General features: G+C 40.6%; 1 protein-coding gene and 1 pseudogene across 4 annotated transcripts; one reads left to right on the top strand and one right to left on the bottom strand.

Moving 5' to 3' along the window:
• The first annotated feature begins 9,466 nt into the window (after positions 1 to 9,466).
• Positions 9,467 to 106,023, top strand: Jph1 (junctophilin 1). Of its 4 annotated transcripts, none has more exons than XM_032906990.1 (6): positions 9,467 to 10,071; positions 15,561 to 16,320; positions 76,373 to 76,491; positions 93,954 to 94,597; positions 100,970 to 101,065; positions 105,573 to 106,023. In XM_032906990.1, exons 1-5 carry the CDS (start codon positions 9,693 to 9,695, stop codon positions 101,048 to 101,050), a joined length of 1,983 nt encoding a protein of 660 aa, XP_032762881.1. In that variant the 5' UTR covers positions 9,467 to 9,692; the 3' UTR covers positions 101,051 to 101,065; positions 105,573 to 106,023. The 4 variants fall into 4 exon arrangements, with proteins under 4 accessions (XP_032762881.1, XP_032762872.1, XP_032762889.1 ...); XM_032906981.1 differs by lacking the exon at positions 105,573 to 106,023 and adding an exon at positions 101,498 to 103,505; XM_032906998.1 differs by lacking the exon at positions 105,573 to 106,023 and adding an exon at positions 101,495 to 103,505.
• On the bottom strand, positions 31,428 to 32,786 carry LOC116885528 (annotated as a pseudogene).
• Positions 106,024 to 128,905: the final 22,882 nt, after the last annotated feature.

The raw sequence follows: 128,905 nt of genomic DNA, 5'->3' as shown, positions 1-128,905 counted from the left end.
TCTGGTGCTTTCCTCTGGAATCAGCAATGTGCAGAGAGCAGCAGTCTCTTCTGGTTTTGCAGGCGTGTCTGCCCTCTGAAGGTTTAGCCTCCTCCCACGGGATTTGGGGTGCAGAGAACTGTTTATCCGGTCTGTTTCCTTCAGGTTCCGGCGGTGTCTCAGGCAGGGCTCCTGCTGCTCCTGGGCCCTCCCCCACAGAAACCCAGAGGCCTTGTACAGTTTCCTCTTGGGTCAGGGATGTGGGCAGGGGTGGGCAGTGTTGGTGGTCTCTTCCACTCTGCAGCCTCAGGAGTGCCCACCTGACCAGGCGGTAAGGTATCTCTCCCACGGGTTCTGGGAGCAGAGAGCTGCTGCGGGCCGGGATCCGCGGGTGTGTCTATTTTTGACTATTTTGAAAGGTGTCATTTCCCTAATTTCTTTCTCAACCTGTTTATCCTTTGAGTAGAGGAAGGCTACTGAATTGAGTTAATTTTATATTCAGCCACTTTGCTGAAGTTGTTTATGAGCTATAGGAGTTCTCTCGTGGATTTTTTTTTGGGAGGTGGTCACTTATGTATAATATCATGTCATCCACAAATAGTGATATTGCTTCCTCCTTTCCAATTTGTATCCCTTTGATTTCCGTTTGTTGCCTAATGCTCTCAAGTTTTATATTGAGTAGATATGGGGAGAGTGGGCAGCCTTGTCTTATTCCTGCTTTTAGTGGGATTGCTTCAAGTTTCTCTCCATTTAGTTTGATGTTTATTGGTTTCCTGTGTATTGCCTTTATTATGTTTAGGTATGGACCTTAAATTCCTGATCTCTCCAAAACTTATAACATGAAGGGGTGTTATGTTTTCTCAAAAGCTTTTATAGCATCTAGTGAGTGATCATGTGAGTTTTTTTTTACTTTGAGTTTGTTTATATATTGGATAGCACCGATGGATTTCTGTATATTGCAACATCCCTGCATCCCTGAGACAAAGCCTACGTGATGATGGTGAATGATTATTTTGATGTGGTCTTGGATTCAATTTGCAAGAATTTTATTGAGTATTTTTGCATCAATATTCATGAAGGAAACTGATTGGAACTTCTGTTTCTTTGTTGGGTCTTTGTGTGGTTAAGGTATCAAAATGTAACAGTGGCTTCATAGAATGAATTAGGTAGTGTTCCTTCTGTTTCTATTTTATGGAATAGTTCAAAGAGTATTGGTATTACATCTTCTTTTAACATCTGATAGAATTCTGCACTAAAACCATCTAGTCTTGAGCTTTTGATACTGGTTTTACTATTTGAAACTTAGATTTCTTTGAGTCTGTACAATTTTTTTTGGCAGGTTCAACAAGACCCCAGTCATGGTGGGAATTTCTGGAAGAGTAGCCCTAGGTCCTATAGTTAAATGTCCATTCTCTGTTAAGATGAAATATTGACCAAGAGCTGTTTTTCCAAAGGTATATATTTTTTCATTGCAGATGATCTGGCCTTGCTTTAGATTCCTACCTATCTACACTGTGATGGACTGGGACTTGCCACCATATCTGTGTATGTTTTAACACCACCAATATAACCAACATTTTCAAATTTGAGTGAGCAATTGACCTAAGAGGCAGAGCAGCTTAAATCAGAGACTGAGCCACATGCAAGATCTTGTACTTCTTGAGTCCTCTCAAAGTTATCTAATTCTTACCATGTCCCTTTCCACTAAAGCCCAAAGTCGAAGAGGCTTCCCTATGTATTAAGGGACACAAAATGCACCAAGTTCCTTTCTTTGTTGGAGGGATATTGTGGGCAGAGCATGGCCTTGATCTGCAGCAGATCAAGGGTCATGGCAGTTCGAGGTTGTCTGCTAGTGTGCTCCTTACTGTAGATTCTCTTGAAGGGACATCTGAGAAATGAGACACCAAGGCTATGATGTAGACAGTTCTGAAGTCTGCCTGAGCTTTAAAAAGTAATCTAAAACAAAAGGAAGCAAAAAGAAGCAATTTAAAGCAAAAATAAGAATTTGTCAGAGATAAAAATTGCTGGAGCCTGATGAAGATAGGGAGGAGAAATGTAGGCTTTCTAGCTGCCTGAAGAGCCTTATGTGGGCCTTGTGGTATATATACTAAGAAGACAGATAGGGCTACAACACTTGATGAAGGTAAAACAGCCTTGTCATTCGACTGGAGGTAGGCTTTCTCTATGCTTGCCCATTGTTCAGATCTCATCACAATGCTCCTAGAGCTATTTATTCTTTGTTTATAATTTATATTTCTTTTAATGCCCAATAATTGATTCTTTTCTTTCCTTCAGCCCTGACTCATATAGCTTACTCCTGAGTTGTACTTTCCATAATACCATATGCTTCCATTCTTTAGCCAGCTACTTTATGAAAAGGTTATCACATCAATTCTCACTAATTTTAGTCTTAATGACAACACTCCAAATATACTTCTCTAGTCCCTTACCATCCCTAGTTTTTGATATTTCAAATTGGGAGCTGCCTTTTATGGGAACCAGCTCCATGAATCCACATGCTATGTGTAAAAGACAAAGGCAAGGTGGGTCTTGCCCTCTCAGAGGTCAGGCAACCCCTTTCCCAGCAGGTCTCTTTCCTTACCATCTCAGACATGGATTCTTCTCATTCCTTACTTGGTAGTGTGTCTGAGTTTCAGGAGTTTATTCCACTGCAATGTCTGGAAGGATGAACTTTGTATATGACGCCCCAAGACAAGTTCAACCACAACAGTCTATAAGATCACTCAGTTCTCTGAAATCTTAGAATATGTGGCTATTGGTGGCTACTTGCAGCTCTTCTCTGCATGTCCTTATATTACTTTTCTTTGTACCTCCGGTGTCTTTAGAGATATTTGCCAAAGACCTTACAATACAAGTCTGAGTCATACATATGTCACCAAATCTAAGGCAGATAGCACAGATGCTCATACACATGCATAAATTTTTATGCTCTGATTCAGGTCTTCTAATTATTTCTTATTTGCTTTTGTTGGAGGCAGGGTAGCCCTCTACTGTTCTGGCTAGTTTACAACTTATCATGTAAATTTCTGCCCTTGCCATTTCCATAAGACTCAACTGTTGATTTTATGCAACAGTCAGACTGCTTCTAAATTATACTTAGCCTCTCCTGCAGGGCAGCCTGGTTGTCCCAGCCAACAAGTATCCAGGATGCCCTGGAGCTTACATGAATCCTCTAGTCTCTCTACCAGGAGTGTCTTTGTTACAGGTGTGCATCACCATAACCAGCTGCTCCTGGTCTTCAGAATAGACCTGAAATTTACTCTGCCTCTTCTAGCTTTAGTAAAACTGTTGCTTATCACCTTTTCTATCATTACCTTTTTCATTCCTAGAGCACTCCTGAAAGCCAATGTGAGCTTTGCTGTTGGACATAGATGCTATTAAGTAGGTCTCCAAGTAGTTTACTCCATTAGCAAGAACAGGAAGAGGGCCCCAAGGGCGAGTCCTGGGAAGAAACCAAAGCACTGCCCTTGAGATTTACACATGGCTCAGCTGGTGTTTTTACATAGGAACTAAGACTGTTTCTAAATTAGACTTAGCCTTCGGGGTAGGACTGTTAGATACTAGCCAATAAGGATCCAACAACTACACTAAAATTCTGGTACCATGACATTATAGGTTGGAACACAGCAACCAGTCTAAAACTAATGAGAACAGAAGTTAACTGGGGAATGGCCTAGCTAAAGAGGTGGGGGAGGAAAAGGGAGAGACACAAAAGGGAGAGACTCGAGAAAGACCCGTTCCACAAGAGGCAAGGAAATGAGCTCTTAAAACTACCAAGTTTGTAGCTGTCACTAGCAGAATAAGAGCAAGGCCATTTCATCTATGAAGCAAAAGGTTCCCAGACACTTCAATAAACTAGTGGGATCATATCATAGAAATCAAGGGTTATGAGATTCAGAGATGGGCAGGCAAAGATTGAACTATGATGCACCCCAAGAAAGTCTGAAGTTTTGAGAATAGGCACAGAGGACTTGAAGAGGGGAAAAAAGATACAGAGGATACCAGAGAATTTATTCTGGCTAGGAGGAAGAAAACTAAGAAACTAAGAAACTAAGAAACCTAAGGGTGAAAATGAATGACTGATGCCCTAAAAGGGAAAAGAATCTCATTTCTCTGTGTCTGAGGGATGGGGTTTGAGGAGTAAGTTAAGCCCCCAAAGGGGATATAATGAGACTCTGGCCCTTTCTTTCCCAGATACCGTGAAGTGACAGGTTTCCTCCATCACATTTCTCCCTTCTATCATTTAGTACTTCAGTACAGGCACAAAGGCAAAAGGGACAAGCAATTAACAGAAAGCTAATAGATACTAACTTTTAAAGACACATAACCAACCTTTAAAGATTCTTTGTTCAACTGGAGAATGTTATAGCTGAGAGGGGCTGGAGGACAGTGACATACATGTGAAGCTGGCCAGGAACAGATCTATCACCAGGCATAAGATCTCTGCATAAGGCTCACAACCACAATCTGTGGTAGCAATAATTAAATGATATGATAGTGTCCACGAGAGGCTTCCAAGAACAAGAGATGGAAAATGGTGGCTCAGGATTGAGGATGCACAGACAGATGTATCAGAGGTTGAAGTGGGAATTTCTGGTTTCTCTAACAATTCAATTTTGTCATGTGATATTTTTCTGGAAACTGTCTTATGAGATGATGTTTTGTGGAAGCAGACACGGGAGAAGATGTTTTGCTGAGAACAGACATGTGGTGTTTTTTTGTTTGTTTGTTTTTGTTTTTTTGGAACATGTCTTGTTGAGAAGGCATATGATGTTTTACTGAAACAGACACTTTAGAGTACACATGATGTTTTAGAAAGACTATAAATATAATCCCACAGACAATGAGGCAACACTCTTGCATTGGTTTACCTTTCAACGCTTCGCTTGTTGTGACGTTGTAGAAACATGCCACAGAACTTCCTGGTGGTATTCCAGCTGCTTCTTGTCACTTCCACCGACTCTTGATGATTAGGCAGAGCCTCCAGGTTTCTGCTGGATTTTACTGATTCATGCTTGTTGTTTGCCAATGCGACTGGTCTACTGCTACTGATTCAAGTTTGATGTTTTGGACTAGACTGCTGATATCCTGATAACACATGGTAACGCACCAAAGAACTGCTACTACACAGGCCCACAATCCACTTTTCCTATAAACCTTCTTGTTCCCTCTCTCGTGGGCTAGAAGGGAGGTAGAAATATTTAAGAACTCTTATTAAAGTAGGTTTTAAAAAAATCAAAGCCTACAAGAAGCTACCATGAAAAGGCAACTGAATGCTAGTAGTAGTGAGGCAGAAATGACTACAAAGGCTACAATGCAGACAGGAATCAAGGAGTGGGGACTTTGATTTCTTCTGGGACAGTGGGAAATATGAAGTAATGCTGTCACTGAGTAAAACTGTAAAGTTCCAGTTATCAGAACTGGACCATATCTAGGTCAGTGTTGTGTCTGAGGACATGAACTCTAAGATGGAAGCCATGACACTGCCAAATGAAAAAGAAACTTGGATGCTAGGATAATTCTGCATAAATGATGGCAGGGTCAGGGGATGGAATAGCTACCATTCCTTCTAGACCACAGGGCAGTGACCTAAAGATGCTGACAAGAGTAGGCCTCTGAAGGCAGGAGCAAAGAATTTGAAACTCAAAACGAAGTACTACTGAAAAGGAGGAAAAAATTTACTTACTGTCTTTCAGGATTTTTTACCCTTATTATTTACTGAACTGCATACTGTGTTCTGCTGTGTATTTCTGGGGTTTGTTTCCAGAGCCTTGTGTACCTTAGGCAAACACACTGTCCCTGTGCTACCTCAGCTTTGGGGTATTTGCCTGAATTGGGCTCTTCTACTCCAACATTACAACCATAACCAACTCCTCTAATTAACTCTAATTTGTTCTTCAATTTCTAGACAGTGGCACAATAAATCATTTAGCCAAACAAGAAATAAAACTCATCTCTATCACCCCTTCTTACTTCACATCCAGGCTGTTTCCTTCTCCCAATAAAAACAATATTAAAAGACTGCAGACATGCCATTGGCCCACCCTGTAATCCACACACTTGTGGGGTGGAGGGTGGGGTGGATGAATTTAATGATCCAGGCCAAGGCACTCAACTCACCAATACCCTCTTTCAAAGGAAAGATAAAGAAGGGCTGGGGATATATTCAGAGGCAGAGTGCTTGCCTGGCATACACTAAGCCCTGGGTTCAATCAAAAGTATAGAAAAACTAGATTCAAAAAGCTTAGCACAAGTTCTTGTGTGCAGTGATTGCCCTAAAAAAATGTGACGAGCACTGACTTTGGAATTCTGATTTCATGTTGTCTGAAAAGGTTTAAAAAATGTATTAAGCACAACTTAAATTTTATGAACACTTATTACAAATGAATCATTTGGATTTCTTGATTTTATAAAACAAGCTAATAATGTTCAATTTGGATCATGTGACTCACTTTAATTTTATATACTTCTTTATGAGCTTTAATTCATGTTCCTGAAACAAAAAACACTCATACTTCAGCCCTTTTGTCATCTATAAATTTTTTATTAAAACTCTCAGTAATTTTGATGAAATCAAATCACTAAATAAAAAATAATCACATCACTCAATTGTAAGCAAAACATCCTTACCAACATATGAACTGGACATACACCACAGCAGCTTACTGTTTTAGAAGAGAAACTTGTAAGGGCCAGGCTTTGTACACAGAGGAAAAGAGGCTGCTAAGAGTGGTAATTGTTGGCCCCTGGGCTTCACTGACCTCCCACCTGTCACACCAACGTTCACATTCTCTTCTTACTAATCCAGTCTTAAAGCTAAATTCAACTCCCCCTTATCCAGGGCAAAGGTTCAGAGAGAGAGGGAACATAAGGACATTACTAACCCTGACTCTGAAACTGCAACAGGATTCCACCGCTAGGATCTGCTGGCTCTGCACCTCTTCCTCTGACCTCTGTTTTCCTACCATGGTCACCAAACCCTGATCTTTACACATGTACACATGTCCGGGATGTGGAGGCATTTCTTTCTGGTGGCATGAGGTAAATGGAAACATGGCTCAGGCCCTTAATTGGTTGAAAAATTGTTCAGGAGACAGTAAAAGTTCAATACTAACTTTCTTCCATGCGAGTAGGTGGCAGTAAGTTTGGGAGTAAGTTTTGTTGAAATTAAACAGCTCATATCTACCACAAGGTTCTCAATTTTACTTAAGATTCTTCCCAAGGAAGACTGGGCAGAAGAGCAGATTAAGTAAACAGCTGCATCTGTTACCCTACTCAAACCATACCCTGCCCAAATGGGTGCAGATTTACCATTATTTTCCCTGTACCATGAATAACTATGTAGCTATTGAAGAAGCCAGAAAATTGTGATGTTTAGTGTACTCCATGAAAAGTCCTCATTTTTGGAGAATTAGGGAAGAAAATGAATACTTCAAGAAAAAACAAAAAAGCTCTTAAAGACCACTGGGATCCTACACTAGAAGTAGGTGACAAATTAAAACGCAACAGAAACCAAAGCATAAATGTTTATTCTGGGAAGGAAGCCAGTTAAAAGGAAAAGAAAAGAAGTATCAGTTTGAGCAACTCTACTTCTTTTCCTATCAGACCGAACCCTCAGCGCAGGTGGGACTTAATGATCTGTGTGAGCCCCCAACGCTGCTGTTTCCTGTGACTGAGAAAAGGAGTTGCAGCTCAGCTGCAAAACCCTGGATCCTCATTTTCCCAGTGGCCTAAATCAATCCCCAGTCCAGGACTGGATGCTGAGCAAGATGCCTAATTATTTCAGGCCACTAGGGTAAAGCACTATTCCTGGCACTCCACAGCACTACCATGGATGAGGGTTTCTAATTCTCTTTGGTGATTTGGCTCAGTATAAACAGAGATTTTTTTTTTTCCCCTTCAGTCTTTCTTTTAGACAGATAAGCTGGAAAGGACAGCTCTGGTTCTGAGAGAGACAATTCTACGAAGGAAAGACTCCCTTTCCCTCACTCTCCTTTAGGTTTTAATCTGATTATCAACTACCTAGTGAGAGGTCTAAGTACTCACCTGTGCGCAGAAGGCTCTCAGCCTAGGAAATAGCAGGAACGCACTCTCTGAGACGCCTTCTGAGACCCTGGCTTGTGACCTGAAGAGAAAACTTACTCCACTGGCATTGTGAAGTAGAGGAGAGAGTGTAGTATGTGACCCAACTATCCTGTTACTAATTCTTGAACTCTTCACAGGTACTACCATCGAAATACCCCAAGTCATTCCCTAACACAGAGAGGGAAAGGCAAATTCTCATATTTTCATTGAGAAAATGGTGAGAAGGTTTAGAGGAAGTGTCTGAAATGAGTTCAACAAAGCAGGGCTGTTGCAGGAGAGGGGATCAGCTGATACTTGTCCTAGGTTCAGTAGGTCACAACTTCTTTGTTCCTTTAGAGGAGTGCTTTACTTACCGTGTTCCTCCTTGACAACTTCTGTTTACTTTCTTAAACAGTGGGCACCAGTTGAGAGGTCCCAGGTGTGCATTCCAGGCACTCAAACAATAATATACAGACTGAGCTTGTTATGGTACACAGCTCCAGGCTGAAGAATTTCTCAAGTTGAGAACAGGCTGGAATAGAAAAGACAATGTACTGTGCTCCTGCAAAGCCAGCTACAAAGCCCATCATTATTACAAATAAAACCCAAACAACTCCTGGTGTGCTCTTTCAAACTGCATCCTCCCCTCTCTCTGGCCCTCTCCCTTCTCCCCACTCCCTCTCTCTCTGGGAATCTTCCTGAAAAGAAATGCAAACACATGTGCCCTGAAATGGGTAGGTGTAAAAGAACATTCTGCACAATTATATCTAGGCTGCCACAGATTTATCACATGCAGACATATATTTGGAGCATATTAATTCATGATGACAGCTGCGCATGGCAAATCCACCAGAGCACAAGTTGGAATGCTGGAAAAAATGCAATTACAAGCCCCATGTAGACAACACACCACCACCACCACCACCACCACCACCACCACCACCACCACCACCACCACCACCACCACCACCACCACCACCACCACCCTCCCATCACCACACACACGTGAGTTTTTACCCCATCACACTCGTGACCTCACTTGTAGAAGATCAAACACAATTGAAAAGCCTAAACGCTGGAGGTTCCCGCAGCGGGGAGCCTGACCTCAACACTGGCAGCTGCAGCTTCATCCGCAGCCTTGACGGTCGCACGTCTCAGAGTACACTGGCCCTCCCGGACACAGCGCACTGCGCGGACACACGTGCGTCCAGAGCTCCCGCGCCAAGCAGCAAGAGGGAAGCCCGGCTCCCGGGCAGGGCCCGGTGGGCAGGCGCGTCGCGGGGCTGGGCCTCGGCGCCCAGGGAGGGGACTAGGGGCGGGCGCGGGGCGGCGCCCGGCTCACGTGGGTGGGTGGGAGCAGCTGAAGGTCTGCTCCGGAGACTGGGCTGTCCTCTCGCGCGGCGCTGGCCCGGGCGGCGGCGGAGGAGGGAGAGAGGAGGTGGTGGCGACGGCGAGAGAGGAGGGGAGGACGGGGGCAGCGTCGGACTGGAGCCGATCGGCGGTGCGAGCTGCCCGGGGCGCAGTCGTGAGCTCGCCCGCTGGGTCCCCACCCACGAGCTACACCCTGCAGTGCCCAGCTCTGCCCGCGTACGTGCCCCCGCGGGGAGCGCGCCGGGGCTGTCCCCCGAATGACGGGCGGAAGGTTCGACTTCGACGATGGCGGCACCTACTGCGGCGGCTGGGAGGAGGGCAAGGCGCACGGGCATGGCATCTGCACGGGGCCCAAGGGCCAGGGCGAGTACTCTGGCTCCTGGTCGCACGGCTTCGAGGTGGTTGGAGGCTACACCTGGCCCAGCGGCAACACCTACCAGGGCTATTGGGCGCAGGGCAAGCGGCATGGGCTGGGGGTGGAGACGAAGGGCAAGTGGATGTACCGGGGGGAGTGGTCACATGGTTTCAAGGGGCGCTACGGGGTCCGACAGAGCCTGTGCACCCCCGCCCGCTACGAGGGGACCTGGAGTAACGGGCTGCAGGACGGGTACGGCGTGGAGACCTACGGGGATGGAGGTGAGCGGCGTCGCGGGCGTCTCCGCGGGCTGGCACGGTGGGCTCTTCCCGGGCTGCGGGGACTTGGGGAAGGACGCGAGGCGCACGTGTCCGGAAACCCGCCAAAACACCTGGGGAGTCTACCCTCCCTCTAGCCCTCCTCCCCATCCCCGGGAAGACAGCTTGGGTTCGCGACTGGGTCGCAAGAGTCAGCGGTTCCCGGAGCGGGCGGGTGGGTTGGCCATACCCGGGGAGTTAGGCGAGCAGGTACGGGGCGGGGGTCAGAGCCGTGCTGCCCCAGGGAGGGCTGGGCAGGGGAGAGGCGGCTGTCACTTGATCCCTTCACATTACGTTCCTGATCCCTCCCTCTCCGGGCCGAGTTTGAAATCGCCACCCCCGTGGAGTTAGAGGGACGCCTTGGGCTGGGTGGCTGCCGGTCGGTGCTGACTGCCTCGCGGTTTGGTTTCACGTAGGGTCTCGTATTTCGCTTCTGGTCCTCCAGTTAGCCTAAAGATAGAAGCCAGAACCCCATAAGTAGGATGTTGGGGAATTGGACCCTATTGAGGGTATATTTTCTAGAGTCCTAGTTACAGGCAGCTGAGTGATGGCCCAAAGCAAGTGACATTCCTAATTTTCTCCCTAACTTTCACTTGACTCCTTAAAGTACTTTTAAATCAGCAGAACTGTAATCTTTGCTGACCTGGAGATCTTAGAAAAATGCTTTAGGAAAAATCGACTGAGTTTCCATTAAAAATTTTTAAAAAGTTAAAGAGTATGCTATATCCTTGATATACATTAAGGCGTGTGGCCTAAACAGTAAGCCTGTGTGCGATTTAACTATGCTTGCCTTGTAATTTCTGTATATTATAGGAGTGGGTTCATTTTTTTTTTCACTAGGAAAGCATACATTAGTGAAACAGGTGTCAAAGCTTGATTGAGACAAGTAGGGCTTATGTTTAGGCAAAGTCTATTTTCTAATAATAAACATAGTCATATTTAATTGAAAAGGTTTGTAGGAGGCGATGTCACCTTTTGGAATTAAGCTGCTTCAGAGGTGGAGGATATGAAAGGGATCCAATTAAAAGTTTCTCCAGCCCACTGAAATTCCGTTATGCTATTGCTTATATAAAAGCTTATACAATTTGTACACTTCACTTGCTCAGAACACTTGGGCTGTGTTTCAAATGCAAAACAGCAGAATGGTAGGATTTGCTTTTTTTTTTTTTTTTTTTAAACATCATTTCGCCCTACAGTATAAATAAGGATATGGTTCTCATGGATTAAGAGGGGAGGGGTGACTTAGTTGGGCTGAGCCCTGAGTACCTTGGTAGTTTCACAGGGGCCCTTTACTGTTCAGAACCAGAATAAAATGCCGTGGTTGACAGCCTTATAAATATTGTTTTTTGAAAGCTCTAGCTCTGGTATAACAAAAAACAAAACAAAACAAAACAAAAAAAAAATGCTGAGGGACTGGCAAGATGGCTCAGTGGTTAAGAGCACTGACTGCTCTTCCAGAGGTCCTGAGTTCAATTCCCAGCAACCACATGGTGGCTCACAACCATCTGTAATGAGATCTGATGCCCTCTTCTGATGTGTCTGAAGAGAACAACAGTGTATTCATATACATTAAGTGGATAAATAAAATCTTAAAAACAAAAACAAAATATTGAGTTCAGTAGAAATTTTGTTTTCTTTTAATGTTATCATTTTATAGCCCTTATTTTAAAGATTATAAAATAGGCTTATTTTATTATAATTTAATTTCAAATAGTCTTTTAAAAGTTAAAACTCATTAAATGAAACCTGGCGATTTGGGGTATTTGTTATGCTTAGTAATCAAAACATAACACAGTAAAACTGATGTGTCTCTGTTTGTACAAGGCCAAATACATCTGCAAATAACTGTGAATAATCTGCCTTCTGTTTTCAACCAACTTTGAAAATTTAAAAAGACAAAATTTTACATCATCACAGCTCATGGTTTTCTTTTTCTACCAAACAAACAAACAAAACCTCATGTGCTATAATCAGAAAAAAAATGTTAAACATGTAAGTCACTTTTGAATGCCTACGCTGTGCTGGTTAGTTTCCTGGTTTTTCTCATGTTAACACATTTTATCAGAAATTCCACAATTAAAAAAAAAAAAAAAGGCCTAAACAGATCTATACTGATACAAGTTAATTCATTCAGAGGTTTTAGTCCAACTAGGAACACCAGCTTCTCTATTCCTGAGTTAGCTTAATTCTGCCTCGATCCCCATGTATTTCTAGTGACAGTAGAGAAGGAAGACATAATTCCATGTGAGAACTCTCACTTTATCTCACTAGAGGTTTCTTTGTAAAGTGTCACTGAAATAGAAACTCCCTAAATATTAAGAGCTAACTGCATCATATTCAGGAAATCCAAGTCCGTATGCTCAGATTCTTTTGTGCAAATTCTGATCTGTTATACTTTTTTATAAACCTACTATAAAGCTATGGAAGATATCTAGGAAGACCCACTGTGCTATATATGTATTTGAAACAGGGTCGCTGTAGCCCATGCTAGCTTTAAGCTGAGTGTGACTTTGAACTATAAGCATTCTGCCTCTGCCTTTCCAGGACCAGATTTATGGACCAGGACCAGGTAGAGATGGATTCCAAGGCTTTACTAATGCCAGGAAAGCACTCTACCAAGAGAGCTACATCTTCAGTCCCAGCCATTGTTTTTCAAACTAGATTTATAGTTGCATATAACCATTTGAAACATATGCTTAGGTTTGGCACACAGTAGTTGAAATTTGACTAAAATTCATTCTGATCCGGAAGCTGTTCTCGACAATATTGTGCAGTTAAGATGGGCAGATCTAAAAAACAAAAAGAAAGAAAGAAAGAAAAAACAACAACAAAACGCAGTTGTTTGTGTGTTAAACATGCCCTGTGTGAATTAGGAACAGAGAATAGTAAGTCACAACTCCCTTTGGACAAAAGAACTTGGACACCACTTGCTTTATAGAGAAGTAGGTCTTGTTTTCTAGGTTCCTTGACTAAACCAAGCCTCTAAAATATCAGACCAACTGCTTAGATTTTGAACAAACTAGTTTCTAGTGGTGCTATGCATGTTCTGGAGAGATTCTCTCCAATACTGTGATATTATAACCACCCAAAAGGGAAGGTCACGGATACCTTTGTTCCCTGCCTCTGTTCTACTTGATAGTTCCAAGGATATTTAAACTTTCTAATGCTTGCTGTACTTTAATTGGCCTGAGTGTTCAAGCAATTTTTGGGGAAGTAAATCCAGGCTTGACTTTGGAGATGTCCTTTGGAGGAAAGTGGCCATTAATTTTCCATCACTGTTGCTAAGATGTTATGGTAGTGTTTTAAAAGCATAACTATTTTTGCCACGTAGCATCTCTTACAAATTATTTTTGCAAAATCATTCTGTAGAAAAGTTAGGATGATAGGAATATGACATTTGAACAAAATGAAATATTAAATACAGTGGTTTTAGTGTGTGTATAAGGTTATATAACTTTTATCCTACTATTTACAGTTCACCTAGGAAAAGTCAAAGTTGAAAGTTTGTACAAATTCATTGTTTTTTCCTATTGAGGCAGCCATGTTTGGAGATACCTGTTATTCAGTAGGAAGCTTATTATCTTGGGGGAAAAATCCTACTAACATTTTTTTTTCTAAAACAGGGTCCATCCGAGTAGCCCAGACTGACCTAAACACAGGAGCCTGGTGCCTTAGCCTTCCAAGTGCTGGGATTGCAGGCATATACTCCTACACTCTTACCCTGTTTTGAGAATTGTGCCTACCCTTTTTGGAAATTTATAGGCATGAAGTTAAGACTCCAGGTCTACTCAGGCAGGCTGTGTCAGTCATGGTGCCAGATCTCTTAGTACTTAACTGTTGCTCTGTTATTGGCACTTTATATAATGTAGATATGTCAGCATAAGAAGAAAGAAAGGGGGTCTTGAAATTGACTTAGGAACAGTTCCTATTTATACAGTGACATAAAACCTCGGCATGGTGATGGGTGCTTCTCATCTCTGCCTTCCGGAGGCTAAGGCAGGAAGCCTGAGAGTTCCAGGCCAGCCTGCACTACATGTTAAGATCCATCTTCAGAAGTAACAGAACCCGACAGCATTGTCTCTCGTCATATTAAGAATACATGTATCCCAGTCACTAGAATCTGCAAGTAAAGTACAACGTATAACCAAAGAACAAGGTCAGCGCAGACTTTAATCATGATTTCTTTCCTTTGACATTGGAATTGTTAGGAATAACACCAAAGTAATTACATTTAAACTTTTTTTTTCCAGATAGCTCTTCCAAGAGCATACTAGGATGCAAAACGTACCTTTAATTGGAGGAAATGGCCTTTACTTTGAAAATTCTAAGCTCCTTAGTTTAGCCTTCGTTGCTTCCAAAGGGAATTTCAAAACCTCTACCAGGTTGTTTTCCTTTTTTTAAACTTATCTTTGGTTATTTAGTAGAAGAACTCACTGAAACCATTTATAGAGTTCATCTTATTCCTAAAAAGTATAATATTCATAGAAAAAGTGATCTGGGTCAACAGAATTTTAATGGACACTGCTGAGTATTCCTCTGAGATTTGAAAGTGCTTCTTCCATCCTGTCAGTTCTTTAAAGCTCTTTAAACATCATCTTCAGACAGCCAGAGACCACAGAACACATAAGCCCTGAGTCTGAGACATTATCCTCTTTTGAGAGTAAGTTCCTGCCCTCAGATACTTCTAGTATGGTGAACTCAAAGCTTTGGCAGAGACAAGGGAGACCCATAAAAACAATGTCTGGGAGAAACCAGATGTAGCAAGCAATATGGTACTGTGCGTGCTCCATCTCTAGCCCAACCCCACCCATCCTCAGCATATTCAGCAGCTTGTTGCCTGAGTGTAGGAAAAGCCAGGACAGCTTGTTGGAGAACCACGCCCCAAATATTCCGATCACTGTCACTAAGGTTAAACCTGTGTGCTTTTTAGAATGTTGTACCTGGGCATAGACCTAAAAGCCATGTTTTTCAGCTAAATATTTGAAACCATGACTAGAATTGAATTTTTTTTCCTGCCGTGGCACTGCTTTACTTTGATGCCTTCAGGCAGGAAAAGATTATTTCTAATGATCACTCCCTTTGTATTAGAAAAACAAATGGTTCACAGTTCTGAGGGCGTAGCTCGCTGATGGAACATTAGTCTAGTGTGTATCAGGTCCTAGGTTTAATCCCCAGAGAAACACACACCAAACAGGGGTTCCTATACATGCCTATCATTCATAAAACATTTAAATATAAAGCAGAAGTCTGACTATCAGGAAAATTTATGCATTAAAGCCATGAAAGTCAAAGTCAACAGGTAGCCACTCCGAAGTGGATGAAAAAGCATTACCACAGTTGTCCAATGAAGTGTGTTAAATTTGACCCTGGCCCTTCCTGCCCAGGGTACTATACTCTCAGTATGCAAATGTGGTCCCTGAAGACTCACACTATGCTGATCTGCTTTCTCGAAGGTACCTACCAGGGCCAGTGGGCTGGAGGCATGCGGCATGGCTACGGTGTACGCCAGAGTGTGCCCTATGGCATGGCCACGGTGATCCGCTCCCCGCTGCGCACCTCCCTGGCCTCACTGCGCAGTGAGCAGAGCAATGGCAGCGTGCTGCATGAAGCTGCAGCCACAGCTGCAGATAACCCGGCCGGCACAAGAGGTGGCTTCGTGCTCAACTTCCATGCGGACACAGAGCTGGGCAAGAAGAAGGGTGGCCTCTTCCGTCGGGGCTCTCTTCTCGGCAGCATGAAACTCCGCAAGTCCGAATCCAAGTCTTCCATCTCCAGCAAGCGCAGCTCGGTCCGCAGTGATGCAGCCATGAGCAGAATCAGTTCTAGCGATGCCAACTCCACCATCAGCTTCGGTGACGTGGACTGTGACTTTTGCCCTGTGGAAGATCATGTGGATGCCACCACCACGGAAACCTACATGGGCGAGTGGAAGAACGATAAGCGCAATGGCTTCGGCATCAGCGAACGCTCCAACGGCATGAAGTACGAAGGCGAGTGGGCCAATAACAAGAGGCATGGGTACGGCTGCACTGTGTTTCCCGACGGCTCTAAGGAAGAGGGGAAATACAAAAATAATATCCTGGTCCGTGGAATAAGGAAGCAGCTTATACCAATAAGAAATACAAAAACTAGGGAGAAGGTGGATAGAGCCATTGAAGGTGCACAAAGGGCAGCGGCCATGGCCAGAACCAAAGTGGAAATAGCAAACTCAAGGTATGTAAATACAGAGTGTGTAGTTTGTCATAAGATAGGGATGGAGGGTTTTCAAAACACTGCACTTTCTGTCTGTCTGCTGATGACCTCACCAAATAGGTTCCTAGTACACTTGGGGGATGGGGGGAGGTGCGGGGGGGGGTGTGACTCGGAGAAAAAACATTTTCAAAAACTGTTGAAGGCACGTGGGACACCTTTCCTCTTCTAAATTATGTCCCTAACATTTAGCAATCTGATGGAATTCATCCACACATCCTTTTAAGTCTAGAAAGTTAATATATTTAAAGGGACCTCTGAAATACTCACTGCTTTGTGTGTATTAAAAGAAAATATCTGTTTATGTACAAATATACCTGCAATATAGATTATATATCTTTATAATGATATTAAGTTGAACATATTTACAACTCTCCAATAAAATTATTCTAATTTATGAAATAAGAATTCTGTTCACTGAGGCTTTCTAGGTGAAATCAGCTCTGAGGAAGCTACTAGGGGGTCTAGGTGAGGCAAACACAGATCGTGACAATTCGCGTGTCGAAAGCCAGAGTTTCTTCTCCAGAACAGACCAGGAGACCAAGACTATGAAGGCTTGTCCCAGTCAGTGCAAGAAAGATTAGATCACTGGCGTATTAAAAGGAAAAGGCTGGAGAGAACTTGACATGGACAGATGGACTTCTTACCGTGCCAAGGTTGGAAGAAAGTAGAGCAGGTGAGAGGAGGACTGGCATAAGCAGGAGAAAACGGGTCGGGAGGAGATTGACAAAGAGGTGCATATGGGCACGGGTGAGTTCCACTCTAGAAACCAGGCTTGGCAGCTTGGCACAGGGGACCGAGCACCTGGTAGGGTAGAGGTTTATTAAGGATAGCTACTCTCAGTTAGACAGGGAAAAAAAGGGATGGTTTTGCTTGGAGTTTTTAGTTTCATGGGTTAAAACTGGTCACTGTTGTGTGTCGCTTTGGTTGTAAAATTGGCATAGAATATTTTAAGTCCTGTTTCTGCCTCAGTAATACTCATCTGTCTTAAAGCTTCCTCCGAAAGCACCCAATGTCAGCACATCTTCAGGGTCTTTACTGAATCACTACTATGTGCTGAGATGCACTGAGTAATCCTACCCTTTCCGATTCGACCTTAGGAAACTTAGAGTACTTGAACTTTCTTCAAAGCTTTATTTATGCATATGTGCCTGCATGGGGGTATGTGTACCATTATTGAGTCCCCTTAAGGTCAGAAGAGGTGTGGAGCCCTGAAACTGGAGCAATAAGCAAGTGTGAGCTGCTGTGTGGGTGCTGGAAACCAAACTCTGGTCCTCTATAAGAGTAGCACATGCTCTAACCACTAAACCACCTCTCCAACCCCAGTATTTGAACTTTTTATGCTAAAAAAAAAATATGTTAGCTTCATGACAGTTCAATGTAATACTTTCAGAACTCTCCATTTGTTTTGTTTTGTTTTGAATACTCCTGATATAGGAGTACTGTTGTTTCTGAAACACTAATCAGAAAGTGAAAGGGAGACTTTTAGCCCTCATGGTTTTCCTCAACTGAAACTTCCATACAGGATTTCTGCTGCCCTCTTTCCTGAGCAGCCTCTGGTATAACAGTTTTCTTTGCTAAGCACTAGATCTGTGTGCAGTTCAGGGTGCTTGGCTCATGTAGTCTTGCTGGCCCTCAGCTCCCTTTTGGAGCTGACACTGCACCCTTTGCTCAGTAGGCCCTATCTCTAACTGGCCCCATGCACTCCTACAGTCTTGCATGTCATGCTACCCTTACAAGTTAGTGACATTGCAGGCAAGTTCAGGCTTAGTGGATGGGGAGTAAACTTATGGGGGACACTCTTGCAAATGATGTATTCTAAGTGTTGGTTTTATGATTTGTTTGTATTAGAGGAGACCACCTAACTGAAGTGAGCATGCTTGAACACTGAGACTATCTGTGCTTTTCTTGACATCATAAAATATTTTCCCAAGTCAGAGCCACATTCTCTCCTGAAAGACTGAGAGAGAGTAGCATACACTTTGGGGACGTTGTATCACATAGTTAGTAGTCCAGGCATCATACTTTCAGCAGCTGAGATTTCACTGAGTATTTTAAAAATGCTCAATTCATTATGCTAAGTGAAATAACCTAGTGGCAGAAGGACAAATCCTACTTAGATAGACCATCAAAGAGGTCAAAATGAGAGCTGTCAGGAGCTAGGTGAGCCGAGGAGTTACTGCCTATGGATCTGCAGTTGAGGAAGTATGAAACGTGTCAGTTCATGATGTGCCTGTAACTCACAGTATTGGACGGTACACTAAAAAAAATTTAAGAGGACAGGAGCTCTGTGAGTTATTTTTGTTTTGCCACAACATAAAGATGGCATTTATATGTCAAATCAGACAAAAAATTAAAAGTAAAAACACTCAACTAAATTTTTACATCTTCTTTCATTTTTCAATGCCCTGCCTTGATGCGTAATATAGACTTTGGGCATGATTTTTGGAGAAAGTAGCTAGCAGCTTGACACTTCCCATGAAATATTTAAGTTTGAACTGACATTTCCCATGCAACAGTTGTGTTTAAGGTTCATGACATAGGTAGATAATAAAGAGAGTAGATAGACAATATATAGATAGTTGGCTTACTAACACATTCGTCTTTTCAAAAGTCAAAAGTAGAGCCTGAGAGATAGCCCAGTGGGTAAAGGTACTAACCACTAAGCCTGATAACCTGAGTGTCTGGATCTCCAGCCCCACAGAACTGACTCCTGCAAGCTGTCCTCTGACTTTCACACACATGCCCACATAAACACAGAAGCAAATGCTTATTTTATTTTTTCATTTAAAGTCAAAACTATAAAGGATGTTGATAATTTGTTGACCTATAGAACAGTTCCTCAGGTTTCTGCTCTGATTGAAAAGTATTTAAAAAGTGACATTTTTTTCCTTCTTGTCTTGATTGGGGTAAAATTCGTCATCAGTAAGAAACACAGTCTAAGCTTGGCTGCTTACGAAATGTTAAATAGAGAGCAGCTGTGATTATTTCAAGACACAAGCATGCCTATCCATCCCTAAGCTTTCGTGCCAACCACTGACCTCAGACTCCCTGCTCTGTAGATGGGCATACAGAGACTTTCAAATCATCGAGAACCATGTCAGCGCCCAAACCTAGGCCCCATGTCTTTCCTTCACCCATGTTTACCCTTTGATGGGACCTGACCTGCCCGGCATGCTTTTGACTCTCCGAAATAGTTAGAGCATTATACCTGAGATTGGATCCTGTGTAACACTGGGCCTGTATTACAGAAATCAGTCTGTATAGAGAAGAGTAAAGGTAGCAGCCTCAGAGCTTGAAGGGTTGTGATGTCTTATACAGTGCACTCCCCTCTTTCAGAGATAGTGATAAGGCTTTATCCACGACCCCTACTGTCCCTCTGACTGACCTGCTACCAACACCCAGTGACCATTCTCTTAGCACTTCCTGCCGCAGTTCCTTCTGGTATCCTCCTTTTGTCCCGTTTCTTACTCAGTCACTATTTACTCTGTTACGGCAGTTCAAGGAGGCTTCTGCTGCTAGAGAAAGATATTGTAAGGAAAAGAAAGCATTTGGTTGAAAGAACAAGTAAGAAGTGACATTTACAGATTCATACTTCTTTAGAAATGATTGATATTTAGGAGGAATGCAGTCAGAAGCAGAGTTTTGTGATTTGGAAAGCAGTCCTCATAAAAGAGGGATGATACACTGGGAGAGTGTGAGAGGGACAGGAGAGCACGCCATGGTTTTAAAACCACTGAGAAAATGTGAGCTTATCATATCCTCAAGAGGAGGCAGGAGTGTGGTGGATTAGAGAGTTCCCACAATTCCTCATTCTGTATACCTATCTTGGCCCTAGCATGTTTCACTGAAGCTAATGAGGCTCACTGATGTGTGGCTAGCCAGGTTTTAGTCTTGAGATGTCGGTGACTATGGGACTGTTGGTAATTATGAGCAGCAAGAATGATAACTGCCACCATCAACCACATCCTGACCATGAGCACCACCAGGTCCAGTGACTGTCAGAGCAGTGTCTGAACACAGAAAGTCAGGGGGACCACTCTGTTCTGCTGTGTTGTCACAGGGATAGCTATGGAAAGTGTGGAAGCAGAGCATGTGTGGAGGCCCTCGGTTTCAGGTGACATCATGCACAGGTCACCTTGCTGTGTTTGTCTCCAAAACTCTAGAGCAGATTTCACACTCACCAGTTGTAGGATTTTTCTGTAGGATTTTTAAAGCCTGCTTCCCATACTTTTACAGTTCTACCCTTCCTCCTAAGAGTGAGTCAGCTATGTATGTTTCAGTGAGAAAGCCCCTCTACTTGGGCCTTGCCCCGCCTCCCCCAGTCAGTGTTGCTGTCCTCACTCAGATGTCAATATAAATCTTCAAGGAAATTACCCAAGACCCCACTTCCATCTCCCTCAGTATGGATTAAGTTCTCATGCTAGTCTTGGCTGTCATTGCATGACAGGCATGTGCTGACTCTCTCTCTCTCCTCAAGTGAATTGGGAGGAGCTGACTTCACTAGTAGCTCTGGTCCCTTTTGTTTCCCCAACATGAGATTTGATCAGGGAATAACGGATAGTTAATTAAATTCTCACCACTCAGGTCTTATAGCACATTTAGAACTATAGTTTGAAGCAAGAAAATGCAGAGCTAATAATTTGCTGTGCCATAATCTGATGGACAAAGAAGATTAGAAAACATAGAACTGAGTGTCACAGGTACTCGTTTCCAACTGAAACCATCAGGGTCATAGAGTATGGCTAGGGGCCAGAGCTGTAAGTTGACCAGATGTCTTCATTCTCAATGGGGTTGAACTGGTCCAATAATAAACTAATTTCTCTGCAGATTAGCAGTCCTCAGCAATTCAATGCAGAGTGATCATTACAGAATGAACACTGGTTCATTCTGTGTTATTGGCAACACCAAAGATATAGCGAATCAGTAAAAGAGCGTTTTGTCTCCTGAGTCAAAGCTTCCTGAGTATTCAACTGCCTTTTTTTTTTAAAGTTTTAAAGTTTCTGCCTCTTTCTCTGAGCCATTTTCTTAAACTGAGTCATATCTGAGCATAATTCATGAAGTTGACTAGATTAATCAACCCTTTATAAATAAAAATGCTTCATTTATTTCACACTTCACTTGTGGGTAATTAAAATCCAAAGATGAATAAAAGAATTTAAAAATAAGGGGGGCTGGAGAGATAGCTCAGGCGTAAGAGCCCTGACTGCTATTCCGGAAGTCCTGAGTTCAATTCCCAGCAACCACATGGTGACTCACAATCATCTGTAATGAGATCCGATGCCCTCTTCTGGTGTGTCTTAATGACAATGACAGTCTACTAACATACATTAAAAAAAAAAAAGTTAAAATCCAAAGGTGCTGTGTGTCAGTCAGTGTATGCTGTGAGTCTAAAACTGATTACTACTGGTTTTTTTTGGGAGGGATGGGGGGTTGAGTTGTCTTGTTTGTATTTTGATGCTAATCCTGCTTCCCCAAGAGGGACTGTGTAGGATGTACTCAGGTGACTTCATCAGAACCTTCTTCTCATTTTAACTTGTAAAATAAAGGCTAGAGCAGGTGATTGGGCTGGGGAAGGGAAGGTGGAGCTGAAAAGTTTTAGGTAGAAGAAGGGAGAAGAGAGAAGGGGACGATGGAGGAAAAGGAGGCAGAAGGGAAATGAAGCTGAAGCACATGGCCTGGAGAAACCACAACTCATAAGGGATCTTGTAACTGGGGAATAGAGTAGTGCAGTGGTAGATCTGACCAATCTAGGTGCACACGCAGCTTGTATTCATACTAATCAGGTTGTGTTTTCTTTGCACGGGCTTATTTGGGTTAGAGAGGTTACTGCAAGAGGGGAATTAGGTAGGAGTGGGTGGGTGAGTGGGGTCCTTGTTCTATGCCAAGTTGTTGTGGAGTGTCAAGACACTGAAATTGTCAAATTCTATTAGAAGAAGAATATTCTTTCTCTTTTGAGAGTCAAAATGAAAATTTTGCATTCCCCTTGTGGATTTTTTTTGGGGGGGGACAGGGGAGGGGTTATTATTGGTTTTTTTCTGGTTGGTTGTTTTATGGGATTTTGGTTGTTTGCTTTGTTGTTTTGCTATCTTAGTGGGCTTTCCATTTCTTAGTGTTTTGAGATAGCCCTGCCGCTGTCTTGCTCACCTAGTAACCCTCCTGTTTCAGTCTGCAGAATCTTGGCCTGACAGGCTACTACACGCTGTCTTGTCTTATTTTTAAGATCAATTTCCTGCTACTTTTTGTAGGATTTTTGTTGTTGTTGATGATGATGATGATGATTTTTCCACTGGGGGTCTAGTTCATTCTTAGGTGTGAACACTGCAGTTTTTGCATGAAGAGGAATTCTAGTGACTTCAAAACTAACTTAATGAGGAGGCTATTCAATAGATTACACACAGGCTTTTTCTGCTCAACAGAGCATGGGCTATTATTCTGCCAGTGTTCTTGACACCAGTATAGCTATGCATTCTCTGCCAAGCTGGACCCTGTGTGCACAGTGATGAATGCCATCCTGCTCCACGAGGCTGAGGAACTGGCTCAATATATAGAGCTTGCCTAATAGGCATGAGGCCATGGATTTGATTCTCAGCATCACACACACAAGAAGACCTCACTTCCAGCCTTTTTTTCTTTATGGGGTCAACATATCGTCCACAGACAATTATCTTTTTCACAGGCAAGGAAGATAAGCAAGTTTAAAAGTTTAAAAGATATAGTTCTCTTTACCAAAGAATGCTCATTCCTGTGGGAAGAAAAAAGGAGCTGACCCTAACTTCTTCCCATTTACTTGTCTATGGAGTGTTTAATGACAGACATGGCCTTCTCTGTATCGGGGACCTGAAGCTATCACCAGAATCCTAGGACTGTGGAAAGAAAGCAAAGAGAACAGCTGGACCCAGAAAGATGACCTCTCAGGGACAGTTCTGTTCTGCCCCAAGCCAGGAGTGAGACGTGGCTGCTAGAAGGCTGGGAGGCATAACTCAGGGACACAGAGAAACTACTGTGGCAATTCTGTCCCTTAGCCCTGATATTATACCACTCAACAACTATTTAACCAGCCATTGCACATAACTCAAGATCACACTGTTAGGAGGGCTTTCTCAGAAATACCTGTCTTGATTCTGGAGATCCTTCTTTCAAAGCCTGTGTCTTGGCTTATTAGGAAACTCTGAGCCAGTAAGGTAGACATGTATTTCAATACAGAAATAGAAGTAACCAAATAAAAATTTAGTGAAAATTAACATTGGGCTGCAGTCAATGCCACACTGCTAACCAGACTGTTGCAGTCATTCTTTCTAAAACCCAAGTCATGAACATGGCTCTCAGTTTGACTAAACAAAAAAGGCAAAGGGAAGATATTTTATGTGGTGTGAATGCATTTGAGGCAATATTTAATCCCACAGAGATGTGTGTGGTGAGAAACAGCTTTGAGAACAGGAAAAGACAGCTGAAAGACTGCAGTCATTAGCTAAGTTTGAGGTCATATGTTGACTTTCGACTGTAGCAGTTGGAGTCTACATTGTATAAATATCAGCAAATTCTATCTCATTTAGTATGAACTAGACCATGTTCCTGATATCTAAATATGAAGAATTAAAGCAGCAATGTCATTTAAGTATAGCCTCATTTATAATGAAAAGCATAAACTATCATGGCCTCTGGGAAGCCCCTCAGAATTGTGATAGCCTTCAAAACTCTGTCCTGTATATACTGTGACCTCAGCTCTGAGGCAGAGCTGTTTGCCTTGTGGGCAAGTGTCAAAGTCACATGTGCAAGTGAGTACAGCTGTGGACTCCTCCCAGCAGCAGCTGCCAGTAGCCCAAGCTCCCCACTCACAACTTTCCATTATGGATTAAGCTGACTCTGCCAATCTCCCTTTACTCAAGACACCAAACTGGACACTCGCAAGACTAGTGCCTTGCAAATCTTTGAGATGCTTTTCTTATTATAGATGAAATATGAACATTGTGTTTAGGAACAGGATCCAGCAAATGCCAAAGGTATTTATGTAAGTCATTCAGCTTTAGTACAACAGCCTCCTAAGAATAAAATCAGCTTTTCAGAATTTTGACCTTCTGTTTTAGTTGGTGTTTCACATTTGTTCTTTAATATGCTAAATTCAGACTAATCTGCTTTCTGAGAAATTTAATTAATCTGTAAGGAGTAAAGATTGGCTTCAAAGTGCTGTACTCTTTTGAAGGCAATCTCCTTACGAGTTCTGTGTGGGCCAGAAGAAACGTATTAAAGCCAACTGAAGTGTGTGTGTGTGTGTGTGTGTGTGTGTGTGTGTGTGTGTGTGTGTGTGTGTGTTCGTGTATTCACTCACTTTCTATCACTTTAAACAATTACAAAGACTAACAAATTATTTTCATTTGATTTCTGCTAATTTTAGTTCACCTTGAGTTAAGGTTAAAAGTTTTACAAATTTAATGGTGTCAAACTAATCAAATTTTGGTTTTAGTTGCTACAATTCTTCTTTATTGTTTTACTGCTGCACTGGTATGAAATATTAATTTGTTTCTTTTATTTCAAGATTTCATACTTTTGTTTTTATATATTAAGTATTTGAGATATATTTGAGGCACTGTTTAGTCAAAATACATGGAAGAATACACCACTGAGGCCAGCAATTTAGGGCTCGGATGAGAATGAAGCCACATCAAGCAGTGGGCATTAGTCATCTTCATATCAACCCAGCTGATCTTCCCCATCTCGTTCCTGCTCAGCACAGTAACTTGAAAATTGATAGATCCATTATGTGTCTGAAAAAGACAGAAACTACTGAAGAGTGGTGTTTATTCCTTCCTTACCTATCGCATCTTACTATGTTCAGTAACACTTTCATGTAGAATCTCAGAAAATAGACATCCTAGTTTGTTTTCTGTTGTTGTGACACAATACTGACCAAAACCAACTTGGAAAGAAAAGGGTTTATTTCATTTTATAACTCCCAAATCTGAGGAAGTTAGGACAGGAACCTAGAGGCAAGTGACCAAGGAGAAGTGCTACTTACTGTTTTAATTCCATAGCTTGCTCAGCCTGTTTTTTTATACAATTCAGGACTAACTGCCCAGTGGACTAGGCTTCCCTATGTCAATCATTAATCAAGAAAGTGCATCCATAAACATATACGCAGGCCAGTTTGAAGGAGGCAGTTCTTCAGGTGAGGGTACCATTCCTTAGGTGACCCTAGTTTTGGTGGAACAAAAACTAACCAGCACAAGACACACGTTAGCCAGTCCATTTCCTAAGACTTGATTCTTAGTGAAATATGAAAATTTTTTCATCTTTATTAACTTGGGTATTTGTTATTTACATTTCTTTTTTTTTTTTCATCTTTATTAACTTGGGTATTTCTTATTTACATTTCGATTGTTATTCCCTTTTCCGGTTTCCTGGCCAACCTTCCCCCTCCCCTTCTCTATAGTTGTTCCCCTCCCCATCCTACCCCAATTACCGCCCTCCCTGCAACAATCACCTTCACTGGGAGTTGAGTCTTGGCAGGACCAAGGGCTTCTCCTTCCACTGGTGCTCTAACTAGGCTATTCATTGCTACCTATGAGGTTGGAGCCCAGGGTCAGTCCATGTATAGTCTTTGGGTAGTGGCTTAGTCCCTGGAAGCTCTGGTTGTTTGGCATTGTTATTCATATGGGGTCTCAAGCCCCTTTAAGCTCTTTCAGTCCTTTCTCTGATTCCTTCAATGGGGGTTCAGTGGTTTAATGATGGCATTCGACTATGTATTTGCTGTATTCTGGCTGTGTCTCTCAGGAGAGATCTACATCCGGTTCCTGTCAGCCTGCACTTCTTTGCTTCATCCATCTTATCTAGTTTGGTGGCTGTATAGTATGGACCACATGTGGGGCAGGCTCTGAGTGGGTGTTCCTTCTGCCTCTGTTCTAAACTTTGCCTCCCTATTCCCTCCCAAGGGTATTCTTGTTCCCCTTTTAAAGAAGGAATGAAGCATTCGCATTTTGGTCATCCTTCTTGAGTTTCATGTGTTCTGTGCATCTAGGGTAATTCAAGCATTTGGGCTAATAGCCACTTATCAATGAGTGCATACCATGTGTGTTTTTCTGTGATTGGGTTACCTCACTCAGGATGATATTTTCCAGTTCCACCCATTTGCCTATGAATTTCATAAAGTCATTGTTTTTGATAGCTGAGTAATATTCCGTTGTGTAGATGTACCACATTTCTGTACCCATTCCTCTGTTAAAGGGCATCTGAGTTCTTTCCAGCTTCTGGCTATTATAAATAAGGCTGCTATGAACATAGTGGAGCATGTGTCTTTGTTATATGTTGGGGCATCTTTTGGGTATATGTCCAAGAGAGGTATAGCTGGTTCCTCAGGTTGTTCAATGTCCAATTTTCTGAGGAAACTCCAGACTGATTTCCAGAATGGTTGTACCAGTCTGCAATCCCACCAACAATGGAGGAGTGATCCTCTTTCTCCACATCCTCGCCAGCATCTGCTGTCACCTGAGTTTTTGATCTTAGCCATTCTCACTGGTGTGAGGTGAAATCTCAGGGTTGTTTTGATTTGCATTTCCCTTATGACTAAAGATGTTGAACATTTCTTTAGGTGTTTCTCAGCCATTTGGCATTCCTCAGCTGTGAATTCTTTGTTTAGCTCTGAACCCCATTTTTTAATAGGGTTACTTGTCTCCCTGCAGTCTAACTTCTTGAGTTCTTTGTATATTTTGAATATAAGTCCTCTGTCAGTTGTAGGATTGGTAAAGATCTTTTCCCAATCTGTTGGTTGCTGTTTTGTCCTAAGAACAGTGTCCTTTGCCTTACAGAAGCTTTGCAGTTTTATGAGATCCCATTTGCCGATTCTTGATCTTAGAGCATAAGCCATTGGTGTTTTGTTCAGGAAATTTTCTCCAGTGCCCATGTGTTCCAGATGCTTCCACACTTTTTCTTCTATTAGTTTGAGTGTATCTGGTTTGATGTGGAGGTCCTTGATCCACTTGGACTTAAGCTTTGTACAGGGTGATAAGCATGGATCGATCTGCATTCTTCTACATGTTGACCTCCAGTTGAACCAGCACCACTTGCTGAAAATCCTATCTTTTTTCCATTGGATGGTTTTGGCTATGTCAAAAATCAAGTGCCCATAGGTGTGCGGGTTCATTTCTGGGTCTTCAATTCTATTCTACTGGTCTATCTGTCTGTCTCTGTACCAATACCATGCAGTTTTTATCACAATTGCTCTGTAATACTGCTTGAGTTCCGGGATAGTGATTCCCCCAGAAGTCCTTTTTTGTTGAGGATAGTTTTAGGTATCCTGGGTTTTTTGTTATTCCAGATGAATTTGCAAATTGTTCTGTCTAACTCTTTGAAGACTTGGATTGGTATTTTGATGGGGATTGCATTAATTTTTAATCATTCTTTGAACCTATCAATTTTCAAGTAAATGTACAATTAATACTGAGTCTTATGGACTCTAGTTGGGACAAATTTAAAATATATTAACTATCGAATAATTTATGTATTGCTATGAATTTAGGTACCATGTGGGAAGAGCTTTATTGTGGTATAAAACTGTAGGCATGCTTCCATAGCTGGCATATAGCCTGAAACTCACAGTATGAGTGGATATCTCCTGGAAGGTGGTATGACACAGAAGAGTACACAAAACAATAATCCACTAATTAGGTGTATGGTAAAATATTTAATATTATTGGAGCCATGTAGAGAGTAAGCTGAGGTGTTATAGTACACATAGGGAGTACCATTAATATATGTTCAGCAGAAGAATTACATGATCATATTTAGAAAGCATTCTCTTGAGTGCTGGTAGTATAGATTAAGCAAGAGGCAGTAGAACCAGGAATTCATGACACAGTCACCTGCTAACTGCTGCCCAAGACAAGAGCCCACAGTTGAGCTATGCAGGACAGTAAGGGGTGGTGAGAAAAGCCCATGCCCAGATGTACCAGGATCACCTTAAGTGGCTGAGTAGGTATGAGTTTCTGATTGGATACCTAGATAGATGAGAGCAGTACTTACTCAGAATATTGGGTTTCTTTTTCTTTTTCATTCATTCTTAAGAGAAATAAAAGGCAAGGTCATTCCATCTGTGTCTGCACAGGTGTTGGCTAGAATTACAGACATTCACCACAAGGCCTAGCCCAACTTTGTTACTAGACTTCTCAGATTTCTAAGTGCTAATGGGGAAGAACTTGGGGAAATTTACACACTACTTCCACAGCTCAGATCCCAACTTTAAGGAACCAAGATTTTTATAGGTCATGCAGGAAAAGGAATTTTGTGCATATGTTACCAGCTATACCTTTCTAGAAGGGACGAGTGGAACAATTCTTACATCAAATGACTAGGATTCTGTTTCTTCAAGACAATGTAATTTAGGTGTGTGAAGTTGTGGAATTATGCTTTCTGAGATTTGTGCTCAGGAGACGTACTCAGTGAGCAAGATCTGTGCCATTGGACTTTTTTTCTTGACTACATCCTAAAACAAAATATCACCCTTGAAAAGTATTATGCTACAGAAATACCATGAACAAACATTTAAGTAATGTAAGCTCTGCCCAACAAAACACTGAGGGTACAGAGATGAGTAAGAAATAAAACATATCCTTAAAAGCAAACACGCAGTCCAGTGCACAGAACTATTGTGTATCTGGCAGGGGCCATGGAGGATCATCCAAGGAGACAACTGACACAGCCTTAGCAAGTTTGTCACATATACTTGACTGTGGACTCTTCAGCTTTCTCTGGCCATGATATCTCTACTTCAGGACCATCTTTCTTTGCCTATCCTCTCTTAGAAGTTTGTAGTTATGCTCTGTATGAAGTATAGCTAAGTACAGAAACTGAATAACTGCCCCTCCCCCATTCACTTTTGTTTTTTGAGACAGGTTCTACCATGTATCCCTGGCTGTCCTGGAACTCACTCTGTAGACCAGGCTGGCCGTGATCTCACAGAGATTATGTGCTTCTGCCTCCCAAGTTCTGGATTAAGAATATGTGCCACTATGCCTGTCACTAAAAATGTCTCTGAAGATAAATGAGCTTGATCATTGTAATCTTAATAGCAGGATTTCATGTGATACTTGGAAGCAAATGCCTTGGTTGCCACTGTGGTTCTCTGGTGTTCAAACACCCCCATTCCTATATTTCCCCTGTGCCTTACAAAATTATCAATAGTCTAGTTTAGGGAGTTAAATTGTATTTGAAATCTGTTAGAGTTTTGAGGGGTAGTGGGGTTCTCTTTGGATTCAGTGATTTCAAAGTCAGCTGTTTGATTTGTAAGTTAATTTTGGTACTGTTTCCGGTTGAGGCAGTACAGACAACACTGAATGTGTCCTCTATGCTCATGAAGTGCTAACTCATGATCTTTGTTCTGCAGATAGTATCCTGGCTGATACCATTTGGCCATATGAAGACCCAATAGGTCTTGATCAATTACCTGGTCCTGGGACTGTGTCATAACCTTGACATTTATCATCTCGTCTAACCATGCCCCACGCACCCCCCCCAATAACTGCATCTTTAGGAAATGGAGAATTAGAAGATCACAAAATAAGTGTGTAATAGATGTAGACTGAGGCCCAAGAAATATAACATCAGACCTAGGTGTTTCACATCTATGAAATTTTGAAAATTGGGCTGGTGATTTTTCTTGAAGTTGTATCCCTCTTTAGGTTCATAAAGGCTGGCCTGTCCAGGAGCAATAGTATTGCAGTGCAAAACAGATCTCACCTCAGATCATTCTGAGCCAAATGTGAGTGACTAAAGCCCAACAATATGTGTTCAGATTGCCTCACATGGCGTGTTCTGTTATGATGGAAGCAGTTACCTGAACTAATAATTATAAGGGCATTAGTCACACAGCATTTACCAGATACACCAGTGGGAAGTACAGGTAAGACGGAGGCAGCCGAGCTGCTCGAGGCCTCAGATGCTGTCTGATGGCATTCTTCTCAGATGCTGTCTGATGGCATTCTTCTCAGATGCTGTCTGATGGCATTCTTCTCAGATGCTGTCTGATGGCATTCTTCTCAGATGCTGTCTGATGGCATTCTTGGCTTTTGGTCGAAGCTAATGGCCTGCTTAGAGTGCTTGTCAAACTACTTAACAGTTATAAAGATGTTATGTCAGACACAGAAGTGAGCAGGGAATGACTAATAAAGAGACTAATGATACCTGAGATGATTTGATACTGGATCTACAGTTTTCCTAGAGTCTACAATCATGAAGTTCTAATTATCACCCACTCAGCCTGGTGGAATCTTCAGCATGGATATGGCTTCATTTTCTTGGTCCTAGGAACTTAGCTTTTGTTATTTACTCATAGATTACATCTTGTAACTATTTTTTAAACAGATAATATTCTTTGGTTAGCCACAAATCTTGCAAGCCAATGTAATCAGATGTAGACTGTAAGTTGTGAGCTAGAAGCAGAAGCAACTCTAAGATGTGTGTCTGATGATCTAATGCCCTTGTGAGGGTAGCAAAAGGCTTCCCAGGCTTCTTTCAAATATACCAAACAAGTCATCTTTCTGATTCTTTTTATTAGTAATATGAACCAGATTGCTAAAAATATCCAAGTCTAACTCTCTCCTGAAATGTAAACTCCTTTCCTTTGGTTTTGAACCAAACTTAACATTTTGTAGAGAAATTGCTCAGGAAATAGAGTAAAACAGCTTGACATTCCACTTTTCTAATTTCAGATTTATGCTCAGTCAAAAGTTGGTGGGATAAAAGGGAACAGGCCATATTATGTTACTTATTTTTAGAGATTACTGTGATTTTTATTCAGTTTGAAATCTTGATAAAAATAAAAACAGTGAGAATGAAGCTTTACAAATACTGCAAACTTATTACATCATTGATATGGCTTGTACACTGGTTGGATATAGAAAGAAAGCATTAGATAAGGCAGTAATAGCACATGCAGACCAAGCACACTACTCTGGCATAGTCTTTAGTAAAAACCTACCCTGGTTAGCTGGTTTTGTTGACATGCCTACATGCAGATCTCATTGCTTAGAAGGATACCCTCTAAACAACTTCATTCATTTAAAAATAAAATTCCTCTCACCTCACTGGCCAACAATACCCAGAAACCCCCTCATGTCACTTGCACCCATTGTGCTTAGAGTCTTCCCATACATCTGGGTGAACATCTGTTTTATCTGAACAAGGTCAATCTTGATTTGAGTGACAACAGTAGTGACCAGGGAGGAGCCAGTCCCTTTCAGAGAATAATAGAGGTCTGCAGAGAAGGTAGGGTGGTTGAGGATATACTATAAGATGGCCCTCAAACCACTTTGAACATATCCAGAAAACTCTGCTCACACTGCTTAACAACCTTGATAGCTATCCTGGCATAAGCCTCCCTGGTGGCTTTCAGTTGAGGGAAGCTTCTTGTGTGAGAACCATGTTAAAGTGGGATTCAGCCATTCCTAATCTCTCTTCACAAGCCTGATAGATACGCTGTTTTCCTGAACTGTCTGGCAGTTTGTACTCTGTTTCTTAATAGGACCAAGGAGACATCCAACATGTTCTGAGGTTTCTGACCTAACGTCCTTCTCAAAGTCCAAACTCTAAGTGATCATTTCTAATGATGTCTCAAATGTCTCGATTTCTTGAGCATAAAATCTTTGAGTACATGTTCCTGAGTCTCTGCTCCCTGTAAACTCCAGTCAGCATAGTATGTAAAAGGCATAAACAAGACAAGAGTTGATTCTTCCTTATTTTCGCTCAACTCTGACTTGAGATCTTTAAATCCTACTGTATATGGTCTCAGCAGCTGCCTTCATTTGTTGCCTGTAGTCATTGGAATGGCTAGACCATCCACAATTTCTCATCTGTTCTAATCTCCTTCATTGCTTCTCAGAGAGTTTCTACAGCTCTCATTACATCAAAGTTGGAAATTGGTTGGAGTGTCCCTTGAGTACAAGCTGACTAGAGTAGAGAGTTTGTCCTCCAAGGTACTGAGAAGGCATCTGTCCTCCATGAAAGCCACCTGGTACTGGGCCCTAGGCTGATTCCTGACCATAAAACTGTGCAAGCGGCTATAGATGGCTAGAAAAGCCTGCTTCACCAAGTGGGGCCTCAAAGCTTTGGCCTTCAGGATATGGTAGTATGTCCCCTGACTATGGGGCTCCAGGATAGCCCCCAGGGTCTGGGTAACCTCTATGTGTACAGTGGCCTCCAACTCCTTGGTAGCTACCACATCCTGCTGATAGGTAAGCACCTCCTTCCATGGGTATAAAGCCACTGGATGTAGATACTGAGGGAAACATGATTCCTGACCTCCAAGAATATATACAGAGAAAGAGGGGTAACCATACCAGGATCCTGGTGAACATGGATGGACAGACACTGACCCCAAAGAAATGGCCAGTAAAGTGGTGTGAATCCTGGGGATTCTGACATAGTAAACATACCTTGGACATGGTAGAACTGGTTGGACATGATGTCATAAAGAATTTGATCAAGACAGAGCCTTATACAAGCCTTGTAATCTCAGCACTCAGGAGGCAGAAGGAGGACCATGGAGTTCAAGGACAGCCTGCACTCTGTTGTTGAGAGCCAATCTCAGAAGAAAAAAAAGAAGTTGATCAGGGAGCAACATTTTCAGGGAAGCAGTAATGTACTTGATGGTTCCTAACCTAAGGAGAAGGGACACACTCAAAAGCAGTGAGCTTACCAGTGTAGCTGTGAAACAGCTCTGGGTTTTAGATTCACAGGGCTGTTGGCGCTCTGTTAATGCTTCAGAGTGGCTCTCACTGCCAATAGCAACTGGAAACAAGGGTTTCCCCTAAACACACCTTCCTCCTGCTCTCATCCTACCACCAGGAAGTGTACCATAGAAAGTTCCCAAGTGTTTGGCAAATAGTGGTACTACTTCCAAAGCTTCTGCGAATCAATGTTGTTGTTGGTATACAGAAAAGAATGTTTTGATTTGAAATAAAAAAATAGACTAGAAAGACTGGATACAGACTTACTGTAATATTCAGGCTTGAGCTTCATTCTCACTTGCAAAGTGAATAGTTACAGTGTACATACAAGAATGCACTTCCAGGGAGCTGGCAAGATGGCTTTTCAGTTCAAGGTGCTTGCTACCAAAACCTGATGGTCTGAGTTCAGTTCCCAGAGCCCACATGGTAGAAGGAGAGAACCAATTCTCACAGTTGTTCTCTGACCACCACATATGTGCCCACATGCAAAAAAAAATGTTTAAAAAATAAAAAGAGCATAATAAACCCTTCTTGATTCTGTGTCCTCTTCAGCGTATGTAATCCAATACTATGTTTTGCTCTGCCACAGTGTTAAGCACAGCTTAGTGATGATGAGAGGGGCTTAGTTGCATATAGTGGCACCATGCAGTACACAGACAGAAACCATCTCCGAGCTCTGAAGAAGCTAGTAACATGAGCAAAGCAGTGTCTTGGGAGACTGAGTACAGTTGGTTACACACTGGACAGAAGGTAGCAGAAGGTGTTGTGGGACAGGGGAGATGACATTCAGACATGAATCGGTCTAGGCAAAAAGAACTAAGCCCTGAAATTCCAAAGGGGAAAAGTCAGCACCAGTTGTAATAATTTAAAGTATTAAGGGTGTAAGTTGAGAAATCAGGATCATGTGGCACTCTAGGTGGTGGCAGAACGGTAGGACACAAACTAATACGTCTTATGATGCATAGACATTCATAGTGGAACATGACTGGGGGACCAGGAGACTCCTATAACAATGGAACTATGAGGCCTGAGCATTGGAGAGATCCCTAAAGAAATGAAACATCAAAATCAAGAATTCAGGTTGACATAATAAACATGTTTGAAAAGTATGTGGAGGTGTCTGCAGAAGCATGTGAGGCATAATGAAACAGGAAACTGTGTACTGAGGCAAGATCGGACATACTTTGTGCTTGTGAATGTCACTTATTAACGTAATCCCACCTAAAAATTAATCCAATTAGCATTTCCTTTCTCTGTAAGGCATAATCAGTATAGTGACCCTCTAAGTTTAAACCTTTCCTCTGCCTGGTCTTTTGACTGAAAGAATAAAATTAACACTGACTTCGTGCAAAAGGCCTATCTTCAGAGAGTAAGGACATGCTTAACTGTGAGTAATTGTCTTATAGTTAAATGCAGAAGAAAATGTTGACTAGATAATGCAGACCCCCTAAGCCTACAGCCCAGTGTTGAACTTCTGAAGAACATCCTGACTGACATGTGGTAACTGTGTAGTTAGGGGTATGAACAATGAGGTCAGAGTTCTGCACTTGGGTTCAGCTTGCAAACCCAGGAAAGCCAAGCATCTATCTGGGTTCCATATCACCATCTCTTCTCTTACCCATGAGGGCTTGCTTTCTTTGGCCTTCCTCACTGGCTGAAGACAGAGAACCATATAGGCTTTGAGAGCCACCCTAACAGATATTTTCTCACAGCTCCCTGATACTAGCAGGTCCCAGCTCGAACAGCCTCACCTCTTCAAGGAAACAGACAAGTTCTAGGAGAGGTCAGAGGTCTTCAGGCATCCTAATTGTTTCTGTCAGGAATATATTAATTGTTAAGATATTCTCTAGTCCAACAATAGTCTTTTAGAAAGTTCACAAAACATAAACAAGTAAATCCAAATATTACTATTTTTATCAGACTGCCCAGATATTAGTTATCCTGCAAGTCATGTCTTATATATTTAGTCTATATGAGAATTTTGAATTAGCCAAAGATACAGAAGTTTATTTCTAATCCACTGAGTTTAAAAGGGGCTTCTTAAATATATTAATTTGGCTTAACCATCCCACAATGTGGATGGGTAAGAAAACACTTTACCTGTAAAGTATACTCTGTTTTCACTTGGAAATTACAGTTGAATAAAGTTCTGGGTGGGGGCATATTTCTTGTGAAGACTAAGTGAAACTTTGTGCTGAGAACTGCTATACCTGCAAGCCATATTCTGAAGCATTATAAAGACCTGTTGAAATTTTAAATAAGCTGTACAGAACAGGATTTTCTCTGGACATTTTTCAGTATTTCTTTTTCTCCCATCCATTGTTTTTATATAAAATTCTGTTTATGTAAATTCTGGGTAGCTTTTAGAAGTCTGAGTTAAGAAATATTGTGATAATCTACCATCAAACCAGATAGAGATTCTGAAAGGTTCCTCCTAGTAAGTCACTAAAGTGAACCTGGATTCTTCTCAATATGGACTGACTCTGGGCTGCCAACAGAACAACATACTTACGTCTATAGTAAGTAGGAAAGAAAGTAATCATCATGCTTCTTCAGGGGCCTACTTCATGTTTATTAACATAATATATACTATAGGGTTTTGGAGGGTGGGATCTTACATGAATTCTAACACAAATGGCAGGACATTTGGGGCCCTTCAAATACTTGGTTGTGGTTGATTTATATTCTTTGAGTGACTGTTCTTTAGACATTTAGAATATTCAGCATGAGGCTAAGACTTAATGAGGTTCTGACAATTCATAGATCATCAGTTCAGCATTACAGATTTTAGCGATATCTTTTAAGCTCCTTGTTGAGGTTGCTACATAAAAGGTGATCAGCTTAGTGGTAGAGTTTCCTCATCCCTGGGTCCTTTAATGGTCAATGACACTGATTTCCTTGGGTATTCAGTACATGTGACTCTTGAGGGACATGAAATGAGCAGATTAGGGAGCTATTCTGACCTCAGACCCCGGAACTGTACCACTCACTGCATTCACAGGCCTCAGGAACGAGTTCTAAGGTTCACCTGCAGGCAAATTGTATGAGAGTGTCTGAATCTCCCTGAAGTACTAGCCTCGTCCGGAGTCTGGGGACAAGAATGCCAGAGTGACTCCACCTTACTGCATAGTTTGTGGCCATGTAAGAATAGCTTGGGGAAGTTGACAGAATTCAATGATATTAAGTATATGTGACTGTCCTTACAGTGAACAGCAGTCACCAGTACTTACTGAAGTATTAAGCAGTTACTGAGTGTGTGCATGCCATAAGAAGGTCTCTCTTCCAGAGACTTGCATTCTAAGTCAAGAGATTGAGAAGAAAAGCTAACAGATTGTCTGTGAGGGTGAGGGCTGAGCTGGAACAAAAGGCAGTCTATCTAAGAGCCCCGCACATGATCCCTGGCCATCAAGAGGAACTTGAAGGACTTCCAGAGACATTCTTGAGTAGGAACTTGAGGAAACAAGCTCTTCCAGACGTGGAGAGGGGCAGATGAGTTTGCCAAGCAAAGAGCCTATATTTGGCAGACTCTGGAAGATAGAGAGATTATTTTTCCTGAAAAATAAAAATGCTATTTGTTGTTATTCACCTCTGTGTGGGGTTCCTGATTAGGAATACACACTCCACAGGCTGCAGTCTGGTGGTTGGCTCAAATTCTGGGCTGGAAGTAATGTGAAGCTAAGCCTGGTGCACAGATTACCCTTTGCAGACTTCACCGTGCTTTGTCTGCAGATTGAGAGAAGAGTCATAGCTATGCATTGGGGTATTGCAAAGGTTAGAAGAGTTAATAAACTTAAGCAGAAAGTAAGCACTAAATGTTTGCACTGTGTTAAACTTTGTAATAATTGCAGCCAACATTTCCCAAATGCCTCTTTGTGTAAAGAAAGAACAGAATATGTGCCTTGGTAGGACCCCCCAGAAGAAAAAGACACAGTATCTGGTCTCTGGAAAATGTGCAGTCGGGTGAGAGATGGGCATGTAAACAATGACAGTGTAGCATTAAACAGAGTGATGTGAATGTCCAACATGTGTAGGAGCATCGCCAAAGAGATCCCTTCTGTGGAGAGAGGACATTCTTGGGAGAAAGGAAGTTAAGGCAGATTTTTTTTCTTGGTATTCATTTTTGTTTCTTCTTGTGGGAATCAGGGAAGGTCCATACAGACCTGCTTTTGGCCATCTTTCAATTCCTGTGGCCAACTTGATCTTGGCTCCTCTCCATCCACCTGGATATGTTCACATGGCTCCTTTGGCAATGAGACTGCAACGAGAACAGAGAAAGTGTGCTCTCCATTTGCCTGCTAGCCAGAGACAGGAGTAATGCATGCAGGAGCCAATGGCAAAAGCTGGGGAACTTGATCCTCAGAGTGGTCCCGAGGCCTTGGGCTTAGGGACTCATTCTTGGTATCCCCTGCTAGCTTAATCACGCTGTTTCTGCTAATTTGTTGTGGGCTTCAGTGGCTCCCTCACCCTCTTATCCAAGCTGAGGATCAGAATCTCCCAGTTTCTAGTCCCTATGTTGCAAGGAGTACTAGTCTTTCCCTTGAGCTTCAGTGAAAGTCCCCAAGATATCCAGCTGTGGGGTCCCAACTATCTTGGCCTTTTCTGAAATGCCTCACGTTCTGGCACTGTTCCACAGTCTCATCTCTAATAAAGTCCCTGCCCCTTCTTATCACTCTGATCCTGGAGAATGGATAGTCAACTCTAGGTTATTTATGGATGCTGAAATTAGGGAAGATGTTAACTTGTGCTTTGTCACCAAGAGATTGAGAAAGGTAAAAGGGTGATTTATCTTCAGCGTGACAACCTCCAGAAAGATTTAGGGGATTTTTTAAATTCTTTCTGTAATATGTAGAAGTGAGGAAGGGAAGACCCGGGTGCTAGAACAACTTCAGATGCTTGCACTGTGACCTTTGAGCAGAAGTTGACATGTGTGAGCTACTGGGAGTGTGCTTTCTCTGTGGGAGCTCTTATGCCAGACCTGGACACAGCAAGATATTTTGTGTTAGGTTTGCTCCAATGATGGCCATGTCTTGGAATATGGTGATGCCTCCAAGACTTTATACAAGGCTTCTATGGTGTTTTGGGTAAGATGTATATTCAGTTATGAGGCTAATGGAATTTTATGAGCACTCATGGGCCTCTCAAAATGAAAACTGATGATATTCTCACCCCAATCCTGTTTGGGGTAAATTATTTTCTCCTAGTCCACTGCATGCAAGTATGAACTAAAGCCCCAGCCTGCTGTCTAACGTGGCCACACTTCTGTTTGGAAGTCACTGAAGGCTGCTCCAGGGTGTGTAAAAATTGTGGAGACAGATTTTTTTTTGTGATTCAGGTTTCTTTTTTAAAACTTGAGCCAGCCTGATTTACCATTGCTAGCCATCTGCTATGGGTGTTTAAACAGCTTTGAATGAAACACACCCGTGTCTTTGTCACAGCTCTTGCCTGGCTCAGCAGGACTCAATTGGGCTTCGCCTACTTACACATCTGCATGCCTGTATTCCTCCTCATTATTATTAGTCAACCTGCTCAGAAGAAATAAGTAAACTTTAAATTGTGAAGAAATTCTCTTTATACTATTTAAAAAAAACACAAAGTATCCATCTTAACATTATTAAAATAGCTTTTTTCCAAATTGGGCTTTGTAACCAATAACCAAAATTAGTTCATTAGAATTGGAGAAGTTTGCAATTCACAAAATGACAGTGGAAATATTCACTCAATAATCAGGAGGTACAGGTCAGTGGTGCGTGAGCCCTTTATTGTTGTGCTACACCAGTTCATAGAAGTCCAAGAAGACCCCATCCTGTTTCCATGAGTAAACACTGCTGAGTTTTCATGGGCTTCATATGAGCACTAATCATGCCAAACTAAAATGGTATACATTTCTGTGTTACAAGTGGGAGAAGTATTGGGCAGGGTAGAATTCTGTGGCTTTCAGAATGCTTTAAGTGCCAAAGTTTAAGTGAGCAATGTGTCCTTGGAGTTCAGGGTGGGGGAAGAAAATGGAGAAGATCTCCTGGGAAAAAAAGGTAAAAGTCAGATTTTGAGCCCGAGGAATATTTGGGGGCACACATGGAGGAGACCTTACTCTGAATAGAAAAGACACACAGCAGGTGTTTGGTATAAGACAGTCCAGAGGGGTTCCAGGAAGCTACCTTGACACATTCCCACTTCTGAGGTACCACAGGAAGCTGTGAGGACCATACTTTCAGGGAGACACCTTAGTTGCTGCTAGAACTCGATTAAACCACCAAAGTATTTTTTTAATCTTGCAAAAGTGAATAAATAAAATCAGACCAATGGTTTATTCCATTTTCTCGGACATGAATGTTCAGCAGAAAGAAATTCTTCTTTTCTTTTAGGGCAAGTCTGTTATTAAGGGGTCCGAACCATGACATGTTACTGGAACCTGTCAGTTTCCACTCTACATATGGTATGGATGAATCAATGTTTGCTCAGAGCCCATGTAAACTCTTACATGAAGCTTTTTGTTCCATCCACAAAAGTTTGTCACTTTTAAACATTCTATCTCTATACAATTAAAACATTAATTTACATTTTCCCCCTGAAATATTCGAACAGAACATCCTTCCCATCACCTAAGACTGGTCTTCAGATTATTTAAGTTGAGCTGGGGCAATGTCTCAGTAGATAAATAGACTTAACATGCAGTCCTGGAGGATCTGAATTCAGATCCCCAGCACCTACCTGTGACCCCCACCTGTAACCACAGTGTTTCTAGGGAGAGACTGAGGCCTGAGACAGACAGATGTCTGGGGCTTGCTAACTGGCCAATGTAGATGAAACAGTAAACAGCAAGTTCAGTAAGATACTCTGTCTTTTGAAGTGATGTAGAGAGGGAGAGTAATGAAGTAGAGACCTGACCTCTGGTCTCCATGTACCTGCACATGCACACACACATACTTGGACATACAGCACATCCAAGAGCACACAAATAATAAAAGCTCCAATTTCCTACCCCTTACTTACTTGGTGGTCTCCAATGATGGTCCCCAGGTTCACCTACCCTGAGACATTATCCAAATGAGGAGCCTCCTTTTGGCTTCACCTTATACGAAGTGTCTTGGCTGTTCATGTGCTCCTCTTACTTTTCCTCAGCTCCTCCCAATCTGCCTCTCCTGCCCACATTTATAGCCTGCTTTCCGTCCACTTTTCTCTAGATGGCCAGTTCTACTGTGACTTTATCCCAAAGTCATGGACTGACTGGGCTTATACAATAGGGATATGGAGTGCTGGCTTACACGTGTTCTGTTGTTCAAGAGATGGGCATGAATGCTGGTGCACATGAAATTCTGCAGGAGGCAGCAGGAGGCTCAGAGACCCAAGGAGGTAGAGTATGATTGGTCTCACAGGGAGCCCATGAAAACTCAGCAGTGTTGACTCGTGGAAACATTAGAGTAACAGGATGGGGTCTTGGGCTTTTATGAACTGGTGTAACACACAATAGTATTTGGACTGGACTTTCGATTCATGAATTCAGCATTGTTCTCTAGGTAAGTCCTACCAACTCTTTTAATACTTAGACATCCCCCAACAGCTCGGCCAGTGGGAGAAATTCTCTAGGTGTTGTTTTCATACATGTAGAATAAAAACAATGATTTTTAGTTGTTTCTAAAAATTTCCTGGCTTAAAAAAATCCTATCAGCTAAACTAACTACATACTTGTATTGCAAGCTATATTGAAGTGTTGTATTTCTTTTGTTTTTACAAAGTTGGGGTTTAATGTGCAACTCTTAGGTGGGATTAATTTCTAGGATAAAATCTACCTTGTTTCTGACTTGTGAGTGATTGTTTAAATTCAAGGATTTTTTTGTTGTTGTTGTTGTGGTGGTGGTGGTGGTGGTTGTTTGGTCTTTTAGTTTGTTTATATATATATATATATATATATATATATATATATATATATATATATATATATATATAAAACCAAAACAGTAGACTAGAAGTAACTTAATAGTCAGAGGGAAATTTCACCACACCATGTGGAATTTCATCCTGCTTCAAAAGTCTCTACTTTTTGCCTTAAACAAACGTACTTGCTTAGAGATTCGTTAATTGTCACTATTTGAGAAGACTTATGACAGAAGACCATATACACACACAGCATATAATAAACTGTCAGTGTAAGAAAAACTGTAACAAAAACAAATTTGTTAACTGAAGCAAAAATTGCGTAATTGCATATGCATGACGTTATAATTAAATTATTAACTAATTGTTAAATTGCATGTGCATACTGATGCAAGGAGGTGACCTCTTCAAAAATCATTTTGGTTATTTCCAAAAGGAATAGCCCAAGACTTCTGAAAGATTTTATCTCTTAGTTTAGGTTCATTAGACTCTTGATAATAGTTAGATGGCTATTTTCTTTAATATTCCAGGGAACAAATGCAATGTCTAACTCATAGTAACTTAACTAGGCCCGTTCACATGGTCATATGTTCCCAAATATAACTGGATTTCCTCCACTGAAAGCACATGTGTGAGCACATAGTACTGTGGGCTCAGAGCATCTCCCTGCCTACCTGGCCCTATCTTTTGCATGTACATTTGTAATAACAGCTGGCATTTGAGTCTTCAAAAGCCCATAGTGATTATTTTTCCATTTTATTCTATTTTGAAGCTTCTGTGGGAAGTGGTAATATTTTATGTTTGATTCAGTGTAGAAACTGTCAATATTTGGGAAGGCTTATTACAGAAGGCCATATATATACACACAGCATATAATAAACTGTCAGTGTAAGAAAAACTATAACAAGTGAAATCTTAAAGTCAGGCTACTTATCCCTACTTCAAAAATGATGGAACAAACCAAGGAACATGTATCTGATGGATGGGCCACGGTGAAGTTACAGCCAGAGCTGAAGTGGCCCCAGAGAGGTTAGGGACAGGAGAGTGTCACTGAAGAAATTAAACTGTGCTGTAAAGGGGGAGAGAGGGGCTCTGGAAACACACAGGCTTAAAGGAAACAGAAACTGGAGTTTGGTTCATCTGCAGCTGTGAAAATGCAGTGTTCCCTATAAATGCCTGCTGGCATGGTACACTATAAGTAGGTTGGGCGCTTGCCGTATGAGTGGAAGGGGTGGGACTTTTAAATGTCCTTTATTTTCTGAAGATGAGTAATATTCGTGTCCTCCCTGTTCCTGACTCTGGCTGACCGTGTGCTCTTCCCAAAGGCAGCAAATGTTGGTAATCTTATACGTTTTTCTTGGTATTTGTACCTACATACAGATTTATCCCCTTTTATACAAATACCAGCATACTGCACTTCCACAGTTACTTCCTAGAGCTTTCTTGGGAGAGTGTTATCTTAAGCTAGGACAGAAGTATGGAAATCCCTCGGCCCATCTGGACTCCATAGGGAGTCTGTGTAAAAAAACAGGTAACCAGTACACTGTATACTTGTGTGAACATTTTAAATAAATTCAAAAGGAAAAGGATCAGTTTAAAAAAAAAAAAAAGAGCTGGAAGATAGCTCAGTGGTACTGTGCTTGCCCACCTAGCAGTTGAAAGATCCTAGATCAAATTCTCACTACTGGGACATAAAGAAACAAATAGATCTTTAGCTTAAAGAAAAAAAAAAAACCTGCTGAGTAACGGCATGTTTTACATTCCACACTAACTGGCCCTTTGAAAAGCAATGTGGAAAATATAGCATGGATTTGTGCTGTTCCCTGATGATTCGGGGCTAAGTCCTGCCAAGAAATCAAACACATTGACTAATTCTCTATGGAAATTTACAAGCTTACTAAGTAGATTAGAAAGAAACCATGAACACTTTCACATCAGTTGCAGTCAGGTGTTCCTGTGAAATTTTGGTATGAAATGTATGTGGCTCTTTGGGGTTTTTTAAAAGCTTTTTATATTTCAAAACTACTGATAAAGAATGGTAGCCCAGGGTAAACAAACACTGCCTGTACTCTTCCTTTGTTGCCGTTTAACGGTATCTATTGCAATTCATCTAACATTAATAGATAAATGACTTCACAAGTCTATAAACAATTAAAACTGACTCACCGGGGTCTGGGAGTATAGTTTGGTTGTACACTCCATGGCCATCCCCAGAACTAGAACCGAAAGGAAAGCATTCAGCATGCTAATTTGTTCAGCGATGGGAGTGGGGAGAGCCTTACAAACTAGCCTATTACTGGTATTACTGCTCATCATGGGGATCCCACTGCCAAGCAGCCTATCCAGGTTGCTGTGTCCTCTCAGTATCGTTACTTGTGGGAAAGTTGCAGTCAGAGAGCCAGCACACTGCTTGGACCGTGAAGAAGCTTTTTCTAACTGGTGTGTCAGCAGATGGCTGAAAGGAGGGGAACTTGTAATAGCATGCGCAGTTGTCACTGTGCTTCGGTATCGGGTACAGAAGTCTGACTAAATAAGGCAATGCCCCAGCAAGCCTTATCAGCATTTGACGGGAATCTGGGCGAGCAGCTGATACACTGGGCCTGTCCACTGTCTTCGCTCTCTATTCATATCTTAACAGATGTGTGTTTGTCACATCAAAACTTAATGGCCCCAGCACTGAGAGTTGTTGCATCTGTATTTTATATAAAGTTGAATAAGAACGACATCTAAGTCTTGGGAAAAGAGTTCAGTTTAGTGTTTCAAAAATGGGTTATACGTGTAAGCACGCTTATTTTTAGTGCTGGCTCAGGTTTATTTAGGAGTTCATTCACCAGCCTTGGTTCCTGAAGTCCTCCCTAACGCCACCTTTCCCTACTGCCGACTGTGCTCCCCTTTTGACTTGAGGTTAAGAGATGGGACAGCTCTAAAAGTAGAGGTTCAAGGGAAGAAAATTTACAATCACTACCACCCATTGGAGTCACTGGAGGCCAGGGACAAAGAGGACAAAAACACAAATGGTAAATCCCAGCCAGTCCTTAGCTTACTGTTCTTCATTTTCTCCATCTCTCTGCTGCCCATCTGTGTTTATAAAAAGGAAGTAGAGCAGTTTGTGTAAGATAAAATCTAAGGTCTCAGTTCTGTTGCCATTTTCATGGCAACATCATTGGAGCTACAACCTGAGCTTCCAGCTAGGGCTTGGGAGGATAAAACTGACAGTAAAAATGGATTTGTGGGCCAAAGCTCTGAGGCACCCTTGGAACTTATGTCCATCTTCCGTTATCTGCACACATATGTTTTTGCCCTCTCAGGCTTTCTCTCTCTGTTTCTCTTCTTTCTGTTTCTTTTTTCTCTTTCTTTCTTTTTTTTTTTTTTTTGAGACATGTTTCTCTGGGCAGCCTTGGCTGTCAAGGACCTCACTCTGTAGACCAGGCTTGTCTCAAACTCATAGAGAACCACCTGCCCCTGCCTCCTGAGTGCTGGAATTAAAGGTATGTGCCACCACTTTTGTTTTTCTTAACCTTCCCTATGGAAGGGTAAAGTTTCACAGTCCTTGGCTTCTGACCTCTAAATGCGGCCATTAGTTTAGAGCTGTCCTTTCCACTCTGTAAGCCCTCCATGAAGAAAAGTATGTCTGTTATTCTTCCTTGATATGTGTATGCTGAAGACAATAGTGGTATTCTCTGCATCGTTTAATTTGTAAAAATATTTAGCGCCATGCTATCCAGCCCATTTTGATTGTAATATTAAAAAATATATTGGTAACTTTTTCTATGTTCATGCATATATACATACATACTGGTATATTCTCTATAATGTTTTCAGATTTATCCATCTTACTATATGTACTCGAGGCCCATCGATCTTGACTGTCAAATACTAAAAACCAACACAAACCATGTTCACTGAAGTTTTCTGTCAATGACCCATAAGTTCCCTAATATTTCTCTAGCCCAAACAGCACTGTAGTGAGCATTGCATCTATTGTCTAAAGATGAAGGTACTGTTCACTAAAACGTCTTCTCTAAAATGTTTATATCAAATATATACATTTCAAATTTCTTAATTGAAAATGTTTTCCCACAGTGAACTCCCAGCAGTCACAATATTCTTACAATTTCTGTCCCCAGGATACAAAGAAATATTTAAACATTCTGAGAGTATAAAAGATATTCTGAGGTTAAGAGATGGTGCCTGGGTGTTCTGGTTTAAATAAAATATTCACACATCTTCCCTAATCATATTTTGGGAAAACTTGGTGGAAGATTCTAGGCTGGTAGATAGACAAGTAAGGAGAACCAATCTGATTCATACTCTGTGATTTAATGTAGTGGGACTTGGAGTAATGTATGCTTCGAAATATAAATCTTGACCCCACCTTGGGCAAGTTAGTTAAACCTCTCTTGGCCTCGATGTCTTAGTCAATAACATTAATGTATTTATAAAAGCCCTCATTATAGAAGTGTAAGGATTGGGTGGTTTTATGAGATGGATCTAGAGTGGCATCTGTCATGCCATGAGCCTTCAAAGGTGGCAACTGTGGAGTACTGGGTGAGTCCCCTAACCTCAGTGATTGGTTGCTCACAAGCCTCAGTCTGAAGTCTTGTGCTGTTTTGGTGTTGTGTCTCTATATTCCTGACTGACTGGTCCAGTGTTAGCAGAGGCTGAAAGGAGGAGACTAGCAGTGGGTGGTGGGGCGTGGGAGGGGGAAATCCAAGATTATCCGATGACCTAAGAGCTCAGAGTATGGACATGAGGAGATAAATGTGGAATGAGCTGGGACAGAGACTGGGTAGTTCCCACCACTACACAGGCAGATGTGAACACTCTGAACATGATGCTTTGATTCCGCAGTGACAAAACAGAACATTCTTAGCAAGCTTCAGTTAGAAAGTTCTTGGTGGACACTTCTAGAGAAGTAAGCTTAACTTCAGTATGTTGGATGCTGAAAAAAAGTCTGGTAAACATATCGGCCAACTTAGTATTTTTGGCTATCTTAACCAAATTGCCTGACTGGGGGATCAGTAGGCTTTTTCTCTTACTATATTAAAGCAAGCCTTACATGCCAACGTAGCCACTGGAGACATTCTCATCTAGGAAGGGTTTGGCAAACAGAATTTTAAAATGCTAGTGAATTTCCATACATGACTCTTAGAATTGATAGAAATCCTTTTTGAGTTATAAGCATGATGAAAGCTCATTCCATTGGAATTGTAAGACCTAAATTAAAAAAGTTTAAAATGTTTAAGACTTAAATACTAAAGCTGCTATAAGCAGGTGGGATTTTCCCCCATAGCATTCTGATTCTCTCTAGCTGAGAGGATAATGCAGTGAGAAAACGGTGGGCTTTGTGTTAAGCCTGTGAATTCAGTCCTGATTCTTTTGTACGCCACCACTTACTAGAGCATGTCCCCACGCACAGGAAATGGGGTAATGGCTAAACTGTGTCATTGTGAATGCTCACCATAATAATTTTGTTTCTAAAGTTTTTAGCAGAGATTTTGCAGTATTTATGTATAGAATTCTTATGTCCCTATACTGTTAGAGTATGTGTGGCTTCATGCATGGCATATTATTATATAAATATTAAATTTATAATCTTCATGTTTTGTGGTCCTCAGATATGGTTTCATTGTTAAGTTGAACTCTAAATTTTTCTCCTAGTTTGGTGCCCCTCTCCTTCTTGGACACACGTAGACCATGTGGAGCTCTCCCCCTTGGTTTCTCAGCATCCATTTTTTTTTTCTAGACTGAGCCTTCCCTTCCTCCCAACTGTATTTGTTCTCTCACTGACAAGAAAGGTGAATACATTATTAATAAAATTGAAATATAAAAACAAACAAAAATAATAAAAAATGTAAAAGCCTTTGTCTACTGAAGAGTGGCCTAGTTCTTGGTAGTCAGATAATCAGCTGTCCTCCGTATATAAGCTGGCAGTACCAATTACCCCCTATACACACACACTACAAGTTTTCATATCTGTGCCTGAGGAAGTAATCCCTTTTGCCCAGCCTATTGCATCTTCATATTTTGTTTTCCATATGACTCTGTTGTAACGTTCCTACCATGCTCTCTATGGATGCTAAAACTGAGTAGAATGGAGCCGTACTGCCTGTACATCTGTAGAAACCATCTATATGTCATGTAGACACTAGTGATCTATGCAAGGGAGATGAAAACCATAACTGTGCTAGGTCTCAGCTCCCTGGACTATGGACAGTCCCATAACAAAGTTGAACTAGATTGTCTCTGAACTCTTTCTTGATCTCCAGAATTTCTAGACTATGTTCATTAATAAATACTGGTTTAATCAGAAGGTTATGAGATAAAGACTTCAGCTACTATCAAAGATGCAGGTATCCAAATGCAAGAAGTGAATTTTCTAACAATGTTCACACTCATAAACCTCTGTTCATACTCATAACCTCTGTTCATACTCATAATCTCTGTTCATACTCATAACCTCTGTTCATACTCATAACCTCTGTTCATACTCATAATCTCTGTTCATACTCATAACCTCTGTTCATACTCATAACCTCTGTTCATACTCATAAAGCTCTGTTACACTTTTGCTCTGTAGTTATAGAATATATATAACTTCATTTTTATTTAGCATGTTATTTGGTTGTTTGTATGGAGGGGTATTGGTGGCTTTTTATTCAGATAATAGGGAAGTTTCAATTAGAATGTATATCTGCCTTTCTCTACCTAAAATGGCTCTTACATCATTTACCAAAGTAAAACAGCTCATTTCATAGCAAAGTAAAAGTAGGAATAAAGGGGAGGTGCCTAGCTTTTATTTATATAAGTTATTTACCCTAAAATGAGGAGATTTTCTGTACTTCTATAATGTTCTCTGTGTAGGTGCGTGTGTGCGTGTGTGCTTGTGTGTGTGTGTGCCTGTGTATATGCATGTGTGTCTGTTCGTGTGTGCACGTGTGTGCGTGTATATACTTGGAAATAGGGTCTGGAGTAGTGAAGGCTGGGTTTTAACCCCTTGGACAACCAGAGACCGCCTTGAGCTTCCTGCTTCCTTCCTAGTGCTGTGGCATGGTTTTCAAAGGGCCTTCCTTGAGCTTCCAGGTGTATCTGCAGTTGCCAGGAGGAAGCAGGAGAAAGTAGACAAGGGACACAGGTATTTGTGAGCCAGAATGGTGTCTGCTATTTTACTGAGTGCAGCTAACATGTTAAGTTCACAAAAAATTAGAATTGTTCTAATTTTAGACACTTCATTCTTTAATTGCAAAATAACACAGCACGGGTTGGAGAAAGGTCTTCCATCATAAAGAGAAGGTGTGAATGGTGGAAAGAACCCTAATCTAACCCTCTCACACCTCCTGATCAGAAAGGAGTCTTTGGTGAACTCTGCTCTTACCATCTATTCTTTCCCTTTGGTTTATTCTCATACCTTAAGCCTAAAGTCAGATAAAACTTAACAAATTTCCAAAGAAACTGAATGTACATTGACCTGAACATGGTGAATATAGGCACAGAGAGAACAATAAACAGGTCTTTGTTGCTCAAGGAAAAGTATACCCTGTGACTATAGGTAAGGGATATCTTCTAGGTACCCAGCTACTGAGTCACAAATAGAATGGGGTTCTTCTCGAACAGTGATGTGTCCTGAAGAGAAGGATGGTCTTGTAGGTTATGTAACTTGTAACTGGTAATCTTGTGTGTATGCACTGTATGTACAGTCACAGGCACATGCATTTCTGCTTCTTGTACTCACTTAATTATATTCCCACTGACAATACCAATCCCACACCTCTAAACTGTAAGTAAGCTACCCAGCATTGTACAACTTGCAAAGGGCAGGGCAGGACCCACATCCAGATGTTCCCCAACTTTACCTTTCTCCCTAGATTCGCTATTATCCTTCATAAAGGTAAAAAGGTGGTGTTTGTCATGATATCTTACCTTACCTTTGCTTGCTCACCATTTTCTGGTTCCAACATCGATTAGCTGTAGCTAGGTTAATATTAGTGACTCAAAGATGCAACTGTTATTTTTCTTAAGTACATTCTTGAACTATGCAATCAGCAACTTGTTACTTACCTAGAAACTTCCTTTAAGGTTGTTTGATCAAGGGGTGTATCCTCCATATGTGATATGTGATATAGGGCTTATTCTCTGTCCAGCTTTTTCTATGAGGTCGGCCTCAGCTTTACCCACCACATCTGTGATCCTTGTAAAAGTCTAAAGTCAGAATCTACTGCTGTTTGCTTTGCCAGATGAAGAATATGAAACTCAGGCAAGCTGAGTATTCATGCTGGCTACATGCTTATAAATGGTGAGAACTGAGACTCACATCAGACAGAAATATAGGCATGGATTAGCCAAACCACAAGAAGCTCAGCTCTGAATGTAAAAAATAAGAGGTATTTTTAGTTTGACCTGTTTTTGAAGCACAGACAAGCTGTGGAATTTCCACCGTGCTAATCTAGCCCAAAGATTACCTTTACACTGTGATTGTAATAATATGCTGTGGCTTAAAGTAGCTAGGTCTTCAGTGCCAGGTTTAACAAGTGCAGAGACACCTGAGGCTGTACCCAGGGCAATAGGTGGAGATGGTAACAGTCAGAGCTTCCAGATGGTCTGAGCACTGCAGGGACCAGGATGGGTTGCAAGTGTGGTCTCTGGGTGGCCTGGCAGGTACACGGCTTCATATGCCATCCCAAGAACCTGGAGCAAGAGCTACAGACAGTTTAACAAGCATTACCTGCTGAATCTCAGAGGGAAAAAAACACATCAGGCTGGCAGCACCTTGCAAGAGTAAAAGAGAAATACTGTAGATATGTAGATACCGGAGTTCCATACCTGGACATGAAACCCTTTGAAGAGTTGAGTATAGCCAGTAGTCACTCGTTTCTTGAGGCTAGAGCTATCTCTTGGACTTTTTGTTTAAACTAAAAATTGCTTGTTCCTGAAAGGTTATTATATGAAAGAATCAATTCACACAATAATAATACTGGCTATCCCAGTGTAAGGAAAGAACATACCAATGCACAGCCTGACCAACACAGGGGTGTGGGTATTCAGATGAAAATGGCTTCTTCAAACCCATTCCTAACCTCGCACCAACTGATAGAACAGGCAGATTACAAAAGATACTACATGTAAAATACAAGTCAAAATGTTAACCAGCATCATCACTAATGTATATGTGCATCGGTTGATGCAAGACTGAGCATATGGCTGTTAAACCAATAGAATTTAGTGAATCTGCACTGGCTATGCACATGCACATAACTATGTTCTAATGATGATCGGTCCCGGATTTGTTTTTCTTTTTCTCTTTTTTTCCAGACTAGCATTGGTCTCCATCCGTTTTATGGTTAATTGTGTCATTTTTTTTTAAGTCGCTGAGACCTTTTTCTTAGAGAAGAATGAGGGGTTCTCTTGCCTCTTGCTTTTTGAAGAAAACCTGATGCCTGTTGAAGCCATTGCTTTGAAACATCTAGTGTCCCTGTGTGGATGATGTACTCTCCTCACCTGCTGAACTGGCCTTGGTCACGTCCCCTTAGCAGCATTGCCATGACAGGTTCTAGGTGCAGACTTTAGGTACAAGGCTCGATCTAGACAACAAATGCTACTCAGAGGTCCATAGAAGAGTCCCACATATCTTTCTTTTTTTAATAATGGGGCTGGGACTGGTTATGTGAGTCTGTGGGTATGTGGCTCAGAAGAAAGCACTTGGCTGGCAAGCAGTGTGAAGCTGGCTTTTATCCTAGCATAAGGGATTGGGGCAAAAACCTACCTTGTACCTTAGGGAAAGAACAGACCGAACTAAAACTGGTTGTTTTCTTACTAGAAATGCATTCAGGAGTAAGATGGCTTCACATTGTATCTATTAAAATTTAGGAATAACAGATAAAAGCCCAGAGCACTGAAGACTATATGAGATTTATTTTGAGATGTGTTTTGCTTATATTCAAATCATAATTATAGTTGGTGCCACTTATGTGCCCTCCAGTAAAAACAAACACATCTGTTTTGATCAGTTTTTTTTTTCATCCCTGTTTTCTCCCTCTAGAAATAAGTTTGAAAAATCTGTGTCCCTGACTACAAGTGATCAAGTAGTCTGCTAAGGGATCTTCCTTTGTTAAGGACAGTTAAAAGTGGTTTCAAGTTAATTGATGAGTCTATGTGAGTAAATACTATTTTAACATTTAACTTTACTAAAGTAGTTTTCTTCCTTGTTTTCAGAAGACAAAGCACAGGCTGTTGTTCACTACCTGTGTGGGCAGTAAAGTGGTTAGTTTTGATTTTGATATAATTCTTTTTTTCTTTTTGGTGGAAGACAATGCACCCAGGTATTGATTATTCCAGACAAAAACTCTGCCACTGAGCTGGATCTTGGCTTGTTTGTAAAGTTATTCAGCAAAACCAACCAGGTAGAAACTTGGCTTACAGAAGAAAGCATCTCCTAATCCAAGCAGTCAAAGTAAATAGTGCCAAAGTAAATAAGCAAAAACCCTGGTCTCGCCTTATGTGCTCCCTGGCCTCTCAGAGGAGCACGATGGTGAGCCTTCCCTGGATTTCCACCTGAGCAAATGGGTGTCTCAGTATCGGCACCACATGGTTCAGGTCTGATCAAAGTCCTAGGTCTGTGAAATACTTCTGCAAAGCTACCTTGTTTTCCAATTCCTCGGGATGGAGTCTTAAGTCTGAATTTTAGGCAAACATGAACCGTGAACCCAAAGACCTGTGCTCCACAAAGGTGTTTTATTTTGCATTTTCTTTAACTTTAATGTTAACTAAATGTTATTTGAGGATATTTCAAAGTGTTCTTCCTCTACAAAGCAAGGGTGTAACTCCAGGTAAGAATTCCCCCTCCTGCCTAGCACAGAAGTCTATATGAAGGGACAGAGACAGAGGACCATGATGGACACCATGCCCCTCCTTAAGTCCCCCTTTTCAAGACTCAGACACATGAGAAAGCTGGCTTTGCATATGCGTGCTGTGTCCTTGGTGGTGCTCACAGTGGATATATTACATTTCATGAAATCCATATCTGGAACTGGGTCCCTGGAAAATTATTTTGCTAACATTCCAGCCCCTCAGCATAGAGCCAGTGGGTCTCTGCTTTCCCGTTCATTATTGCCTATGTGTCTCTATTTACTCCTGGAAGTAGTGTGGGTCCCTGTCATGGCTCATAGGTCCAGAAGACCCCCCATGGCCCCCATTTGAGGGGCAAATGCCTGAGGAGCCAGGAGTGGGAGTGGAGATGGTTTGTGTGATAAAAGGTATAAGATACAGAATCTCACAATTCAATTTGCAGCCAAAGCACAATTGGATTATGTCAAAAAAGGAAAAGGTGCCACGTGCATTAGCTGTTTCTTCACAGTACTGGCCAATTTAAATATAGCCTACTACCACAACTTGTCCAGAGTTAAAATAGCTCAGAACAAGTGGCAAGTGGCAGGGAATGAGGCCCTTTGCCAAGAGATGGCAAAGAGATGGGAAAACAGGCTTTTGAGCTAGATAGTAGGGCTCCAACACAGCAGGACGGGACACCTTGTGATCCTACTGTGACTTTCCATAGCTTCCGTTTCCCACCATGATTGCTAGAGAACTTTGGTAACACTCTCAAAAACCCAGAAGACTGTTTCCAAAGCTAAGCAGAAACTGTCTATATTATTTTAAAAATAAGATCTCATGACTAAATTCCAGTTTAATGATTTCACATCAGAAGTTGGGCAGTATCATTGCAATTAGGTTTTCAGTCAAAGGAAACATGGATTGAATTACATGGTAGCCCTGTAATAAAAACTTATTTGATAAAAGAATCTGCTGTTTTAACTAATAAAATCATAATTTAAGTGTTTGAGCAACCATGACTTAACTAGTTGCCAAAACAGTGAATAGTCATCGCAGAATCTAAATGTTGGTTAAACACTTCACCCCTAAAATGTTTGTCTTGGTAGATTTTTAGTTATTCTTAATTCCAATTCTGTGCTATTCTATTGGCTCCCAACAAAAACAGAAGACATGTATTAGAGAAAGAATGCATGCAGTTAAGTATTAGCCCAAATAGAGACAAAACACCTTTAAATATCCATTGCAGTAGCTTACAGTTGTTGGTGTCTAATAATACAAAAAATGTATCATCCTACATAATTGGTAGGTATAATTAATATGCTTAAACTGACAGTTATGACTGCAAAGCAGGTTTATAAATAATTCCTCCTGTCTTGAAATTACAATTAAGACATTTACCCCTCCCTTTTTTTTCCTACAAGCTCATTTATCCCTGCTTGCTCTGTTTTCAAGTTATGACATTTTTCATTAATTAGCATTACATATGTATGTATGCACATATATTCCTGAATACATAAATATAACCTGCTCATGGTGTATAATGTTGCTTGTAGATGTGCTTTCCGGGTCACGGTATGCGCCCCACTACTGTAGCTTTAGGGTCATCATGGTGTACTGGTTATTTTGTAGTTCATAGGTATTCTAGCTGAGTAGAGCTCTTGGTTTCTTCCCTCATTTGGAAGTTTGCATGATACTTTCTGGTACCCTGAAGAGTAATTCTTAGGGCGTAGGCTTTCAGGTCAGTCATAACTTAGGGGCCATGTGCATGATGTCTTCAGCAATAGGCACTCATGTTCCACCTGGACAGGGTTGGGGGTAGGGGGACACAAGTACAATAGCAATAACCTGTAATGTTGGGAACTCTCCTGAATAGTCCTTATTAACAACTCAAAAGACAGCCTGATACTGGGATTTTGTTAGGTGGTTTTTAGCTCTTAAAGGAAGCATTATCAGTCCAGATCAGAACATCTCGTTTTAACTATATGTGTATATTTATACAGAGACTTCTTACATTGTAGTTTTTATGTAAATAGTTAATAGTGTGATTCCTTATGACTTTTCCCAGGCATCCTTACTCTTATTTTACCCTCCTTTTTCTGTATTTATCTCCTTCCTCCTCCATAATTAGTACACTCACTTTTTTTCCCCTTTCTTTGAGATCATTTGTTCCCTGCTATTCCTTTATCTCTTCCTCCCCTACCCGCCACCCTGGCAATGCTCCCTTTTGACTTCCTGGTTTCTGCAGCTGCTCTAGGACATGTATTCACATCAGCCTCAGAGGTAGGAGCTCCTGGTGGGGGAAAACATGTAATGTTGCACTTTCTGGGTCTGTATTACCTCATTCAATACAGTCTTTCCTAGTTTCATCCATGTACTTTTGGGGGTTCATTATCTGTGTGTTGTTTGAAGGACATTTAGCTTGTTTCCGTTCCCTAGCTCTATTCCCAAGAATAGAGACAGTGAACATGGCAGAGCAGGTATCTGTGGAACAGGTGGAGCAGGCGGTTTCGCTGGCTCACATGGGAGATTGATTTTTAGCTTTTTGGTTCTCACAGTAGCTAGAACTCTCGAACGATCTCATTGTGCTTTAGCATTTGCTGTCAGTAGATTTGTTGATCTTTGCTGTTGACTAGGATAAGATGAAATCTCCTAGTTGTTTTAATTTTCCTTCCCTAATTGCTAGGAAAATGAACATTTTCTCTTTTTTAAGACATTTCCCAGCCATCCTTTTTCTTTCAAGAACTCTGTTCAGGACCCAGACTCATGTTTTGAATGTCATATTTAGTCTCTAGGCCAGTGTGTGCAGTGCAGGAAACTTTTCTCATCCATTGATTCACCTCAGTCACCTACAGGCAATCTCATTTCTAAAGGACTACATGGAAAACGCCAGAAACCAAATTCAACTCTTGGAATTCTAGCTCTTTTTTCACTAACAAATTTTATGTTGATGCTTTCTCATGAGTGTTCATTATATTATTAAAGTATTAGTCTGTTACTGTGCCTTACTTGTAGGTGAAACTTTACCATAATTAGTACATCAGAAAAACACCACACATAGGATTGGGTCCTGCTCTGGATCTAGACATACACTGAAATCTGGGCAGAGTGGAAAGGAAAATGAGTGTGATTTGAAATTAGGCTAAATTATCCTTTTAGGTATACCCCTTAGGTATTTGCAGATTACTCGTTGTGTCAAGATTTTGTTTGAGGCTGAAAATGATTGTGAACATGTGAAGGGCATGAGGTTGGCCAGAGCAATTATTTTAGGAAACACAGATTCAAAACCACCCATGTTCCAGAGACATGTCAGAAGAAACGGGAACAGCAGCCGCTCCTGATGGCAGCAAGAGCTTCCAAGAGTGTAGGTTGTATGTAGTGGGCAGCTCACAGCCTCTTGTTTCTAGCCACTGTCTCCTGCCCCTTGTTTCACACAAAGCCACTTCACTCTCCTTATTATGTGGAATACCTGCTATTCCCAAAGTTCCTGCTCCTCCTTGGGAAAAGCACTATCTTTCTGGAGGGATTCATACCTCTCTCTCCAAGCATGGAATCTGAATCTTCTCCAGTCAGGCCCCTTCCAGACCTCACTGGCATGTGACTATTGCTCCCCATTACTTAATATCCCATTTCTTTGCAGAAATCTTCTGATCAACCCCAGAGGATTTCACACAAAATTTGTTCATACTAGAATAAAACATGTATAATGTCAATGTTTCCTTCATAAACATCGCAGTGTTTTCGGTCCAAAATTATAAATTGCTTTTACAGGTTTTTACCAGAGTCTTTAAAAAGCTGTCATGCGTGCAGAGTTCCTCGCTTTTTAAGTTCAAGGATATTTTGGTCTTTATGCTTCAGATAGGACCAAATCGCTAGGGTACGCCTTTTTGTTACCAAGTCTGCTATTATTTCAGAAGCATAGACTATTACCAAAAGCTCTCAGAAACCACATGAAGCAACAGGACTTTGATAGTAGGTGACTCTCCCTGCCTCTCCAGGGTCCAGTCTGACTTATAATCATTGTAAGACAACAAACATCACGTTCTGAATCCTTACCTCAGTGGCACTGGCTGTTCCCCTTAGTTCTGGAGGATAACATCTTTCTGTGCCTTGAATTCTTGAACATTATGGAGGATGCTAGTTTATGTCCGTCCGCCTCTCACTATGGCGTAGAGTCCCCTCAGTGGCTGTACTAAGGGGGTCCACCTGTCCCAACTGACAGGCCACAGCACACATCAGTCCCCATGAAGACACAAAAAGGTGAAATCTTGCCTTTATTTTCATCACCATCATTAAGAGGTAGCATGCATTTTTCTTTTGATGTCCATGTATTCATCTTCAAAATCACCTTTGCCCCACATTATAACCAAATGCTATTTTTATTTAAAAGATTGAAGAATAAACCAGTTGCCTTTGTTCACAGATTCATTTCTATCTTTCTTCTCTCATTATCTTGGGACAAACTTTTAGTATCACCTATTGACACTTCAGGAGAAAGATTGGCCTCAGGATAAAAGCATCGCCGATGCTGAAAGCAAGTAGAGACAACAGAAAATTGTTGATTCCCAAGAAAGAAAATTTAAGATTCCAGGAGAAACTCAATGATCTACCAATATGTCCTTTAAAAGTGGAAGACATAGCTGGAGAGATGGCTCAGCCGTTAAAGGCTAGGCTCACAACCAAAAAGTGGAAGACATTAATTATTACTTTGGTAATTTGGGAATGGTAACTGTAGCTTGGCTGAATTTGTAGCATTTTTAACACCACCTAAAAACGTTCCTGTTAAAGTGTAACCTTGCTGAAAACCAGACCCATCCTGCCATCTTCAGGAAGGTGTTTCAAAGCTGTTTGGTTTCACTTATAAGTTAGCCAAAATTGTTCTAAACATATGTGTAGGGGAAGAAAACTTACAATTTGCCATAAATCTATTCAAGATTGATAAAGGACAAAGGTAGTAAAAGATTGTAAGATAAAGCATGACTATAAGGTTAAAATCCTTAAAGCAGAGAGAAAACTAAGTAACGGGAGGATAGAGTAAGTATGAACTTTGTTGAGCTAATATAGAAACCAGTTTCATGAGCTGTTTACTAGTCTTCCTCCTAAGGGTAAGAGACCTGGGTTTACCCATCCCTTTGACTGGGGAGCTGTGTGAATTTCTCATTACATTTATTTTGGAGGAAGGTTGTATCTCTCCTTCTATCATGTGGGTCTCAGGGACTGGACTCATTAGTGGTCCTGGGGGCAACTCATTGGGCAATGCCACTGGCCTTAACTGGGTGAACAAATACATGTTTTAGCCCCTCTATGTCTTAGATCCCAACAGAAGGAAAAGTAATTCTCTGGTGGCTGTGGCAGGGCTACAGAATTCTCAGATGCCGTTCTAAGTTCTAAGTGTGTTTCTAAGTATGTCTAGTAAGACAAGTTTGGAGTTATTGTTTTAAAAACCAAAGTCGCTATATCTGAATAATACATCTATGCCATTTTATTGTTTTCCAAATGTCTGTTGCATCAGAAGACTGGCATTTTGAAGGGAATATTGTCAAGGACATCTTGGTTAAACTGCTGCATGATGCCTTTTCACAGGCCAGGTATGAAACAGAGGTAACAAAACTGCAGTGTCTACCAGGAAATGAAAAGTGAAAAAAAAAAAATCCTGTTGGAGAGAACAGCCATACCCTGATGTTTAGTAATTTCTCACAAAGCAACCCTTCCATGAGTTCTGCAACTGCAAAATGCATTTCTTGAAAACACTGAGAGCTTAAAATGCAAAATAAAGGTCTTGTTTTGTTTTGTTTTTGGAGCTGAGGACCAAACCCAGGACCTTGCACTTGCTAGGCAAGCACTCAACCACTGAGGTAAATCCCCAACCCCCAAATAAAGGTTTTATGTTACTAATTCCTATAGCTTACATTCATCTTTGGAGCACTTGATGCTCAGGAAAACAAGTCCCTTTACTGTCTTATCTCAATGGAACCAACTAAACTGGAAACCAGACCCTCGGAATCTTTAGAGAGCCATTTCAGATAGAAAATAAAGAAATAGGACATGGGTGTTTTATTAGCTAAGAGAATGTCTGAACTATGAGTTCAAGGAGATGTTCTCAATCATTTGTGTGTTTTTAAAGAGTAAAGGGGTGTTGCTTACCCTACTTTACATGTGTGTGTTCATATGGATGTCATAGGTAGATGTTGGATGTCTTTCATATTAAAAGGTTTGTTTACACTGTTATATTGTTGTTGTTGTTGTTGTTGTTGTTAATATTATTATTAATATTATTGGTGTGGTGGTAAGACACAGTCTTGCAATGTAGCTGGCTGGCCTGGAACTCACTGTGTAGACTGGTCTGCCTCAAATTCAGAGAGATCTGTCTGTCTTTACCTCCCCAGTGATTTATTTTTTCAGGAGTTGGGGGCAGTGTGTGAGAGAGAATGTAAGATTGTGCTGAGGCAAGTGCGTACTTAGGTCCTCAGACACCAGAAGCCTTAGTTCCTAGAGCTGGAGCTACAGGCAACTGTGCTCTGCCTAATCCATGTGGATTCTGTGAATTAAACTCAAGACATCGGAAAGAGAACCAAGTGCTCTTAACAGCTGAGTCATCTCTGTAGACACCTGATATATTCTTGGTCAATCCCCATCTTGTCAATTAAGGAAGTCTTTTCACTCAAACTCAGGGCTCCCCAATTTGACCAATATGACTACCTACTCATGCCCCCTCCAGCAGCCAAACCCACTTTTGAAGCTAGAGTTCCAGGTGGGCCACCACCATTCCCAGCATTTACACAGCACTGGGAGTACCGACTCTGGTCCTCATGCTTCCACTTTACCTGTCAAGTCATTTCCCAACCCAGGGATGTTTTAATGTATGAATATTTCTAAAATGGCCTCATTTGAGCCCTGCAGCATATGCATGCAGAAGTATTAATGGGAATATGTGGGCAATAGGTCAATTGTAAACTGATCACTTGGTTGGTTTGTCAATGACTGAATATCTCGGCTACCTGCCTGTATTCCTGACCTATGTCATCTTAAATTGCTCTCAATCTTAGCCATACTTTTAAGTTGTACTATCAGTGGAAAGAGATCACTGGCACAAAAATACAAATGGTGTTGACACTTTCAATTCTCAATAGTTACCTGTGGTCTGAAGGTTGCCAGGCGCTTTACCAAGACTATCCTCTTGTTTCTGTAAAACGCCAAAGTGAAATTGTTTTAATGATTCTGTGTAGTTCGATTTTATGGAATATGTACTCATTTTTAAAAATGATGGGGGTTGGGGATTTAGCTCAGTGGTAGAGCACTCGCCTAGCAAGCGCAAGGCCCTGGGTTCGGTCCCCAGCTCCAAAAAATAGAAAAGGAAAAAAAATAAATAAATAAAAATAATGTAGTTCACCTGTTTCTAAAGGCCTAATAGCTGACAATTTGAACTTCAACTTAAAAATAAAGCCTTCACAAGAAAGCCACATTCAGAATAATACAAATGTACCACAAGAAAGGACGGGAGCTAAATTGTAATCAACTGGGAAAACACCCCAAACTGTCTGCATTTATATTACTTTGGCATTCATCAAGTTATTTCCCATAACCCTGTTGTCTCTGGCAGAGCAGCAACTGTTCTCAAGCCCAGGACTCTAGGGTGAGTTTCATCCTATTCCATACTCTCTTTGTCACAAGTCTCTGACAAAAACCAAGACCATTTTGCCTTCTCTGCTTCTCCCAGAGAAGTCTTGCTTGAGATGAAAAATTCCATTTGCCTGAGGTTTTTTTCTCCGGGCTTGCTCAGCAATGCTGATATTTTATAAAGTGCTGATTCCAAATCTTCAGCTTTTTAACTACCCTGATTCTCCCCACTGATTCTTCCTTTCTGCACAATGGACTAATGGACACTTACATTCTAAGTATACTGGATTAATTTTGAGAGTCCAAATAGGTCAACCCTGATTCCACAGAAATTCTGAGATGATATTGCCTACCTGTCAGAACAAGTAAGGAAAGGGAGACAAAAATAACACGAGATAAACTGGAGTGAGAGATTAAGTCTAGTTCCAAAGCCCATGGCACAAACTCTCTTTAAACCTTAGAGCCATTAAAAAAAACCTTATAGTGTTGGATCAATATATCACCAAATTTTTTTCTGCATCTTCCTACCTCTCCTATGACTTGCCATGTCATCTTAGAGTGTCTTCATTTTCTCCTGTTCATTAAACATCTCTCTACCTACCTCTCAATAGCTCTTATTTTATAAACTGTGAGCAAATCATCTTCCGACTTGACCCAGCTAATTCCTTTGGTTATTGTCCAAATTTCTTCCTTCCTTTCTGGGTCAGAAGTCTCCAGTATGTGGCCTACATCTGCTTCCTCTGCTTCCTCTGCTTCCTCCGACCAGTTCCCCGGCAGTTTGTTTCCATCTGTCCTCATCAGTGGCCTCCTAATTCAGACTGCCCTCTCAGAAGGGTCTTATCAAACCAAGCTGCCTATGCTCAGCGTTCCCTCTTTCCAGCACATGCCAGGGTTGACAGACCATTTTGTCCTATGAGTCTATCCACACTTGTTCCAGAGTGTGCCCTTAATCAGTCACTCAGGCTAAGGAAACTAAAGCTACCCAGAGAAAAGATAAATTTACCTCTGATCTAGTTAATTCCTGAAAGATATGCAGGGTTTACCAAGAGTCTTAAAGGGCTCCTTCAGAAATTCACCATCTAACTCTATGCATCCACCTGCCCGTTAACACTGTTCTTTACTCCATGAGTCCCTAGGTCACTTTGGGCTCAGTCCTCAGCTTTTTGATTCACTTTCTGTTGGGTTTAGTCACATGTCTTTGAACCCCTCGTAGTTTTCATGCTACTGTTAGACCTTGAGTTTGGGTCATAGCGCTGTGTTTGTAACTATAAATGCCTATGTCATATAAATATCTGCTTATCTAAAGCATAACTTGTCACCACCTTCCACCAATAGTAGGCCTTGCATAGTGCCTCTCAGTAGTGAAGTCAATGCATCTGGATACCCAATTGTAAATCTCAAGATTATCCAGGATGTCACCCTCCTCACCCATTTGTCTATCAGGTAATATTTTTGAAAGCAGACTCCGTGCTAGGATTTCTGTTAAAAGATAGCCTAATGGGTATGTTTCAAAGCTCTGTTGTACCTTCTATGAGCTGTCTACTAAAGAAGTTTTCCCATCAGAGGTGTTTTCTTCTTTAGAATTTTAGATGTGGCTGGGATTAGCACAGTGACTTCTCAACTAAGAGCAAACCCTCCTTGGACTTTCCTTTTGCCTTTTCTGGACATACTGGATTCTCTGTATCTTTTCTGGACATACTGAATTCTCTGTATCTTTTCTGGACATACTGGATTCTCTGTATCTTTTCTGGACATACTGAATTCTCTGTATCTTTTCTGGACATACTGGATTCTCTGTATCTTTTCTGGACATACTGGATTCTCTGTATCTTTTCTGGACATACTGGATTTTCTGTATCTTTTCTGGACATACTGGATTCTCTGTATCTTTTCTGGACATACTGGATTGTCTGTATCTTTTCTGGACATACTGGATTCTCTGTATCTCTGTAGATACTACCCAATCCCTGGTTTTCTTCTAATTATGAAGTGTTTATAATGCAAACCTTATTGAGTAGAGCATTCAGTCATACTGTCATAATACCAGTCCCCACAAGTCTTTCGTGTTGAAAAATTAAACCACTACCCTCATATACCCTTCCCTATTGTCTCTCCCTCCCTCTAGCCCCCAAGGACCATCTTTATTTTCTTTCTACACATTTGTATACTGTATGCACTGCATATAAAACTGGTTTTGTGACATATTTCACTTAATTTAAGATACTCAGTGTTGGACTGGAGAGAGGGCTTAGTGGTTAAGAGCACTGAATGCTCTTCCAGTGGTTCTGAGTTCAATTCCCAGCAGCCACATGGTGGCTCACAACCCTCTGTAATGGGATCTGATGCCCTTTTCTGGTGTATCTGAAGAGTGTACTCATATAAAAAAAATACTTAAAAAAAAAGATACTCAGAGTTTACCCATACAGTAACACATATACATATTTTTTCTTAAAAGTCGAACAATGTGTTTGTATTTTTTACTACTTTTTTATTTTTCCCTTGATACATGGGTGACTTTCTATTAAAAGGATGTGCTGATCATGAATCCAACAACAACAAAAAATTATTGAGACCCTCATTGTAGAACTGGTATATCATAAACACACACTGAATGAGTTTGAGATGGGGTATTTGCTTTTGATTGTCATTTCCCCATATTTCATAATTTTAATAATTTTAAGCATCTTTACATGTGATCACTGTCAATTTGTACTTTTCTTTGGTTCAGTTGCAGGAATGCCTACATAGCCTGTATACCAGCATCAGTTTTTGATTTGTTAGAGTTTCCTTCATGCAATTGATTTTAGGTAGCTACAGTTTAAAGGTTTATTTAATCTTACTTAACAATTCTGTTTTTTAACTTGAGCAGCCCTCATTAATTAAAAGGACTTTTCTCCGCAAACAATTTTAAGAATAAAACATCCTAATTTTTGTATTGGATTTCTAGAGCTAAATCTTAAGGTAAGCATCACAAAACAAATTTTAAGCAAACCAAGCATGGCAAAATATGGCTATAACCCAGCACTTGATTGTGAATTGAAGGCCAGCTTAGGCTATATAAGCAAGACACTGTATAAAAAGATAAATAGCTTAATGCCTGGCATATGTAAGGCCCTGGGTTTAGTCACTAGCAACAAAAACAAAGTAAAAGATATAACATAGTCCAGAGAAGAATTAGAGAGGTTCTAACACATTGTGCTTTAGAAAACAGAGTCTCATGGTGCTGCCGAGATGGCTCAGTAGGTAAAGATGCCTGCGGTGGAGCCCTACAGCCTGAGTTTCATCCCTGATACAAATACGACAAAAGAGAAACAACTCCACAGGGCTCTCTGCCTCCACAAGGATAGCATGACATGTACACGCACATGTTCACAGAAGCAAACAAAACAAATCCGTATAGCCTTTCAACTCACTAAGTCTTTAAGCAAATGTTCAGGTATAAGTTTATATATAACACAGGACAAGGAGGACTTATTTTTCTAAGGTTTAAAGTGTTCTAGATAGAGAAAAAGGAATCTGATAAATGAAGATAGAACAATAGTCTCTAAGGTCCCCCCCAAATCATTACATCTGTCCCCAGGACATTAGCACACTGTGGGGCCAAATTTGAGAAACTTTGGTAAGACACAAGTTTATTAATTGAGGAATTGGCTGTTTTGCTTAAACATCCTGCCAGCTTCCAGAAAGCGTCTGGGACATGGTGACTAGTCGTGTACATACCAGAATTCCTGGCATGGGGAGTACAGTTAGAGCTCTGCAACTATACAACTATAAAGGGTGCCTGTGTGTGTGGCCTGAGGATCACCTTACTCCGAGTTCCCTGGTGCCTTTAACAAAAGAGAAACAACAGATGGTGTTTGGGTTGCGTGATGCTACGAAGCAAACCGGTTTATCATCAGACACCAAATTGTTCCTGCCACTGAACAGTGAGATTATTGTGTCTCCTGCTCATTATAAAATTGGCAATGGAAACGGAGTAGAAAACATTTTGTCAAAGGTTTGTAAACAGTTTTCAGATGGACCTTCATTCCCCCACCATTCCCCCAACCCCCTGTTAGCAGAAACCAGGGATATAATACTAACTACTGCAGTGTGTAGACGCTTCTCAGATACAAAACATGTTCTCACTTGTAAGCTCATTGGCAAGGATCACTTGAGGCTATGAAAGGATTTGGCCTAAATGTTAACTCTAAATGCTTTCAATGGCTCATTTCTTCTAACACATTGTGCAAAGGTTTAAGTCCCGGAAGTATCAGCAACCTTCACTAACAGCACTATGCCCCTTCATGTCCGCGTTATAGCTAAATAGCTCAATATTATGCCCTTTCATGTCCTGTGTTATATATAAATAACTTGCTATTACTTTCAGGTAAGAGGAAGTTGTTAAATTAATAATTCACTGTTAAATTATTTGTTTAAAGTAAGAGCCTAAGAACTCAGTCCTGAAGTTACCACTGTGGGTCTTGTTCTGTTTTCTTTGTTGGTTTTTAAGACCTTTTAAGGGGGAGAACATTAACACTCAAGAACTCATAGGTGGAAGACAACTCAGACATGGTCTTCTGAAGCAGGGTGGGACAGCAGCAGGATCTTGTGCATTCTAGATTGACATTCTCATTGTCTGTGACAGTTGGCAAGTATATAAGAGATGAGTCTTGCTGGGCCAGTCTAATTGGAGGACCAAATTCAGACTTGATTTGCTTACTCCATGCTAGTGCCTCAGAATGAAGCCCCCAATTTTACCTAAGTCTGCAGAGCCAGTTGCTTTCTGTCCCTACCCAGAGTAGTTCTTGCTCCACAGACTAATTTCTTCTTTGCAAGTCCTGCAACTCTCTACATGAGATAATTAGTTTTCTCAAATCTAGGTCTTACATAAATGAATAATGTCACCATCCAAAAGAAAGGCCAATAGGTCATTTTTCTTCTTCATTTTATCACCCATAATGTCATAGCCCAAGAAGTAATTTCTTGTTATTGCCAGCCATTTCCAAGAGAGTCAGAGGAAATGAGAATTGGCTGGGGTGTTAGTGGGAGAGAACTGGAGGGCCTAGCTCTGCCACAGCAGAACCCAAGGAAGGCAAGCACTTGTGAGTCTGGCTTCTGGCAGAGCAGTGTGGTTCTGAACCAAGACTTGGTTTCCACTGGCAAGTTCCTCCTGTTTTTAAAGTACCTGAATAATAATATTCTTTAGACATTTGGACATAGAAAATCTCAAGGACAGACCCTGAACCTATCAGATGGTGGCCTTTGCCATCAAGTTTTAAGAGTTCCATGGCTTACTATATAAGACATTTTTAAAAAGCAGTGATTTTCAAAGCACTTTATTGCTGGGAAGAAAATGGGTAAAATATAGAAGTAGCAACTTGGTAAACACCAAAGATAGTTTCACCTTTAGCAAAATCATGTTTCCTTCTGGATTCAAATTTTCCTTAGTTCTATCTATAAAAGCCTGCTGTAGGGTAGGCATTTAAGGGCCATGCGTGTTCCTTAGAAGAGTGAATACTGAGTCTTTCTAAGGGGACAACAGTAGAATGTACTTTTTGTAAAAGCACTGTTATATTTAAGGAACATCCCATAATTAAATTTCTTTAAAATTTTAAATTGAGGAAATGATTATTTTCTTCAGAATAGAGTAACTTTAGAATTCAAGTTGCTGATTAGAAAACTACTTTATAATTACTCTTATGGCGAGTAATATGTAGCATCTGGAAGTTCTGGCTATTCGTGCAGCTGTGTCCAAGAGAGAAGACAAGCCAGCCACCAGGTCTCTGCATCAAGAAATTGCTCTTGTTCTTAGCCAATTCATCCTATAATTAAAGCATTGTAGACTTACAAAAGGGAATCACTCTTGTTCTTAATGGTTCATCCTAAAGTTAAAATATGGTAGACTTGCAAAAGTGACATCCTAAGAGTGGCTCCTGCCTTAGTCATAGGTGTGACTTCCTAGTTACTTCATAACTACATCATTGGGGAAAATGTGTGATAATAGTATGTGTAGATTGAAACTGTAAAGAGCCAAAGACTTGTATATATCAAGAGTCTTAAGAAATGAAAAGGGCCATGTGTGTGTGTGTGTGTGTGTCTGTCTATCTATCTGTCTGTCTGTCTCTGTAAATGTCTGTGTGTTTCCATACAACCAGCTCCAGTAGCTGTGAAAAAGTTAAGTTAGGATACAAAAGTAGTGAATGCAGCAGTGCTAAGTGCCTTCAGGTGATTTCCTCAGACTGCATGTTCTGACCCTTACCCCAGGAACAGCAGTAAGTCTGATCAGCCATTTGTAGGTTTGAGACTAGCCTTGGGACTTAAATAAATGAGTTCACACAAGAGCCAAGGCTACCTCCAAAATCTAACCATGCCAGTGACCTTGACCCCAGGAAGCTGGAATGTTCTCCATTTCTCATGGTTGGAACCTTCAGAAGTTCTTATGCAGTGTCTCTGGGTATAGGAGTGGATGTGGTCTTCCTTATCTGGCCAGATGTAAGTAGTCCTGACTGACACCATAGCTAGGTTAGACAAAGAGGGTCATTCCGACTGGATCTTTAGGGAAGAGCAAGTGAAAAAGTAAGTTAGGTACAAGAGTAGTGAATGAAGCTTCATTAACTCTGTGCTTCCAAGAGGTGTTGACAGGAAGGGTAAGCTGTAGTCTACTCTGGAGTTTGACAAATTATAAGACATTATAGAGATACTATTTCTATTGTATTTGGCTTGACAGAAGTGTGTTGCAATTGTATCAAAATACATTGTTTAGTTTTATAGATTTATTGAAGTGCTAAGAAATCACATTATAAGGGATCATGGCTGTACTCTTACAGCTTCATTAATTATGGTGCCTAGACATAATTAGGCTGTAGTTGAGAATAGCAGATAAAGTGGAAAATCACTCTGGGAAGGAAAAAAAAGAATTGAGAAGCTGAAAGAATGTGAACAAGGGATATAGACTGGTTCTCAAGCCTAGAATTAGACTCAATCCCCCCTTTCTCAAATCAACAAGGATAGTAGTGTCTTACAAGGTCACTGCAACCAAGCATAAAAACTCTTGCTTTTATTTTCACCTCAAATTAATAATTCCCAATAGACAGAAACAATCAGAAATACCCCACATGATATAAAAATAACTATCTAGATAAATGAATGACACATTCATTTTAATACTTTTTGCTTTTGAAGTTATAATTATGTAACTTCCCTGCCTCCCTTTTCTCCTTCTAGTCCGTACCATATATCTACTTTGTTCTCAAGTACATGGTTCTTTTTCTTTGTTGTATGTATGTATGTATGTATGTATATATGTATGTATGTGTGCATGCATGTATAGATGTAGATAAACATATGCAACCATACATTCAGTGTTCCTAAATATACAAATACACAACCTGCTCAGTTTTGTAATTGCTTTGCTTGTAATTGATTCCTTTTAAAGCAGTTTTTATTTGACCAGAGACTGGAGTGTTCTTATACACATTTTCTCCCCACCTTGAGCCCACATGAAGCTTCCTTGTCTGACATCTTGGGTAAATTTGATGTAAGTGATGAAGTAATATTGATGCATCTACAGTAACATCCTTTGTTCACATAAATGCCTGTACTTCATCGAGTAAAGCTCATTGCTCAGATTAGCACCCATCCCTGATTATGTATCTCCTACAAGCTTTGGCACATGTATAACATCCACTACAGTATCACATGGAGTTGTTTCTCCCCTAGATACACCCCCTCTGCTCTACCTTTCCCACTCCCTACTGAACCCTGACAGCCATGCTCTCTTTAACATTCTTACAGTTTTCTGGTGTACTAGTTTTTCAATTGAAAATAGATTTTTTTCATACAATATATTCTTCAGTTCACTTATTTTTTTAACTGTCCATCTATTCCTAAGGAATCATCATTCATTTATGTGTAAGTTAGGCTCTCAGTAAGTACTGTGTTCATGCCTTGGGTTTGCAACAAAGAATAGTCTCTCTCTCTCTCTCTCTCTCTCTCTCTCTCTCTCTCTCTCTCTCTCTCTCTCTCTCTCGCACAAGAAAAATGCCCCCATCTTTTTTGAGACAGGGTCTCTCACAAGACTGTAACTTGGTGAGCCCTGAGGACCTGCTTGTTACCACCTCCCCAGCACTAGGATTATAAGTGTATGTGTCCCATAATACCTGGCTTTTCTTTCCTTTTTATTGTGCACTTTGGGGGAGTAAACTCAGGTCTTCATGCTTGCAGGACAAGTATATTACTAACTGGGCTATCATCGCAGCCCAAGAAACCCCTTCTTCTCCCCTCTAACAGGTGAGATTTTTAATGTATGAGGCTGGACCATGGAGGGGAGAAAAACCAAAAGATTCATTCCATCCTTACCAGCTCTGCTTCATTGGCTCCTTTCTACTTCATTCAAGATCCATTTTTAAAGGGAAAAAAATAGGCAAAGACGAGGCCAGGAAGATGGCTCAGCATAGAAAAGCAATTCCAAGGTCTGAGTTCAGTAGCCACATTGTAGAATGAGAACTAGTTCCCACAAGTTGTTCTCTGATCTATTCACAATCCTATAAGCACCCACACATACACACACAAATAACTTCTAATTTAAATCAAATAAGTAGATAGCCTTCCACAGCAAACTGGTGAGAACCAGTGGTAGGTTAGGCCTCATCCCAGCAACATGTCCAGTGGCTTTATGCTGAAGGCCTAAAATAACCACAGCAGGGGAATTCATATATGAGAATCAGCCAGCACTAATGGTATCAGTTTTGTTCATTTTTTGCCACTAGGCAGCCTTTCCTCAGTCAATTTTTTTATTGGATATTTTATATATTTATATTTAAAATGCTATACCATTTCCTGGTCCATCCCCTTTCCAACACCCCCTCTCCCTACTTCTATGAGGATGCTCCCCTTCTGCCCACCCACTGCCAACTAAAAACGCTGGCATTACCCTACCCTGGGGAAACGAGTCTTTACAGGACCAAAGGCTTCTCCTCCTATTGATGCCAGACAATGCCACCTTCTGCTACATATGTGGCTAGAGCCATGTGTACTCTTTAGTTGGTGGTTTAGACTCTGGGAGCTCGGGGTGGCGGGGAGACGCGTCTGGTTGGTTGATATTGTTGTTCTTCCTATGGGGTTGCAAACCCCTTCAACTCCTTCAGTCCTTTCTCTAACTCTGTTGGGGTCCCCATGCTCAGTCTGATGGTTAGCCGCAAGCATCTTCATCTGTATCAGTAGGGCTCAGGCAGAGCCTCTCAGGAGACATCCATATCAGGCTCCTGTCAGCAAGCACTTCTTGGCATCAGCAATGGTTACTAGGTTTGGTGGCTGAGTATGAAATGGATTCCCAGGTAGGACCATCTCTGGATGGCCATTCCTTCAGTCTCTATTCCAGTCTTTCTCCCTGTATTTCATCCCCTGAATATTTTGTTCCCCCTTCTAAGAAGGGCTGAAGCATCCACATTTTGGTCTTCCTTCTTTTTGAGCTTCATATGGCCTGTGAATTGTATCTTAGGTTATCAGTGGATGCATACCATGTGTGTTCTTTTGTGACAGGGTTACCTCACTCAGGATGATATTTTCTAGTTCCATACAATTTCCTAAGAATTTCATGAAATTGTTTTTAATAGCTTGTTTTTAATAGCTGAATAGTACTCCATTTTGTAAATGTACCACATTTTCTGTATCCATTTCTCTATTGAAGGATATCTGGGTCCTTTCCAGTTTCTGACTATTATAAATAAGGCTGCTATGAAGATAGTGGAACATGTGTCCTTGCTATATATTGGAATGTCTTTTGGGTATATGCCCAGGAGTGATAGAGCTGGGTCCTCAGGTAGTACTATGTCAAATTTTCTGAGGAACCATCAGACTGATTTCCAGAGTGGTTGTACCAGATTGCAATCCTACCAGAATATTGCTTTTCTGGTGTGTTGGGGTATCCAGGACTTGCTATGGTGGAAGAACTGGATTCTGACGATGCTAAGTGGCCTTGGTTTCTTTTGCTTAGGTTCTTGTACTTGCCTCTCGCCATCTTGTTATCTCTGTTGTTAGCTAGTCTTGCTGTCTCTAACAGTGGCTTGACCCTCCTGTAAGCCTGTTTGTCAGCTCTCTCCCAGTGGGACTTGGGTACCAAGAGCTGTGGCACCGGGTCAGATCCAGGTGCAGATGGAAACTGGAAGGACTGTCCCAGACTTCCTGTGTCCTGAGGCCTCCAGGTGGGTCCCTCTGAGCGGAAGTAGTGGTCTCACCTGTGCTTTCAGGTATGTCAGCACTCCTGGGAGATCATTTCCCTCCCAGTGGGATCCAGGCACAGAGAGGTATGGTAAAGGGTCAGTTCTAGCCACAGACAGAAACCTGAAGGATCATGCTCCAGACTACGCCTCAATTCCTATGTCCTGAAGGCTCTGGGAGAGGCCCTCTGAGCAGAAGTGGTGATCTCACCTGAGCTATTATGTGTGTCAGCACTGCTGAGAGTCCAGCTCTCTCCCAGCAGGATCTGGGCACTGAGAGCCGTGACACGGAGTCAGCTGTGGGCAGAGGTGGAACTGGAAGGCAAAAGTCCTTTTATTGTTGAGAATAGTTTTCGCTATCCTAGAGTTTTGATATTCCAAATGAATTTGAAAATTGTTCTTTCTAATTCTATGAAGGATTGAGTTGGAATTTTGATGGGGATTGCATTGAATCTATAGATTGCTTTTGGCAAGATGGCCATTTTTACAATATTAATCCTGCCAATCCATGAGCATGGGAGGTCTTTCCATCTTCTGAGGTCTTCTTCAATTTCTTTCTTCAGAGATGTGAAGTTCTTGTCATATAAATATTTCACTTGCTTCATTAGAATCACAGCAAAGTATTTTATATTATTTGATGTGAAGAGTATCATTAACCTATTTTCTTCTCAGTCTGTTTATCCTTTGAGTAGAGGAAGGCTACTTATTTATTTGAGTTTATATCCAACCACTTTGCTGAAGTTTTTATCAGCTGTAGGAGTTCTCTGGTGGAGCTTGTGGGGGTCACTTAAGTATACTATCATATCATCTGCAAATAGTGATATTTTGACTTCTTCCTTTCCAATTTGTATTTCTTTGACCTCCTTTTGTTGTTTAATTGCTTGAGCCAGGGCTTTGCGTACTATATTGAGTAAGTAGAGAGAGTAGGCAGCCTTGTCTAGTCCCTGATTTTAATGAGATTGCTTCAAGTTTCTCTCCATTTAGATTGATATTGGCAACTGGTTTGCTGTATATTGTTTTACTATGTTTAGGTATAGGCCTTGAATTCCTGATCTTTCCAAGACTTTTAACATAAATGGGTGTTGAATTTTGTCAAATGCTTCCTCAGCATCTAATGAGATGATCATGTGCCCTCCCCCTTTGAGTGTGTTTATATAGTGGACTATGTTGATAGATTTCCTTTTATTGAACCAATCCTGCATCCTTGGAATGAAGCCTACTTGATCATGATGAATGATTATTTTGACATGTTCTTAGATTTAGTTTGTAAGAATTTTATTCAGTATTTTTACATTGATATCCATGAGGGAAATTGGTCTGAAGTTCTCTTTCTTTGTTGGGTCTTTGTTTGGTTTAGGTAAAAGCATATTTGTGGCTTCAAAGAACGTATTGGGTAGTGTTCCTTCTGTTTCTACTTTGTGGAATAGTTTGAACAGTATTGGTATTAGGTGTTCTTTGAAGGTCTAATAGAATTCTGTACTAAACCCATCTGGTTCTGGGTTGTTTTTTGTTAGGAGGCTTTTAATGACTGCTTCAATTTCTTTAGGGGTTATGGGATTGTTTAGATGGCTTATCAGATCCTGATTTAACTTTGGTACCTGATATCTATTTAGAAAATTGTTCATTTAATATAGATTTTCCAGTTGTGTTAAGTATAGGATTTTGGAGTAGGATCTAATAATTTTTTGAAATTCCTCATTTTCTGTTATGTCTCCATTTTCATTTCGTTTTTTAGATTTTATTTTTTATTGGATATTTTATTATTTGTATTTCAAATTCCCTTTCCGGCTTCCCGTCCATAAATTCCCTATTCCATTTTCCCTCTCCTATGTGGGTGATTCCCCCACTGACCCACCCTTTCCTGCCTCCCCACCCTGATAGTCCCCTACACTGGGGCATCAAGCCTTTGCAGGTCCAAGGGCTTCTCCTCCCATTGGTATCCAACGAGTCCATCATCTGCTACATATGCAGCTGGAACCATGGCTCTGTCCATGTGTACTCTTTGCTGGTGGTTTAGTTCCAGGGAGCTCTGGTTGGTTGGTATTATTGTTCTTATGTGGTTGCAAATCCCTTCAGCTCCTTCAATCATTTCTCTACCTGCTCCCCTGTTCTCAGCTCAATGGTTTGCTGCTAGCATTCGCCTCTATATTTGACTTGTTCTGGCTGTGTCTCTCAGGAGACATTTATATCTGGTTACTGTCAGCATGCCCTTCTTAACTTCATCAATCTTATCTAGTCTTGGTGGCTGTATGTATGTATGTATGTACATGGTGGGACAGTCTCTGGATGGCCATTCCTTCAGTCTCTGCTCCAAACTTTGTCTCCGTATTTTCTCCAATGAATATTTTTGTTCCCCTTTCTAAGAAGGACTGAAGCAGCCACACTTTTGTGGTCTATGGATTGTATCTTAGGTAATCCAAGATTTTAGGCTAATGTCCACTAATGCATACCATATGTGGGGTGTGTGTGTGTGTGTGTGTGTGTGTGTGTGTGTGTGAGAGAGAGAGAGAGAGAGAGAGAGAGAGAGAGAGAGAGAGAAATATTAGGTTACCTCACTCAAGATGATATTTTCTAGTTCCATCCATTTGCCTATGAATTTCATGAAGTCATTGTTTTTAATAGCTAAGTAGTACTCCATTATATAAAAGTACCAAATTTTCTGTATCCATTTCTCTGTTGAGGCACATCTAGGTTCTTTCTAGCTTTTTGGCTATTATGAATAAGGCTCTGAACATAATAGAGTATGTGTCCTTGTTATATGTTGAAGCATCTTTTGGGTATATGCTCAGGAGTGATATAGCTGGGGTCCTCAGGCAGTATTATGTCCAATTTTCTGATTTCCAGAGTGGTTGTACCAGCTGCAATGCCAGGAGGAGTCGTAAACAATGGAGGAGTGTTCCTCTTTCTCCATATCCTCACTAGTATCTGTTGTCACCTGAGTTTTTGATCTTACCCATTCTGACTGGTGTGAGGTGGAATCTCAGGGTTGTGTTGATTTGCATTTCTCTGATGACTAAGGATGTTGAACATTTTTTTTAGGTGTTTCTCAGCCATTCGATATTCTTCAGCTGAGAATTCTTTGTTTAGCTCTATACCCCATTTTTGATGGGGTTATTTGATTCTCTGATTCAAGGAGTCTAACTTCTTGAATTCTTCGTATAGATTGGATATTAGCCCTCTGTCACATGTAGGGTAAGTAAAGATCTTTTCCCAATCTGTTGGTGGCCATTTTGTCCTAATGGTAGTGTCCTTTGCCTTACTTTACTTACTTACTTACTTGCTTTGCAATTTTATGAGGTCCCATTTGTTGATTCTTGATCTTAAAGCATAAGCCATTGGTGCTCTGTTCAGGAAATTTTCCCCAGTGCCCATGTGTTCAAGGCTCTTCCCCCACTTTTTTTTTATTACTTTGAGTGTATCTGGTTTTATGTGGAGGACCTTCAACCACTTAGACTTGAGCTTTGTATAGGGTGATAAAAATGGATCAATTTGCAGTCTTCTCCATGCTGACCATGAGTTGAACCAGCACCATTTGTTGAAAAATATGGTCTTTTTCCACTGAATGGTTTCAGCTCCTTTGTCAAAGATCAAGTAACGATAGGTGTGTGGGTTCATTTCTGGGTCTTCAATTCTATTCCATTGATCTAAGTCCCTGTCTCTGTACCAATACTATACACTTTCATCACTATTGCTCTGTAATCCAAGTTGAGGTCCAGGATGGCGATTCCCCCAGAAGTTCTTTTATTGTTGTGGGATAGTTTTCACTATCTTGGGTTTTTTGTTATTTCAAATGAATTGCAGCTTGTTTTTTCTAACTCTGTGAAGAATTGAGCTGGGATTTTGATGGGGATTGCATTGAATCCATAGATTGCTTTTGGCAAGATGGCCTTTTTTACAATATTAATCCTGCCAATCCATGAGCATGGGAGATCTTTCCATCTTCTGAGATTGTTTTCAATCTCTTTCTCAAGAGACTTGAAGTTCTTGTCATACAGAGCTTTCACTTGCTTGGTTAGAATTGCAATGTGGTATTTTATATTATTTGTGACTATTGTGAAGGATATCATTCCATTTTCATTTCTGATTTTGTTAATTTGGATACTATCTATATATCCTCTGGTTAATCTAGCTAAGGGTTTATCTATTTTGTTTATTTTCTCAAAGAACCTGCTCCTGGTTTGGTTGATTCTTTGTATAGTTCTCTTTGTTTCTACTTGGTTGATTTTAGTTCTGAATTTAATTATTTCCTGCCTCTTGGGTGTATTTGCTTCTTTTTGTTCTAGATCATTCAGGTGTGCTGTCAAGATGCTAGTGTATGCTCTCTCCAGTTTCTTTTTGGAGGCTCTCAGAACTCTTGAGTTTTCCTCTTAGCACTGCTTTCAAAGTATCCTATTAGTTTGGGTATGTTGTGCCTTCATTTTAATTGAATTCTAAAAAGTCTTTAGTTTCTTTTTTATTTCTTCTTTGATCGAGTTATAGAATAAAGCATTGTTCAACTTCCATGTGTATGTGGGCTTTCTGTTGATTTTGTTATTAAAGATGCATGGGATTATTTCAATCTTCTTGTATCTGTTGAATCCTGTTTTATGACCAATTATATGGTCAGTTTTCCAGAAGGTATCAGGAGGTGCTGAGAAGATGGTATATTCTTTTGTTTTAGGATGAAATGCTTTATATACACAAGCACACACACACATATTATTTATATATATTTAACATACATATATATGTTAACATACATATGTTAAATCCATTTGGTTCATAACTTCTGTTAGTTTCACTGTGTCTGTTCAGTTTATGTTTCCATGATCTGTCCTTTGCTTAGAGTGGGGTGTTGAAGTCTTCCACTCTTATTGTGTGTGGTACAGTGTATCCTTAAACCTTCAGTAGTTTCTTTTACTAATGTGGTTGCCCTTGCATTTGGAGCATAGATGTTCAGAATTGAAAATTCATCTTGTAGTATCTTTCCTTATCTTTTTTGATAACTTTTGGTTGAAAATGATTTTATTCGATATTAGAATGGCTATTCCATCTTTTTTCTTGGGACCATAGGCTTGGAAATTTTTTTTCCAGCCTTTTACTCTTAGGTAGTGTCTTTGTCATTGAGATTTGTTTCCTGTATACAGCAAAATGCTCTGTCCTGTCTATATATCCAGTCTTTTAGTCTATGTCTTTTTATTGGGAAATTGAGTCCATTGGTGTTAAGAGATATTAAGGAATGGTGATTGTTGTTTCCTGTTCTTTTTGTTGTTAGAGATAGATTTATGTTTGTGTAGGTCTTCTTTTGGGTTTGTTGTGAGATTACTTTCTTGCTTTTTCTAGCATGCAGTTTTCCTCATTTTGTTGGAAATTTCCATCTACTATGTTTTGTAGAGCTGGATTTGTGGAAAGATATCATGTAAATTTGTTTTTGTCATGAAATATCTTAGTTTCTACATCTATGTTAATTGGGAGTTTTGTTGGGTATAGTAGCCTGGGCTGGCATTTGTGTTTTCTTAGGATCTGTATGACATCTGCCCAGGATCTTCTAGCTTTCATAGTCTCTGTTGAGAAGGCTGGTATAATTCTAATAGGTCTGCCTTTATATGTTACTTGACCTATTTTTCCCTTACTGCTTTTAATATGCTTTCTTTGTTTTGTGCATTTGCTGTTTTGACTATTATGTGATGGGAAGAATTTCTTTTCTGGTCCAATCTATTTGGAGTTCTGTAGGCTTCTTGTATGTTTATGGGTATCTCTTTCTTTATGGTTAGGGAAGTTTTCTTTTATAATTTTGTTGAAGATATTTCCTGGCCCTTTAATTTGGGAATCTTTGCTCTCTTCTATGCCTATCATCCTTAGGTTTGATCTTCTCCTTGTGTCCTGGATTCATAGATGTCTCCTGGATCTTTTTGCATTTTGCATTTTCTTTGATGGTTGTGTCAATGTTTTCTCTGGTATATGCTTCACCCAAGATTCTCTTTTCTACCTCTTGTATTCTCTTGGTAATGCTTGGGTCTATGACTCCTGATCTCTTTCCTAGGTTTCCTGTCTTCAGGGTTGTCTCTCTTTGTGATTTCTTTATTTTATCTATTTCCATCTTTAGGTCTTGGATGGTTTTGTTCAATTCCTTCACCTATTTGGTTGTGTTTTCCTGTAATTCTTTAAAGGAGTTTTGTGTTTCTTCTTTAAGGGCTTCTACTTGTATACCTCTGTTCTCCTGTATTTCTTTAATAGAGTTATTTGCACCCTTCTTAAAGTTCTCTATCATCATTACGAAATGTGATTTTTAAATCCAAATCTTGCTTTTCCTGTGTGTTGGTATATTAAGGCCTTGCTGTGGTGGGAAAACTGGATTCTGATGATGCCAAGTAGCCTTGGTTTCTGTTGCTTAGGCTCCTGGTCTTGCTTCCTCATTCAGATTCTTAATCAGTTCTACCAGTGGAATTTGGTCATAAACATACAACTAAGTCATATGATCAAATCCTACTCTGCTCAACCCATCCCTTTTTGTTTTCTTTTAATGTTGGGTAAATAGGATGCAAAATCAGCAGACGGGTTGGGCCCATTGAGTTCTCACAACCAGACACAGTGTGCAGTGGTAAAGACCTTGTTCATGATTTTCTTTTACCTTGGAAGCAGGACTGGGGTGATCCCTCTGTGTTGTGGCTGTTGCTGAGGTCTTAGTAGTATGACTAAAAGTTGTTCTTGCAAGTGTCAGGCCATGATCATAATTAACATTGCTCTCCCTAGATTGAGGTTTGCTTGTCCATGGGTAACTCTCTGCTCACCAGTCTTTTCACACCCATGCAGGACTGCACATGCCAGAGCAAAAGCTGATGCTGCTGATCAAGCTGCAGTGGCTGCTCGCCAGGAGTGCGACATTGCGAGAGCTGTGGCCAGAGAGCTGTCACCTGATTTCTACCAACCAGGTAAATCTTCATTTCTTCCTTTTCTGGGGCAAGTTCAAGCATGAGCTTTTCTTTTCCTGTGTTTTATTTATTTATTGAGAAGTTCATATGTGAGCAGGACATCTACTTCACTCTTGCCTCCCTCAAGTTCTCCTTCCAAAGTACATGACTTCTGCAATTATCGCTGTTGTACATGTATAAATATGTGATGCATAGATGCACACATGTGTATATATAACCAAATGTGTCTATCTGCTTTGCTTGTGTGTCCAGGGCTGACCACTTGAAATTGAACAACCTATAACGGAACTTATCCATGGAAGAAGCTGGTTCCCCCCGCTCTCAGCAGTCATTGGCCTTCTATAGCTCTTCATCTGGGTGTAGGACCATGGGGAATTTTCCCCATCCCATGTCAACTAGCATGTCAACTAGTATTGTCATCATGACAGTCTTGTTCAGACAACAATACTGTTTAGAGTTCATGGGTACATTCCCTTTGTTATGTATCAGAGCTACGATCAAACAGGAGACAGCCTAGGCCTCTGGTTCTCACAACCTTTCTGCATTGTCTTTTGAGATTTTTTTTTCTTCTGAGCATCAGGATGTATCCACTGCAGTTGAATCAGTTGTAACTGGGCATCACCCAGCTACTTATTCTCTACATTTTGACCAGTTGTAGATCTTTGTAATGGTCTTCACCTGTTACAAAAAGATGCTTTGATAGAGAGGGAGAGCTACACTTACCTTTGAGTATACAGATAAGTATACTTACAGGATTTCTTACAGGATTCATGCCCTCACTGACTATGGACCTGGATTTTCAGTACCAGGCATGAGTTTTCTCCTGTGGGGTCGGCCTTATGTCTACACAAATAGCTATTGGTTTCCTCCAAGATGAAAATGCTACTTTTCCCCTTTGTGGAGTTTATTCCAATTCAATTATTGTTCAGGTGCATGGGCTTTACAACTAGATAGGAATTCTCTATACTAACTTAGAGTGGTTGTATCAATTTGAAATTCCATCAACAGTAATTAGGGTTCTCCTTGCCTCAAATTTTCTCCAGCAATTGTTGTCAGTTCTTGTTCTTTTTCAAAATATTTTATTGTTATTATTTTAAATTATAGGATGGCATGATATGTGCACATGAGTGCAGGTCCTCTACTAGAGCTACATGCATGCTTTCTTAAAACTTTTTACTGATTCTTTGTGAGCTTCATATGATGCACCCCTAGCCTACTCATCTCCCTGTCCCTTTGTATCTGCCTTCTGCCCTTGTAACCTCCCTCCAAAAGAAAATAAAAAACAAAAATTTAAAACAAGCAAACAAAAATCATCTCTTTGTGGAATCAGTGTGTCCCACAGTATACCTTTTTGTCCACACATCTTTATTTACAAATGTTCATTGCAATGAGTCATTAGTCTGCTTCTAGGTCTCTGACTTCTCCACTACCAATACTAGATCCTCACTGGAACTCCTCTCAGATTTCCTGTTGTTTCCTTGTGTCTTGGAGATCCTGCAGTTTTGGATCTGCAGGACAGGCCGTTTTACATGTTCCAGCAGTTCATAGATAGGGTAGATGTTTGGGTGGGCTAACTTGAAGCCCTGGATCTAGGACTGGTTGGTAATTAAGCTCCTCAGCCTACCAGTTCTCCTGCACCCACGCCGCCAGGGCAGTCTTTCCAGCACTGCCCCAGCTAGCTCACATGATCCCATAGCAAGGAAGGAGCAGGGCCAGTTCTCCTACTCTCAGGCCCTCAATGAGAGGCTTGCCCATACCTTCACTCTCGGGGCAGCTATACTGTGCTGCCCAGCCAAAGTGCAAGACCCACTCTCCCAAGTGCTATAGCCAGCAAGGGCCAGCTCTCCTATGTTCTTATAACCCTGGGGCCAGCTCTTCCACCTGCCACAGGTTGCGAGGGCATCTCTCCTGAGCCCATGCCACCTTACTGCAGGCAAGTGGTGGGACCAGCTCTTTTGTATTCACCACACTCTCAGGTCCACTCACCTGGCCCCCACCACCAAGGCCAGCTCTATTGTGTATATACATTCTTAACCATCTCTCCAGCATCACAGATATTTTTTAACATATTTTATTTTACTTTTTTAAATATGTTTTTCATTTAAATAGAATTGTATCACTTTCTCTCCTACCCTCCCCATCCCCCCCACACACACACACATATACTTTCAAGTTGATATATCTATGATGGGTCTCCATTGGCTGTGAAGATGTGCTTCTTTAATGAAGGGTAGTAGGAACACTTAACCATGAAAGGTGGCTTATGCACAAAAAAGTTCAGTTGTTTTCTTGATCTTAGCCATTCTGACTGTGTAGGACGAAACCTCAAATTAATTTTAATTTGTATTTTCCTAGTCACTAAGAATGTTGTACATGTTTTTGAGATTCTTTTAGCCATTTTCATTTCTCCTCTTGAGAACTCTGTTCAGATCTATAGCCCATGTTAGAACTGTGTTGTGTATTATCTGGACTCATTATTTAAATTCTTTATATATTCCAGATATTAATCATCTATCAGATGTGTAGTACAGAAATTCTCTACCACTCTGTGGTTTCTTTTCTCGCTTATTTCCTTCACTGTACAAAGGAAGCTCTGTACTGTAGGACTTTGCTTTGGTTTTATGAGGTCCCATTTGTCAATCATTAACTCTAATTCCTGAGCACATGAAGTCTCATTCAGAAAGTCTCCTACTCCTGTGTCTTGTGGGTTTTCTAGCTTATGTTTTCAATGTTTCTGGAAGTGGGGGTAAAAGAGGGTCTATTTACACAGCTCTCACTGACCTAAAATTTGCTATGTTGACCAGGCTGACCTCAAACTCAGATCTTTTTGTCTCCCAACTGCTTGGACTAAAGGCATATACCACTATTCCTGGCTTGAGAGTGTTCTGATATTTTAACGTGAGCATTTAGAAGTATAACATTCCATTATAGAACTCTATTTCATGTGTCCTAGAGGTTTTCCTATGCTGAGGTTTCATTTTCATTTAATCTCCATGAATCTATGTACAATCTTTGCTGTTTAAATTTCATTGTATTACAGTTCAAAATGATACACGGAATTAATTTTTCTGACGTTTTAAAGATGTGTTTACCAGGCTGTGTGATTTTAGAAAATTTTCTGTAGGCTCCTGAGGAGAATGCATAGTCTTTGGAGTTTGGACAGAATATTCTGTATTCACCTATTTCATATATATTTCATATATAATGTCATTTAGTTCTGATGTTTCTCTATTTAGATAACCTGTCTGGTGATTAAAGTGGGGTTTTGGACTCGCGGGTTTTTTTGGGTTTTTTTTTTTTTTTTTTTTTTTTGGTTCTTTTTTTTCGGAGCTGGGGACCGAACCCAGGGCCTTGCACTTCCTAGGTAAGCGCTCTACCACTGAGCTAAATCCCCAGCGGATTCGAGTGTTTTTAACTGACTGAGAGCGTGTGTCTTTCATTTCAGTAGAGTGGTTTTATAAAGTCAAATGCATATGTGTTTAGGATTGTGATGTCTTTGTGGTTAATCATTCCCTGGATTACAATGTAATCCTTATCTCTTCTAACTAGTTTTTGGTTCAAGACTATTGGTAAGATATAAGAACAGTGACTGCTTTGTGCTTCCTGGTCCCATTTACTCATGATGGTTTCATCCATCCTTTCTCTTTAAGGAGGTACCTATCTTTAAAGCTAAAGCAAATCTCTTGCAGACAGCAGAAAGGTGGACATTGTTTCTTAATCCATTTAACTGACCTGTGCCTTTCAGTGGGGTAGTGGAGGTCATTACTATTTAAAGTGTGTGTTGATCACAGGCATTTAGCTTGTTGGCTATTTTTGTTTGTGTTCTTGGTCCTGTCTTGTGTTTTTTATGTTTCAGTAATTATTGGTTCCTTTATTTTCTTTCTTTAGTCTCTCACCTGTGCTCATTCCTTTCATCAATCTGAAATACTGCCTCCAGCATTCTCCAAATGCTGGTTTGGTGGCATATCTCCTTTTAGTCTGTTTATATCGTGGAAATTACTTTTCATCCCTCAGCTGTACCTGATAATTTTGCTTGGTGTAGTAGTCTAGGTTGGCATCCATGGTCTTTTAGAACTTGAAATAATTACTCTATGCTCAAAGATTGCACTGAGAAACTAGCTGTTATTTGGAGGGACTTTCCATCACCTGTGACTTATCTTTTCTCTTAAAGTCTTTGATAGCTGTCCTTTGTCCTGTGTGTCTAGTGTTTGGATCATGATATGCTGTGGGGAGTTTCTTTTCTGGTCCTTCCTGTCAAGTTGCTGTTCTGTGCTTCTTATGTGCTTACTGGGATTGTGTCCTTGGTTTGGGGATGTTCTCTTGTATGATTTTGTTGAAAATCTGTTCTGTGCAATTAATCTGGGATTTTTCATCTGTGCTCATAATTAGAAATTTTGGCCTTTTCATGGTATCCAATAGTTTCTGCATGTGTTGTTGTTGTTGTTGTTGTTGTTGTTGTTGTCTATTTCTTGTTTCTTTGTTCTAAATCCTCTACTTTATCTTCATGTACCCCACCATTTCTTCTACTTGATCCATTCTTGTGGAAGGCTTTCCCTGAGTTTTCAAATTGGGCTATTGAAGTTTTCATTCCAGCTTATGTTCTCTTCAATATTTCTATTTCTTTACTGAATTAGTTTTAAAACCTGAACCGTCTTCAGCATTCCACTTGGCTGTATGTTTGTGTTTTCTTGGACTTCACTGAGATTTCACTCCATTTTTTGTTATTCCCACTAAGTTTACTGAGCTGTTTGTGTATTTAAACTTGGATTATTTGATGAAGTTTACGATTCTTTTAAGAATCTTTTAAGTTTGTGTCTTGGGGTCACCTGTGTAATTCCATTGGGGAACAGCTCTAGCATACTGGTTGATATGACAGGGAGAAAGCTTGTGTTGGTCTTTCATACTATTTGTAATTTTACAGTATGATTTGTGTAGGCTTCCTTTGCTGCTTATGTGTCTGAAGTGATGTGTCATGGTAGGTCGTTCAGACTGTGCAGCTGAAGTGAGGCCTGTGGGTTGAGGATAGTCAGGCTGGCCAGGTTCCATGAACAGGCTTGATCGATGAACAGATTATGACCAGACCTGGAGGCTAGATATGCTGAAGACAGACTAGTGTCTGGGGGACTCAAGAGACTGGATCAGCACACAGCATGTATAACTGGAGCCAAGTCTGGGTGTAGAGATGGCTCAGGTGGGTCTGATCAAAATGGGCCAGCACACAGTAGGTACAATCCAAGCTAAGGCTGGGTATTGAAGAGGGTGCCAGCAGGATAGAGTTCAGCAAACTCTCCAACTATACCTGGGCAGGGCCTAGGAAATGGATATATTTCAAACAACTGGAGAAAAGAATAGGGATGGGAAGCCCAGGTAGCCTATGTCAGATGTCGGCACAACATGTAACAGTATGTATGGCCACAGGGCCCCTGTGAGAAGTCAGGACTGGGATCAGATGAGTCTGGAAGGAAGATGCTGCCAGAACCAAAGCTATTGGAAAGGAACAGAGAAGGAGAAGTCACCTAGCCTACCTAGGCCTGTGCCACAAGTGCCTCTGGGAGCAATCAGGGCTGGATTTTTAAAAGGTCTATGTTCTTTAATCTCAGCAATACTACAGAATAAGTGGGAAAAGACAGGCAGTTACCTGGCCTGCTGGCAAGCCAGCAAAGAAGAATTGGTGCACTCTGGGTTCAGCAAGAGACCCTGTCTCCAAAAAATGAGCAGTGGAGACCAATTAAGGAAAACAGCAGAATGTCAGATGCTCATGTGCACACAGCCCTGCTCCCCACAGAGAGAAAGGGAACAGTTCTGGAAGGTAAGAGAGAAGAAGAAAGACTGCAAAATGCAGGTTACAGCACTGTTCTGGAGAGGTGCCCCACTGGGTTGATGATATAAGTGCCTTGATAAGAGTGACTTCTTCACCTGTAGATAGGAAAAACTACACGCCCGAAAGCAGAACACTCTGTCCCCATAACTGGCTGAAAGAAAACGGGAAAACAGGTCTACAGCACTCCTGAAACACAGGCTTATAGAACAGTCTAGCCACTGTCAGAAATAGCAGAACAAAGTAACACTAGAGATAATCTGATGGTGAGAGGCAAGCGCAGGAACCCAAGCAACAGAAACCAAGACTACATGGCATCATCAGAGCCCAATTCTCCCACCAAAGCAAACACGTAATATCCAAACACATCAGAAAAGCAAGATCTAGTTTAAAATCATATTTGATCATGATGCTGGAGGACTTCAAGAAAGACATGAAGAACTCCCTTAGAGAACAAGAGAGGAATCGCAAAAATCCCTGAAAGAATTCCAGGAAAACACAATCAAACAGTTGAAGGAATTAAAAATGGAAATAGAAGCAATCAAGAAAGAACACATGGAAATAACCCTGGATATAGAAAACCAAAAGAAAAGACAAGGAGCTATAGATACGAGCTTCACCAACAGAATACAAGAGATGGAAGAGAGAATCTCAGGAGCAGAAGATTCCATAGAAATCATCGACTCAACTGTCAAAGATAATGTAAAGCAGAAAAAGCTACTGGTCCAAAACATACAGGAAATCCAGGACTCAATGAGAAGATCAAACCTAAGGATAATAGGTATAGAAAAGAGTGAAGACTCCCAGCTCAAAGGACCAGTAAATATCTTCAACAAAATCATAGAAGAAAACTTCCCTAACCTAAAGAAAGAGATACCCATAAGCATACAAGAAGCCTACAGAACTCCAAATAGATTGGACCAGAAAAGAAACACCTCCCGTCACATAATAGTCAAAACACCAAACACACAAAATAAAGAAAGAATATTAAAAGCAGTAAGGGAAAAAGGTCAAGTAACATACAAAGGCAGACCTATCAGAATCACACCAGACTTTTCGCCAGAAACTATGAAAGCCAGAAGATCCTGGACAGATGTCATACAGACCCTAAGAGAACACAAATGCCAGCCCAGGTTACTGTATCCTGCAAAAACTCTCAATTAACATAGATGGAGAAACCAAGATATTCCATGACAAAACCAAATTTACACAATATCTTTCTACAAATCCAGCACTGCAAAGGATAATAAATGGTAAAGCCCAACATAAGGAGGCAAGCTATACCCTAGAAGCAAGAAACTAATCGTCTTGGCAACAAAACAAAGAGAAGAAAACCACACAAACATAACCTCACATCCAAATATGAATATAACAGGGAGCAATAATCACTATTCCTTAATATCTCTCAACATCAATGGCCTCAACTCCCCAATAAAAAGACATAGATTAACAAACTGGATACACAACAAGGACCCTGCATTCTGCTGCCTACAGGAAACACACCTCAGAGACAAAGACAGACACTGCCTCAGTGTGAAAGACTGGAAAACAACTTTCCAAGCAAATGGTCGGAAGAAGCAAATTGGAGTAGCCATTCTAATACCGAATAAAATCGATTTTCAACTAAAAGTCATCAAAAAAGATAAGGAAGGACACTTCATATTCATCAAAGGAAAAATCCACCAAGATGAACTCTCAATCCTACATATCTATGCCCCAAATACAAGGGCACCTACATAATGTAAAAAGAAACCTTACTAAAGCTCAAAACACATTGCACCTCACACAATAATAGTAGGAGATTTCAACACCCCACTCTCATCAATGGACAGATCATGAAACAGAAATTAAACAGAGGCGTAGACAGACTAAGAGAAGTCATGAGCCAAATGGACTTAACAGATATTTATAGAACATTCTATCCTAAAGCAAAAGGATATACCTTCTTCTCAGCTCCTCATGGTACTTTCTCCAAAATGAACAAATAAATGGGTAAAAAAAAGGCCTCAACAGGTACAGAAAGAAAGAAATAATCCCATGCGGGCTATCATACCACCACGGCCTAAAGCTGGTCTTCAATAACAATAAGGGAAGAATGCCCACGTATACGTGGAAATTGAACAATGCTCTACTCAACCTAACCTGGTCAAGGAAGAAATAAAGAAAGAAATTAAAGACTTTTTAGAATTTAATGAAAATGAAGGTACAACATACCCAAACTTATGGGACACAATGAAAGCTGTGCTAAGAGGAAAACTCATAGCGCTGAGTGCCTGCAGAAAGAAACAGGAAAGAGCATATGTCAGCAGCTTGACAGCACACCTAAAAGCTCTAGAACAAAAAGAAGCAAATACAGCCAGGAGGAGTAGAAGGCAGGAAATAATCAAACTCAGAGCTGAAATCAATCAAGTAGAAACAAAAAGGACCATAGAATGAATCAACAGAACCAAAAGTTGGTTCTTTGAGAAAATCAACAAGATAGATAAACCCTTAGCCAGACTAACGAGAGGACACAGAGAGTGTGTCCAAATTAACAAAATCAGAAATGAAAAGGGAGACATAACTACAGATTCAGAGGATATTCAAAAAATCATCAGATCTTACTATAAAGCCTATATTCAACAAAACTTGAAAATCTGCAGGAAATGGACAATTTCCTAGACAGATACCAGGTACCGAAGTTAAATCAGGAACAGATAAACCAGTTAAACAACCCCCATAACTCCTAAGGAAATAGAAGCAGTCATTAAAGGTCTCCCAACCAAAAGAGCCCAGGTCCAGACCGGTTTAGTGCAGAATTCTATCAGACCTTCATAGAAGACCTCATACCAATACTATTCAAACTATTCCACAAAATTGAAACAGATGGAGCACTACTGAATTCCTTCTATGAAGCCACAATTACTCTTATACCTAAACCACACAAAGACCCAACAAAGAAAGAGAACTTCAGACCAATTTCCCTTATGAATATCGACACAAAAATACTCAATAAAATTCTGGCAAACCGAATCCAAGAGCACATCAAAACAATCATCCACCATGATCAAGTAGGCTTCATCCCAGGCATGCAGGGATGGTTTAATATACGGAAAACCATCAACGTGATCCATTATATAAACAAACTGAAAGATCAAAACCACATGATCATTTCATTAGATGCTGAGAAAGCATTTGACAAAATTCAACACCCCTTCATGATAAAAGTCCTGGAAAGAATAGGAATTCAAGACCCATACCTAAACATAGTAAAAGCCATATACAGCAAACCAGTTGCTAACATTAAACTAAATGGAGAGAAACTTGAAGCAATCCCACTAAAATCAGGGACTAGACAAGGCTGCCCACTCTCTCCCTACTTATTCAATATAGTTCTTGAAGTTCTAGCCAGAGCAATCAAATAACAAAAGGAGATCAAGGGGATACAGATCGGAAAAGAACAAGTCAAAATATCACTATTTGCAGATGATATGATAGTATATTTAAATGATCCCAAAAGTTGTACCAGAGAACTACTAAAGCTGATAAACAACTTCAGCAAAGTGGCTGGGTATAAAATTAACTCAAATAAATCAGTAGCCTTCCTCTACACAAAAGAGAAACAAGCCGAGAAAGAAATTAGGGAAACGACACCCTTCATAATAGACCCAAATAATATAAAGTACCTCAGTGTGACTTTAACCAAGCAAGTAAAAGATCTGTACAATAAAAATTTCAAGACTCTGAAGAAAGAAATTGAAGAAGACCTCAGAAGATGGAAAGATCTCCCATGCTCATGGATTGGCAGGATTAATATAGTAAAAATGGCCATACAGATTCAATGCAATCCCCATCAAAATACCAATCCAATTCTTCAAAGAGTTAGACAGAACAATTTGCAAATTCATCTGGAATAACCAAAAACCCAGGATAACTAAAACTATCCTCAACAATAAAAGGACTTCAGGGGGAATCACTATCCCTGAACTCAAGCAGTATTACAGAGCAATAGTGATAAAAACTGCATGGTATTGGTACAGAGACAGACAGATAGACCAATGGAACAGAATTGAAGACCCAGAAATGAACCCACACACATATCGGCACTTGATTTTTGACAAAAGAGCCAAAACCATCAAATGGAAAAAAGATAGCATTTTCAGCAAATGGTGCTGGTTCAACTGGAGGTCAACATGTAGAAGAGTGCAGATCGATCCATGCTTATCACCCTGTACAAAGCTTAAGTCCAAGTGGATAAAGGACCTCCACATCAAACCAGATACACTCAAACTAATAGAAGAAAAATTAGGGAAGCATTTGGAACACATGGGCACTGGAAAAAATTTCCTGAACAAAACACCAATGGCTTATGCTCTAAGATCAAGAATCGACAAATGGGATCTCATAAAACTGCAAAGCTTCTGTAAGGCAAAGGACACTGTGGTTAGGAAAAAACGGCAACCAACAGATTGGGAAAAGATCTTTACCAATCCTACAAAAGATAGAGGGCTTATATCCAAAATATACAAAGAACTCAAGACGTTAGACCGCAGGGAGACAAAGAACCCTATTAAAAAAATGGGGTTCAGAGCTAAACAAAAGAATTCACAGCTGAGGAATGCCGAATGGCTGAGAAACACCTAAAGAAATGTTCAACATCTTTAGTCATCAGGGAAATGCAAATCAAAACAACCCTGAGATTTCACCTCACACCAGTGAGAATGGCTAAGATCAAAACTCAGGTGACAGCAGATGCTGGCGAGGATCTTGGAGAAAGAGGAGCACTCCTCCATTGTTGGTGGGATTGCAGACTGGTACAACCATTCTGGAAATCAGTCTGGAGTTTCCTCAGAAAATTGGACGTTGTACCACCTGAAGACCCAGATATACCTCTCCTGGGCATATATCCAAAAGATGCCCCAACATATAAAAAAGACACGTGCTCCACTATGTTCATCGCAGCCTTATTTATAATAGCCAGAAGCTGAAAGAACCCAGATGCCCTTCAACAGAGGAATGGATACAGAAAATGTGGTACATCTACACAATGGAATATTACTGTTTTTATCAAAAAACAATGACTTTATGAAATTCAGGCAAATGGTTGAACTGGAAAATATCATCCTGAGTGAGGTAACCCAATCACAGGAAAAAACACACATGGTATGCACTCATTGATTAGTGGCTATTAGCCCAAATGCTTGAATTACCCTAGATGCCTAGAACAAATGAAACTCAAGACAGATGATCAAAATGTGAATGCTTCACTCCTTCTTTAAAAGGGGAACAAGAATACCCTTGGCAGGGAATAGGGAGGCAAAGATTAAAACAGACACAGAAGGAACACCCATTCAGAGCCTGCCCCTCATGTGGCCCATACATATACAGCCACCCAATTAGACAAGATGGATGAAGCAAAGAAGTGCAGGCCGACAGCAACCGGATGTAGATCTCTCCTGAGAGATACAGCCAGAATACATCAAATACATAGGCGAATGCCAGCAGCAAACCACTGAACTGAGAATAAGACCCCCAGAGAAAGAACTGGAAGAGCTTGAAGGGGCTCGAGACCCCATATGTACAACAATGCCAAGCAACCAGAGCTTCCAGGGACTAAGCCACTACCTAAAGACTATAAGTGGACTGACCCTGGACTCTGACCTCATAGGTAGCAATGAATATTCTAGTAAGAGCACCAGTGGAAGGGGAATCTCTGGGTCCTGCTAAGACTGAACCCCGAGTGAACTAGATTTTTGGGGGGAGGGCGGCAATGTGGGGAGGATGGGGAGGGGAACACCTATATAGAAGGGGAGGGGGAGGGATTACGGGGATGTTTGCCTGGAAACTGGGAAAGGGAATAACACTCGAAATGGAAATAAGAAACACTCAAGTTAATTTAAAAAAAAAAAAAGAAAGAAAGAAAGAAAGAAAGAAATTAGTTGGATTTCTGGGTTTGAAAATCAAGCTTCCTGAATAACGCAGACTTCCGTGAGACAAATATTGAACACGATGACTCACTATACCGATTGGGAAGTCACTTGAATAGCAACAACTAGAGGGGAACTCAGGACTGGAGAGCTTCTTGCACACTCGGGCAAGAAATGTGTTGTAATCAGAATGTAACAGCATTAATTTATACAAAAATTTCTTTTAGAGCACCTAATTCATCTAACCAATACAGAAACTTATTAATGGGAAAAAAAAAAAGTGACTTCTTCAAGAGTGATAAAATGAGCATCTTCCTTTGTGTGCATCTTATTTAAAACATTTAAATACATAGGTATATTTCACTAAGAAAGGGACCTTTTGCACATTTTGATGATGAATCCAGTGAATAAACTCCCCTTTCCCTGGTACCTAAGTACCTTGGCAGATTAGACATTCCAGGGTGTGAACCCCACAGGGAGAGCTCAGCAAGCTGAGGGAGTTTGGCCTGTTCTCCCAGCTACCTACCATCTGGGGAAGCTACACAGTGGGGAGAATGCTTTGCAAGCAAACAAACTCACCATTGTTGTCTGCAGATGCTAATTCTTGGCTCTGCTGTTCATTCTGCTGCAGAGCAGAGTCCCTCTAGTCTTGTATTAGGTGTTACCATGAGGTAAATGATACCAAAGGCCATCTCGGTTTTCTAGACCAAATGGTTTTTAAAAGCCTTTTTATGGTGGAAATGCATTTGAAGGAAAAGAAATATGGTGGGAAAATGTAATTCCACCCTTCCTTAGCTCAAGCAGATTCATATAAGCAAGTTGTTCATTGGTAATGAATACATTCTAGTAGCATGAGATGACAGTGAGCCTCTTTGAGACCAGAGCTAAGGGGGAAACTGCAGTCCCCTTTGACCCACAGCCAACACTTCCTTCAGCAACTGTATAGAAGGCCTGTTCTGTTCTGTGTGTTGTGGATCTTCTCAAGGGAACACATGTTTTCCAATGTGCGTTTATAGGGTGATCAAATCAGATAGGCATTTGCAGAAAGACTTCCAGTTTAATTTGCACATCTCAGATGCATGCATTGCCATTGTTTGTAAGGCATATGCTTCTGCCCTTGGGAAAGCGGTGGCTGCTAGCTTGCAGTTTGGGAGTTTTTGTAGCAGATTACTTACTTTTTGAGGCTGACAGTATTTTCATCACGGTGAAATCTCACAGCTTTCATTCAGAAACCCAGTATTATATAGACCAATTAAAATTGCAAGATAAAAACAGACCTGTGCAGGGGTATTAAGTTCTTAAAGAGCTAAGTTTACATACACATGGAAAAACCTAAATTGGAATCAGCGCGAGAAAATAGTGACTAACCACTGAGAATTTGAGAACTTTGCCCTCTGAGGGCTTAACTTAAAAATGAGCCATAATATTACGGATATCAATCAAGAGGTCCTCAGTAGTAGTTTGAAGGAGATCCTCAGAGCATGACTGGATAGATTCAGTCAGCCTAGGAAGTATAGAAAAAAGTGAGTTACAGAGACAAACACTGGCATTGTCCTTCCAGACCCCATCTAGAGAGGCTTGCACTACTGCAGTTGCATTGACAAGGATATTTCTATTTATGTGGCCAAAGGCAGGGAATTATAGCCAAGAGACAGGTAGATGCTGCACTGGTATCATTGTTCTGATCAAGGAAAGAGATGCATCAGGCTGACTCATCCTGATATCATTACAGAGTTGATTCATCTCCTATACCTCATCCTTATTTCCCAGTGGTTAGGGAATCGAAGTTCTGCCCTTCAGAATAACATTTACTGGTGATACAGTAAAAATCATGCACCTTGTGGACCTTCATATTGCTCACTATGGATAAATGAGTTGGCATTACAGTATGTTGTATCAGTCTTGTATATTTCATCAAGGGGCCTCTGTCCCAAGCACTTTGTGTGCTAATAATTTAATTTCCTAAGGCAAGAGGACTGAGCTACATACAGCTTTTGAGGATGATCAAGAAGTAGAGGAGATTAGAGAATAGGAAAGATTGAGAAACTGTTTACATGTTTCTCCATCCCACTGTTTGAGTTTTCTTTCAGTCATGATTTTTGCTTGGGTGTGGAAAAGGTGTGTGTGTGTGTGTGTGTGTGTGTGTGTGTGTGTGTGTGTGTGTGTGTGTGCGCGCGCGCGCGCGCACGCTCGAACAAAGACTAGAAATTGATAACCAGTATCTCCTTTGAGGCATCTCCTTCGCTCTCTCTCCATCTTATTTTTTGAAACAAGGTCTCTTACTGAAGCTGGAACTAACAAATTTCCTAAGAGTAGCTGGCCAGCGGGCTCGGGGATCTACCTGTGGCTTCCTAGGATCACAGGCAGAAGCCACCACTACCAGCTTTTGGTGTGAGTTCTAGAGATCGTACACATACGGCAAGCACTCCACTGAGTCATCTCCCAAACTGCTTCCCTCAGTGTTTTTATCTCATTTTTAATCCCAAGTCATATTAAGGTGCTTTTTTATTTATCAGTGGGTCTAAGAATGAGTTAAATAAGTTGAAACACTGCCTTGGAATGTGGTAAAATTCTTTGAGCCCTCTTAGGAAAATGCCAGCCTCTTCCCTAGGCAACATCCTGAATGAGCTTTGTGGTCCCATGTTGAAGTGTATATGCTCACACATTGCACTGTTGATTATTTACATGAAAGTAAAACATGTAGTCTATGTTACTAAGTGTTAGCTACGCTTGCATTTCTCATAAATTAGAAGTCAAAGTATTGTTTATTACTAAAGGCCTGTGCCAACCACTAATGGATACTATTTTAGTTAAGTAAAGAGAAGCATCCAGGAGTAGATGGCTTCTGAGCTCACCTTCCAAACCTAAAATTCCTTTTTCTTTTTTGTCATGAAGAAGGGAAATTAAATAGTCTGCTATTAGATTAAAAGTGGTTATTCCTGGACCTACTAGTTATCCTGACCAAATTGAATTGTGTATTCAATTTCACAAATTTATATTGAGTGACAGCTGCTTACAGGGTATCAGGGTGGACAGTATCTGACTGGTAACAGATGCTGCAGGACTTTTACAGATGGAACTACAAGGTCCTTTAGGGAACGTGATGTCATTTTCACTGCTTGTGCATTCTCTTTATAATCTTTCAACCTGTTCCTCTTTTCCTGATTGGCAGCTTTCAGAGAATGACTGATTTTTGTTGAATGACTCTTGTTGCAGCAGTAAAGCCGTTGGCATGGGCATTGACTATGTGTTTAGGGCAGCCTTAGTCTGCCAATGGCCCGTCCCATGATTCTCACTTCTGAAGTTCAGACTGGATTGATTCCCTCTCTTACTATTTGCCAGTGTCTGCTCAAAGTCTTTGTGCCAAGTGTGTAGACGTACCTTTCTGTGTGGGGATAGTGGGCTGGCTGACCAAATGTGGAATGTTGTAGACCAGGTGACTTTTTCCCAGTGGGAATCCCCAGATGGTAGAAAATCTCTTAGGATTCACAGATTCTGACTATAAAAACATTAATATTTACAAATTCCAACTGCCAAACTCTCAATATTTATTTTAGTCCTCCCTGGCAATAATGGCTGGTCCTGATTGTGAGTTGTCACGACTCACCAGCTTTATGTAGCTGCCATTACACTGTGACACATATTACTACACAGGACAAATAGCAGGTGCAGAATGTACCAAGAGAAAAGAGTCCAGGAAGAAACTCTATCCACTGCATTACATTAACTGTTTTGTTTAAGATGAATTGAATCTTGCTTTGGAAAAATCTAGCTGTGTATCCTCACATCTGGCCAGTTCTCGCATGAATGTGCTGTGTTGGAACCACTTCCGATTGGGGGTAACCATGTTAGGCTGGCATTAGGCAGAAGCCAATTTGACACCCATAATTTTTTTTCATCTTTATTAACTTGAGTATTTCTTATTTACATTTTGATTGTTATTCCCCTTCTTGGTTTCCAGGCCAGCATCCCCCTATCTCTTCCTGCTCCCCTTCTCTATGGGTGTTCCCCTCCCCATCCTCCCCCCATTTCTGCCCTCCCCCCAACAATCACATTCATTGGGGGTTCAGTCTTGGCAGGACCAAGGCTTCCCTTTCTAGTGGTGCTCTTACTAGGCTATTCATTGCTACCTATGCAGTTGGCGCCCAGTGCCATCCATGTATAGTCTTTGGACACCCATAATTTTTACATGATTTCAGTTACTTATATCTAATGTGTAGAATCACCTGGAGCATGCAAATTCAAATGTCTCTGGCTTGGATTTCTGCTTTCCATTGAGTTGAAACCTATGATTTGTCTGATAAACCCCAGGAATGGGAACCGTTGCTTGGGACTGTGTTTGTTTTCCTTAAGCAGTCATAAGGGCATAAAGCCAGGCATTTTAAATCTGAACATTGATAGCTAGGTGTGCTCCCATCAGTCTGTCCGCTTCTTTGAATGCAGCAGATTTCAGCAACATCAGCAACCCAGTTGAGAGATGTAGCTGAACATTTCTGAAAAGTCTTAGTTGTCAGTGACTAAGCTAGGTACACCTTTCCTAACACTCCTAAGATGAAGAAACTTTGCAAAGAAGCAATATGTCGGACTTCTAAATAAGACAGAAATACCTAGGCTGGTGTTAGGAGTTAATTAAATAAGTACATTTGGTGTGATCCAAATTTGAATTTCATCGGTCTATTACTACAACTTCTTCAACTTGGCCTCTGGATGAGATTTATAAGTATGAATTAAGATGTACAAGTTTTGTGCAGGGGGTTGTTTTTGTTTTGTTTTATTTAACTATTTATAAAGCTCATTTAAAATGTGTTAATATTCAAGTATTACTTTAAGGTATATATGTATATTAAAATTATATGCATATATATTTACATATAGAATATATAAACAGTAAAATATATAACATATATAAGTTATATGTGTGATCTTAGACCAGTTTTACTGAATAGCACACAACTACACTTGGCTTTTGTTATGTAGGTTCTGATGACTCAGCTTTTTTTCTCAGGCTTTTGTGGCAAACACTTTATCAACTGAGCTATTTCTCTAGTTGCTACTTTTAAAAAATAAATAATTTTAAATTGAATTTTAAAAAATTTGTTGTAAATGTTTCTGAAGTATATTAAAAGATTAAATACAAACCCTGAGACTGAAGAGCCAGAGATGACGCTGCCTCGTCTTGGCCACTGCTAGTATCATGTCCCTACTGTGCAGAAGTTGTTCCAAAGAGCACAGCCCAGACAAACATTGTTCTTGACCAGAAAGTTTCAGCAATGATTATAAACAGCCTCTTAGCAGGCTCTCCCTGTACAGTGCAGATCTCTTTAAACAGTTAATCAGACAAAAATAAGCTTATTTCTTTATGCAAGTTCATGCTTTAATTATCCTACCTATATGGGGTAAATGAGTTTTGTTGGGTTTTGACTAACATGAGTTCTGCTCTATGAGTTCATGTCAAAGAACCATGTTCTTCAAGTAAAAAGTGTTAGAAATTTTAGAGAAGAGTACATTTTTTCTATCTTTTATAGTATCAGTATACTATAAAAAGTGGCAAGTTTTAAAAGCATTTTTCAATAATAATCCTTTCCTTGCACACTGAAACAAGTTCACACCTTATAAGTATCTTCAAGGGGGAGGGAGGAAACTGATCTCATTTAGCGAAAATGATAGTCACCTAGGTTGAAAGCCTTTACAACTTATTCTTTTATCATTTTCCTTTCCTTTCTGTTCCTTTTCTCCAGGTCCTGATTATATCAAACAAAGATTTCAAGAGGGGGTAGATATTAAAGAAAATCCAGAAGAAAAGGTCCCAGAAAAGCCTCCATCACCAAAGGAATCACCTCATTTTTATCGCAAAGGTACAACACCCCCCAGGTCTCCTGAGGCAAGTCCCAAACAGAGCCACTCTCCCCAGCCTTCCTCCCCAAAGTCCATGAAGAAACAGAACCCCAGCTCAGGGGCAAGACTCAGTCACGATAAAAGGAACACGGCTGAGGAACAAGTGGTAGCCATTGTTAATAAGCCCTTGATGTCAAAGGCTCCTTCAAAGGAACTGGGAGCAACCGTGTCCAAGTACTCTGGCCGCCACTATGTCCCCAACCCCAGCAATGGGGAGCTGCACTCTCAGTATCATGGCTACTATGTTAAACTGAACACGCCCCAGCATCCTCCAGAAGACAGGGAGGATGACAGCGGAGTCGGCCAGTCTTCCTCAGCATTGGTACCTAGACCATCACCTAACAAGTGGAGTCCCCCTAAATCTGTGACAAAACCAGTTGCCAAAGAAAGCAAAACTGAGCCAAAAGCAAAGAAGTCTGAACTTGCTATACCAAAGAATACAGCAAGCAATGATACCTGCCCTCCTTTAGAAAAAGAAGCCAATTCCGTAAGTCTCTCATGAGCTTTTCTCTTGGGTTTGTTCAGGGAGCAGTATGTGGTGGGTGGTTTTATATCTTGACCACATCTGGACAAAGATCCTCAGTTCACTGAGTTGTTTAGAGTAGAACAGAACATGTTTGTAGCTCATGATAGCAAAGAGTTCTCTGAGCAGAAATCCTGTGCCTACTCAGCTACCCACTGCAGACAATTCAGGTAGGACTCAGACCTGGCCAGCCCTGTCATGCATTAGCAAGTGTTTATCAATATGTCTTGGTGAACTTAATTACCTACTCAATGGCCCCTAGAAGGGAAACATGGCCAAGTTTCCACAGCTAGCACCTTTCTGCATAGCAACTAGGAATTCTAAGCCTTCCTTTAGCCCTTTATACAAAGGAACATCACTTGCAGCCATTGTAAATTCTCATAAATATGTAATTTGTATTTTACTTAATGAGCCAGGCTCTGCAGCAAGAATATTTTTCTTCCCAAATGAAAAACTTTTACAACAACATAATTACTTTATAATACATCTCCAGATGCAGATGTTCCTAGATTCAACTGTCTAGTAGATGCTAGCCATTGTTGATGAGTCTTAAACAGGTTAATTTGTTTGGGCCAGTAAGCTTTGTGTTATTGATGAATGTCTACTACGTGTCCCTTGACATGAGGTCAATTTGGTAAGTACTATATGGAACTTGGATTTTATTGAGTTCTGTAGAGTTTATATCCAATCTTTTTTTTAAGAACCGTTTAGTTAAGTGAGTGATTTAAAATAAATTGTATGTTATCTTGGTCATATATGCCTCTGGGTGGTCCTTTTCACTATGAAATACAACTCAGAGGGTAAGACTCTAGATGGTACAGGTAATTTGAAAAATATGCATTTCTGGAATCCTGTTCAAGATTATAGACTGTCTTAATTTTATTCCATCTACTCATAGGGTTAAAGAAATACAATCCATCTTTTGAAGTAACTTAAGCTAATTTTTACTAATATCTCTATATAATATTGTTTTTTAGTCTCTACTTTTTCATTAGCTAAGTATAATTTAATCAGATCCAACTATATTAATAATGTTGTAAGAAGCAACTTCTGTGGAGGTAAATAGCTTTTAAGACAGGCTAATTTTTAAGATGATTGAATATTTAGTATTTGTTGTAAAATGTTTAAACATTGATATGCCTTAACTGTTATTATAATTCCACCACTACTGACTCATTGTATGAAACAATCAGTTCTTATTAGACATTCAACCTGAATATTTATAATGAATAGGGCTTCTTGTATATATAGTATCCATTTATCTGATTAACAAGGGGTGGATCTAAACAGTGCCCTTCTGACTACATTGCATCTTTGTCTGCCCAATAGGACATTTAATTTCCCACATACTGCTATGGAATTATGTGCCCTATATTCCCCTCATCAGTCTGTGATAAGGAAAAAAATATTGCTATTGCCTACGAACCTTTCTCTGTAGTAGTACTGTGTTCTGTGTATTGCCACTGTATTTAGAAAAAGCATAGATTTTGGTAATGTGTAGCATTTTTTGTTTCCTCTTAATTCACTTTCCAACACAATCTCTACTCCTCCCCCCCCAGTCACCACCTCCCTCCCACCCCCATCCCACAGCTCCCCCTCCCACTCCCTACCCCTATTGGGTATTTTGTATAGGTTCTTGATGTAAGCCAAGCATCTTCCAACTCAGGCTCAGTGATCAAAACCCAAACTGCATGTGTATGAGATGGCTTCAGCAGCCCTACATTCCCCTTGAATTTGAGGCTTCCTCTATGAATGACATTCCAAACTGAGGAGTCAGATTGACTGGCCTTAATGAGAAAATGGTGCTTTCCTAATAGCATGGAGAAGCTGCCTGGTATTCCTAGTGCCAGCCCTCTTCCCTGGAGCTAGGTAGTAACACATGACTGCTTAGAATAGTTGGTGAATGACCATTGAAACAGTGGAGTGCTGCCTGCTGTTCTGAACAATCGAGAGCACTATGCAAGTTCAACATTTATAATGAACCGTTGAAAATTCATAAAAACACCGACAAAAAGCAAGCATGTAGAGGATACCATAATTAATCAGCCAGTACTCTGTGTGAACTGCAGGGGAAATTGTTACCTTCTTAATGCAGGACTGAGGGAAGTTAATGCTCAAAGGGCTTGGTTATTATCACTATCAATGGCTTACTAGTTGAAGTATAAATAGCTCATAAATGGCTCAATAAATTCTATTTCTTTATTTTCAGCCTGGATAAGTATCTAGAAAATGTAGAAAATCTTCTGAGATACAGATTCTCTTAGTTCCCCTAAGAGAATCTTAGGGGAATCTTAACAAGCATGAGAAGATGGGCTCCGCAGATTGTGGTCCTAACATGGGCAGGATATCGTCTCATAATTTGCCATCCTCTGTTTTGTTTTCTAAATGACCAAAGGTTTCTCCTGATGTGTACTAGCGTCTGCCTTCCTGCTGCTTCCCATCACACCTGTCCCAATCAGTCTGGGGAAACAGGACTAAGCTTCTCTTCATTTTGCCATTTTAAGCCACCCCTGACCACCACAGCCTTATTTATGGGACTTTACCTTAAAGCTTTTCACCCAGTAGCCTGTGCAAGGTGTCTAAAGAAAACTGAGGTCACAGAGTGGTACCTGCCAGTTAAACCTAGCACCCCATCATTTTCACCTGGTGGCTTTTAGAGCCTCCCATTGCTGGTCTATGCTCATCTTTCCTGAGTGATTTTTCAATAATAGCTTCATAAGTGGGGCTACACTGGTAGGCTGAATATGAATATGTATCAGAGCATATACAGGATAAATATATATGTGCATTGAGTAGGAAACACATATATGTAGTTTTCATTCAGGATAAAGCATTTAATCATTGATGCTGCATTATAAATTCAATAAAATGCAGGCCAAAACTTTGAAGAGATATAATTAGGCTACTAAATTCAACCCAAGATAAAGCCTAGAGTACTAATCAATTCAAAAGAGTTCATGTAAACTCACAGCATTTTGCTGGGATCTACAAAATGGAAATTAAAGATTCACCTGGGACTTAAATTTGTTTTTTCTTTTGGCTGGGATTGAGTCTAAGACCTTGGGTATGCTAGGAAGGCATTCTGCCATTGTAGTACACAGACCTATGTTGTTTTCAAAGACACACTGTGATTCTATGTCCTGGATCCTCCCTGGCCCTGAACTTTATACAGGTTTGTTCTCACCCAAACTTTTCTCTATCCTTTATGTACCCATTATCTTGGGGAGGAATTAAATGTACCAGCCCCATAGAACTGACATAATCCCAAATTGCACACTTAAAAATAAAGTCTAACCAAAGCATGACTAGCCATAGCATATATTCTATGCTCAGATGAGATGTTGAACATTATCTAGTATTTTGAGCTCTATGAGTTTCTACATCTAAAGTTTGCCCTGGTTGAGAAGCTGCATAGATTAGAACTCACCATTTATTGCAGCTGTCTTCACTCTGTACACCAGCCTGGCCCTGAGTTCATAGCATTTGTCCTGTGCCAGCCTTCAGAGTGCTAAGATTGCAGGCATGAACCACCATGACTACTCACCTGTTTATTGAATAGTTGGAGGTTAGTAAGATTTTCTGTTTCTCTAAGAATTGAAAGATATAGGTAACAATGTTACCTTGCATATCTTCATTAGAAATTGTTTTTAAACTAAGGTCTGAGCTTTTGTAGAGATAGAGAAAAGAGCCTAGAGTACCCAGTGGACAGTATGATATTTAATTCTGCCTCTAAAGAACCTGGATTCATAAATAGTTTATAAATATTCTAATATGCTTATCCTCATGGTGCCCTCTAATATGGAACTAATAATCTTGTGGGTAGAACAAATAAAAACAGGTGATAATCTACTTAGAGATGCTTAGTCTACTGCCTAGCATTTAAACACTATTTTTTCTTCTATGTGCTTAGGACTTAAGAAATGGGGGCTGTTTCTCTTCCCCACACCCCAGTTTACTAACAATGCACTTGTTCTTCACTGCAGTGATTTCTCCTGTGTTGTTAAACATTGAGGAGAGCAGCACTTAGAGAGGTAGTGAACACACAGTGAGGAAAAAGTCAAAGCCCTTGATACTGTGGCACTGAGACTAGGTAGGAAAATGACAATACAGCAACAGATGGCAATAGACTGTGACAAGTGTTATGACAGAAAGAACAGGGCACTGTGACCTCCACCAGAGAGCTGCGACCCATGGTCACATGGAGTAGGATGTCTTTCAGTCTGGGATAGACAGCCTAAGCTAAGCCCCAGCCTGGAAGATGAACACTTGACCAGACTTCCCTGTTCAATCCTGTCACCAGAGAAAGCATGATCAATGTTCCTGTAACCTTGTTTCCACACAAACTTAACTTGGTTCTCAGAATGTGACTGCTTCCTTTGGTACACTTAATTAGAACAATTAGGTCTGACTGGAAAGGTGGCTTCACAGTTAAGAGTATTTGCTGCTTTGCAGAGCACCCAAGTTTCCTTACCAACACCACATGATGGCACACACCTGCTCGTAACTCCAGGAGATCCAACACCCTCTCTGGCATCTATAGACCAAGCACACACATGGGCCCAGGTAGATGACACGGAGGCCCTTTTATTCATAAATAAGCAATGGGGGACCATGGAATGCTAAACACCCAGGCTGTCTCTTTAAAGGGTGATATATAGATATATATCCCCTTTTCTCTCCAGAAGACTGGAGACATGACCTTTGCACTGTGTGGCTGAGACCACACTAGATCCTCCCTCAGACCTTTATCTTCACCTGATCTCTCAGTTAATCCATAGAACTCATCTTTGTGAAAGATGTCCTTTATACAAAGAGTTTGACATGGTCAAATCTTAAGTATTGTCATGCACACAAAATTGAATTGTCTCCAGAGAACTTTTTTTTCCCAAATTGTGCTGTGTAAATATGCCTAAAATAAACTACATAAGGTCAGACTGTTGAAGTTTTAAACATCTACTGAGTCCTATTCAACTAAACTACTTCTTTTGCTTCTCACAGATCAGTACCCTGCAGGCTGTGATGTATGCAAAGACCACACACACACACACACACACACACACACACACACACACACACACACACACACACACACACACCAGTAAATTCCCCCCATTCACAAACACATGAACATTTAGGCAAAAAAGTTTTATAAAAATAAACTTTTCAAAAGTCAGTTTACATTTGACAGAGAAGCATTCTAGAAGAACACTACTATTTAAGAATTGTGTGCTATTTTAATAATATTTTTTAAATACCAAGATCTTGTAATTCTAAAGGCAGATTCTTTGGGTACCACAAAGCCTGAATAGCTAAGCCAAATAAGGTTTACTTTTACAAATAAAAGCTTGGTGACCTTGGATTATCTGGTATTTATTCTAGTAAGATTTGTCGAAATAGGAGTCAACTGTTGGTTCAATATACTTGAGTCTACAGGTTATGATTCAAGAAACAGAGTTAGAGCTGAAAAATCTATCTTCTGTAATTATTCAACTTCCCATTTGTAGGAGGGAGGGAGTAGAACCCAGAAAGAGGTCCAGAATAAAGGAAGAGTTGAGCTGAGGGCTAAGTCTGTAACTCCATTGGTAGCATATTTCCCTAGCATGCACAAAGCTCTGAATTCAGCCCTGAGCCCTGCATAAACCGGAGGGTGTTATACACCTGTATTCCAGCACAGTAGGAAGCACAGACAGGAGAATCGAAATTCAGAGTCATCCTCAGCTACTTCTTAGTGAGTTCAAGGCCAGTCTAGGCTACATTAGACCCTGCAAAAATAAAAGCACCTCCCTGAGTGTTCTGAATTCTTCCTTGGAGGAATGAAACGCTCTGGTTTCGTTGTTTTCTGACAGCCTTGAGGAGAGGCCGCTCTTCTTTTCTGACCCTTTCACTCCCTAAGAACAACTGAGTCCCTCCCCCTCCCATCTCCTTTCCCATGACTCTTCCCAGTGTGGGAGAGGAATAGAGTACATTGTTACAGGAAAAAGAAAAATTTGAGATGGGGTCTTATTATGTAGCCCTGCTAGTCTAGAACTCACTGTGTAGACCAGGTTGACTTCGACGCAGAGTGCTAAGATTAAAGGTGTGTGCCACCCCACCCAGCTTGAAGACATTTTTAAACTTAATTCACATCTAGACTAATTTTAAGTGGAAGTTGGATGGTGACAACATCTAAATGTAACATTACTGTTTTTAATTCGTACCTTCTTTCATGCCTTAGTTTCTGCCACAATGTTTGTTTTATGCTTGCATTTCTGCTAGTTGCTTCTGGTGATGGGTTTCTGTGAAGCAGCCATACTGACATGGAAACATTGTGCTTGCTCTGTTCTGTTTCTCCTACAGGGCCCTAATTCCATCATGATTGTCCTGGTCATGTTGTTGAATATTGGGTTGGCCATTCTTTTTGTTCACTTTCTGACTTGATTGGAATTAGGAAAGGTAAGCATAGCCTTAATTTCTATAAAACATCACAGTAACATCGTTTTCTCCAATTCCAATTTACAACGTTTTTTAAGACAGTGACATTGTCCTTCACTTTAGTTCTGCCTATGATTCAGTATGGTTACCGATTGCTGTAACTGTTTTGACTCTTCAGTGAAGTCATAACAGCTAGTGGAGTTGAACCCACAGTTCTGCCTTGGTGTCTTCATCCCTTTAACTGCCACACCCCAGTCAGGCTCAGACACAGGCAAGGAGGCTTGAATTGGGATGGGATCACAAGAGAGATGAAACTTGGAAAATTCAGCCAGAGGACCTTTCAGGCTCCTCAGGAATGCTTTGTGTCTTTGGGGTCCTCTGGGAGCTGAAGCATACAGCCATGTTGGAAAGCAGAGCTTAATAATGATTCTTTTTTAAAATCTGCTGAAGCAGCCCCATCCGGCGAAGTTCTTGGCGTTGGCTACTCCATCTGTCCTAGCAGAGTGTGACTAAACTGGAAATGTATGGACCTGCAATTTTTTTTTTTTGATGGAAGTCAACAGCTGCCTTACTATTTTACCATCTGACGTTTTTAGTAGGGAGCTGGGTTGAGAAGACTGCCAGAGGAATGCAGTCTGAGGATTGTGTTGCGGTGGGCATGGCGCCAACATTCACTCCTATCTCATTAGAAGAAGTAGGTAGCAGCATCACTCAGAGGTCTTCTGCTGTGACCTGCTGCGTTAACATCTCCTGGAATGTTCTGGAAGGGAATATTTCATTTGCTTGTGCACAACTCTGCTCATTTTTGCTGTTTATTTAAATTTGACCGCATAGTCATCTTCCACTTGCAATCCTGGCTGGATGAGAAGACACAGGTTGCATCTCAAGGAAAAGCAACAACAAAAGACTAGTTAAAAAATATATAGTGTTTATTTTAATAGCAATACATTGTTTTCATGTTGTTTATTCTTTTTAAACCAATAAAAGATTTATTTATCTTTAAAATATAGTGATCTGAAGGTATTATACCTTCCAAAGAAATAATTTAATTTTAAATATTTTTAACACCATTGAGGTGAATTGTTGACGCACTCAGGTGCTACATTTTACAAGCTGAAAGACTACATATTACCAAGAAGTGTAGTCAAAATGTTGCATGGATTGCAGTAATCAGTGGTTAAAGGTTCGGTTTCATTGCTGACGTATGTTACAACCAAATAAAATCTTGTCAGTGGCTCTGTTAATTCCCATGAAAGTTAAGCAAGATCTATTAATAGCTACTCTTCTCTTTCTCTACCCCACCCCCAGCTCGAATTTTGGTTGAATGCATTCAGGTAGACAGTAAAGTTTTGTTAAGTCACTGCCCCTTCTCTGCCTTCAGTGTTTTTCAAAGTTGTTTTGTAATTCTATTTTAAATTTTAAAGACTTAGATGGTTTTATTTTAAATATTTGTCTTTTGCTGTCCTGTATCATTCTGATGTTGATTTTTTTCTATTATATAATTTACTCAGAAGCATGCTTAACTAGGGAAACTACATGATCTTTATAAAAAAAATAATTATTTAAAAAGAAATGAGTGTAGGAAAGATATGTCTGAATCTCTTAAAGGCATTGCCTTGTGGAGGGGGAAGTCTTCCTAACGTTTATCCAGGATATCATGGTGTCAGCCGAGTCTCTTACTTAGGGGCCTTTGCAGAGACAGTGTGTGTCACTCCCCTGATAGCACAGAAGAGGACCACATGCTTCATCACCTACAGGGTAGTAAACCAGTGGTGGTTTCTGCAGAAGTGCAATATATTGAGACTCTTGGGTATGACCAATATGGATTAAAGAAGAAGGCAGAAAGAGAGCAAATGAAAATAAAATTACAACTTGTATATTTATTTTTTACATTTTGCTTTGACTTTAGGGAGTCCATTTTTACTCAAGAACAAACTAAGTCTGTCTGTTGTCTGCATAGTCTCCCTGCCTGTTCCTACCCTTGAAGCTCCTTATGCTGGGAAGGCTGTTTGTTTGTTTTTTTAAGAAATAGAATATTTAATCTGAATAAGTGTTTATTTAAATGTGTAATGCTTTGAAAATAATGGGCAACAGAGAACTAAAGGATGTTTATAAAGTGAGCTTGTTGGCTCCATTTATAAATATATACGATTTATAAGCTTTTTTAAAACAAAGCTCAAATTGTGGGTATTTTTCTAAAATGTGCACAGCTGTATTTTCCATGAAGGATCTTTCTAATGGGTTGTTATACTGTACTCTACATTTTGGACAGCACATGAAGTCTGCCAATGTACTTAATAAAACATGACTTTGTTTATTTAAAGTTTCTTGCTGTGAAAAACCCTACCAGTGGGTTCCTTAATTTATAATCCTTAAAACCAAAATGTATAATGTACAGTTTCCACAACTGTAACTGCCCTAATAAAAATGTTGGTTATTAATAAAGTTCGAGATGTCTTTCCTCTGTGAGTGAATTATTGATTGGGGTGTGGGGGATGTTAGAGATGGTAGTACTAAAAGAGAGAATTTGACTAATGAGATGGTTTAGCAGGTTAGCCAGCTTGCTGCCAAGCCTAATGACCTGAGTTCAATCCCAGGGCCCACATGGTAGAAGAAAAGAACAGACTCCTGAAAGTCATCCTCTGACCTCCACACATACACCATGGTATGTGTATGTTCACACACATGTGCCTACAATTAAAGCAATTCAATAAAATATGGATAAAAGATATGTCCTAAAGAATTAACAATAGAAGGGAATAAAGAGCCCAGCACAGCCACAGGGCAGAAAGCAGGCACACTGCTCCACTCTGTCTTCTTGCTTTTCTACTGGGACTTTTTTCTTTTTCTTTTTTCCTTTTATTTTAAATAGATTCTTTTTTGCATAATATATCCTAATTATGGTTTCTCCTCCCTCTACTCCTCCCAACTTCTCCCCTCCAATCTAGATCTACTCCCTTTCTGTCTGTTAGAAAAGAACAAGCTTGTTAGAGATAATGTAAAGATAAAACAAAACTATCACATCTAAGTTGAATAGGACAAGCCAAAAAAAGAAAAGAGTCCTAGAGAAGGCCCAGAAATCAGAGTCATGCTCGTTTGCACACTCAGGAATTTCATAAAAACACTAAACTGGAAGCCATAATAAATACACAGAGGAGCTGGTGCAAGCCCTGTGCTTGCTGCCTCAGTCTGTGTAAGTTCATGTGAGCTTTGCTCATGTTGATTTAGAGGATCTTGGGGTTTTTTTAGTGTCTCCATCCGCTCTGGCTTTTAACTCTTTCTCCTTCCTCTTCCTCTGTGTTCTTTGAGCTCTGAAGGGAGAGATTTCCCATTTAGAGCTCTGCTGCAAGAGGAAGCATCTTTGATGGCTGAACAAAGAACTGATCTATGAATATAGCAGAATATCACTAGGAGTCATCACTACGACGTTTTTCAGCGGGGGTGGGAGTGTTGCTATTCTTTCTTTCTTCCTTTCTTTCTTTCTCTCTTTCTTTCTTTCTTTTTTGTTTTAGACTAGTAGTGTTTTGATTTACCCTAAGTCCCTGGGCTATCTAATCTCTGGTTCTTGGTCACCCAAGCAGAATTGGGTATGGGTTCTCTCTTGGAGTGGGCCTTTAGTCAAATCAGTTATTGATTGATAATTCCCACAGACTCTGTGCCACCATTACAATAACATATCTTGCAGGCGGGATACCTTTGTTGATCAAAGGGTTTGGGGCTGCCTTGATGTTTGTGTTTTAGTTTGGTTTGGTTTTGTTTTGGTAGTGTGTAGAGTATGCTTCTGTACCAGAGACACTAGAACATAGGGTTGAAGGATATATGTTGGTACCCACTCATCTTCTCTATGTTCGAGTTATATGAGCATTGTCTTCAGTAATGGGGACTTGCTGTCAGCTTGTGAAAAGCAACTTATAGTCTTGGCAACAGCCTGAGTTGTTTGGGAGTTCCCATGGGAAACCTTTAACCAACAACTCAATTAGACATAGCCAAGTCACACTACTGAAAGCTTTGTTTGGTGACGAGAAATAGCCAGTTGTGACTTTGTCTCCCCCATTATTTGGCAATTTTATTTAGTTTCCCTTTTATGTGTATAATTTAGGAAGTTTCTACTGTATTGAGCTTCCATACTACCCCCTCAAATACCCCTGAATTTTTAGTTGTTTCTACCTGTGTTCCCTCCCGCAACTTCCTCTCCCCTCTCCACTTGATCCTTCTGGTCCAACCTCCACCCATCTATCCATAACTATGTATTCTATTTCCCTTTCCTACCAAGATCTATCTATACCCTCTATACCTAACCTCTATGGCTCTATAGATTGTAGTTTGGCTATCATTGACTTAACAGCTAATGTCCACATATAAACAAATATATACCATGTTTGCCTTTCTGGGTCTAAGATACCTAACTCAGGATGATTTTTTTCTAATTCCATCTATTTGCCTACAAATTTTATGATTTTTTTAAATGACTGAATAATACTTGATTCTGTAAATCTATCACATTTTCTTTATCCTTTCTTTTGTTGAGGAACATCAGGGTCATTTCCAAAGTTTGGCCATCATGAATAGAGCAGCAGTGAACATGGTAGAGCAAGTGCCTCTGTGGTAAGAGGAAATGTCCCTTGGGCACATCCCTAAGTGTGGTATAGCAGGATCCCACAGAAGATCACTTGCCATCTTTTAAGTAAGTATCATGCTGATTCCCATATTGGCTTTCTCAGGCAAACGTAAAAATGTGAAGAATATTGAGTATTCAGCAAAATCCATTTTTCTCCCCCAAAAAGTAATAAAGGCCTATTTCAGGACTGTATATGTTACAACTTCATCATTTATGGCACATGGTAGAAGAAAATAAGTACAGGGTTCACCATCCTGTGCAGTAAAGGCAAACACAGTGGAGAGAGAGGTCAAAAGTCATCTAATTTTCTCATTTTCTATGGGTGTTTGGATAACCACATCTAACTAGTACAGCAAGTGCTTAATGGGCAAATAGCTCCTTCTAAAGTTGATTAAAAAAAAAAAAAAAGAAAACCAAAGAGCTACCAATGGCATTTTAGGAGCAGCTCTATCTCCTATAATCTCAGCACTCAGAGGACTAAAGTAGGATGATAGAACCCAAAGCCAGCTTGAGCTTCGGTAAAATAAGAAAAAAGTTATATATCAAGTGATTGGGTCAAATAAAAAGTTAGTAGAGGTTAGAAACATTAAAAGCTACCAATTTTATGAAAGTATGCAATTATCACTAAGGTTGCATTAGACACACTTTGTGTTATTATATGGGAGCCAAAGGGGAATATGTGGTTTGAATTAGGATGACACACATAGATTTGAATAATTTGTCTTCAAATGGTGGAACTGTTTGGGAGGGATTAGGAGGTGTGGCCTTATTAGAGGAAAAGGCATGTCATTAGGGGTGGACTTTGAGGTTTCAGAAGCCCACACATTCTCTCTCTCTCTCTCTCTCTCTCTCTCTCTCTCTCTCTCTCTCTCTCTCTCTCTCTCTCAATTACATTTGTGGATCAATGTGAACCAACTCTTAGCTACTGCTTGAGTGCAATGAATGCCTACCTTTTGTCCATGATTATCATGGACTCTAACCCTTTGAAACTGTAAGCACAAAATAACCTTTTTTTCTCTAAGTTGCCTTGGCCATGGAATCTTATCACCATAATAAACAGTACTAAAACACTCTAATTTGTGATGATAAAGGATTTGGCATAGTATTTCACTCCTCATGTGCACTGTGCTTTCCTCAGTATTTCCTTACTTGTTAGTTGCATGCAATGAGGTTTGACAAATAGGTCAGATAAATGAGACTATTATTTCAAATAAAGATATGTAAGATGTTGGGTAAGGGAGATTACTCAGTGCATAAAGTGCCACAAAAGCATAAAAATCTGAATTCAAATCCCCACTACCCATGCAAGCTAAGTCTAGAGATCTATGTCTGTAACCCACCTGGAAATGGGAACAGAGACAGTAGAAACCTAGAGACCCCTGGCCATCCAGTCTAGCCAAAATGCAGAGTTCTGGGTTAAGTAAGAGATCTTATCTTTAAAAAAATTAGGTGGAAAAAGCAGAAGCAACTTCATCATGACCTATAGCCTCTATGTGTTCACAAAAGCATGTGCACCTGCACACACACACACACACACACACACACACACACACACACACACACACACACACCCCACAGATGAAAAGAGCAAAGGAGGAAGGAAGAAAGGCAGGTCATGATTTCATATATGTTGACATCTGGCCAAGCATTCATTTTCCTTCAAGTCTTCCCATAACATATCAGTTTCTCCATTCTCACCAAGCTTGTGTCTCTTTTACACGACTTCTTTATTTACATTCCAGTTGTTGCCCTCCCCCACCTTAGTTTCTCTTCTCACAGTTCATCATCCCCCTTGCCTCGGAGAGGGTGCGCCCCCACTCCACATGGCCTCCCCCTTCCCTGGGGCCTCAAATCTCTCAAGGATTAAGTGCATTCTCCCACTAAGACCAGACCAGATAGACCTCTGCTACATATGTGCCAGGGGCCTTGGAACCAGCCCATGTATGCTCCTGGTTGGTAGCTCAGTCTCAGGGAGCTCCCCAAGGTCTGGGTTAGTTGAGACTACTGGTATTCCTATAGGCTCACTCTCCCTGTAAGCTTCTTCAATCCTTCCCCTAATTCAACCATAGGGGTCCCAGACTTCAGTCAAATGGTTTGGTATACCTGCATCTGTTTCAGTCAGTTGCTGGTAGGACCTCTCAGAGGACAACCATGCCAGGTTCCCATCTGTAAGCACACCATGGCATCAGGAATAGTGTCAGGCTTTGGTGCAACCCATGAGAGGGATCCCACATTGGGCCTGGTCATTGGACCCAAGAATTATTTTGATGTCTATGAAATGAGAACATGAATGAGTTTGTTTTTTGTTTGCTTGCTTGTAATCAAAATTTCATTTTACTCCTTGCAGCAAGGACATATATATATGGTCGCATTTTATATATGGGCTCATTTTAACAAATACCTTTTGGCTTTAGTAATTTTTACTTTGCCATCAAGTATGTATTACATATTTATTTCATGCATTTCTACCAGCCTCTGATCATTAAGTATCAAATCTTGCCTGAAGGAATGTCCTGTGTATGGTATCCTTGTAATTTATGGAAATTGTGTTTCTTCACAAAGGCTATAGTGGCAGACAAATGCAAAGCAACGGATGGTCATCAGAAGGTACATTTGCACCTAGTGATGCATCTCACATGAGAGGCTTAGGAGTGTTCAGTAATGCTATAGACTCCTCAGACTGAGTACACCTACTCATTAATGCCTGTTGCACAAACTGAGTGATAAAACAATATAGCTAAAGTATATGAAAAAAGAGCTTGGCAAAGGTCTGTCTAGTGATGATGCTTGCTTATGGGAATGGTGAGTGGGGCCTCAGTATTGCCATTGATATGCACCAAGTATTAACAAGCCTAGTTATTAGATGTAATTGTCATGGTTATGAACACAGGCAAACGGTTGTGGTTTTAAATAAAAATTAGAATCTATTTCATCAGATATAGCATGAACAAAAGATGCTGTTAGATCATTTAGTGCTGTGTAACATAGCAACCATTCACTAAAAGCTCTACCATCGAGAAAATGGTTAAAGGCTATAACTGCTACTGCTCAGTGACAGCCTATCTTCACTCCAGTGTTAGCCACACCCTGTGCTTGTCTTTGCTAATTAACAGGAAGCAATTCTGCTTAGAAATTGTTTCATTATTTTAAAGAAAACCTCACAGAAGAAAATCTACTGGAATGTTAACTTTTACATCATTAAAACACCCTTTTTTTTTTTTACTTTTACCCTATCTCATATTACATTGAATACAAGAGTAAAAAGTGTTGGAACTTCTTTGCATCCTTTTCTGGAATAGTTTCTAAAGAACAAGTTGGAAAACTTTCATATTTTTCCTCTTGTTTTTGTTTTGTAGCAGTACTAGGGATTGAACCCAGGACCTAGCACATGCTTGACAAGTGTGCTACTGTGAGCTGTCTTGCAGCTCTCTATTTTGAGACAGAGTGTCATTATATTGCTCAACTGGCCCTAAACTTGTCCTGTAGTCAGGGAAGGTTTGAAATGTGCTCCTCCTACCTCAACCTTCAGAGTGCTTGCCCTTAGCCAACCACAAAGCCTGGCTTAGAGTTTTTCATTTCTAACAGTTCCCTAGGTGATGTGGGTGCACAGTGGTCCTCAACCTTCCCTATGCTATGACCCTTTAATGCAGCTCCTTATGTTGTGGTGATCCCCAACCATAAAATCATTTCTGATGCTACTTCATAACTGTAGTTTTGCTACTGTTATGAATATTAATGTAAATAGTTTTTGGAGATGATAGGTTTGACAACAGTGCCACAACCCAAAGGGGTGCACAAGTATCAGTGAGCACCTGCCTTCATGGACCTCAACTTAGCTGCACATATGATACAACAAGAAAAAAGAAGGCTGAACAGCAGACAAATATAGCAACATAGTGTTTAATGCTTACAGTAACTTAATGAGCTAATAATTTTCTTCTGCTTGCATAAGAGAACATATAATACACACCTGCCAAGTTTCACATCCTGGATGCACTCTATTCTCTGTTTCAGGCAGCTTAGCTTCTGTTTTCTGGTCACTGTGTGGTTAAAACACCAGGCACAGTTAGAGCCTTTTGAATTGCCAGACTAAGCAGGAAGGTTGAGTCTTTGGTGTTGATGAACTCTGACATTAACATCTGAGGTGGTCAGTGATACATATTCTGTTGGTACATGAATAAGTCATTCTCAAATACATGTAGTAGTTTTTCTGTAGACATTTCTCTCAAACCAGATAGGATGTTGGACCTCATCCTTGTAAGATTTGTACACTCAGATCTTTTGCTTTTATCACAGAGTTCTCACATTCCTCAGCCTACACACAACTCCCTCTGTCCATCTGTGTAGATTTTCTCCCTTGATTTTGACTAGTTTTAAAGGAAATAAAATATCATTAATGATAACTATGGTGTTTGCATGTACAAATTTCATCACATCCTCCTGAACTCCCTCAGTGACCACTGGCCTAGAAGAGGAAGCTCCATTGCCAAAGAAAGACAGACACTAACAGGAAGCAAGTCTGCTTTTGTGAAAATATCCTGCTCCTTATATTTGTCCACAGATGTATGTGGGACTTAGGAAGACAGTTCTTCAAGGAGCAAAGATAAATTCCCTATCTGCATCAGAGCCTTCTCTCTCAGGCCTGAGATTTTTTTTGCCACAGTCTGATGAAATGGGTCATGTATAGAGAAGGAAATGCGCAGGGTCAGAAAACATGCTCACTCTGAGTAGTGGCTACAGAAATTCAAACGATATTATTAAAATCTAATGCATGCCATATTGATTATATCCTTAGCTGAAAAAAGAAAAGGCTAGACTTGGAACTCACATCTCTACTGAACAATGCCAGGCCTCTTTCCTGTTCACAAGTCTCCACTCCTGTGGAGAGTCCCTTCCTCAGAGACTGTCCACTGTACCCAGTTGGTCCTCAACTCTGTTTAGCAGTCATCTGGTTTTCTGTCTCTACCCAAAGTTGCATTTCTAACAGAAATGGGCAGAGACTTTATCCCTTATGCCCTATTCTCTGAGACAATGCCATACATATAGCATTAATTAGCTGATTAATGCATAAAACAACACTGTCCTTGCATCCTCAAGATCCTGAAAAGTAGCCATTTTCCACAACATACTTTGAGGACCCTACCATCTAGCTCTGGCTTTCATTGTCAGTGCCCCTGTGCTACATGGAGTGGGGATGTTGACTTAGAAGAGAGAAAGATATCTTGAGATTCACAAAAGAACTATTGAGATGCCATTTGCTTCCACTTTTCAAAGTTTGCGGCTACTTTCGTGCAATTGGTTTGGAAAGCAACTTGTTCCTGTATCTAATAAGACCAGCAGACCATTCACAGTAGCTGCACCAAATGATTTCACAGCATTCTAAAAAGACATTACACTAAGCTGGTTAGACAGCATAATGAATGCTAGGAGTTTATTTCAGAGGTGAGAGATCCTGGTTCCTTATTTATTTCACACTGACAACTATGGGGTGGAAAGAAATGGGCAGACTAAAGTGGAGAGAATTCTATCAGAGTGTATCAGAAAACCAGATCTGGTGTGGAGAGTAAGGGAAAAGAAAGATTCACAAGAACGGCATCCCTGGCCTGAGCAGCTGGACTTTCTGGTGCCCTTAACTACAGGGAGTAGGAGGGGAGGAGGAGGTGACCTCCAGTGAACCAAAGACATTGAAGTCAGCTTTAGACATGGACCTGAGATGTCTATGAGACATGCCAACTAGATGGAATGTCATTGAATATACAAGAACACTGTGCAAAGGATCCAGACATGTACTGAATGTAGCATGAATACCTGTATTTTTAAGTGCTATTATTTGTTCTGCCTGTTACAATGTATTCTTTCTGCTCCTATAAGCAAGTCCCTTGGTATCTTCATGTTGTTCCTAGATATTACCAACATCCTTCTCCAGTGTCACCAGTGGAGTTTTTTTAGCTTATTTTCATTGCCTTTCTTTCTGTATTTTGTTTTTTGTTTATTTGTTTGTTAGTTTATTTGTTTGAGGTGGGGTCTCACTTTTTAGCCGCGGCTGTCCTAGAACTCACTGTGTAGACCAAGCTGAACTCGAACTCACAGAGATCTGCATCGATGCCTCTGTATCTGAAGTGCAGTGACTAAGAAACTGTGCCACCATGCCCAAACTTACTGCTTTTCTTAAGGAAAGAAAAATCTATAGTACTTACTCTTAATATTATAGAGATATTTGAAATTATTATAATAACCTATTTTAATCCCTAAAGTTGATGTCACTAATCACAAATGCATGATTTTTTCTATTTCCTAACAAGGAATTTGAAAATCAAACTTCTATAGGTGGCTATTGATATTTAGCTTTTACTGAATTGTAAAGGTTCTAGAAAGTTTTTCTTGATAAGGTGGAGCGTGAGCATCAAAGGACCATCTGCTAATCTCCATGTGCATGCCCCTTCCTGCTCCAGGTGGACTGGATCATGGTCTCCTTCCTGTACTTTTAGCTTCCTTTGCATCTGAGCCTCCTGCTGAAGGCAGCAACACCAGTATTTTTCAATTGTCATCTACTTAGAGAGATCCTCTAACTTACCTATAGTTAGCAGAAGAAGTTGGAAAAAGACGAATCAGAGCTCCTTCAGGCCATGGGAAACCAAAGGTGTCAAAATTTCCTCTTCTCTAATGGCCTTACAGTTTTTATGCCCTGGAAAACAGCCACCTCCTTCATGTGTTTGAAGAAGTCCATTGATCTACAAAGGATATCACTGGAAGGTTGCTAGAATTTCAGTTGCTGAAATACCTCTGTATGGCAGCAAGCCATCACTGGGTAATCCTGGTTCTCTTACCAGGTAAATTACTTCCTACACTTAATATGAGGGCAAAGATCATGTGATCTAATTCTGGTTCAACTTGGTTGGATCTTCTGAAATAGTTTGTTTCTTGAATGAAAGAAAGGTAGCTATCAGAGAAGCCAACAGTGCTAAACCATCCTCATGTCCATTCAGATTCACTCTCTCCCTTGCTTCCCTTTCCTTTTCTTTTGCCTTCTCCCATCTTGAATGTAGATATGATACATTATGCTATGACTGTGATCTTGCAACCAAGAAGCAGCAGAAGCAACAAGTATAAGACCAAAACCCAAGAAGACTTGAGAAGCAAAAAGTTGGGAAAAACCTAGATCTTTTAATACCAGTGTTGAATTCTTCATGCTAAGTAAATGTGTCATTGCAAGTTTAATCCCCTCTCCTTTCAAGATAGTAGTTGTTATTAAAATAAAAAGTAGAAAACAAGGCTTATCAGTCATACTCATGTTTGTCATTTGTGCCTACATGAAAAATAGTTTGAAACTGTTTATAGCTAATTCCTATCTGTGCTTCAAGGAGCTATTCTTCTAAAACACAGAAGACCCTGAATTGACACCATGTCAACCTAACTCCACCCTGAGCCCTCCTCCCAAGCCTAACTAGAGTGTCCCATCTTCTGCAGGCCCAGCTCCTGCTACAACCCCACAAATAGAAGTAACTGTACCCTATGAACTTGATACCATTTCCCAATTCCGATATTCAGGCCAGCCTACCACAAATGCTGTATGAATGACAGACTGTTTACCTTATTCTTGGCAATAAATACATGAAATAGCCATTATTATTCCAGATTTTAATAATTAAAAACAAGTCAGACAGCATAGAGTGGTTTGCCTATCCAATGGCACCCACATAGGCCTGTACTAAGTAACTCAGCTAGAATTTGAAACCAAATTCTATTTTTGAAGCCTGTCTCATAGGGTTTGTGAGAGCTGGCTTCCCAGATTAACAACATTACCAGTCACTAAACCTCCAAGCAGAAACCATTATTCGCTCTACTCATCCCTCATGAGCCCCTCTTTTCCATGTCCATTGCTCCTACCCCAGCCTAGCTTGTTAGTTGGTGGATCTCTGACATGGCCAAACTGGAGTCTTTGTCAGCTTCTTCTCTGCTCCAATCATGCTAGTATCAGAAGTCGCCAAAGCTTTCAGAAACCGCACCCTCAACCAGCACTTTATTCAAAGATGCACACTGGCTTCTTTGTCACCCATGAAGTTAGAAGAAACTGGAAACTGACCCCCAGACTCTGACATTTTGATACATAGTGCTTAATGCCTAAAGAATGATTGCCCTACCATTGGGTTTCATCCCCCTGCACAGTCTTGCCTTTTCAATTGGCCCTGGGGACTCTGCAAGAACATAGCACAAAGCAGACCTTGGTCAGTCCTCATGCTCACAGGAAACTTGAGAGTAGTCTTCTTAGCCACAAGCCAGTCTAGTAGCCCTCAGAAACTCTCAGCCTGTATCCTGTCCCTTGTACAGGAGTACTGCCTGGGGTCCCTAAGTTCAAGGGACTGTTCAACTCTTGACAGATCCTTGTAGATCAGACAAGCCCCCTCTTTCAGCTTTGTGTGAGTACAGGTTCAGGCTGCTGTGCTCTGACCCATGACAGCATGGAGACACTCTGGAGAGATGCAGCCTTACAGTTAGTCATTTCATATTCATAAATTGGACTGAAGATTAACTGTTCTCACAAAATTCGAACTATAGAAAATAAATCCCAAAGGAATGCTTGTTCTTGAGAGCTGGTCTTTTGGTTCTGCGTCTCCTCCATCCTTTCGCTACCAGTTCTTTATTTGTTTCCTCCCTTGGGATGTCCTGTTTAAACCTGTCTCACTATGTTTTGATTTCATGCATATGTGAATTTGTTTCACTATAGTAACCATTTTCCCATTAAAAAAAGGTTTCATAACATCATCATATGGTATGCCATAAATACAAACTTTTAAAAACTACAGAAAATAATCACACATGAAAAATATATTTATAAATGATATTTTCTTACACATCAAAAGTGGGCACAGGTGCAAGGCCCTGGGTTCCATCATGAGCACTGAGGAAGACAAAGGAAGAAATTAGGCACAATCTAAGAAGACTGAGACCACTCAAGTGTCTTTCTTAGGGTCTGATTCTCCTCCCATTCAACATGGCTCTACCTCTGTTTTCCCATGTTCTGTTCTTCTCCCTCTTCTCATCCTGCAGGATACCAAATGCATTTAGAACATAGAGACATACAGCAACCTCTGCTTCATTACAGTCTCACATTCTACACACATGTACTCATACACACACACACACACACACACACACACACACACACACATTGACTTCTTAGCTCTGGCCCACCTGCTGTAAAGAACATGCCTGTTCCAAAGAAAAATGTTGAAGGATGGACAGAAGATAAAGAACAAAAACAAGCCACAGATTCTATACAAGTACATTAGTGAGCTACATTCATTCTTCCCTAATACTGTAAAGTAACTTTGGTGGGCTAAACCACACAGGGTCAGCTTCAGTCCAGTGATAGAAACTAATATCCAACTTCTCCAGTTGGGTTCTGTATACTGCTTACTGAGGCACATGCCCCTGACACATCTATAATGGACACATCTTGGGCCAGCACCTAAAGAAAGGAGGCAGAGGCAGAAGCAGGACAGGGTGATCCACAATGCAGTTCCAGTAGGAAAATCAGTAGACCCCTTGTGGAACTTGAGCTTCTAGAGAGCCTTCAGCTTGAGCTCCAGCTAAGAGAGAGCCCAGGTTTGTAAACAGCCCTCAATACTATCAGCTTAGGGATGGGCTCTGTCAGTCACGAGAGGAAGAAGGAACTATGGTCCTGGGTGGGGCTACTCTGTCCACAGAGGCATTCTCAAAAGAACTGGTAGCATACTCCAAGCCCAGGAAATAAATTCTTCATTGACTATCCATAATACTGCCAACCTGAAACTCCCTCCTTAGCTAAACTCACTTCCTATGTCTGACCCCACACCACTTCCACTCACAGAACTGCACTTCCCAGGGACCTCTTATGTCCCAGCTCTGGCCCTTCCTCTCTGAGGTCCAGCTTCTGATACTAAGCAAAGACAACTGTGTACTTTCCAAAAGCAAGGCACACACTGTTAATAGCACTGCCTCCCGCCCCCACCTTGTCTCCCAGCAACAGTGTGATGGGGAAAGAAGATGAGCTCTGGACTTCAATTGCCAGGAGAAGCCTTACCTTCTGGGGCAGCATGCGCATGTTGTTTAAACTCTTCCAGCCCCAAACCTCTCAACTGCAGAGCAGAGACACTCTAGCTATGTCTCTCTGGTTTGCTTATTCAGACAGCCAGCATACCCACACCAAGGTGGTACAGTGTCCAATATCTCTTGTTTACATCTTTCCTAGTCTTCAGGATCCTGTTAAATCCACATTGCCATTACAAATGGTCCTAAGACCTTGACTACACTGATGCCAAAGTCTAGGACCTGATGCTTCTCCACTGGTGAAGAAAAACTACTTTCTATCAACAACTTCATAGCATGTCAGAACCTCATTACCTTTGCTGAGGACATCCTCATCTCTCAGAGCCAGATAAAACTGGACCTTCTTGGACCTGGTTCCCTGACTGCCATTTAGAATGCATGCTTCCTCCTCTACACAAAGATATTGTACTTCTACTTCATATAAGATCTTGTATCGTCCCCAACTGTACCATGTCTACTTGTCCATGTCTCTGTTTTTCAGTATTTTAAAAGGAAAAGTGATGGTCTGGTTCATCGTCACCCTCATTAGCATTGGCATTAGGAATATTTTTATATAAAGGCAAATATGCAAATACATCTGTTGAATAAAATTTCTTCCAAAATATATCTATAGTTCTCTAGTTTCCTCAGAAAGCCCTCTACAGCTATAATTTTATCTCCATAAGAATCTTCAGCGTTGTTTTGCTAAAGTTCCTTTTTACCTTGTTGATAGAAGTTTTATTCGAGAGACCCAGCTGGCTCAGACATCCTGTTTGGGTTTGTCTCTTCATGATATTGTATCCAGCTCAGTCACATATCCTTATAATAAACCAGTCACTGGACTGAGGCTCACAGAAGAAGCTTGCCTGGTGGAGTCATAGAGATCACCAAATGAAACTAATGCAGCCCATAGTTCTCCAGCCTCAGCTTTCTCAGGGAACCTAGAAAGGTGAGTGTCTGCCTTGGGCTGTGAAAAATTTTAAGCTCACTCCTTTTTCCCTCTGGTCTCTCAACAACCCCTCCCTACCAAAAGCCAGGGAGACCTGATGCCCACCCTCCTTAGAGGTCCTGAAACTGATCTGGAATGCCCTCCTTCAGGAGCCTCAACAGCTCACCTGAGAATGCGCAGTAAGGGTATTGTGAATAAGGCTGCTTAGTTAGGACGGTTGATTTGTGCTAGGTGCCACAGGAAACACAAAAGCAAACCCCCTTTCATTATCATAGACAAATGTCCTGATTCTGGCTCCTGCCACCGGATGAGACACATGTGTACAGCAAATGTTCAAAAGCAGCAATGAGTGTTTGCTGCCTCATCATCTAAAGAATCAGTGACCAAACAATGTGCTCATGAGGGCCTCTAGACGACACATGCAATTATTGTCTATAGCCACAAGCAGTTACAGCTCAGATCAATGTGTCTCATTCCCAGAGAAGAGATTCTTAGTGACAGGAGCCACAGCTGCCTTGAGGCAAAACCTCATTTGATGGTGTCTTGGTTTCAGGACAGTGTTGGTGAACAAAAGGAAACACACGAATTATCTTCATTTACAAGTTTAACAAGCAGAGTTTTTCCTTTTGAGGCATCTGCTGTCCTCTTATAATATTTTTACCAGGGAGGCCATCAGGAAAGCAAGTTCGTTTGCGATCATCAGGAGCTAGACAGGGTTTCCACCTAGGTAGGAACCCACATACAAGCAGGCAAAGTAACAAGCTGGGCAGAAAAGCAGGGTCCTTTTCCCTTTCCTTCCTCTCGTCTTTTCTAAGATACTTATCAGTTTGTACTGAACCAGCCTATTGCTAGCTAAAGAAGAACACAGGGACCCTGCTGGGATTATAGGCTTGTCCCATCATACATGGCTTTGCCCAGCACAAACTGTTGTCAAGTTTGAATTGGTGAGTTGTAAATGTTCCCTGTACATTTCTAAGACTTGCTTTGTAAGCATTTCATTCAGTCTGGGACTTACCTCTTCACTTTTTCTGTTGTTGTTCTTCTTGGAAGCACAATGGTTTTGAATTTGATGAAATTAAAATTATTTTTGCTTTTGGTATCATATCTAAGAAACTGTTGCCTTATCTAAGATGATGAAGATTTATCCCCATGTCTTGTTAAAAAGTTTTATAATCTCAGCCCTCACATTTAGGTATTATTCATTTTGATTTTATTTTAGTAGAGGGTATGTAGTTGGGGCAAAATATTTTTTAAAACATTTAAATAGAATTAAAAATTCTTTTAAGGGTTGGGGATTTAGCTCAGTGGTAGAGCGCTTGCCTAGCAAGCGCGAGGCCCTGGGTTCAGTCCCCAGCTCTGAAAAAAAATTCTTTTAAATTACATATAAGCAGTATACTTTGTTTCTATAGCTAATTTTATCTTAGTAGTTCATTTCACTCAATGAGAAACTAGTTTTTGATAAGCTCAAGCAGAGAGAACAAAAGAAAATAGAGTGTTTTCTTTTTCAATGAGTAAAAGTTGAGAAATAAACAAAGAAATTCACCAGTTACTATAGGATCCCCACTTGGTGGTACCTTCTGGGCATTATGGAACCTTTAGGAGGTAGAGCCTTGTTGAGAGAAATAGTTGCTGGGGTCAATGAAGTTTTATAGTGGCATATACCTAAAAGACGCTACATCCTATCACAAGAACATTTATTCAACTACATTCATAGCAGCTGGAAACAACCTAGATGTCCCTCAACTGAAAAATAGATAAAGAAAATCCATGAAATTTGCAGGAAAATGGATGGAACTATAAAAGACCATCCCAAGTGAGGTAACCCTGACAAGGAAGAATAACATAGTATGTACTCACTTATAATGGATATTACCTGTAAAGTAAAAATCAATCGTGCTGTAGGCCACAGTCCCAGAATGGATAAGTAACAAGGAGAACAAAAGTGGGGACACAAGGATCTCCCTGGAAAGGGGAAATAGAATAGATTTCTTACATGGACTGGGGGTGGGAGAGGTTGGAAACAGGAGGGATCAGGAAAGGGGAGGAAGGGAAAAAACACTGGAATTGGAGGAATTTGCAGGGTAAGGTGGAAGCCCAGTGCAACAGAAACTCCATGGACTCTATGAGAGTAACCCTAGCAAAGACTCCCAGAAATGGGGGACATGAAGCCTGAAATGGCCACCTTTTGTAACTAGCCCTAAGTGGATGGATTGTGAGAATAACCCAGACACAAACCCTTTGACCTACAGTTTGTCCTGCCTGCTAAGTGTTTTGGGACAGAGCCTTATCTATAATCATCAAAGAGACCAGAGAGACTTCATTCAACAACTGAAGGGAAGAGATGCAGAGCACCATGGGTAAACATTAGGTGAAGCTCAAGGAATCCTGTGGGAAATGGAGGAGGAATGATCAGAAGAACCACAGGTGTTAGGGGCACATGACAAGATCACAGAGCATAGAATCAACTTGCTGAATCTCATGTGGTGCTCATAGAGATTAGGGAGTTTGGAGGGGCCTGACCTAGGTCTTCTACATATGTGTTATGACCAAGTAGCTTGTGGGAACCCTGACAGAGTGAGCAGAAGCTGTTCCTGGCTTTTGTCTACTTTTAGGACCTTTTTTTACTCAATAGCAAAAGCAAATAATTCAATTTAAGAAATGCGCAAAGGATTTGAATAGATGTTTTCTCAAAAAAAATGATATTTCAGTGGTCATTAAACACTTATAGATCTTCAGTATGACTAGTCACTGAGAAACAAAATTTGGACCCATACTAAGATGCTTCTTCATACACATTATGATGACTAGTCTCAAAAATTCAGAAAATATCAAGTGTTGATGAGGTTGTGGGAAAACCATAACCCTTGGGTTATGAGAATATAAGACAGGGCAGCTACTGTAGGGAATAGTCTGGTGGTCTTAAAAAGGTAGAAACATAAATCCTATGATTTAGTTCACACACACACACACACACACACACACACACACACACACACACACACACTGTGAAATCAGATGGAAACAGACCTACACCAACGTTTATGGAAAGACATTTGTCACATTACCCTGAAGGTAGATAGAAACACCCAAGTCCATCAACAGAATAATAGCTAAATAGTAAACATGTAACATGAAATCCCATTAAGCCACAAAGTTGAGTAAAATACTGGTTCACCAGACAGACTTTGAGAACGTGGTAAGTGAACATAGTATGATTATGACACTAATTTGAAGATCAAGAATAATCAAATTCATAATTTCAAGAAGCAAAATCAAAAACAATGACTTTATGAAATTCATAGGCAAATGGATGGAACTGGAAAATATCATCCTGAGTGAGGTAACCCAATCACAGAAAAACACACATGGTATGCATTCATTGATAAGTAGCTATTAGCCCAAATGCTTGAATTACCCTAGATGCACAGAACACATGAAACTCAAGAAGGATGGTCAAAATGCGAATGCTTCACTCCTTCTTCAAAAGAGGAACAAGAATACCCTTGGCAGGGAATAGAGAGGCAAAGTTTAGAACAGAGGCAGAAGGAACACCCATTCAGAGCCTGCCCCACATGTGGCCCATACATATACAGCCATCCAATTAGACAAGATGGATGAAGCAAAGAAGTGCAGGCCAACAGGAACTGGATGTAGATCTCTCCTGAGAGAGACACAGCCAGAATACAGCAAATACATAGGCAAATGCCAGCAGCAAACCACTGAACTGAGAACGGGACCCCCGTAGAAGGAATCAGAGAAAGGACTGAAAGAGCTTGAAGGGGCTCGAGACCCCATATGAACAACAATGCCAAGCAACCAGAGCTTCCAGGGACTAAGCCACTACCCAAAGACTATACATGGACTGACCCTGTATGCTCCAACCTCATAGGTAGCAATGAATAGCCTAGTAAGAGCACCAGTGGAAGGGGAAGCCCTTGGTCCTGCCAAGACTGAACCCCCAGTGAACGTGATTGTTGGGAGGAGGGTGGTAATGGGAGGAGGATGGGGAGGGGAACACCCATATACAAGGGGAGGGGGAGGGGTTGGTGGATGTTGGCCCGGAAACTGGGAAGGGGAATAACAATCGAAATGTAAACAAGAAATACTCAAGTTAATAAAGATAAAAAAAATTTTTTTTTAAAAATGAAGCAAAGTGTATAATCAATGCTGTTTTGGTTTGGATAGAGAAAGCATTTTGATGGGTACAGGACACCACATCTATTTCATAACACTAAACTGAACTCCCACAAATGCTTTAGATGCCCCATACCATATTGTATGCATTTTATCACAGTAACTAAAGTAGCTGGAGATGAAAGATAGTAATATGAACTTGCCTAACTTGGAGAAGACAGACAGACAGACAGACAGACAGACAGACAGACAGCCACTGAGTCTAGCTCCAACTATTTTCCAGACCTGGTAAGTAAAGTGAACACACACAGCCTCAGATAAAGAATCAATCTGCATGACCTTAGCAGCAGCTGCTAAGGAGTTGAGTGACTTAACAGGCATGGGGGTGAGGGTGGAGGGCAAAATTGGACAGTGAGAGAACAGAAGATAGGAAAGAGCCAAGAGTTAAGTTTTGTTCCCTCAACTCCCTGTTGGATTGAGGCAGGGAACAGACCTCTGAGATGTATTTTGTGGAACCACTGATGGAGAAGCTGACTAGTCAGGTCTCTGAGATATCAGCCAGTATACTGACATGCTGTGGGGTACCACCCACCTTGTGTTTGCATCTGACCCTTCCCTCCCTGCAGCTGCTCCCAACACTCATTGAGTAACGTTAAACAGCAGTGCTTAAGCTTTTCTCCAGATCTTGTTTCCTAGGCTAAGGCAATGTGTTGGACAATTTTTCCCAATTAAATAGAGAACTAGTTAATCTTTTAAATAGAGAACTAGTTAATCTTCTAAAAGCCAAGTGAGCAAAACGAAAGGCAAGAATTGGACCTGAGCCAGTGAACTTGGAGCTGTCTCACTATGCAGTTAACCAAAACTCTAAATATAATTCCATTTTTCCTCTAAAAGAATCAAACCTCTTCATTTTCCTTATGAGTCTAGAAAGGACAAAAGCACAAAGATTAAAGCACAATGCATAAAAGAGTCTAAATTCTTAATTATTGAAACTTAAAGGGATAGAGCCCCAAATCAAAGACATAGCAGAATGTCTGCCTATGTTGTCCTCATCTGACTTGGTCTGGAATTTAGAGACAGTCAGAATCCTCTCATCCTGGAACCTGATCTCTCAGACTACAGGCTCAACCTCAGAGACTCCAAGGCCAGGCAGTAGTTTCTATCTTGACACCAATTCTAAAACTCATTGGCAGCTAGCCACGATTTAAAAAAAAAAAAAAAAAAAAAAAAAAAAACCTGCATGTAGAATGAACAGGGTCTGGGCTGGGTGACCCAAGTGAGAATCCCTCATAATGGCATTTCTCAGAAGATAAAGGAACAGCCATGCTTAGCACAGCTTCAAAGTTATTCACTTCTGGAGCTACAGCAGGGAGCCAACATTGAGAGAGGGGGGGGGGATTATCGACCAAACACACTTACAGGGCTGGGGCTTGGAAGGCCATGACCTCCAGCTCCCAGCTTCCAAGGTTCCCATCTCTCATTCCCTAATCAAAAAATGAAACAGCTCTCAATCCAAGCCAGGAATATGAGGATGGATTTATACCAAGAGAAAGAGAAAAATTCATTGTAAAATGCACAGTATACTCATACCTCAATGTCATTGTGCCCTTGTTCTCTCTTTCCCTTAGAGTCCTTTCTTACAAAGAGAGGAAATGGAGCCATTCTGTGCACATTCTCACCACTGTGTCAGCGACCAGCTGTTGTGACTAGGCATTCATGAACCATCCAAATTCCATGCATGGCTCCAACAGAAACACTGCAGGCCAGTGTGCTGACAGGTGCCTGTTGGAGCCAGGAGGTCAAACTGCTGCCCTGACATCAAGTCAAGAACTTGTACCCTGTGTTCATAGTAGTATTACTATACAAAACAGCCAAAAGATGGAAGCATCCAGTGCTCATCAGTGAATAAATAAACTAAATGTACTCCCTACATAAAATAAAATATGATTTAGATTTGAAGAGAATTGAAATTCTGGCATGTGTTATAACCTATATAAACTTTCAAGACATTCGGCTAAGTGAAATAAGCCAAACAGAAAGAACTTATATTAAGTGAGTCTACCTCTATGGGTCCTGAAAATAGAGAGATTTGTGGATGCAGAGAATATAATATTGTTGACCAAGTGGGTTATGGAGAGTTGAGGGAGGTTACTGTTATGAATCTAATGTTTTCATTTGGGGTGATGAGCAAATTTTGGAAATGGATAATAGTGAAGGCTGCATAACAGGATAACTGTCCTTGGTACCCTTACACTTAAAAATATGAAGGCAATAAAATTTGTTATGTCTTTTACATATAAATCTTTTAGGTCAGGATATAGAAAGCATTCTTTAAACAAAGATAATCTGCTTTAAAATAGTCTGTTCCAGGGCACGGGAGATGGCTCAATGGTTAAAACTTGCCATGCAAGCAAGAGGACCAGAGGATCCCCAGAACCTACATATATGCTGAATGAATGTGGCAGCTGCTCACTTATAATTCCTAGATCAAACTGGTTATCTAGCCTACTTATATTGGTGAGCCTGGATTTGCCTAAAAGACATTGTCTCAAAGGATAAAGCAAGAAATAATTATCTTGAGTAAAATGACAGACCCTGAAAGATAAATATGATGTGTATTTACTTAAAAGTGGATATTAGCCATTGAGTAAATAACTAAGCTACAATTGATAGACCCAGAGAGGTTAGTTACAAAGGAGGGATTTAGTGAGGGATGGCTAGGTCTCCCTGGGAGGTATAAATAGAGTAGATTTATGGGCAGACTGGGAGCTAGTGAGAACAGAAGTAGGAGAATCAGGCCAGGGAATAGATAAGGTAGAGGGAGAGAGTTTGGAAAAAGGCATCTAGAATTGGGGAGCATTTGGAGTAGAAACCTAGTGCCGTAGAAACTTCCTGGAGTCAATGAAGGTGATCCTAATGAGGACTCCTAGTAATGAGGGATACAGAGCCTCAGCTGGCCACCTCTTGTCAAGCAAGGCTTCCAGCGACAGGACTAAGCTGCAATCAATTGAGTTATTGACCAAGGGGGTTCAATGAAAATTCCCAAACAACCTAAGACAATACTGAGACATTGCTAAAATAATGGTTGCTCTCCACAAACTGACAGCACCCACACAACTCATTAAACACAGAAAAGTTAAGCTGATGCCTACACAGAGCCTTCATCCCCTGTGTTTTAGTCTCTTTAGTACAGGCAGATACTCTGCAGGCTATCAAAATAGAACTGTGGGCATCAGCTGAGCCACAAAACCTTTAACCTACATTCTGTCTTGCCTGCAAAATATACTAGAGCAATGGTGGCACAGAACTTGTGGGAATTGCCAACCAATGCCTGACTTGAGGCCCACTCTACAGGAGTAGCTTACCCATGCATGACACTGCTTAGGTAACCAAGAACCAGAGACTAGGTAGTCCAGAGAACAAAGGTAAAACCAAACACAGCTAGTTTTTTTTTAATCAATAAAATGTTTCTTAATAATATTCTTTTGTCTCCATAGATAGTGCCTTATCCAGTCAACACCAGAAAGGCTTGCTCTGGCAGAAAATGGGAATAGATGCAGAGACCCACGACCAGACATCAAGTGGAGAGGGAGTCTAAATAGGAGCTCTCCATCAAATTCCTCCCCTCAGAGCTCCAGGGAACCCACAGAAGGGGAACAGAAAGCTAATAAAAGCAAGAGGGGGTGAACCACACCAAGAAAGAAATAACTAAGCAAAGAACACATGAGCTCATAGAGACAAAAGCAACAAGCACAGGGCCTACATGGGTCTGCATGGGTCCTTTGATTATATATTATAGCTATTAACTTAATATTTTCATGGGACTCCAGGCCATGAGAGTGAATGGGTCTCTGAACTATAATCAAGACACATTGTATGAAGAAAGAATGTATTTTCAGTAAAAGAAAAAAAATTAGAAGAAAAAGAAAAAAGGTGAGAAAATTGAAATTCCTACAAGCATATGTAAACTTTGATAAAAGTAAATAGGGAAAATATCTGTAAATGATTATGATTATTTAAATAACTGCTCAAGTATATATTGTATTTTGTGTCATATCGCAGTTGCTAATTTCACAGTAGTGTTTACTTACTCACTATGTAATCTCCCTGTTAGAATGTAAGGTCTAGAGCAGGAATCATGGCTGGTTCACCCATTCTACTATGGAAACAACACAGATGTTTACAATCTGCCCCAAACACCCAAGTCTATAAATTCAGGCTTGTAAGATATTAGACACAACAATAGCATACATTAAGACATACTGACCTGTTATTAATAGGTAGAATAATTTAAGAGAACTAAAAATTCTTATCTTGGGGGACTATCTGGGAGGAGTTAGAGGAGAAAAAAAGTACATCATCAAATATATTCTATGAAATACTTAAGAATTAACAAAAAGATTACCTTAATAAAAAAGACCTCACCCCAAAGAATAAGTTAGAATAATGGAAGGAAATTCCCAGTATCTTTGGGCCTTTGCATGCGTGGAACTATTTTATAAAGAAGAAATTAAAGACAGTTGTCAACATCTTGCCTAGTAATTATAATGTAGCGATACAAAAGTAGTCTTCCAAAATCCACAACTGAGCTGATCCCACTAACTTACGACCCTACCAAATGGTTCCATCAAATGGTTCTCCCACTCATGGATGCATTCATCCTTACAGGAACTTACCCCAATGCAAGTGCTGTGAAAGAGAACAGATGCTAAAACAAAGTAGGTCTACTTCTCCCTTACTGAGTAGTCAATGCGGAGTTGGTCTAATTTTTTAACTGACATGCCATAACTGCACAAACTTATGTGACATAGTGTGATGTCTTGAGATGTATATGTAATATGTAATCATCAAACCAGGGCAGTTTGTAGGTTGATGTCAGTATGCAGGTGTGGGCTGGCACCAGTTAGGTCAAGGTCATGATTAGACAATAATAAAAATAAGGTGGGGACAAAGTTTTTGTAAGACAGGAGAGAAGGAGAAGGGAGGAGAATCAATATGGAGATGGAAAAACATGACCCAGATCCAGGTGATCTTGACTTGCCAAGGTAGTTGGGATGGATTTCTGTAGGCAAATTTATCTTATCTAGGTGGGCAGTTATATCCTTATCAATTGATTGTAAGTTTATTGTTGGATGTATTGTGGATTGAGAATTTAACATATAAATCTTATTGTTGGGTTACAGTTTGTTGAGTCATGATTTTACCAGGTAGCTGGGACCAGAGAGTTCCCAGCTGGCCAGGGCTGGCCAGGATGATTAGCAATGGGAGCGAAGAGACTGCTAGGGCTAGAAGATAGCTAGTCTAACATGGCATGGTGCCACACTGGAACCAGCCACTGCTGAAATATATTAATGTTAGTTCTATATGGTGGTATGGTGCCAGAACTAATGCCAGGAAGCAACTGTCCAAGTCCAAGAGTACCAGGGGGCCAGAGTGGAGCAGTCACACCTATTTTTTATTTTTATCACAACAGCAATTAGCATAAGTACCACCTGAAACATCACTTCTCTCCATTGGGTGCATAAAAATCCTCCTCCTTCCTAACTATAAGGGAATATGCAATTATTGTTGCTGACTTACTATGGGACATTTGCAAGCTGGTACAACCACTCTGGAATTCAGTCTGGAGGTTCCTCAGAAAATTGGACATTGCGCTACCTGAGGACACAACTATACCTCTCCTGGGCATATACCCAAAAGATGCTCCAACATACAACAAAGACACATACTCCACTGTGGTTATAGCAGCCTTATTTATAATAACCAGAAGCTGGAAAGAACCCAGATGTCCTTCAACAGAGGAATGGATACAGAAAATATGGTACATCTACACAATGGAGTACTACTCAGCTATCAAAAACAATGACTTCATGAAACTCATTGGCAAATTGATTGAACTAGAAAATATCATCCTGAGTGAGGTAACCCAATCACAGAAAAACACACATGGTATGCACTCATTGATAACTGGATATTAGCCCAGAAGCTCAAATTACGCAAGATACAATACACAGACCACATGAAGCTCAAGAAGAAGGATGACCAAAGTGCAGATGTTTCACTCCTTCTTAAAAGGGGGAACAAAAATATTCATAGGAGGAGATATGGAGGCAAAGTTTGGAGTATAGACTGAAGGAATGGCCATTCAGAGCCCGCCCCACATGTGGCATATATATATATATCCACCAAAAACTAGATTGATGAAGCTAAGAAGTGCATGCTTATAGGAACTGGATATAGATGTCTCCTGAGAGACACAGCCAGAGCATGTCAAATACAGAGGTAAATGCTAGCAGCAAACCATTGAACTGAGAATGGGACCCCCTTTGGATTAATTAGAGAAAGGATTGAAAGAGCTGAATGGGTTTGCAATCCCATAAGAACAACAATGCCAACCAACCAGAGCTCCTAGGGACTAAACCACTACCCAAAGACTATACATGGACTGACCAATGGCTCCAACTGCATATGTAGCAGAGGATGGCCTTTGGATAAGCCCTTGGTCCTGCCAAGGTTGGATCCCCAGTATAGGGGAATGTCAGGGGTGGAGAGAAGGGGGTGTGGATGGGGAGGGGAACACCCTTTTTGAAGAAGGGGAGGGGGGATAGAGGGCTTATGAACAGAAAACTGGGAAATGGAATAACATTTGAAAAGTAAATAAAAATTTAAAAAAAAAGAAGTGATTTCTCCTGTAAGGTATTTTTGCATAGGGTAGGAACACAAGCTCTCTCAATGATATTCTGCTGTTATGAGCATGAAGCTTCTGTTTTCTAGTCTAATATGGCTGCCATAAGTCCTCCCACTATGCCAACATTCTGGTCCAAAGGAATAGTCCAGAAATTATACATTTCACCTCATACAATTTGGTCTCAGGACTCGCATAGGAATAATAGAACTTGACATTTGTGTGCCCAGCTAAAAACAGTAACTCTGTCTAAAAAAGTCATTACAAGCAGTCAATCAGGATCCCCTGAGTCAGGTGTGGGCTGTGCCCTGTCATTGATAATGGTACACAATGTCAAGTTCTACTACTCTATTCAAGTCCTGAGACTAAAACATGATGAAATAATTGTCACTCTCATCATAGATGTGTAGTTGATGAAAGTTCAGGGCTCAACCCCCACCCTCTACTTCACCGCACCCCTCTCACACCTCATGGTATGGTGGTAAATAGGTCTTTGGGTGTCTCCTGCTTTTCTTTTAACCTCCACTGTCCTGGGATACTGTGAGGACCTCCTTGTCATTGACCCCAGCACAGCAGCCAGAGAGCATAACCCAAGGAAAGTCGGAATGATTTTAGAGCTTTATGCATTCTGTATATTAATCCACTGTCAGATGCATAAAGACCATTCTCCTTCTGTATAGTGTCTTTTCTCTCTGCTGTTTTCCTGACTGTGCAGAAGTTCATTTTTAATTTCATATAATCCCACTTGTTAATTCTTGCAAATTTTTCCTGAGCTATCAGAGCCCTTCTCAAAAAGTCCTTGACTATGCTGATTTCTTGAAGCATTTTCCCCTAGCAGTTTTAGTTTGAGGTCTTAAATTAAGGTCTCCACTATATTTTGATTGATTTTTGTAGAGTGAGAGATACAAATCTACTTTCATTCTTCTACATGTGGATAACAAGTTTACCCAGGATCATTTTTTGAAGAGGTTATATTTTTGTTTAAAATTAAAAAGTGGTTTATTTCTGAGTCTTTTGTTCTGGTCTACTTGTTTGTGGGCACCATGGTTACTGTACCTTTGCTGTGTAGTTTGTAATCTGGTGTTCTACTCTGATATTAATTCCATTGTTCTTTCAGATTAGTGTTGTTTTGGCTACTTGGCATCTTTTTGTATCCTCATGAACTGTAGGATTATTGGGATGTCACTGGACTAGTAATGGAGATTGCTTTGAAAGTGTAGACCACTTTCAGTGATGTAGCCATTTCACAATACTAATGCAGCCAATTAAAGAGTGTTGGAAGTCATCAGATTTTCTAGTGTCTTCTTTAATGTATATTCTCAGTGTCTTAAAGTAGTAGAGGTCCTTCTGCTTCTAGGTTGAGTTCATTCCTGAACATTTTTTTTTCTTGAAGCTTAAGAGCACTGA

Source organism: Rattus rattus, chromosome 1 (genome assembly GCF_011064425.1).
Source record: "Rattus rattus isolate New Zealand chromosome 1, Rrattus_CSIRO_v1, whole genome shotgun sequence".
In the NCBI taxonomy this organism is placed as follows: Eukaryota; Metazoa; Chordata; class Mammalia; order Rodentia; family Muridae; genus Rattus; species Rattus rattus.
Note: the sequence above shows the minus strand (reverse complement) of the source record. Positions and strands in the feature narration are given on the sequence as shown.

Coding starts and splice junctions, on each gene's coding strand:
- Jph1 (XM_032906990.1), top strand. CDS start 9,693: ATGACGGGCGGAAGGTTCGACTTCGACGATGGCGGCACCTACTGCGGC. Junction 10,072..15,560: donor GGAGACCTACGGGGATGGAG/GTGAGCGGCGTC, acceptor GCTTTCTCGAAG/GTACCTACCAGGGCCAGTGG. Junction 76,492..93,953: donor ACCTGATTTCTACCAACCAG/GTAAATCTTCAT, acceptor CCTTTTCTCCAG/GTCCTGATTATATCAAACAA.